Genomic DNA, 115,178 nt, shown 5'->3' on the forward strand with positions numbered 1-115,178 from the left:
AAAGGAAGATCCAGGTCAGGCAGAACAGAGAGAGAGTCAGCTTACAGTCGGCCCCTTTCTCACTGTTTCTGTCCCTGCTGGGGATGGTCCCTTCCCTCCTCAAGACCCAGGCCCAGGCCTGAGGGTCCCAGAGGCTCTGGAAGTGTCACTGTTTACAGTGGTTCTGGAGGGAACCCCCGTTCCACACACCCCGGCCCCAGTGCCTTTGCTTTTCCCAGGGCAACGTGATGTCCTCGGCTGTCTGGCGAGACCTCCGCCTGTCCACCTGCAGACGGGGAAGTCTCCAGAAGCCAAGACCATCTGGCAATGGCCACTCTCCCTGGCAGCCACATCAGGCGTGGCGCCAGCTCATGCAAACCAGGAGAATGGAGGAGGCAGGAGGCCATGAGTGACACCACAGGGAACCCCGAGTCCCTTCATCCCATCCCCCTACACTGAGTCCACGGCCAAGGCCTGCCAGCTCTGCTTGGAAAACACTCCCCGAGTCTGTCTCCTCCCTTCCTTCTCTCCACTGTCCCCCAGTGGTCCTTGTCCAGGCCCCCGCCCTCCCTCCTCCCTGGCCGCCCATCGCACCTCAGCCCTGCAGGCTGTTCTCCACTCGGCAGCCAGAGTGACCCTTGGAAAGCAGATCAAACCTATCACGTGACCCACAGAAGAAAGTCCAGACTTCCCCAACATGGCCCCGCCTCTCACGGCTCTTCTCCCACTTCTGTCTGGCATCTCCCACGGCTCTTCCTTGTTCCTCACATCAGCCACACTCGTTCCTTTCTCGGATCTCTTCCCCTGGACGGCGCTCTCCCACCAAGGGCCGACTCCTTGTTAATCAGGCCCTGCCTGAGCCCTTCCTTGTGGGGTAGACCCCCCTTCCACAGGCCCAACCTCAAGAAGCCAACAAGTCCCTGAGCTGTGTGACATGGGCCCAGAGACAGCCCCCTGAGCTCTGCAGTTGGACCGGCCCTTTGGAGCCTGCCTTGGGCCAAGGCATGGGCGCTTGTACTCCTGCTCTGACTGGCCTTCCCAGGCCACCTCCGGCCACGCCTGCAGCCGAGACCATCCCAGTAGCTGAGCAGCCCTGGCAGCTCCCAGAACAAGCCCTTCAGCAAAGGCAGTGGCACAGCACAGTACCCATCATGACTGACCCCTATTAGTTTTCTTAATTGTCGTTTATGTGTCTCTCCCTCCTAGAAGCAGGACTTTCTCTGCTGTGTTTATCACCGTAACCTTCTTTACAGCAGGTAACTAGCACACAGGAGGCGGTGGATGAATGCTTTCCATTCAAGGTTCACGATCAACCCGGAACATTCAGAATTTTATTCTCACTGTACAAATGAGCTAAAGAGGCTTAGGTTGAGAAATTTACCTAGTAAGTGGCAGGAGCAGAATTCAAATCCAGCCTGGCTAGCACTGCAGCCAGCGCCCTTCCGCTGCTCGGCAAGGATGGCAGAGGGGCAGGTGGGCGGTCGGTCCCGTGCTGAAGGATGAGGGTGCACATTCCAGACGCGGCTCGGAACAGGATCATAAGCTGCTAAGGATTTCAGCCATACAGTCTCAAATGTTAACACAATGCTCCCTGTAACATGGAAGTCGTAGTAAACATGGGCTCCTTGATTTGAGGACCAATCCCCACGCCTCCTTGTGCTAGGCACACAAGCAGGTGGTCAGAATGAGTTAAACTGAACAATTCTGCCTATTTCAAAACTGCTTCCCTCTTTGCTTCCTTTACTTATTCTCTGCCAATCCCCTCCCAAGGGAGCCCACTGAAAACCCCACCTTCAGACTCAAAAGGACTTGGGAGTATTATCCTGGGCCACTCTACTGAAAAGGTCACCGGGCCCTGGGGTTTTAAGGATCCCCCTCTCTTCCAAACAGTATCTTGGGTTCTGTCGGTTCTGACTCCCACCCGTGAGGTATCTCAGAAACTACCCAACCTGGGGTGGTTTGACCTTGTCCAGGTGCACTAGAGGGCTCAGTACCCGCCATGATACTTTTTGGATGGATGTAGGAGTCATTTAAACTGGGGACACCAGGTATTTCTCATTAATATTCAAACAAGCCACCAATCCTTTGTCATTGGGAGGAAAAAGGCTTACAGAAAAAAAATTAACAAGAGAGTAAAAGGTTTATGCCTGAATTTAAGTAGCGGGTGAACTCTGGGGAGATGGAGACATTATTTCTCTACCTGGCAAGTACACAGAACTTGGCCCAGGCCAGATTCCCCGGCAGGGTGGCATTCCCGCTGCTGTTCAGGCACACAGCTCTGTGAGCCATCACACACAGCTGTTGGAAGTCATGCGTGTGATTTTAGCTGCCCAGGTCTGCATGTGATACTGACTCTCTGCATACCTGAGGGGTTTATGAGATCTTCAAGAAAAGAGCCTGCTTGGTCTGCTGTGCACACAACACTGTATCTGACACGTAGAAGCTGTGGTCGTGATACTACTATTAATAATTAACCTTCCTTGAGCACTTATAATACCATGTAACAGCTGCTGTGCTCAGACCCTTGTGTCTACTATCCCATTAATTCCTCATACGACCCTACTAAGTTATCCCCATTTTACAGATGAGAACACTGAGGGTCAGAGCTCAATCACTATCCAAGGTTATAACAGTAGGAAGTGCTGGAGCTGGTGGTTAATACACATCTAACAAATGGCCACCAGTGGCCAGCCCGGACCCTTCAACACTCCTCTGAATGTAGCATTTCTTACCTCCGGGCTTCAACTGAAAAACTGTTCCAGACCTGAATGCTCCCCTAGTGGCAAGTGTGTATGAAGCCCACCCGTTCACCTTGTAGATCACAAAGCCAACAGTCCATGGCATTAGGACAATGTTCTCTGCCTGTCAGTCTAGACATTTCCTGCCAGCGCCGACCCCAGCAGGCCTTCAGTGACCATGCCGCCACGCAGTTTGTGCACGGGGGAATGGCGACCAGTGGAACCTGCCTCCACTTTCCAAATTCCTGAGCTGGACCGGTCAAGCCAGACTAGACAAGTGAGAGCTCAGCAGCAAGCCTGAGGTCAGGCGGCGTCTGGGGCAAGTGCACGTCTTGCTCTGAACGAGGTGGGTGGTGGTGGGGGTTCAAAGCAGAGTCCCTCAAAATCCCCCCAGTCCGGGGAGTGAACACTTCCCAGGGAGCCCCCTTCCTAACTTTGTGCATAGCTTGTGCTCACCTCTCCCCCGGGGGAGGCAGGCAGAAAGAGGTGCCTTTGAGAAATCAGCCAGGTCTCCCAGGAGAGGTGAAGCTGGAACTAAATCTCGAAAGGCCAGGAGCATGAGCACACTCCGGCCGTGGAAATAGCACATGCAAAGGCGTCATAACAGCAGCAACCATTGCACCCAAGTGCCAAGCATTGCTCTAAGCACTTCATAGATATCATCACTTAACTTCACAGAATCACTCACATTTCTTAGATATCTGTTTGCACACTAGAATGTTAGTTCTTGAGGGCAGTGACTTTCCCATCTCTGTCTCCCCAGTGCTGGGAACAGTGCCTGGCATACAGAGTGAGGTCAGTACTTGTCAAATGAATCTTTGTCTTCCCATGGTCTCCAAGTAACCACATAAATGTTTAAATCCATGGATCCAACATAAAACTGACTATACAGCCTAAAACCAAAGCTTTTCACTATCATATAGGAAGCCAAAGAGTAAACACATTAGCACTTACACACGTACGTGCACACGAGACAGAATTTTATATGCTTTTCCCAGTAACTATAAAATTAGAACAGCTTCCAAGGAAACAAACACTTGGGCCATAATCCAACGATTTTCAAAGTTACTCCTTCAGAAAGAAACATTCTACTGAGATAACAGAAGATAACTGAATGCCCTTTGTACTTCCAAAGGTTAAGAAAAGCCAAAAACGGAATTTTACTCACAGCATGCTCTTTAAAATTTATATTAAATTGATTTCACCTCTATTTTACTTGTGCTCAGAACAAGACTAGGGAAGATCACTAGACTAAGATTTAATCTAAATCTTGGTGCCAGCCACACAAGGAGGAATATTTAGAGAAGATGTATGTATAAAACATTTGAAGTTATTCAAAAAGCAAATGGAAGAGATTAAACTTACAGCTTTGTGGGAAACTTCACACCTAAAATCTAAGAGAATGCCAATTCTGGATAACTGAGTGTAGGAGTGTCCCTCCCTCGTGTGGTTCATACGGCTTCTGGGAGAGCTGCCACGATTTACGGGACCCCACCTCCTCGGCCCAGGATCACTGGTCCCAGGACACACGCCCGAGCCACGCTGCGGCAGGAGGTCCTTGGTTGCAGAGGCCATCAAGTCTGTGTTTGCACCTGTGCGGAATACAGAACTCAGGCGTTCGCAGCAAGTGTTAAGGACTGAGCTGTTGTTCCCCCACCACCCCCTTCCCCAATTCACACGTTGAAGTCCTAAGCCCCGGTAACTCAGTAAGATTGGTGTCCTTATAAGCAATGGAAGAGCCACGAGGGATGCCACCTACGAAAAAAGACCATGCAAGGACACAGCGAGAAAGCAGCCATCCGCAAGACCAGGAGAGGGGCCTCAGGAGAAACCAGACCTGCTGACACCTTGGTCTTGGCCTTCCAGCCTCCAGAACTGTGAGATAAAACATTTCTATTGTTCAAATCTCCCCATCTGTGGTATTTTGTTATGGCAGCAGGAGCCGACTAACACAATGAGGAAGAACAAAACCGAGGAGCAAAAGAATATGTTTTTGGGAGCTGACTGCATTTAGTTATTTCTAAAGCCCAGTGATAATTCTTGTGCTTGTTTTCATACTTTAGAATCCTTGTACTAATCTCCTTTGCATTTAAGCGAATTCAAATTGGGTATCTTTCATTTGCAGCTAAGTAACACATCAGGCTCCAGAGAGCTGAAAGTTTAATCTCTGAATATATAAAAACTTTGAAGCCATTTTAGAAGAGAACCTACGAGATATTTCATCCCTGCCTTTTCCAAACAATATCTGATGTTTTTCATCAGGAAGATCATAAAGATATATAATGATAGGGTTGGAGTTGTTAGGAAATCTGGAGTCTTACCTCTCTCTACTCTTGGCCTCACCGCTCTGGGACTTCAGTTGACCCTTGAACACAGGTTTGAACCGTGCGGGTCCATCGATACCAGGATTTTCTCCCATCTCTGCCACCCCTGAGAAAGCAAGACCAACCCCTCCTCTTCCTCCACCTCCTCAGCCTACTCAACATGAGGACGATGAGGATGAAGGCCTTTATGATGATCCATTTCACTTAATTAATAGTAAATATATTTTCTCTTATGATTTTCTCAACGTTTTCTTTTCTAGCTTACTGTAAGAATATAGTATACAATACATATACAAAATATGTGCTAATCAGCTGTTTATCAGTAAGGCTTCCGGTCAACAGTAGGCTGTTAGTAGTTAAGGTTGGAGGAAGTCAAAAGTGACATGCAGAGTTTTGACTGCACGGGGGCGGAGGAGGGGGTACCCCCAACTCCCACATTGTTCAAAAGCCAACTGTATTTACTTCCTATAATGAAGTTAATCATATAAAGCCCCAAATCATCAATCTTACCATACTGAATGGTGTTACGTCACTGCCCCTCTCAGGATGATTCTTCTGTAAAATGAGTGTTTCTTCTGATACTAATCTAGGCCCTCTAGGATGAAGACCCTGCTGGCTTGCTGGGCTTCTTGGGAGTTTGCTCCAAGAGGTGTTTCTCCTCTTTGGTGTTTCTGGGCCTTGCTTATGGGTTTTAGTTTTTAGTTTTCTCATCTTATTCCTTGTTTGGCTCTTCTAGGTACTGTGTGCCATCCACAACCTTCCTTCTGCCTGGCTGCCTGGTGTAACAGCTACACGTAGAATTAGAACATGTCACAGGAAAGGGGAGAAACTGACTCTGAAACAGATCCTTAGGCTGCCCAGAGGCCTTTTCAGTCTATCAGTCCCCCAAAAGCAACGGCAGGCTCGAAGGAAGGGGAAGTCTGGCAATCTGCTTACGTCTGGTGGATCACAAGGGGAAAAAAAGAAAGAGCAAAAGACTAAGTTACAAGAATCACAAAATTCCCCAAAATTCAGGCAGTTTCTCCTCTAATTTTTTTTAAACACAAGCAAGCTTCTTGGTGGCTGACACAGACCCTATCTTACATATCGATAATCTTTTGGTCACTAGTAATCTATCTTTATCATAGTAATCTGACTGAATGAAGTTGCAAAAAAAAAAAAAAAAAGAAAGAAAGAAAAAATCCTGTTTGGTCCACTTTCTTTATGGTTCCACAAACATCACACCTGCTAGTGGCCTTGCTATTTCTAGATGAAAGGTGAATGAAGGTAAATTATCACTGCACAGCTGATTTTTGCATATTCTCTGCCCTGAACATGATATGTGGTATAAAGGGTGAATTCAGGATTATCCCTGGCTGCCTATAATTTAAAACCTAGAAATAATATAAAAATGACAAAACTTGTACATGTTATAAAAATGACAAAACCATTTCAGACCCAACAAGAGAATAGTAAGTTTAACACAGTGCACAGGTCAGTGATGAACATGGTGACAGGGCTGGATAATAAGCTCCCCTTAAAGTGAAAGGAAGTTGTGAAACTTTTTAAAAAATAAAAGCCTAATTTCTTTTCAGATTATAAGGACGCTAAACTAAATTTTAGAAATTATAGCAACAGAGATTACAGTAACTACATTTGGATTGTGTAAATCATCCTTGAAATTAACATCTAGAAAGAAATGGAAAGCGGTGGTTCTTAGTGTTCCTTTCTGAGTGGCCTTCTCCTGCGTAGCTGGGACTACAGACGTGGGCCGCACCTGGCTGCTTTACAGAGGCTGTTTGCCCACCCTGCTGCACATGCTTGGGTAGAATCACAAACGCTGCCTCAGGCTGAACCATGTTGTGCCAACATTTTCCACCCTGACCAGTGTTAAGCCTGTCCTGAAAGCGTTTATTCTGCCGGATCGCACAGGCTACTTTTTGAATTGACCCAAAAGGTAAATTACTGCAGGGACCTAAGAATGTCATGCAAAGATGGAACCCTTAAAGTGAAGGCAGCACTAACACTGAAATGCTACAGAAATCGTCTTTGAGAATACATTATAAAGCACAAAGATGACCCCAGAAGACACTGATTTACCCATTCTATACATTTCTGAAACCCAAACCAAATAAAACGAAACCACACCAGATCTAAATTACAACACTTTATTGCAGCATCGGCAAAGGTCAGATTTCTGAAGCTGGTGAAGATTGGGCAGCATTTCCATGTGAAATGTTACAACTTTACAAGTTTTGTTTCTTATTTAAATCTACATGCAGAAACTGAAACATGGTAAAAGAAAAAATGCAAAATAGCTAGAAAAAAAGATGTAATCAAGTTGTAGCATACAGATGTGCTCTTCAACTAAATTTACTATGCCTATTAGAAAGCAAACGAAAGACAACTATCCTAATAAATTAACAGATTGTCAGAAACAGACTAAGAACCCTCATTTCTATTTAGTGGGGGGAAACAAAACAAAACAAAACGAAAACAAAAGCAAAATAAAAGCTCTACTTGTTTCCATACTTTGTTTAGAGATAGAGGCTGTAAACCCATGAAGGTCAACAAAATATTCTGATCACTTCTTGTTGTCCTTCGTTCGTCTTCTGTGACATGCTGACTGGCACGTTTTGTTTTCAATGATACTTACAATGGGCTCAACTATATCCCTTTTCTTGGACTGGTATTAGACTCGTCTAAGCCATCTGAATTAATGCTCTCTGTATGCTAAAATAGTCTTCACATTTTTCTTTTACCCTAATAGGCAATTTTATTTCACTGACTCTGATGGATAAAACAGATTTTTCTCCCTCATCCCTTGTTCCTCTTGCAACAAATTCCTAAACAAAAGCCTTCCTGGTGGATTATCTGGTATTTGGATATCTTTCATCATTTTGTTGTCCTGCATGTAAGTTTTTACTAGGAGATTTTACTGCTTGCTCTATACTTTTCTACTGTAGTCCTGGAGCCCCCAAATGTATCTTCTTCCAACATGGGATGTTCAATTCAGAGACACTGTAACTCAAATCAAGTTTAAAACTCAAGTTCATTTCCCCCATACCATTACCATCACAACCGTTTCTTCTCCGGCTCAATCATCTCATCGACTCTCTTCTTGGTGTAACTGCTCAGTAGTCAAGTGAACCATCTCATTTCTTGACTGCCATTCTCAAGAGAAGATTAACCCTCACGTGATTTCCATTGCAAAAGGCCTTTTACGCCTTGTCTGGAAGCGTCGGCTTGTTCCGGTGTTGGCAGAGGCTGGTGTTTCTGCCTCATGGCCCCAGCCTGTCCCAGGTTTAGATTCGCAACTCTCTAGACCGACATGCTGAGATGTGTCCACTGCTCTCATTCAATTGCTGGAGGACTCCACTATCCACAACATCAGATACAGGACCTAATGAAATGACACGTGCTGCTGGATCAACGTCTCCTAAAGGCACAAACAGGGCAACATTATAGAGTGCACTGCCACAGGCAAGGCTCGGGCAAGAAAGCGTCCCCTCAAACACTACCAATCACCACTAGTGACTTCTCCAAATTACAGTTGGCCCTTGGTATCCATAGGTTCCAGCAGATCAAAAATATTCAGGGGGAAAAACCCAAACAATAAAATATAATACAATTTTTTAAAAAATAATATAGTATAACAACTATTTTTATAGCATTTACATTGTATTAGGTATTATAAGTAATCTAGGGAGGATTTAAAGTATACGAGAGGATTATATAGGTTATATGCAAACACTGTGCCATTTTATATCTGGGACTTTAGCATCTGTGGATTTTGGTATCCAGGGGGGTCTAAGAACCCATCCCCTACAGACACCGAGGGACAACTGTAGCACACATGCTCTCTACTGGACTATGACAAAACAAGCAATTCCAACAGTAATTGGAATGGACAGTGCCTGTATCTCTTCTATGACTGATTTCTACGTTGCTAAGAATTCATGGTTTGTGTTATGGTTGAGTTGTGCACCCCCAAAATTCGTACATTGAAGTTTAACTCCCAGTACCTCAGAATGTGACCTTATTTGCAAATAAGGTTGCTGCAGATATAATTAGTTAAGAAGAGGCCATACTGAGTAGGGTGGGCCCCTAATCCAATATGACTGTGTTTAAGGAGAAATCGGGACACAGACATGCACACGGGGAGATGCCACGTGAAGATGAAGGCAGAGACAAGAGTGACGCACCTACAAGCCTAGGAATGCCAAGGATTGCCAGCAAACCCCAGGAGCTAGAAGGGAGGCTTGGGACAGATGCTTCCTCACAGACCTCAGAAGAAATCAACCCTGATGACTCCCGGATCTCAGACTTCCAGCCTCCAGAACTGTGAAACAACAAACTTCTGCTGTTTAAGCCGCTCAGCCTGTGGTGTTTGTTACAGCAGCCGAGCAGACTAATACTGTTTGCTTTTCACAGAGCAAGTCACATTAGCAAGAAACCTTCAAAGAATGAAATGTAAATATGGAAAAGTATATTTTCAGCTGGACATATCCATAACAATTCCAGAACTGAACTGACGGGAAAAGGGTCCATAACACAATTCCAACAGAATGAAAGAGAAGATACAAGAGTTTCTCCAGAAGTCAAGACAAAGCAGCTGTCCAAAATAGAATACTTTGAATAAATGCAATGAATGATAGGAAAAAATGTTCACAATCTTTGGTAAATAAGATATATTTCTATCACTAGTTATAGTGTGGGATGCCACATGACTGACTCATGGGCAAATAATCCTTCTGAGTGATTTAAAGAGCTCAAAAAATGTTTACAATATACAGTTTAGATTAAATGTGATTCTGTAAGGGACTATTTTATGACAAAACTATCACTTAACCTTATAATAATAACATAAAAGAAAACATTTAATAAAAAAATGCAGACTCTCCTTGGGATGGGCTAAAAAGTGGGATTGCATACGCCCCTGTCACACACCAGCAGCTCTGACGTCACCTGGGAGCGTGTTAGAAGTGAATCAGAACCTGCTTTTTCATGAGTCTAGAGGGTTAATATGTATTTTAACACGTTTGAGGACCACTGCACCAACCCCTATCAACTGGTAGCATCTAAACCATGTTAGTACTAACATTTGCCAAAGACGCTAAGATTTTCAACACTAGCCGAGCAGAAAACCACCTTGCTCTGAGCTACAGAAAACCTGGAGAATAGTTTCACTTAGAGCAATCACTGCCATTTAACTCATTTTAAGCAAAGGCCAGTAATTTGCCCAAAGGCTGAAATTTTAATTTCTCTTCCTATTTCAAGGATCCCCTCTTTAGAAAATACACAAATCATTATAATTAATGTCTGGGAAGTCTATCAAAATTCACAGGTAAGAAATATTTTAAAATGCTTCAATAACCAGTTTCCAAATAAATTTCCCTTTATCTGCCATATCACATGGCCAATATTAATAACTGATTTTTTAGAAAAGCACTAGCCAAGTTAAGAATCAACTTGAAACCAGTTTCTCAGACTTCACTCACTGCCTTTTCCCTCCTTCCTATAGGAATTCATCACTCCAGCATGTTCTTAAGGTTTCCAACAAAGCCATTGCTCTAAGTGCACAGATTCCTACTAAGTCTGGCCCAGGGTTAAAAATAGAAGTAAATAAAGAGGAGCCAAACCACCGGGAGATTCCACCCCATTAGTCTGTTCTTTCAAAATGATGACATTTCTTCACTTAAAACTTACGTTTAAAAAATCGCAAAGAACATTTGGTATTCGGAAATGCTCGAAAACTCATGTTTACACATTTGCTTGTTCTTCTACAATGTTTGTCCATACCTACATTTTAGGAGCACTGGCCATGAACACGGCATTCATGAGACTTTCCAGAGTATCATTCTTAAGAATGATGGGCAAGTTAGGATATTTTTTTTCAAATTATGATTTTATGAGATTTAAAACAGGTTGAGAGGCTAGCTCAAGAGTTTAGACTCTTACCCTCCTCAAAAAAAGGGGGGGGCAGGGGGGAACAACAGGGAAGAGCTTGGGAGCAGAAATGGAGAGAGAAAGTTTATGAAATGACTAAATGTAGATCGTAAAAAGTTTCTTTGTCCATTCACCAAATATTTACTACACATCTGCTAGGAGCCAGGCACCAGAGCTATGAAGGAGATCTAATGAAAAGCAAGATAAGACTCAGTCCCTGCCCTCAGTCTGTAATCTCATGGGAGACAGAAATGAGCTACCAGGTAATTAAGTAGGACAAGGTCTGTGGAAATGCAGCAAGTCACGTCAGACGTGAGTACACCAAGGCAGACCTGACAGAGGAGCAGGAATTATCCAGGGGAAAAACAGGAGACTGTTCCAAACAGAGGAGGCAAAAAGAACACACTCAGAAGAACCAAAGGCCAGCGTAGCCGGAGTAGCGGAAAGACCAGGGCAAGGTGAAGCCAGCAGGGCAAGTACGCCCATATCACACAGGGCCTTGTTCAACAACTTGAGGAGTTTAGACTTAATCCTACAAGCCACGAGGAGCCACCGAAGGGTTCTGAGCACAAGGGCTCACATAGTTAGACATCAGATTTGCATTTTAGAAAGAACACTGGGGCTGGGTGCGGTAGCTCACACTTATAATCCCAGCATTATGGGAGGCCAAGGTGGGAGGATCCCTGAAGCCAGGAGGTTGAGACCAGCCTGGGCAATATGGTGAGATCCCCATCTCTACAAAAATAAAAAATAACAAATAAAAAAATTAGCTGGGTGACCGCTTGAGCCCAGGAGTTCAAGGCTACAGTGAGTTATGACCAGGCCACTGCTCGTCAGCCTGGGTGACACAGCGAGACTCTGTCTCAAGAAATAAAAAAGAAAGAAAAAAAGAACACTAGGTATAGCCAAATGAATTGGAAGAGGTTGAAATGAGACAGAGAAGTTGAGGAGGCAGGTGCGCAGTCACCCAAATGAGAGCGATGGTGGCCCAACCCAGGGTCTTGGCAGTGAGGGCAACTAAACAGGCAAGTGTGACAGCCGTTTGGCAGTAGAATGCAGAGGATTAAGTCATTAGATCTGGGAATTGAGGGAGAGGGAGGAGTCAAAAATGCAACTCCTTTTCTGTGGACGAAGGGAAAGGCAAAGCTCCTAGGCTGGAGACCGGGGGAGAAAGGGGTGGAGGCACCAAGGTCTTGTCTCTGAGAGACATGGCTAGGCAGAGAGGCAGAGAGGCAAATTCAAGGTCTAGGCTGGAGATCTGGACGGGATCCAAGCCACACAGGGATGCTGCCTCCTCCAAGGGTGGAGAAGGATGACAGAAGAGAGCCTAGTGCTGACCTGAGTCACACGACATCTACACACCTAGGGGCGAGCACGGCAAGGAGGACAGGAGAAAAGGAGGACCAGAAGCCAGGGGAGAGAATCCATCAGGAAAACGGGGCCACGATGCCAAGTGCAACTGAGATGAGGCCACACATGATCACGTGAGGCCACAGGAGGTAGGGGGTGACCCCAGAGAAGGCAGCTTCTGTGGCAGGGTAAGCCACAGTGGGAGTGAGGAAGAAACCAAGTGTGGCCAGTTCCTCCCAGTGGGGATTGGAGGGAGGAAAGGAGAACAGACAGTTAATAAGGAACTTTGAAAAACCACTGAGTAACAGTGGCAGACAAACAAGAAAGGCACACCTCTGTGTTCACGTGCACTTCTGCTTACACATGTAAGCTCTCGCACAGGCTTCCCTGTACCCATCTTTGCTCCAGACTGCCTAAGAAATGCCTATGCCAAACAGACTCTCAACCAAGGCTTTTTTAAAATAAATAAATGACTAGAGCAGAATTATCTTTCATGTGCCTCCACCTGGTCTTCCCACTGGACTATAACCTTGAAGCTAAAGACCTGTCTTCTACTTTTCATTTTCCATCGTGCAGGCCTGCACCTGGCAGGTCCTGAACGAGTACACAGAGAGGGAAGCAGACCTCACTGCAGGTGCCCCCGTGCCACCCAGCTCCACGCCTACTGGGTCTGTCAAGTGCTGACACCCAAACATTTAAGACTCAGGAAAAGAAGCTATACTTGCAATATATGCGCTAAGAAGGGATTAGCGATTAATAAGAATAGTAGCAGTAATAAAACAGGCTTCATTAGAGGACTTTAATAAAGTTGGGAAAATTAAAAGTAACCTAATATCTTGTTATGCCTGATTCGACAGATCTGTATATCATTTCCAATTTGGAATTTTTAAAAAAATTCTACTCATCAGATGTTAAAAAACAGATCTTCAAACTGTCATGACAAACCAATTTTCTAAATTACAATTTGATTAGTTATTTGAGCAAATAGTTAAAAGAAAAATGTTGTCAGGAACACACAAACATGTGAGTAAAAGACTAGTGTCCACATTTTCCACAATCCTACCCACCCCCCAGTCCACTCCCTTCTATAGCTCTTCCCTGCTCCCAACAACCAAGTGACATTTTTGGCTCTGCAGATCCTCAGTGTAAACACCAGTCACCTGAGTGAGGTAAAAAAGGGCAGCAGATGCCACTGTCACTTTCAACTCAACCATAAAATAGAAAACTGAGTTAATGATATGGGTCTCTAGATCATGTCCCCAAAAAACATTTTGTTTTTTTCTGTTTTTGAGACAGGGTCTTGCTCTGTCGCTCGGGCTACAGTGCAGTGGTGTCACCATAGCTCACTGCAACCTCAAATTCCTGGGCTCAAGTGATCCTCTTGCCTCAGCCTCCCAGAGTAGCTGGGACTACAGACATTGGCCACCACATTTGGCAAATTTTTCTATTTTTAGTAGAGACAGGGTAGCACTCTTGCTCAGGCTGGTCTCAAACTCCTGAGCTCAAGTGATCCTCCTGCCTAGGCCTCCCAGCATGCTAGGATTACAGGCATGAGTGACCAGCTCCCCCAAAAACTTTAAATAATTTACCCTTAAAAAAAGATAAGTCCTATTAGAGAACATCTTCAGTGTGAAATTCTTTATAGAGTTTTAATTTTCTCATATGAAATAATTCAAGTTTAATTTTAAGTGGAACTGCCATGGATTCCATCAGGAAATTTTATTTATTTATTTATTTATTTATTTTTTTGAGACAGAGTCTCACTCTGTTGCCCGGGCTAGAGTGAGTGCCGTGGCATCAGTCTAGCTCACAGCAACCTCAAACTCCTGGGCTCAAGCGATCCTACTGCCTCAGCCTCCCGAGTAGCTGGGACTACAGGCATGCGCCACCATGCCTGGCTAATTTTTTGTATATATATATTTTAGTTGTCCATATAATTTCTTTCTATTTTTAGTAGAGATGGGGTCTCACTCTTGCTCAGGCTGGTCTTGAACTCCTGACCTCGAGCGATCCACCCACCTTGGCCTCCCAGAGTGCTAGGATTACAGGCGTGAGCCACCGCGCCCGGCCTATTTACTTTTTTTTTTTAAAAAAAAAAAAAGCTCACAAGAAACCCTACCCATATGCTGCAAAGTCTAGTTTTTGTAAACACTGATATTAATTAACCCTGACCTGAGAAATTCTAAATTCTAACACAAAGCCTACGATTTCTCTAAAACTCACCTATAACTAGTCCTTTCCAGTAGGGCAAAAGAGAAAATACAAAGAAGTCCACTCAGGGAGAGGGAAAGCCAAGATCTGGGTGAAACAGATGACTTCTTTTTTTTTTTTCTTTTTTTTTTTTTGAGACAGAGTCTCACTCTGTTGCCCAGGCTAGAGTGAGTGCCGTGGCGTCAGCCTAGCTCACAGCAACCTCAAACTCCTGAGCTCAAGCGATCCTCCTGTCTCAGCCTCCCGAGTAGCTGGGACTACAGGCATGCACCACCATGCCCGGCTAATTTTTTCTATATATATATATTTTTTTAGCTGTCCATATAATTTCTTTCTATTTTTAGTAGAGATGGGGTCTCGCTCTTGCTCAGGCTGGTCTCGAACTCCTGAGCTCAAACGATCCGCCCACCTCGGCCTCCCAGAGTGCTAGGATTACAGGCGTGAGCCACCGCGCCCGGCCCAGATGACTTCTTAAAAAACAGCTGTAACTATCATATCAAACAGATTCTTTTCCTCAGATACCTACCACTGAAAGACTTTTCTATTTTGCTAATAATTAGGCCTTTATCAATAAGAATAATCCAGAATGGTCTGATTTTTTCATACGGACATCATAAAAAATAAATAGCTAAGGAGGAAATAAGTCAAGGCTGTTTTACCTCCCACCAGTCTTAAAGATTAGATCTGCATTAGGTGCTCCCTTTGGATGTTGGTAACGAGGCCGCCGCTCACGATTGGTGTTTGCTGGAGCTGGGCGTTGCGCAAGAGACTGCAGCATTTCTGTAATCAGGAGCAAAAAAGAAAGTGCTGTTAACTCTTGTAAATGTACTCCCCCGGGAAGCAAACAAAATGTTGGCTAGATCAGTCCTGTCAGGTAGCTAAGGAAAAATAACCATTATGCAGACCAAAATGATTAAGTTCTGAAAGAGCAAATCAGAGATGAGATTCTTTTAATACCCAAGGTTCCCTTTACTGTGGATGTGGCCACCACATAGGTGTGGCTTCTTCCAAGGCAGCGCAACAGCCCACGAGGCAAGATCGTACAGCAGCCAAGAGAGCAGTGTGTGGAGGGAAGACTACACTGGCTAAAACCCCAGCTCTGCCACTTACTAGCTATGGCACTTTAGGGTCAGTTTCCCTCAATGTAAAATGCAGGTAACAACAACATTTATCTCATAAAATTGTTGAGAGGATTACAAGCTATGAAAAAGTATATAAAACAGTGTCCGGCTACGGTAAGCATTTAGTAAGTATTTGCCATTATTATTAAGAATGTTGGATATTAACTGGGAATTGGGAGAGAAGATTCTAAGCAGTGGAATTAAGATAAAAAAACCACAAATATTTTCACATACTCTCTTGCACAAATAGCAGTTTGTTCAATACAATCCCATATAACGACAATGTTATGGCTCTAAAATCTATCTGGATACCACAGGAATGCCAAAAGGCTGGCTGAGGAGGTGTCCACGGCCTCTGTGTGTAAGGTTCCAATTGACCCAAAAATGCTGGTTTAATTGTGTAAAACTAAAATCCTAATTTGAGTATTTCCCCAAATCTTAAGGAACATGGCGATTCTAAAGACCAAGGCTCCAAATGGACAAAATGAGATAAACAGTCACACACTGCATATTAGCGTTTGGTCAAGGGTGGCCTGCACACACAATGGCCTGCCATATACCACATAGCCTAGGTACACAGCAGCTATCCCACCTAGGCCTGTGCAAGCACACTCTGTGGTGTCTGCACGATGACAAAACTGCCTAACTACACATTTCTCAGAACATTCTTCTATTGTTAAGTGACACATGTTAAATCAATCTGCTCACAACTGGCCGGCAACGTGAGGCAATTAAAAATTGGCTATCATCTCCCTTGCAAACACAGCTAGCAGCAGTATATAATCTAATAGACTTACGGAGTTAGTAAAATGGGATAAAAATTATATTATTGTTATTTTACAAGTAAGTGAGAAATATGTAGAATGGAATTTAAAAAACAATTAACTTCTCCATATAAATACATACAACTATGACATGAAAAGGTGAGAAAAAAAACAACTCTGATACTCCATATTTAAAACATTCAAACAGTGGCAAAATTTTCTGCTTCTCTTGTGATTTCATACCTTGATAATCTTCTTGTTCTTGCCGTTCATTGATATCTAGTGTGAGCTTTTTCATTCTCATCCTCTCTTCTTGTTCTGCCTGTTGTTGGTTCCAGTGATTTGCAGCAAGTTGGGAAGACATGGGTACATTAAGGATCTTAAACTGAGGAAAAAAAAAAATAACAAAGGAATCACAAATAGCTTGAGAAAATTGAGAGAAAGAAAAAAAGAGACTCCAAATAATACAGCAGGTATAATTAAATGAGTTTATAAAAACAATAACGCCTTTACTTTACTATGATCAGCACCATGTAAGCGCACACCTAAGAACAGATACTAGGATTACTCTACCAGAGACAAAACCCATTGGGGCTGTGTGGCGAGTGAAAGGCCACCAAGTTCAACCGCCATAAAAAACAGACGTTCCTCTGTGCACCCTATTTGGAAGCACATATGTAGCAACAGGGGACAACTTTTCATCCTGTAGACCCTGTCACATATGGATAACTGTCAGAAAGGCTTTTCTACAGCAAACTGTCATCTGCATCCTTTATGTTTCTATCCCCCTCCTGAACTACACAGAGCAAATCCAGCCCATCCTCGGCATTACTAGCCCTTCCCATTTCTGAACACAGCTGGGATGCCGGGAAGGAGGCAGTGTTAAGCAACTGACCCAGGGAGACTTACTTCTGTTATGGGGAAAGTGTGAGTCCTTATCTAGGAAGGCTTCTGTTTTTACCAAGATGGTCTTCATTTAGTACTGCTCATGGAAACAAACCTAAATGGGACCTATGAATTCATGGGTCATGGCTCCCTAAAAAATGTTAAAGTAAGCGATGGTACCATCTAAGCATAAAACGGAGATATTTCACAACCTAATTTTCTCTGCTGTCTGATAACCTGCATCTATTACTCTGGACCAAAAGCATGTCTGCTGTGGAAAGGAAGGATTTGGGGAGATGTGCTCAAGATCCCAGATCTTTGTCTGTTTGATCTGTGCCTTGTATGCTGGCATCCTTTCTTGGTATTCTCTCTCATGATGTGCCGCAGTTAGTGTTTTCCTTAAAATGTAATTCCTAGGACACTAAACACACTAGGCTCAATACACTAAAATGAAAAATATTAAGTATGAGAGAGAAAACATCTACAAACCCGACTACCTACATTTCATATTTGTGACAACAGATAATTAAGTATCTCGTGTATCAAAATAAAAATATATTAAGGTAGTCCACCTAGCTACCAGCCTAGTAAACTCACCCTTCTCCCCAGTGAACTTAGCTTGAGAGAACTTGCACTCAGCCATCGATCACTGACTCCCTGTAAACTATCACTTCTTTTTAAAAAGCCCAAGGATTGGGGCCGGGCGCGGTGGCTCACGCCTATAATCCTAGCACTCTGGGAGGCCGAGGCGGGTGGATTGCCTGAGGTCAGGAGTTCGAGACCAGCCTGAGCAAGAGCGAGACCCCGTCTCTACTAAAAATAGAAAGAAATTACCGGGCCAACTAAAATATATACACATAAAAAATTAGCCGGGCATGGTGGCACATGCCTGTAGTCCCAGCTACTCGGGAGGCTGAGGCAGTAGGATCGCTTAAGCCCAGGAGTTTGAGGTTGCTGTGAGCTAGGCTAATGCCATGGCACTCACTCTAGCCCAGGACACACAGCGAGACTCTGTCTCAAAAAAAAAAAAAAAAAAAAGCTCAAAGATTAAAAAAACTTTAGTGAGGTACACTTGACCTACAGTAAGCAGAACATATTTAAAATGTTTAATTTGATAAGTTCTGCTATATGTACATATCAGAGAAAACCTCTCCACAATGGAGATGGCGAGCATTTATCTGTCACCTCCAACCTTTGTAAACATCTTTCTCTATCTCTATCCCCAGGCACCCACGGATCTGCTTTCTGTCACTACTGATTGGTGTGCATTTTCTTTCTCTCTTTTTTTTAAGAGATGGGGTCTTGCTAAGTTGCCCAGGTTGGCCTTTAACTCGAACTCCTGGGCTCAAGCAATCCTCCTGCCTCAGCTTCCTCTGTAGCTAGGATTATAGGGTAGCTAGTCTGCATTTTCTAAATTTTTATATAAACTGAATCACACAACATGTACTTTTTTTGGTCTAGCTTCTTTTGCTTGGCATAATAATTTGAGATGCATTCACGTTGTTGTATGCATCTACAGCTCGTTCCTTTTTATTGCAGATGTATTATGCTATATTAATATACCATATATTCATTCACCTACAGATAACATTTGCGTTGTTTCTAGTTTGGGGTTATTACAAATACAGTTGTACAACCATGTATAAATCTTTATGTGGACATAGGTTTTCACAGATCTGAAATGAAAAATGCTAGGAATGGAACAGCTGGGAATATCTGCTATGTTTTACTTTTTAAGAATTGCCTGTTTTCCCAAGTGGCTGCACCATTTTACACTACACTAGCAGTGTTATGAGAGTTCCGGTTCCTTCACATTCTTTGAAAACCTGGTAGGCCGGGCGCGGTGGCTCACGCCTGTAATCCTAGCACTCTGGGAGGCCGAGGTGGGCGGATCGTTTGAGCTCAGGAGTTCGAGACCAGCCTGAGCAAGAGCGAGACCCCATCTCTACTAAAAATAGAAAGAAATTATATGGACAGTTAAAAATATATATAGAAAAAAAAAAAAAAATTAGCCGGGCATGGTGGTGCATGCCTGTAGTCCCAACTACTCGGGAGGCTGAGACAGGAGGATCCCTTGAGCTCAGGAGTTTGAGGTTGCTGTGAGCTAGGCTGACGCCACGGCACTCACTCTAGCCTGGGCAACAAAGTGAGACTCTGTCTCAAAAAAAAAAAAAAAAAAAAAGAAAACCTGGTATGGTCAGTCTTTGAAATTTTAGTATTCTAATGAGTACATACTGATAGTTCATTTGATTTTAATTTTCATTTTCTGAACTAAAACCATCTGTTTTAAAACTCAATCTAGAATTATGCTAAAAGTAGACATTGAGTTTATTAGACTACATAGTTTTCAGAATGTATTTTTTGCTTGCTTTTGAAAAAGGTAATATTTGTCCACTATGAATCTTTTGTTCCATTCTGAAAGACTTTTTATAAATTTTAATAACTGCTCTAGGAGTACATATATAAGTTCTTTCAGTCCTCCAGGATATAATTTGTTTATGCCTGAAGACTGGGACACATTTAAAGTACATAATTCCTTCTGAAATTATTTAATTTTATCCAATCTTTAATCTACCCATTCTCATAGAAATCTTTCTTCTTGATAAAAGGGACTATGAATAGTTATTTTTTCCATCTCTCTCCACAAGCATTGGGATTACCTTTCTTTGTTCCTATGGCTCCAAAAATAGCCTTTTAAAAAAGTACCTCCTAGGCCGGGCACAGGGGTTCACGCCTACAATTCCAACCCTTTGGGAGGGTGAGGTGGGAAGATTGCTTGAGGCGAGGAGTTCAGGACAAGCCTGGGCAACATAGCAAGACCTCATCTCTATAAAAAAGTGAAAAAATTAGCCAGGTATGGGGGCACACGCCTGTAGTCCCAGCTACTCAGGAGGCTGAGGCAGGTGGATGGCTAGAGCCCAGGAGTCTGAGGTTGTAATGAGCTATGTTGATGCCATTGCACTCTAGTCTGGGCAACAGAGAGAGACCCTGTCTCCAAAAAAAAAAAAAACAACCAAAAAAGTACCTCCTAATCCTCTTGAGCCACATCTTCTTTAAAAATTGCCAGCTGTGGGCTGTCTATTTCTAAATTCTAGCGTATATGGTCTGATGATGGCCAATTTTTCCTTCTTCCACAATTATGAATTCTATGGTATCTTTTTCTCTGCCCCTTCCCCACGTTTCCTTCCATTTCCACATTACAATCAGTTCTTTCATGAAATATATACTTGCCAGGCAGTGCTGCAAAGAAACGGAGAACACAGATTTTCGGAGTCAGGCAGATTAAGCTCATCTCAGCCCTATCATTTATTAGTATGACCTAGCAAATTCCTTAAGAACTCTCTGTCTTTTTCTCATCTGTAAAATGAGGATATCAATACTATATTTTAGGGTTGTTCTGAAAATTAAATGAGATAAAATATGTAAAGTGCCTAGCAATAGTGGTTACTCTAAAATATTACATATTAGTAATATATTTAAGTAATTTCAAAAGTTTGGAATTAACAGCCTTCCCCATTGCTTCCTATACATTCTAAAAATAAAACTTTTAACAAAATAAAGTCCTAAGACAATTTTAAAAAATCACCTTCTTAGCAGAATGAGATTTACAACCAGTAGTCAGAAAACAGAAAGCCTTAATTACATCTGTATACCTGTCCTTATGCCTGTTTTGTAATCTGTATCAGGAATGTATTTATATCACACAGGACCTGCCCCAACTGTTTATTTCCACTAACAAAACCAACTGAAACAAAATTAAATAAAATGGCCATGATTCCCTGCAATAAACCTTTTATTTTTCGAAATTCAGGAAGACAAAGAGTAAGTAAATGATAAAGTCCAGCTCAAAATGAATTTTCTGCTAAACTCCTTACATGCCTCTAATGTGTGAAACAAGAACCTCATAATAAACTTACTCTTCCTAAACACTTAAGTTACTGGGAGACATCACAGTAAATCACAGTGAAATTCTTTACTTTCAGCACTACTCATGTGGAAAGTATCCCATTGCACCTGTATTTCCAAACCCAGGTGCCAAGAACTATTGGTAAAGAAAAGCTCCATTAAATACGCACTGTAAACAGTTTGGCCAAATTATTATGACACCTGGGAGAGATTTCAAGTACTACAGAAAAAGATTACCACTTTCTTTTTAAAAAATGAGAATAACATCCAGAACAAGAACTTTAAGCAATGTAATTTTCTAATCTTCCCTTAATAGATCATGAAAAGTAGGCATCAGCATTATATAAAAGGTACAGATACTCAAAGAAGTATCTATCAGTATGAAATCAACAAAGACAGAGCTATAATACATAAAGCAATACATTCATTTTAAAAGATATGATTGCACATAAAACAATAATGTCTGGATTACATTAAGAATTCAATACATTTTAGCTAATATTATCCTCCTTATTATCTTTATCAAAGGTGGGAATTCCTAGGCAATGTTGAGTATTTTTTCAGCAAAATATGAAATATCTATTAGGCTTTGAGAATGACAGCTAAATTTTAAGTCATTTTCTGTCCCAAGTATTAAATAAGATGCCTTATTTGAGATGGCAAGGGTAAAGAAAGAGGTAAAAGTCTGAGTTTGTTCATGTAAATTACAGACTCCAGCATTAGAATCCTCTAAATGAGCTGGCTGGTTTTCCTCTCAGTCTTAAATACTATTGAATTTATGCAAATACAGAGGACTGGTACAACACTGTTCCACCAAACACTCAAGCAAAGCAGCCCAATAGGAAATCACTTAGGCCAGGTACAGTGGCTCATGCCTGTAATCCTAGCACTCAGGGAGGCAAAGGCAGGAGGATCGCTTGAGCTCAGGAGTTTGAGACCAGCCTGAGCAACAGGGAGACCCCATTTCTACTAAAAATAGAAAAATTAGCCAGGTACGGTGGCACACATCTATAGTCCCAGCTACTTGGGAGGCTGAGGCAGGATAATTGCTTCAGCCGCGGAGTTTGAGGTTGCAGTGAGCTACAATGACACCCCTGCACTCCACCTGGGGCAACAGAGCAAGACTCTGTCTGGAAAAGGAAAAAAAGAAAAAAAAGAAATGTAGTTAGATAATTTCTTTGATCATCATGCAATTGGAAGCTGCAATTCTAAGATGTTTTTGTTAAAACATTTAAAACACCCAGCACTATAACAGGGTGGCCATTTTTCCCCTGTATTAGCTTCCTGATGATAAAATTTGAATCCATAATTCAGTAATGATGAACCTAATGAAGACGGTACCAATCATATGAATAAAAGAATATATAAAACAGTATATAGAAAATTTCTTAACGAATGTGATCAAAAAAGGTGAAAATTATAGGCTTTCTATTGATTTATAAGACTAACAATTTCTTCACTTAGGTCTTTTAAAGGGAAACAATTATATAAAACATGAACAAACACATATTTTATGACCTCTGAGACAAGATTTACAAAAAGAAAAGTTCTCAAGTATTATGCGCTTAAAGGGAACAGAAAATAGACAATAATAAATACAGAGAGATGAAGAGACAAATTTACTGATGCCACCTTTGCCAAAAGCCTTTACTATAATGCTGCTAAGATACTACTGAAAGAGAGACACTATTTTATAGCAAATTAGATGATAAAAAGATTGAAGTTACTGAAACTAAATTTCCTGGAACATGATAAAGCAATAAAGGTGATTTAGGCTGTATTTTACAGCTACTACATGACTGTAGATAAAATTAAACATATATCTATATGTATACATATATAATCTCAAATTACCAAGATAGGTAACTGTTATTACTCTAGTCAAAACAAATCATAAATCATAACTTCTTATAAATATTAACTGCAAAAAAAAAGTTTGGTTTTGTTTTTTTTTTGAGACAGAGTCTCTCTCTGTCGCCCAGGCTAGAGTGCCGTGGCATCAGCCAAGCTCACAGCAACCTCAAACTCCTGGGCTCAAGCGATTCTCCTGCCTCAGCCTCCTGAGTACCTGGGACTACATGTCACCACACCCAGCTAATTTTTTCTATTTTTAGTAAAGATGGGGTCTCACTCTTGCTCAGGTTGGTCTCAAACTCCTGACCTTAAGCGATCCTCCCGCCTCAGCCTCCCAGAGTGCTAGGATTACAGGTGTGAGCCACCACGCCTGCTCCCCCCAAAAAACATTTGACTCCAAGTATTAGACTATAATATATTATGTGTTTGTTTAATCAAAAAGCTCTTTAAAATTTTACAACAGTTCTATTACATTAAAGCTTTTGTTTTAATGATCAAAATATTTTATTTCAATTCATTATTCTAATTCATAAATATTTAAATCTAGAAAGAAAGAAATTACCAAAAGCATTATCCTTTTCTTTCTCTTCAACTACTCACTTCATTGGCACAAATATTTTTTTCCTAATGACAACAGAAAGTTATTTCTGAGCACAAATTTGGTGCACAAAGAGATCTTTCACTTAACTAAAGATTCCTATAAGGCAACACATTTCACATTTGTAGAAAAACCGTTGCACCAGAAGGGCCAACACCCAAAAGCCAAATAAAGAAATAAAAATCAGAACAAAATATACTTTCTTTTGCAGACCACAAAATACCAGTGATGTTTCTTCAAATAATGTTCCTAAAATTGAAGATTTTCCAAAATTCCAAATAAAGTTTAGAAGAGTTGAAAATTTACTTAACCAAGTACGCTGAGCTCTCATTTCATGTGTACTAATATTTTTAAAGCTCAATAAATATATATCCTTAAAAATTAAACTAAATTTCACATTTTAAAAAATTAGGACTTCAAACCCTTCATTTTGCATACAGTTATATAAGATACAGATACAGTTTATAATCTATGTACTCTGAACCAAAAATATCCTTCTAAAATATAAACACATAGCCTTATTTTGATCCATAAATTTAGAAGTTCAGATTGCTGAAGTGAATTTCTTTTTCAAAGCACAAAAGTTTTTTAAGGCAGGCTTTGATTTATTTTCGATGCCCACATGTTCTAAGGATGTACAATGATTTCTCATGTGTATTTCACAAAAGGGGGGAAGAGAAGCCCTAGGTCATTCATTCAAAATAAAAAATAAATAAATAAATAAAAATTAAAAAAAATTTAAAAAAGGGGGGGCAAGAAAGAAGAAAATTGATTATTTACTGTCGTGTAATTTAATCTTCAAAGAAAGATATTCCTGAGCCCCCTTTTAGTTAACAAAAATCAGGGCCCAAGAAGTGTGCTGATGTGATGCCATTAGTCAGTAGCTGTGCAGGGACAGGAACTGGAGTTGCCACGCACTGCCCCTCGCAGTTAAAACACCAGACATGACGGCTTTGTACATGTGTGTATGCCTTAAAACTTTAGAGCTTTATTACTTTTTGAAACTTTATGTGCCAAGAAAAGCTAGTGATGAGGTTGCAAGGAGGGAACTAAGAGCTTTTAAAGAAAAAGAGAACAAAGGAAATAGAAACGTCTAGTCAGAGAACTAAGTAGTCCCTAGAAAAGAAAAGCAGAGACTCTGGGATTTGTGAATCCTGGCAACAGTGGTGAATCAGCAGTTCCAGGTGCTCTGAGAGCAGTCTTGGCAAAGGTCTTAATACAACACCAAGTTTAGGGTCCTGACAAAAAAGACAAGCTCTCATTTTCCCCAGAGACAGAGAGTGGAGGATGGGGGCGCTGAGGAAGTACCAAAGCCTAAACCTGGCCTAAGGAGTGGGTGCAAGGTGGGACTTCCCTGAAAGCCCAACAAGGCCTGGCTGGAACCTAGGCTAGAGGCAAGGCCCAGTGATGGCACCATGTCTGAGGAAGACACAGCAATGCCCTGGATACGTCAAGGTTAACTTTCAATAACATGAGTCATGACATAGTCTTTGCCAGCCCTATCCTCCAAGATTCTAACTGGTATACAGATGGCATCTGAAGGTTGACTTGCATTATAGCAAAATAATGGCATGCTGTACAACTCTGATCCCTGTGTATATGCAAGAAATTACCTGACAAAGGCAGAGATAAAAATTAATTTAGGCATCATCTCCTTGTGGCTGTCCTGGTGGGGAGGGGACAGAATATACCTTCCATGTCAGATGACATCCCCTTGGCAGGGATCCTCTCTAAATCAGCAGTCTCCCCCTCCCCACACTCCCCTTTCCTGTCTCCTTCTCTCCTCTCATGGCGCTTCCTTCCCCTTCATAGCCTCTTCCCATCCGGACAGTACGTTTACGTATTTCTTTACTGTCTGCCTCCCAGCACCAGATGAAAGCTCCCAGAGGAGGGACTCTGGCTGACTGCTGTTATATTTTGTCTATAGAAGTGCCTGGTATGTACCAGGTAAACAATAATTATTTGCAAAATGACTATGCGGATGAATGAGGTAACTGTGGTAGCTATTATATTTAATAAAATTTAACATCCCTCCTCCCAAAAAGTAATTTCCTTTTTTTTTTTTTTTTTTTTAAGAGGCAGGGTCTTGCTCTGTTGCCCAGGCTAGAGTGCAGTGGCTCAATCATAGCTCACTGTAAACTTGAACTCCGGGGCTCAAGCGATCCTCCCACCTTGGCTTTCCAAGGTGCTTGGATTACAGACATATGCCACCACAACTGGCCACATTCTATTAATTCTAAGATGCACCATTATTTTACTTATCAATAAAACACACACAAAAAATGCTGTCAATTATCATGAGATTCCATCAACTCTTAAAAGCAGCCGGATTTCAGAAATGTTAAAATGGGAAAAAATTTAACAGAAATGATGCCATATCCTAGAGTTGAGTCTGACAGCCGGCCTTTATTTTCTTCATACCACATTTCATGATCTGCAAACACGCGTTTGTCTCTCTTAGCAGGGTCTAAGTTCCAGGAGAGCAGGGGCTTTATCTTGTTCATCAGTGTAGCCTCAGGACCTAGACTAGGACCTGGCACATAGTAGATGCTCAATGCACACCTGACAAATGAATGTATGAATCCCTACAGTAACAGCTCAGACGTGGGGGAAACAGTTCTAGGGACCACATGTAAGACAAGGGAAAGAGAGAAAATGCACAGTGAGAACAGAGGAGAAGGACTAGAGGTCAAATAACAGTGATTTGCAAGAGAAACCCTGGAACTGGGCATTCACTGGAGCTGTGTTGGTCACTGTCCTCCTTTCCTTCCCCACCCTGAGCTTGCTTATGTAACCTTCCCACTGAAAGTCAAGGTATTTATATATTCTTACCAATATACGTGAACTTAACATGTGAATATCTTTTCCACTTATCCATTCTGTAGAAGTCAGATGTGCCTTCTAGATACATAAGGGATAAAAGTACTTCTAACACCCAATACTTTAAAACCTTCTAACTCTTTTCCCCTTGTAGGCAAAAGATAATTTAAAACCTACCACACCAAGTTACTCCTTACACTTGATAACTAACAATCAATTGTAAACATGCAGCAGACAAGTTTCTTACCTGCTGTTTATTGCCTTTTCTTGTTAACATGACAAATGGCATCGTGTCTGCAGACTCTGCCTCTCCTTCCCCACCACCCAGCGGGGGCCCTTTCCTCAGCTGGCTTTTGAGATGCAAAGGAATAGCAACATCAAGTTGGTGCACTTTAACAGATTCGCCACTTCGTTGCTTAAAGACAGAAATGTAAAAGCATATGAACATTCTAGGATACATACATAAATATAAACTGCAAATAATTCATTCAGTGCTGTATTTCTTAAAACACTACAGTCACAAGAGCCAGAGTACTGTTTCTGAAACGCAGGTGAGACCAGGGGGCATTTCTCCCCCCAGCTAACACCTTGACATATGACTTGGAAGGACATGTGACTTGGTCCTGTCCACTGCTCCAGCCTCTCCCAAGCCCACAATGCTGCAGGTGCTACTGAATCTCCCTGTTTCGAAAACACACTGTGCCCTCCTATCATCCTCACAGCCCACATCTTCCTTCATTACCCCCAGCAGGTATCACAAGGGCCTGTCCTCTGACTCTCCACCAGAGGGGCGGGCTTGCCACTGTACTCCCTTGACCCAGGCTTCCCAGCAGAGCTTCACACACAGCGGGCGCTCAGGAATTGGGCGCACAGGGCCCAAGAAATTAATCTGAATGGTTATAGATTCCAGAGTGACTGGAATCTATAACCATTCAGATTAATTTCTTGGTTGGTGATATCAATTATTTTTAACGTTTACACTGAACTTTTCAACCAATTACTTAAAGGAAACTTCCCTGAGGACTTACCATGTATTATAGGCATAGATACAGTAATATTAAAAAGACATAATCTCTACCCTCAAAGAGCTCGTAAACTTGCTAAGACAGATATATAAATAAATTATGATACATCTGAGGTGCACACCACCTGTGTAGATGGAGTGACTGACTGTGCCCAGTTGGGAGGAGGTGGGCACTGAGATTTCATGAAAGGCTGAATAGAAATGGGCCACTCGAGAATGTTAAAGGAGTCACATGACTTCTTCCAAGCAGATGGTAAAGAGCATTTGGGGGATATGGAGGGAATTTAGCCGGGGAAGAACAGGTGCAAAAGCAAGGACATGAACTGGCATGCTGCATTTAGGGAACTGGAAATAACTGTCTACGTCTGATGAAAGGAGCAGGAAAGAGGGAAGCACCGAATATGGTTCCTCAAAGCCAGGCAAGTAACGCTGAAAGGCCCTGAAGGTTTTGAAATTGCTCTACCACCATTTAAATAGTCTTTTGATATAGGCCTCATATATTCAAGAGATTTGCAAATCAAGCAAAGTGGTGTTTTCTGGTTTTCTTTTTTAAGCTCCAATTTATTAGAATCTGCTTGAAGTTCATAAGTTTATAAAGACTTTTTACTGTTCCTGAAAGTTTGAAAGGACTGTATTTAGATGAATCTTGATTTATTGTTTTTTGCTGCTTATAAAATTAACATACTCTCTTCATAAAATATTTATATACAAAAATGTATTAATTAATGTATCCATACTAATTCCTCCAGCTACCTCTCTTCCCTACCCCAAGATGCAACAACTGTTAATAATGGAGGACGTTCTTCCAGATCTTTTCTAGCACCTATTAAAATACACATATAAACACAATCAACCACTAAGCATATTGTTCTATACTAAATATATTATTTTTTTTCTGTTTAATCCTATATTTGGGCATCTTTCTTATTTGCATATACACAGAGCTGATTACATGGATATGCTCCTGTTATTTAATCGGTCCCTTATTGATAGACAAATAGGATTTTTTTCCTATTACAAACAATGAGACATCTTTGTGTATTTCACTTTTATAAAGAGAATTATTAAATAGGGGTACATTTTTAGATCAAATGGCACACCCATTTGACAGGTTTACTAAATTTCCCTCCATAAAAGCTGGACTGATTCACATTTACCAAATACAGATGTTTACCCACAGAGAACCACACTGGATACTATCACTGTGTAAACCTTAATATCTGATGGTCGATAAATGGGAAAAGCTCATGTTAATTTGCATATATTTTGATTACTAGTGAGCTTTGCAATGACTTTGTGTATTATCAGGCAAAAAAAAAAAAAACAAAACCAAAACTAGGTCATTCATATTTTCTCATTGGTCTGTTATAGCCCTTAGTTGTATAGACTATGATAAATTTTTTTTTCCTGGTCTGTCATTTCTTCAAGTTTCTTATGGCATTCTGTGCTGGAGGACAATATATAGCAAAATGATTGGGAACAGTTTCTACCACTACCAGCCATGTAGCCTCAAGAAAGTTTGTCTCTCCAAGTCTGTTTCTTTACCTACGAAATGGGAACACCAACAGTATCTGACAGCACTCTGTGAAGAACAGAGGTAAAGCACCTGATGTAGGGCCCAACAGTCTTCACAACTTTTAAACTATCTGATAGATTTGCAATTAATTCTGGTGTGGAAATAAAATAGAAGTACAGCTTTATTTTTTGTTTATTGACCATTTTCCCCCAACTGATTAAAAAATGTTATCTTTATCATATTATTAGATTCCCAGGTTTTGGGTCTATTCTAAGGACAGAAAAAAATAATTTCCCCAAATTACTATGACATTTTAAAAACCGCTAGATGGAACTTTCTATAAAATATGGTTTATTAATGTTATGAATACATTAAAAAAATAACATATCTTGAAACATTAAATAACTGATATTTCTCTATTTACATACGAGCTATTCAAATAATACATCGAACGTAAGGATTTACTAAATTAAATTTCCCCTAATGTTTATTTTCTGCACAGTTTGGCTCCTAAACAAGCTGCAAGAAAAAAGTCTTACAAATAAAGAGATATGACTTAAGAGAGAAAAGGAAGACTTGCATAACGAAATTACTCTGTTCCAAGTCTTATGTTGGCTGCATCTCCCCCCACTCTACCTCAAAGAAATGTGCAAATCAGCATGTGGGATGCAAGAAGTACTGGCAGCTGCAAGCTGTACGCATGAGGAAAAGCTGCTGCAGAAGCAGACATTTAGACAGTAGAGACCCTCACATTAACCAGAATTTAACATACTACAACGTTTTGTATTGAGAAGATTCTTTGGAATAGAGCAGCATTTAATACCTGAAGATTTTCTAGCATCATTTTATCCAGAGCTTGAATGAAGTCCTCGTCTTCTACACAAGGTATGTGCTTAAGTCCGCCGCCTTTAATCATTACCTCCTTATTAGAACAGAACAAAAATAACAAAATCAGACCAGGAATTTTAAATGTTTTATATGGCAAAGCCTTTTTCTATTGATAACTTGTTTGACATAACTCAATGAATAAGTGAGTAAAATATATAACATTACTAAATGTTAAAATAACTTGTTAATAAAGAAAATGGTTAGGAAAACAAACTGAAAATGACTTTCCAAAGAAATATTTTTCAAATAATCAAAAGAAATTAAACTTCAGTGGCTAAAATTCAAATACTATAAAAACGTTGCATAATTTCAAAAAGCAAAATTTTCAGCCCTACGTACAGTATTCTCTTCATCAGTTTCATTCTCCTTGTTGGAATCTGTAAGGTAATCTGTATTCTCCTCCTCTTCTTCCTCTCCCTCATCATCGTCATTATCAGAACCCTCCTGAAAGTATTTAACATCAGAAAATTAAAACACTGAAAAGGGTTACCACACTTTACATGCCTTACAAAGACGTTAAAACTTCCATACAATTGTTTATTATTCAAGTTTCAGCCCTTTATGTAGTCTGCTTGCAATGGGAGGGCAAGGTCAGCTGGCAACAGTTAAACCTGTAGCTGAAAACCCATCTCCGTACCTTCTACTGATCTAATAATAGAGATCTGTGGTAGAAACTCTTCCTTGAGTTCCAAAAGGAATGAGTTTCCTGAGCATTTTGTATTTTTCTACTCTGAAACTAATATAAAGAGACTGAATTTCTCATGGTAGTTCTTTAATACCGTGCATTTGGAAAACTCTGTAATGGAAACCAACAAAAAATTCAAATTCAACATCATTACCAGCTAAAAGCAATGGCATAGCATTACATTTTATAATGCACTTCAGTTTTGAAGGTGCTCTCACATGCTTCATTTTGTTTGCGCTATCCAGTTCTGAAGATGGAAGGATAAGCTTTATTGTCCCCATTTTAGATACGAAAAAACTGGGGCTCAGAAAAGTTAAGTGACTTGCCCAAGGACACCCTGCTATTAGGCAGAGGAGCTAGCCATTCTGCTGCTTTAACTGGTGGCTTTCAAGCACTATATCCCCCCAAGCCTCCCCGTCAGTTCCTGCCTCGCCTTCCTGCGATCAGCTGAAACCCCTTTTCAAATATATAAGATACAGGGTAGAACCCTGAAGGATTTTTGAAGGGCTCGACGCACACAGGGGAGCTCCACCAAACTGAGCTGCTCCTCGCTGTGCCAAGATGACTGAGACATACCCAAAACAAATGATTTAAATTTGTTACATTATCTTTAATATATGTAGTAATTATTAATAATTCCAAAACCCCAACAGTGTATTACTACTTACTATAGACAGCTGAAAATTTATTTAGAGTTCCTAAAATGTGAACATTTCAAAAAAAGGAACAAAAATAAATTATCTTTTTCTCCAAATGCATTAACTTCTTTTTGAATTTTATAATTCAAAATTAAATTTGCAAGAGATCGCTCTTAAATTTGCCCTTGAAAAAATGAATTATTTCTTAACACTCAAAAGACACTTACTATTCACAAACTAAACTAAGCTCAAATGCATTGACCATCCCCAACCTTTAATTTTTATATTACTCTGGCAATTTAAAATGCATTAATTTTTCAAATTAAAATGTTGAACCAGAACTCTGTCCTAATCCCACTGTACACCGATACAATAATAGATGGAATTAGGAAGTGGTCATCAATGGACCACAAAATCTAAGCTGGCTGGGACAGGAGGCTAGGGAAAGCCCAGCGTAAGGCAAACGGCTCGAGTTCAAATAACGGCTCTGCCACCTACTACTTTGAGATCTCGGGCAAATTATTTAACCTATCCCTGCCTTAGTTTCTCACCTACGTCACGGGTGGTAAGAGAAATGGTATAATATGAACACAGTACTTAGGACAACAGCCATGAATGATAGATGCTCAGTAAATGACTACTATTGCTATTGTAATAATATTAATCTTGTACTTTCTGTTGATAAATTATACAAATGCTGCAGAAAATTAGTTTTAGCATAAGAACATTTACTTTAAACAGTTATCTTTAACTTACACAGCTGATCTTTAGGAGAAAATATTCTGGCAGGTGCTAAGAATAACTTCAAAAAGTCATATAAAGCTTTAAAAAATTAAGGACCAAGATGAAAACAGAACAGTAGCATTTTTTTAAGAGTTGAATTCTAGCCCTTTTCTTTCTAATATTTATAGAATATCTATTACTCTTATTACTTTATAATCAATTCATCTTCTTTCTTTAATAAATTTCTCATCCTTATGTTTGGAGGGTAGTCATGGGAAACAGTGGTCTTTGGCAGGAGGAGAAGTGAACTTCATTTCTCTTAAAGGAAACCACACCTTTGACTCCTCCCAAACACGTGTATATAGATCCCACTGAACATTTTGTTTGCATTTCTACTCAGCAAAACACACTGTATCATGTACAATATTCACTCTCAAAATGGAAAAGTAAGCAATGGTTAAAAATGATGCAGCTGTCAAAATTTCAAAGCTGAAGTTTGAAAAGAAAATGCATTCAAAGGGAAAATATAGCACAATCCTTCAAATGAGAAATTAATAAAAAAAAAAAGAGTCCTTTTTAATGTCACATTTACCAAGGATGTTGGATTTATTAGGTACTGTTTATCTAATCAGTGCAGTAGCACAAAATCCAAAGATGACCGTAAGATTAGCCTGAGAATATGAAATGGAAATACTTTCTCATTTCCTTTTATTGTTATATTTAATAAGCCAACTCAAATTGTATTACTGAATGTTTCTATGGCAACCTCATTTTGAAAATAAGCAATACAATGTCCACCTATTATACCGAGAAGAATTACACAAACAGGCCAGGAGTAGTGCCTATAATCCTAGCACTCGGGGAGGCCAAGGCAGGAGGACCCTTTGAGGTAGGGAATTCAAGACCAGACTGAGCAAGAAGGAGACCCTGTCTCTACAAAAAAATAGAAAAATTAGCCAGGTGTGGTGGTGTGTGCCTCCAGTCTCAACTACTTGGGAGGCTGAGGCAGGAGGATTGCTTGAGGCCAGGAGTTTGAGATTGCAATGAGCTATGATGATGTCACTGCACGCTAGCCCGGGCAACAGAGCAAGACTCTGTCTCAAAAAAAAAAAAAAAAAAAAAAAAAAAAAAAAACATAAACATATTGCACTTTTAAATTTTTTGTTAATTTGTTTATATCTACTTTAAAGGAGTTCTAAGGTTGTAAAGAGAAAGTGATGGCAACTAACATAAAATACTTAAGGGTACCTTTCCAATGCCTGTAAATACTAGCCAAATATATAACCATACATTATTGTCTTTACTGCCTTTTCATAATCATTCATTTTTAACTAACAGCAAAGCAATTCATTTGATGTAGTCAAATCATACTAAATATTCAATAATAGTTACAAACCCTGAGGGCCAAAGGAAATACAGCTTTATGGATTTTTACTTCTAACTGTAGAAAAATTTACTTAACAGAAACTACTTGATCCTTTTTCTTTAACTCTAAATGGAGCTTTTAAAAACTCCAGTTTACAAATCTATCTTATGAATGCTATCAATTAACATTCCTTTAAACATTAAACAACCTACATTCTCTAAACATTTACATTCCATTTACTCAAATCAAAATTTTAAAATTGAAGTTCAATTTCCCCAAAACATTTAAATACTGATTACAAATTTAAACTTTAAAATATTTAATTAAAATCATAATTCCAGGGAAAAAGTGCTAATTTCATGGTTTAAATTTTATTTTCATTAGTATTCTATTTCTCCTCATTCATCCTACTTTTTTAAAAACTTTCTTTTGTTTCTTCTATACCCGTAGTAACCCATTTTCCAATCTACCTCCAGATTATGAAGCAAATCAAACACACTTTTTCATTTTGATAGAGCCCCTACCCTCCCTTTTTATTTTAGAGATGGGGTCTTGCTATGTTGTCCAGGCTGGACCCAAACTGCTGGGCTCAAGTGATCCTCCCTCCTCAGTCTCCCATGTAGCTAGGACTACAGGCACACACCACCACACCCAGCTTGATGGAACTTTTAAACTTAAGCAGGTTTGGAAGAAAACACTAAAGGATTAAAGCTATTAGTTTGAACCATATGCAAATGACATTTCGGTAAGTCAAAAATGGTGTTAAGAGCAATTTCATATGATTCAGCCTAATAGGGTCATAGAAACACAAAGGGCTTGTCAATTGTCATGATACACAATGAATTTCAGATTTCAAATACCATTAGATCTGGGAAAAATAAAGCAAGTTCATTAATATCTAGCCAGTAATTTTGTTTTTAAGACTGTAAAACCCGTAGGTTAAAAAATCCATATTTAACAGTGAGATTAAGACATACAGGATATCAAACAATTTTTCTTCATATTGCTTATATTAAATAAAAATGCTATGATCAGTATTTTACTTTCTTTAAAAATCCTTAATTAAGAGATTTTATAACAGAAATATACTACTGGTTACATTTACTGTAATAAAATTGAGGAGGAGTTCTTATGTATTAAAAAAAAAACTTGGTTCACATAATCAAAATACTCTTATACAAATGTACCTATTTGCTATAAATAAAAGTCATCACCTCTTCTTCTGGCTCATTTACTTCACTTTCATTTCCAGATTGTTCTTCTGTCTCAGCTCCCCCTTCTTCTTCTTCTTCATCCTCTTCAAGATTTTCTCCTTCTGTCATAGAATCTTTTGAATCTTTGTCATTTACTAGGCCTTGAAATGAGAAAACAAAAAAAAAATACATTAAAAAAAGATAAAGGCTAGTTTTCTACATTATACCACTTCATTTAAAAGTATGTATTAAGTAAAATAATTCAGCAGCCATTTCTCCTCAGAACAATGGTAAACAGAACAGAATTGAAAACTCTTGTGAGAAACATTTTTAAAAGTAAATGTGTAGGCCTACATTTCAACAAGGGAGTACTGACGAATTTCTTAACCACTACCGAAAAGAGAGAAAAAAATTGCGTGTGTGTGCGTGTGTACTTTTTCTTCTTTTCTTAGAGCTTCAAATTTTTGGATTATCCTGTTTATCTCAGTCTCAGATGAACAAAAGCAAAAAGCACCAGCACATAAGGAACAGAGTCGGCCATATGTAAGATACAACCTCGGCCACACTCTTTACCAAATGATATTTCAAGAATCTCTAAAGACTCAAAGACATAAAATCATGTCACTTTAATGGAGAAATCACATTTGGCTATCAATTTGAGTATCTGCAAATTAGGACTGAGGAAAGGCGGCAAAAAGACATAGCAGCTTTGTCACCATACGGAATATTTTTTTCCCTTCAATGACAGCATTCTCCTCCTAAGGGAACTCCCTGGCTTGAATCTGCTTTCACCACCCGTGAAATTTCACTGCCTAGTCATTTCACATTTCACATTTCACTGCCTAGTCATTCTTACTGTGTGAATTCCAGTCTACCCTCTCTACTTTCAAGATGTGTATAACACGGCCTCATGAGGTCTATTTCCCACTACTCTCTCCTAAGCCTTCACCTAGTTGGGTAAGACTCTTCCTGTCACAGAGCACACTGCCTTGAGACCCTGCTCATTCAGTACCCTTTTCAACAGAGAATACTCATCAGTAAGTACTTTCAAATCCCATCCATTCTTCAAGTGCAGTTTAAGTTTTACTTCATTCATAAACTATCAATGAGCACTTCAATCTATTACTTTTTCTCCTGCATTTATTACAGTGTCTTAAGTCTAAGCAACTGATTAAGAACTGACAAAAATATGGATACACGGAATCATTAAAGCAGGTATGTTCAAGTTTGGGGGGAAAAAAACAGAACATGAATGAAGCCCAGAGAGATTCATTTTAAAAGGAAAATAACAACTGAGAAAAAAAAGTTGATGTCTCAAATTGAGATTCTGTTAACCTGTATATTTTCTGCTCATCACTTAATAGTTTTTGTAGATATAAATAACAGATTTTATTCAGTTATTTATTCATTTACATAAACTTTAAAAAGCAAAACATTAGATTGTTGACTTTTCAAAGGCAAAAAATATGAAGTCAGGACTGTATAAACCTAAGCATTCTCAGTGAAAGTATCACAGTGGTGATAAACTCATGAAGCATGAAACTCCATTATACCTTTGTTAAGGTGTAATATGGATAACCAAATGGATAACCATACGGATGACCAAATACAAAATGCAGACAGTAAAATTTAAAATATTAAAATGTTAGAAGTGTACTTAGGAACCAAAATAAAATGCTGGTCTCTTTTAATCTGAGCTGCTTGGTGCCCTGGTTTTCCTGCTCATAACAGAGATGGTAACAATGGTAATACTTTCTTTCAGATTATTTTAATTGGTATTTCTCTGCTTACTAGAGACGATGAACATTTTCCCCACACAGTCAGAAAGAGCATGGTCTTTGAATTGTCTTGAACCTAGTTAACCTAGGGTGTTAATCTGGGCTTTTTCTAACTCAATTGTCAAATGTGAGTAACATCACCTCTATCATTCTGATAAATCAGCACTCAATCAGAACACCAGCTCTTCCCTGCCTTCCTTTATTTAATTATGTCATGCTCATTTATCTGCTGGGGTGTTCTCGTTTACTATCAATTTGCCTGTGCTCTTTATATAAGTGATAATAACCTAGCATGGAAACTATTTTCTTTTAATTTTAGTTATTTCCCATCCTTTGAAAGTTTTAAACACCTGAATCTGTCTACTTACATGTGCTTTCTTCTATCATTTTAAAATTCGGGAACATGAACACTTCTCCAAATATTTGATGAATAACCAGCTCTATTTTTAAGCTTTGAAAAATAACTCTTTAATCTCTCTGTAGTTTGATGATATCAGATGTGGCTCTACTTTAATTTTCCCCCAAATGTTAATCTATCGTCAGCCTATTTTTAAGAGTCCTCATTCATCATACACCAAATCACTTCTAATTTAATTGGAACTACTTCTGGGCCTTTTATTCTATTGAATTTATTTCTAATTTATGAAATAAATTTTTTTCTTTTAACATGTAATTTATTCATATGGATTTTTTTTTATTTTTACTTCTCTCATTACAATCCCTTATGATTTAATTCTATCTAGAACTTCCAAACCAGGATTAAATAATATTGTCTATGGCTATTTTGGTTTTGTTCTTAAATTTTAAAAAACTTCTGAGCAATAATTCTATCTGAATCAGAGGTATACTTAAAAATAACACAAGAATGTTATTTATAGTGGTGTAAAACTGCAAACAACCTTAGAGTCAAAGAGCAGGATTAAATAAATTACGGCACATTCAAACAAATGAATACTGCCAATTAATAACCAACAAAAGATTTAAAAGTATATTTAATGTCAGGAAAAAATTTCATAATATATTAAGTGGAACCAATCCAGTTGTAAAACTGCAAATACACATGAAAAAATTTAAAAGGCTAGAATATATGTCAAAATATTAAGACATGATTATCTTTCTGCACCGATATAGGTGATTCTGTTTTCTTAGTATTTTTCAAAATTACTGTCCAGAACATTATTTTTAAAAATATTAAAAACAATTTTTTGGCCGGGCACGGTGGCTCACGCCTGTAATCCTAGCACTCTGGGAGGCCGAGGTGGGCGGATCGTTTGAGCTCAGGAGTTCGAGACCAGCCTGAGCAAGAGCGAGACCCCATCTCTACTAAAAATAGAAAGAAATTATATGGACAGCTAAAAATCTATATAGAAAAAATTAGCCTGGCATGGTGGCACATGCCTATAGTCCCAGTTACTCGGGAGGCTGAGGCAGGAGGATTGCTTGAGCCCAGGAGTTTGAGGTTGCTGTGAGCTAGGCTGACGCCACAGCACTCTAGCCCGGGCAACAGAGTGAGACTTTGTCTCAAAAAAAAAAAAAAAAAAAAAAAAAAAAAAAAAAAAGGAGAGAGGCTGACAGGACTGTGTTTTTCCATCATCCGGACTTGCTTCAAGCCCTGAGTGACTTTTCCTCCAAGTGGAGATTATTTAATGAAATCAAGTATTCCACACAGGTCTTATCTAACACTTTCATGTAACTCAACATCGCAAACACAAAGTATACAATGTAAACTCTGACTGATAACATTATAAAGCAAATTCTAGAAACAATCTGCCAAACATCACCTTCTCTCTGTGATTAAATGCTTACCGAGTTTTATTAAGAATTCTCGTTCCAAGTCTTGCACCTGCCTGACGGATTCTTCCAGAGAATTACAGAGTTTCATCTTTGGTCTTAGCAATTCTAGTGTATCACTGATCATGTAATCTATATCAATAGGAAATGGATGGTCTTTTGTCCAAACCTCCAAACTTTTCTTCCACCAAACATAACGCTGATAACAAAGGAAAAATAAATTTAGCTATAAGAAATCAGTAACAAAAACATTTTAAAATAATAAACTTTATTGTGATGTTACCTAGTTATAATAACTAAACTAAAAGGTTGTACAAGATACCATTTCTATTAAGGGTCAACAGCAACGATTCTAATCCAATTATTTCCCTCTATACAGTTTTTGAGCTACTTGGTAGCTTTATTAATTACCTTTTTATTGTAACTATCACAGCTTTTTCAAAGGCAAGGAAAAATTAAAAATAAAATACCAAATAAATTTTCAAGTACTCTGAAACAAGGCAGAAACCCATACACCCACAGCCCAAATGGGATTTACGTATTTAATTTTACAAAAATAACCAGATTCAAAGCCAAAGTTTTGATAAACTTTTAATATTTTCTCTGAGCTACCTGCTTTGATTTTTTAAGAGCCAATTAAAGTATCTGAAGATAGGATTTTTGAAATATATAAACATTACCAACCATCCACAAGCATTTAGTAAACATCTACTATGTATATGGCAGTGTGTGTACACTGCCCCTCTCTACTCCTAGCCTGGTTCCCTCCATTTATTAATACTTTGTACTTGGTCTAATTCCTAAATTTATATTAACTGAAAGCACATCCCAAGAATTTACTGCTTTCTCAACAATATCCCCAGGTGATATGCACATTCAAGTTTAGAAGCACTGCTCCAGGCTACCCTTTCCACCTGGCCTTCCAATACTTAACTGTACACTCCAGGATCAAGGCAGCACACACTGACCTCATCTCCTAGGCCCGTCTCCCATTCCCTAGACAGATCTCTGCCATGCATTTCTGCCTGTTAATCAACTTGGAAAATATTTTTGTCTCTTTCGGCTCCTGGATATTTCTGAGTGGCTCTTTTCTCTCAGCCTGGGATGTCAGAGTGAATCCAAATAAGGATTCTCTTCTGAAAGAAATTCTACTTTAGATGTTGTTATAGCTGCCATTTTGCAGCAAAACTGTGGTTTTTTTAATACAGTCTCCAACTTAAGATCATCCTTACATACAACAAGGAATCTGACCTTCTAATATGCAAACCCTTTTCCCCATTTGTTGCTCATTAATTCAGAAAATAAGTGAATAGTAAGTTGCCCTCTATTGTGAAGGTTTGGTAAGAGAAAGTTAACAAACTATAATTCCCTCTAAGAATATTTATCCCCACTTAACACTAGCCAATATGTGGATGTATTTTTGATAACTCAAACTATAATATTAAATTTATTTTCTTCATTAATGAGTAAATGAAAATCCTAACAATTGTGATTATACAGAATCAAATGGTACTACTGGTACTTTATTCATTAACATCTGAAGCACTTGATAGCAAGCTGTTCACTGTAATCAACACTTATAGCATTGTATTTTATGGGAAATAGTAATTGGACTCCAACTAATTAACCTACAAGTTAACTTTTAGAATACAAACTTTATAGAAGTTATAGGGTTGCCTCTGCATTTGTATCTGAATTTAATCTATACTGTATCTGTTTTAAATCGCAAGTTTATATAATTAAACAAAATTAAGATACGGAAAGCACAACCCAAGAGTTTACGAATAAATGAATATTTCTTTCTGTGTTAAAAATAACATATTTTCCCCAGAAGTGATAGGTTCTTTCTCCCTCTCCCTCCGACAAAAAAATTAGAACTTTTAGAAACAAGAGTTTTGGACATAAACCGGAATACAGATGACTGAGAAGAATGTTATCCAATGTATAAAAATCATAAGTAACTTAATAAATACGATAATTTATAAATTACTGCACCAAATTCATAAGCTTTACCAGAAAAATTCCCAAAATTAATGATCAACTATCAATCATGAAAGTTAAAAGCAATTAAAATGTTTATGTAATAGAATCCATCATGTATTTCTAAATCTCTAAAAGCATCCTCACATGAAGAATAAATACAATGTAATCACAAACATGCATGTGGTATATAAAGAGTCTTTCTCTAATATTTTTACAACACATACAATGTATTATGTGATGCCCAACGGCATATTTGAGCTTATGTATACCTGAAAATATACAAGGAAGCAGTCAAGTTTTCGTTTACTGGAACCTCTGTCAAAGTACTGGCCGCAGGTATCCAAAATAGTGCATACTAGTCTAATTCTGAAAAGATGCTCTGGAGGGTCCAGTGAACTTGGAGAACCATCAGGGTTAACACCAAATGAAGTAAAAGAATAAAGAGTTCTGAAAATAACAGCCGATTCCACCATTCGGTAATTATAAAGTTCTCCTAAGAACTTGGCACTGCTGATACGCCTCTGATTAAATTTCGGTTGATTAACCTAAAAAAGAACAACAACAAAACAGATTTTCAATAAATAGTAAATGTATTTGAAAACAGGTTGAATTCCCCTCTGTAATTTGACAATATCAATTACTGAAGGAACACTGAACAGAGAAACAACACGATTTCTTTCCTCCTTTTCTAATAAGGTGGTCACTGCTGGGTGTCCTTTATCTCTCTAGGAAATGGCTATTTTTAAAATGCTTGAATAAAAAGAACATGTTAGGTCAGGCGCGGTGGCTCACGCCTGTAAACCTAGCACTCTGGGAGGCCCAGGCGGGAGGATTGCTTGAGGTCAAGAGTTCGAGACCAGCCTGAGCAAGAGCGAGACCCCGTCTCTACTAAAAAATAGAAAGAAATGATCTGGACAGCTAAAAATATATAGAAAAAATTAGCCAGGCATGGTGGCGCATGCCTGTAGTCCCAGCTACTCGGGAGGCTGAGGCAGTAGGATCGCTTGAGCCCAGGAGTTTGAGGTTGCTGTGAGCTAGGCTGACACCACGGCACTCTAGCCCGGGCAACAGAGTGAGACTCTGTCTCAAAAAAAAAAAATATCATTCTCCCCATCAGTCCTGCATAATATATTTTGTCTGTAATTAGTAAATTAAGGAAACATAAGCCTGGATTTTACAGGAAGAGGGAAGTGCTTATAGGGAATTCTTATAAAATGATTATCAATTTTTTTCTACGTAGTAAGTTTATAGATTCTTATAACTTGAATCTTGTGACTCTGAGATAATAAAAATTAAAATAGTCTTCCCAACTAAGCTTAACAAGGCTTGAGAAAAAGAGGCAAAAAATACTCCAGGCTGGGGTGCCATGGCTCACACCTCTAATCCCAGCACTCTGGGAGGCCACGGCAGGAGGATCGCTTGAGGCTAGAAGTTCAAGACCAACCTGGGCAATACAGTGAGACCCCACCTCCACAAAAAATTTAAAAATTAGCCAGGCATGGTGGTGTGCACCTGTAGTCTCAGTTACTTGGGAGACTGATGTGGGAAGATCACTTGAGCCCAGGAGTTTAAGGCTGCAGTGAGCTATGATTGTGCCACTGCACTCCCGTCTGGGTGACTGAGCAAGACTTTGTCTCTTTAAAAACAAACAAACAAACAAACAAACAACAACAAAAGAACCAAAAAACACCAGTACTAGCCTGAGAGAAAACTGGGAAATATGATACACCAGGGCTTGTTAACAAATCACTAACTTCAATGAAGCAGTAGTAAATGACATTATATGAGAAAAAGGCAGTTTTCACATTAGTTTTCAACAATAGGATTTAAAGGTTGTTTAAATTCTCCACAAACTCCAATTTGTTGACTTTAAAGAAAGTCTTTGTTACCTCCATTCCTAATCGAATATCTTCTAAAACTCCATCCACAACATGAATCCCAACATCCTCTTGGTAGAGCACTAGTCCGGCTAAGAGGTTGGCTACACAATGAATACTATTATATTTCACATTCCATATGTTTATCATACAACAAATAACATAGTCTTTCACTTCTTGGTCCTGCCAGGGCAACTTTCGCATCTGTCTCAAAACCTAAACAAAGAGAATTCTGTTTAAATTATTAAGATAAGCACATAATAGTCTGACCAAATAATACAGAAATTTTATTATGATAGAGAACTTTTGAAATTGAAAATACTTTAGAGATCAGCTATCAGCCTCTTCATTTCAGAAATAGCAAAAAATGAGAATTTCTAATTATGACAAAATTTATTCTTATTTTTCCTAAATCTTTCTATAATACTCCTAAATTTCCTGGAGTTTCCAGGTCTTCGGTCTAATAGTATACAGTCATATACTCAGGTCACTGAAAGAAATACCCAAGGTTTAGCAAAAATAACATGCTCTCTTTTGTGCATCACTTGATGTAAATAATACATATTTTTTAAATTATTAATTTCCAAAAAATAAATAAACCTAGTTGGTTAAAAGAGCACTTAAGGTGGAGGACATTACATCAAGACTGACGTTGCATGACAACCCCAGTTCCCTCGTGTGTGAAATAGGGGATAATGACAGCACTTACATGTCACAGCTTACTGTGTAAGGATTAGACAAGTGAAAACATGTGAAATACATAGGAAAGTGTCTGGCACACTGTAAATGCCCCATAAAAGTTACCTATCACTATGCGGAAACCTCTCCCAATAGGAAAATGAGCAGAGCTCTACCTATAATCAAAGTCTTTCCATTTTTATTCTGGAATAAAATGGACACTATTGCAGAATGCAGATACTCATCCCTACTCGCTATTCACAACCCATCTTTCAAACACCAAACGTGTTCTTGCGCCAGCTTCGCTGGAAATGTCAACGTCTTCTCCACCGTTGAGCCTTCTATTCTTTACAAACGTCTAGCCAACTCTAACACTGTTTTAAACAACTACTGCCTCTGACTTGGGAAGCTGGTTTCAACTTCAAAGCTGTACTATCTTTATCTATCACCTTCTATCCTAAAAAGAAAAAAGTTCTACACTGTCATTCACAGTGTTCTACACTGGCTACACTATATGTCAACTTGTAGAATTCACCAAGAAATTTTTTTTTTTTTTTGGTTCAACACATCGTACTTAAAAGTGAGTAATTTAACAGAGTAAACACAATAATTAAGATATTAGGTCAGTGGTTTTTAACCTTTTCTGGAAATTGACCCTGATTGAGAATCTAAAGAAAGCTACACATCCTCTCCAGAAAAATACAGATAGTCACCGAGATTCAAAATGATGAAATTTCAGAGGTATCATGGGCCTCTTCAAGTTTACTGAATGTTAAGAGCCCCTGTACTCATGTAAAATATTTAAGGGCAAATGCATTATAGAATATTAGAGATAAAGTAATACATATTTATATGTATATCAAGTATATAATTAAAATTAAATTTAGTAGAGTCACTATTTCAACCAGAATGAGAAGTTATCATAAAAGGGTTTTGTTTACCTATGTCCTAAATATTATAAACCATCATATGAATGCTTTCTTAAGATGACTTATACAGAATCAATCATAATGGAACTTGGGATCTACTTCCACCTCTCCCAGACTTTATATAAGATTAGCACTATTACAAATCTCAAGTTGACTATTATTGTATGATTTCATTAAGATTTACCTTCTCGGTGGTAACCTTAGAGAGATCCTTGTACAGAAGTTTCCGGACATATTCCTGGAGAGGAGGTCGTTTCTTTTTCACAGTTTTTTCAGCTGGAGGTGGGTTGCAGTAGTAATATGCATTCTCTACCATCGTAACATATCTTGCATCAAGATGCATTGCTTGCTTTTTTCTCATCATTTGCTCCTAAAATAAAAAGTCCAAATTAATAAAAACACTTTAATTCTAAGACTTCTTTATTCCTAACTAAACTTCTATTCTCAGTGATTTAGAGTCTATTCTAGAATTCTAGATTCTATTCTAGAATCTATTCTAGATTTAGAATCTATAGATTCATAGTCTATCTAATCTATGACTTAGATTCTATTCTCTGTTTAAAATTTCAGGATAAAGGGTTGGAAAAGAAAAAAAATAACCACTAGGTATATCTAAGAGAATGTAAGCACAGTAAATGCTATACCATTACTCATTTTTATAATGTATTAGTCCATGACTACTCAGCCTTAGGCCTCATCCAATAAAATAATCAGAGAACTTAACTATTAATGTAAATGTAACTTTATCCATAATTTTGGCAAACTATATAAACTCTAAGGAAGGCAGGGTTCAAACATGAGTGACTGGAATTAAGGACTAAGAATATAAATAAAGGTGTGACTCTGGCCATGGCTGTTCCAAATACAACTGAGAATAAATTTGTTCTCAAGTCCTACGTCATGCAGTCTTGTACCAGACAAATCTGACGTGTCTCTACAAACAAGAAAACTAAAAGCCCCCAAGGTCTTACAGCTTGTTTAGGGTTGCTTGGCATCAGCTCCGAGGAGGTAACTAGAAAGCACAGATCTATTCAATCATCATCTACTTTAGAATCTCTCAACCTCAGCACTGTTGATATTTTAGATCAGATAATATTTTTGTTGTGGGGGACTGTTCTGTGTATTGTGGGATGTTTTGAGGCCAGCCTGGCCTCCACCCACTAGGTGCTAGTTGAGAACCACTGGCTAGTTGAACATCTTCAAATAGCACTCCTAATTCTTAAAGCAGTATCATACTAAGCATTAAGATTATTGAATTTATTTGGTCATTCAAGAAACATCTATTTGGCATTTACTAGTCCTAAGCACTATGCCAGGTGCCGGAAACTCAACAGTGAACAAGACAGACGTGATTCCTACCTTCATGGACCTTAATAGTCTGGTGTAGGAAAACAGAAAATAAGCAGGCCAACAAATAAACCAATTATTAGTCTTTCCAATAATTGTAATCCGTAGTATGAAGTAAAATAACAAGGTACTAAGATGAGGAGTAACAGGAAACCTACTTTAGAGTCAGGGGTGGGTTTGGGAAGGCCTCTCTGAGAACGTTGACACTTAAGCTAGGATCAGAAGGATGACAAAGGGCTAAAGAACCTCAGGAAGAGCACTCACGGGAGAGGGAGCAGCAAAAACAGAGGCCTGATGACAAGAGAGTGAGATGTCACAGGCCCTAACAGAGGCCAGTGTGGGGCCAGCACGGAGCGGCATAAGAGGGGAGAGGTGGGGAGGGGTAGGTAACACAGACGCTGCACACCATGGAAGTAAGAATGCTGGGTTCTAACCGTGCAGAAGGAAACCACTGACTAGCATCAAGCAGGTGTTGTGGACTGGGGTGTGGTGTGGTGGTAGATTTCAAATTTTGAAAAGATCATTATGTATGTAAGCTCCAGGAGGGCAGGGGCTGCATTTTTTTCACTGTTGTATACCTAGCACCTAAAACAGATCCTGACAGGCATGCAATTAATATCTAACAACACATGAATAAATGAGTTAATTGCTAAAAACACAATAAATCTTTCCCATGGACTGCTTTTCTATACATGTAAAACCATCATATACTGGGGAAAAGTTTTGCTATTTGTAAGTTCAACTGTGGGTATATCAAGTTTCCTAATTGTTTCTCTTATCTCCTAGTACTTCAAAAGAGTATTGATTGTAGCCAAGCTTCCATACTGACACATCTCTATACTACAATTTGTGAATGTTTATTAAATGCTGAATCTTCGAAACAGATAAGAAAACACTTTCATGTTTAATAGGGCTAGAGATATAATGACTACACCCTATAAGTAGTTCTTTGGACAAAACAGAATTTATCATTTCTACATACATAATATAGCTGTTAATCTAGATTCGTTTCAACCGGCTCTTTGAACTGCTTTAGAACCATTTTCCCCAACATACACACCCCAAACTAATTTTAACGTTACCCACGAATAATTCTGAAGGCAAACCAGTTAAAAGGTTATGTCTGTTGTCAAATAAATTATGAATACATTTCAGATTATCCCATAATCACTGATGTGCTTCAAACCAAACTCATCATCTGTTCCCTCCCCTAGATTCCCTCATTCTGGGACTGGCACCACCATCCAGTGGGTGCCCTGTGGGAGTCTGAGGTCTTCTCTTAGGGCACTTTCTTCTTCCTCACCGCTCACATCTCACCACCAGGTCTTATAAGTTCTGCTTCCTAAAAACTGTCATACAGCTAGTTATTCCCATCCCTACCCCAAGCCATTTCTTGTTTTCCCCCTAGGTTTTTCAAACAGTCTTTGTTCTCTCTACTTTTGATCGCAGTTACCTCATAGTTATCTCCTCCATGCTAATCTTTCCAAAACCGTAAGTCTAATCCTCTCTATCTTACTTGCTTAAAATCCTTGAATAGCTATTCACTGCTCTCAGGGAAAAACCCCAAGCTCCGAGGCACAGCACCCAGTTTTTGTTTACTTCTCTAGTCTTACCTGCAGCTGCTTTATTCAACTAGCTTCTCATCTCTGCCTTTCAGACTAGGCTTAGGTCTCTAAAATAAACACCACTTTTTTCAGGAAACCTTTCCTGACATACCAAGACCAACTTTGGAGCTGCCTCTACCTACAACCAAAATACCCTCTGCTTACACAGTTACCATAATGTATGTCAATTCTCTATTTGCTTGTCTATCAACTACATGAGGGAAGACTCTCTCTTTCACCTTTGTATCCCAAGGGTCTGGCAGGGAGCTTGCACTCTGTAAAATACTATGAAGCCAATAGGGCAGATCTTTCCTGACTCAGTGAGTCTGGCTGAAGTATCCCCTCTATGAGCCCATGATATCTGCTGTAAACCTCTACTGTGGCATTTACAACACCATACTGGAATTATGTGTTTAGCCCTCACTCATTAGATACGAACCACTTTGAGGAGGGCACTGTGCAGCTATAATATCCCTGCAGAACTGAACTTAGTGCCTGACACATAGGAGGAAACCCAAAACTTGTTAAATGATTAACAAGGCTCCTGTACAGAAATCAAGAAAGTCAGTAAGACCTAGTTGCTTTCGCTGTAAGAGGCGAAAAGATCCACTGAGTCAAGAAAACTGGTCAGGTAGGAAGCAATTTGGTTTTCAGGAATGCTATTTTCATCCGTACCACAATGATTCATAAATGTTTTCCCTAGCAAAAATAAACATACAGGATTCAATATTATAAACAAAATACAGGCGTTCAAAATTAGTTAAGCTTTTCTGGTGTCTATATTGTACTTTTATATGCAGTATATCTCATTTAACCTTAGCAGCCTGGCCCAAAGCAAAAGTTTTTGCCTTTTACAATACAAATTTGAACTTAGTGTGATTTATGTGATATGAGCCTAAACAGATTCGGAAATCAATTCCATTTGATGGCCTTCACATTAGTGTTTTTGTAAACAAAACACAAATAAATTTACATGTTTCTTCTTTTTAAATGTAAACAGAAAGTACTCAGGCTCATGACTAGATTCTGAAAAATATAACGTATCAAGAGAAAATGACACAATCAAGACTTTTGTAACAGCAACCCTGATGCCACGACAGTCTATGCCCAGGGATTTCCTGAACGAGAGTCCCCTCTGCCACTAACACCAACAGCCCTTCCTCCACCACACATTCTCTTTCTCCCTTCAAAGGCCACAAACAAATGCTTACATATTATCAATAAGCATAACTTAATTGCTTAATAAACTTCATGGCCATTTCAATATCCTAATTAGTTTAAAAAACAGGCTAGGCATTACATGCCTCTAATCCCAGCACTTTGGAAGCCTGAAGCAGGAGGATCACTGGAGGCCAGGAGTTCGAGACCAGCCTGAGCAATAGAGCAAGACCCTAGTTCTACAAAAAACAAAAAAATTAGCCAGGCATGGTGGCACACCACCTATAGTCCCAGGAGTTTGAGGGTGCAGTGAGCTATAATGATGCCAGTACACTCTAGTCTAGGCGAAAGAAAGAAAAGGAAAAAAAAAGAAAAGAAAAGAAAGAAAAAGGAAAGAATTTTACTCCCAGGTTCTTATATTTTGTTTATAAATCTTAAATTTTAATATTTTTCAGCTTACATTTTATATGTTTATATGATACATTGATGGCTTTAGATGTACCAAGAACATTCACAAAGATAGCTCTAACATACTAGTATTAACAGTACTGCTCATTTGCATTATGTGTCAGAAGTTTTATGGGTAGAACTTAATTCCCTTTTACAATATTGTGAATTCATTGGCAGCCAAGTGAGAAAAGTCTATACATCTCCAGGGATGGCGGCTCATATATACAGGATATTTCAATTTAGTTAGAAATATTTGTATTTATATGGCAAAGCAAGATAACTAGCACTGGTCAATATTTTTAACCCCTGGAGTACAGGTAAGTCAAGACCTTCCAGCTCTTACTGGGATCCTCAAGCCCTTACCAGAAGTACACTGGTCCTCAGGTGAGACTCTGGAGATCTGAAAAGAAACCGTCCACAGGTCTCCAGTAGAGTACATGCCATTTCAATATGATGATGAGAAAAGTCTGACAGAAGCATCTGTAATAATAAGAATCATGAAAAACTAAAAAGACAACACTTCAATTCTCGTAGAGAAAGAAAATATGACATATCTACTACACAACTTAAAAACTGTCAGTATAAAAAACAAAAGTGAGGCTACTTAGTTTCACTGTTGGGCATCTTTTGTATATCGCCATAAAGTTTTTACTGAAAAACTTCCATATATGTTTTTCCTTTCAGAAAAATACATGGAAACTGTCAAAACCCTTTCTATATTTATTATTAGATGTTATGCATTTAAATACATGCCACATACACAAACATTTTCTCAAATGCCTTTCTGTTTTGTTTTGGTCTATATACCATTTACTTTTAAAAATTTTTACTACAAAAGTATTATTTGCCCATTGTATGAAATTTATACACGTAACACATAACAGAATATTTTAGTATTTATACTCTCAATCTCTTATGCATATTTTCTAAACTAAAATAGATTTAGACATATCATTTAATAACTTGGTTTTCTGGATTAACATAAATATTTTTCCATATTCCTTTTTATCTTTCTATGGCATGATTTAGAAGGCACATATATCTAGTGCACATTATATAATATGAACTAGATAAAAAGTCACTCAATAATTATTTATCATCCAAATTGTCTCCCATTTCTTGCTACAGTTCAGTATCCAAAATACTTGGGACCAGAAGTGTTTTGGATTTCGGATTTCTCAGATTTTGGAATATAGTATTTGTATACACACAATAAGCTATCTTGGGGATGGGACCCAAGTCTAAACACAAAATTAATTTATGTTTCATAGATATACACATAGCCTAAAGGTAATTTTATACAATATTTTATATAATTTTGTGCATGAAATTTTTTATAACAAAGTTTTGACTTTGTTTTGACTGTGACTCATCATATGAGGTCAGGTGTAGAATTTTCCACTTATTGTACCATGTTGTTATTCAGAAAGTTTTGGATTTTGGAGCATTTCAGATTTTGGGTTTTCAGATTAGGGAGTTCAACTTACATTCTAAAAATGGTGTGACAAACATTCGCATAGATAAATCTATGCGTGCATTTATGATTGTTTCCTTAAAATCAATTCCTAAGAAAGGAATTTCTATGTCAAAAAATATATATCCCTCCAAAATTATCTTTAAGAAATAGTACAAAGAAATATACTAATACATTTAAACAGTCTTAGCCTAATTCATTTCAATTCAGAAAATTTTCACAATGCCTCTTACAATGCTGTCTGCAGTTTCCCTGAATCTATTTAGCAGTGTTATCAGTTTCCTCAGATGGTCCAAGGTTTAAGAAACTTGATCCCTACAATATTTGCAATAACTATTAATACTGTAAATACTCTAAGATACCATGGAGTAAAGAAACTTTAATTTTGCTTAACAAAGGTCGTTCCAAATGGATTTGAATCAATAACATGGGTTTTGTGTGATATACCTATCTATTAACATCCCAAGGAAAGCAAGTTGACAAAAAATTTGTCATAGAGAAAAACAATTTTAATAAGGGAACCATCAATTTTAAATGTAGAAGAATTATTCCATCTATTCTGCATGAACTTTACCACATATAGCTAATCACTGTTAATTCATTTCTAGTTTAATTCCACAGTGGATAGAAAACATAATCTGAGTAATTTCCATCTTCTCAAATTTGCTGAGACATTCTTTATGGTTGATTTTGATACATGATCCAAGTGCATTTGGTGAGATTATAAAGTCTGTTGCTGCTGGGGTATGGTGTAAATTAGATCAAGGTTGGTAACTGTGTTCAAATTCTTACAGAATTTTTTAGGTTACTAAGAAGTATTTTTCAAATTTCTCACTAGGATTGTGGATTTATTTCTCCGTTACTTGCCAATTTTTGCTTCATATATTTTGAAACTACGTTATTAGTTGCATACTGATTCAGGAAGGTAATAATGACCTATTCATTCTTACGAACGATACTTCTTTATTTCTATTAATGCTTTGTGTCTTAACATCTACTTTGTCGGATAACAGTAAGTAAAACCAGCTCTCTTTTGGTTAGTTACATTACCCTCATCTTTTTACTCTAATCTTTCTCATCTTTATACTTAAGGCTATCTCTCTTGTAGATAGCACATAGTGTTTTTTTTAATTAAGTCTTATTATTTCTAAGGTTTCTACTTGATGAATTTAGTCCTTATAGGTTTCATGTAATTACTAATATAGCTACATATGTATCTAACATCTTATTATCTGTTTTCTATTTGCTCATCTATTTAATGTTCCTTTTTACTCTTTTCTTGTCTTCTTTTGGATTAATCAAATATTTAATTATTTAATTTTATCCACCACTTACAACCAAAACTTTAAACTTTTCTAATAAAAATAATCAAATGGGCTGGGCACAGTGGCTCATGCCTGTAATTCGAGCACTCTGGGAGGCTGAGGTGGGAGGATTGCTTGAGCTCAGGAGTTCTAGACCAGCCTGAGCAAGGGCAAGACCCAACCTCTACCAAAAATAAAAAAATTAGCTCAGTGTCATGGTGTGCACCTGTGGCCCCAACTACTTGGAAGGTTGAGGGAGGAGAATCACTTGAGCCCAGGAGTTAGAGGTTGCCATGAGCTACAAGACGCCACTGTACTCTACCCAGGGCAACAGAACAAGACTCTCTCTTTCAAAAAAAAAAATAAATAAATAATAATAATAATTCAGCACTAACCTTTAAACAATGCAGTGTATCATTTTTTGTGAACATCTTAAACTTAGTTAGTTCTCCAATAAAACGAACAGTTTTGTTCTTTGTTTCAATATTGATCTGGTCCTTTTTTCGTACCTACAAATTAAAAGAAAAATGATATTGCTTAGATTATCAACATTTTTAATTTCTGTGATAAGAACTGCTATTTTAATACGTCTGAATTCATTCCAAATATTTTAAATACATTGGGTACAATTTCTTGCTATAGTCAAATTATTTTAAGTAAGTTAAGGAAAAATTTGCTCTGTGTAATAACAGTCCCAGGATGGGTTCTGCAAAACAGTTCCATGGTCAAATAATTTGGGAGAAACAATGCATTTTATCAGGCTCAAAGAGGCCCTTAAATAAAGAAGCCTGTTTAACTTAAGTCAGTTTCTCAGATTTATCTGGCAACATAAACCTTCTTTCTGAAATGTTAACCACTATTAATACTCCATTAAATTTATATTATAAGGAACACACTTTAGGAAATGCTGCTTTAAAAATATGAATACCAAGCACTCACTTTAGCAAAAAACGATATTAAAGCTCAGCTGGTGTACTGTAATTACATACTATGCTGTATTTTTTATTATGAATTCATTACAATGAAACATCGAATATAATCACTGTTTTTTCTTTATCACCTTAGTCGTATGTCAAAGTTCAAATCCTCTGTAAATAAACGTCTTCTACTTAGGTACACATTTCAAGAAATATCAAATGCAACAAAATCCCACTGCAACAGTACAATGTGAACAGACACACCAAGGTAAATGTAATTGGATTTATCCTCAGAATTCCATTTTCATCAGAAAACCAAACCTACAAGTCAAGAAACATTTTATTTGAACAACAATGACCATAATATGGTGGTGCCTTGAATTAGTTTAGCCCTTTCTTTTTGAAATACTATCCTATCTCATTTTTTCCATATAACAACATTCTGAGTGAGGAACAACAGCTGTTATTATTCTGATTTAATAGTTGAAACAAACAAATATAACACAGAAAGCTGTCAAAAGACTTTACCAAGAATCAATACTAAAATGCCAATCTCCTAACTGTGAATTGAGAATTCTATGCTACCACCACATGTACACACTGGAATTCGAAATAAAGCCTAATCTCACCGGTAGCTGGGCACTTAACAATAATCATTTATATGAAAACTAAACTTTTACATATTCAGACAGCTATTTGTCATCTTAATTTTTAAGGATCTACTTTTCTATAGCAAGCAGAGGTAGGTGTTTAGACTTTTCAGATTTTTAATAATTTTTAAACAAACCATATTAACTCTTTTAAAAACTCAGAGCAAACTAGAAGCTCACTGTAATTGAATTTAATCTAAAGCATCAACAAAATTGCATCCATTAAAAGCAAATAAAATCACAAAAATTCAACTTCAATATAGATTTTTTTTTTTTTGAGACAGAGTCTGACTCTGTCACCCTGGCTAGACTGCAGCGGCCTCTCATCATAGCTCACTGCAACCTCAAACCCCTGAGCTCAAGAGATCCTCCTGCCTCAGCCTCCCGAGTAGTTGGGACCACAGATGCGTGCCACAAAGCCTGGTTAATTTTTCTATTTTTGGTAGAGATGGACATTCTCACAGGTGTAAGCCATGGCGCCCGGCCCAGAACTTTATTTTAAAGGCATCATTTAAGCATACAAAATAGTTTTGTGATTGGAGACAAATAGAAAATAGAACTAGTTTTCTTTTTAATATTAAACAAAATAATAGTGAATAAAGTTGGCTATTTTCAGCCTTATAATTTAGAAAGGAATACAGCCTTCATAAACACCATTTCACAAATAAATATATTTGATAAGCACCACACATGAAAACCTCCTCTTATTAATTTACCTTATTTTGTGAACTCCAGGGATATATCGAATATGGACCCTGGACCAGTTCTGCTGGATGTAAATCCCTGCTCTATCACTGACACTTACTGGCAATTACCTAAACTCTGCGCTTCAATTTCCTCATCTGAAAAATAGACCTAATAGGGTTGTTGTGAGTCCTAAATAAGTTAATACATAAAACAGTGCTTAGGACCAGTAAGGGTTCAATAAATATTAGCTATAGTTAATTTTATCCATCTTTGCATATTTGTATTCCTAGTATGTGGGCATTAAATAAATGTATACTGAATAAACAAATAACTATATATATATATATATATACACACACACACACACACATATATACATATGTATATATATATATTTTTTTCTTCAGTGAAGTGAAAGAGCCAAAGTTCTAGGGTCACAAAAGCTATGCTCTTCTGGTAATTTTCTGGGATATATGATCTTGGGCAAGTCACATAAACTTCCTGAATCTGTGTGCCCACTTGGTAAAATAAGGACAAAGATAAGGATAGTGATTATGATGGCAGTGACTACACTTCCTTTGATACTAAGCAATTAATGTCCAAGACAAAAGAAGCTTATACAACCTTCAAAATGATGTCTAAGCAGTGGTTTTTTTTCTTGAGACAGAGTCTCACTCTGTTGCCCAGGCTACAGTGCAGTGGTGTTAGCCTAGCTCACAGCAACCTCAAACTCCTGGGCTCAAGCACTCCTTCTGCCTCAGCCTCCCGAGTAGCTGGGACTACAGGCATGTGCCACCATGCCCAGCTAATTTTTTCTATATAGATTTTTAGCTGTCCAAATAATTTCTTTCTGTTTTTAGTAGAGACGGGGTCTTGCTCTTGCTCAGGCTGGTCTCGAACTCCTGACCTTGAGCGTTCCTCCCGCCTCGGCCTCCCAGAGTGCTAGGATTACAGGTGTGGGCCACTGTGCCCGGCCTATTTTTGTGGTTTTATAATGCACATTAAATACTTAGTACAACTGCAAATGTATATAATTTTAAAATATATATACCTAATATTGGAGATATGTGGCCAGCTTATTTTAATAAAGAGGCTTGATCAAAAAAGTTGAGAAACCACCAATTTTTAATAGTCAGTGAGGGTACTTTGCTTATATTTAAATAAAAATTCTTCCCTCCATTATTAAAGAAGTAGGCGCTACTGGAAATTTGGAGAACACAGAAAACTAGAAAGGAAAAATATTCCTCATTCATAGTCCCCCCCATCCAAAGAAAGCCACTGTTAACAAATTTACATATACTTGTTTTCTCTACTTTCTAAGCATTTTAACATAACTGTAAATTTATTATATGTAAGATTTTATATCTTGCTATTTAAAAAGCAGTTTCTTTATGACATGAAAACTGTTTTAAGTATCATTTTTAATGGCTCTATCATTTCATCATTCTACGTGGCCGTTTTATTACTCCACTGTTGGGCTTTTAGATGATCAGTTTTTCCCTACCACAGTTCATGATATGAATAAAGCTTTTTTGGCATACAGAATTGTTTATGTAGATTTTAAGAGTCATCCAAGGTATAAATGTCTTTAAGGCTCTTGAAACATACTGCCAAACTGCTTCTCCCAATTCCTACATGAGAATGTTGGTTTCTCATTTCTATTACCTTTACTAATCTGTCAAATTGTGTATGTTAACTACAAGTTTTTTGGACTATAAGTGAGAGTGCATATAGTTTTGTTAACCAGTTTTACTTCTTAGCTGAGATTCTTCTAAGTAGGGGGCCAATATGATCAGACTGTGGCAATACAGTAGGATGTCAGTAGAAGACAGAGACAGGAAAATCTGGTTAAAAACTATTACAATAATCCAACTAGGGATAATGAAAGACAGCAGCAGTAGCAATGAAGAGGAGAAGCTAGATTTGAGCTGTTTTAGAAAGCAGCATTAACAGAATTTGGTGAACACTGGCTCCTGAATGTCTAGGTACAAAAGTAGAGGTATTTTCTCTTACTGATTAGGTAAAACATATTGTAAATTTACAGGGAAAATATAGAAGTAGATCTGAGGCAGTAAAAGATTCAGACATTTTTAAGAAGAACACAATAAGCTTGTTTTCTGGACATATTTACCTAGAAGGGCATTAAAACTAAGTACCAAGAGAGAGGTTCCAGTAAGAGATATATATTTGGGTTTGCTGGGAATAGATGCAAACTAAAACCAGGTAAAATGTGCTCCATCAAAAAGGAGGGTGAAGGAAGAAAGCTTAGGAAATTCCCACCTACAAATTCAGCTAGGAAAAAAGGAGACTGAGAATAGCAGTCTCAAGCAAGCATCAGGAGAAAGTGGAGGTACACAAGGCATAATGCTATAATGGATATTTATGTGCAGGCACTGTGGGAAGAACTGTATATGCATTACCTCATTTAATACTTAAGAACAACCCTATTTAAAAAGATGCAATTATTATCCCCATTTAATAGACTTGGAAATTGAGGTTTAGAGCATGTGAGTAACTTGGCCAAAGTTACAATACTAGCATGTGGTGGAGCTAGAATGACAGCTTCCTACAAAGCAGGAGAGTCCCGCGGTTTAGAATCTGCAGAGACATCAACTAACAGGCAATTATGAAACACTGGTGGTCTCTGCCAGGGTGCAGCTATGATGGGGAATCAAAGGCTAAATGTCACCAGAAGTACAGACAAGCATACTCTAAAAAATTTGAAGAAGGAAATGGAAGAGGATAGCTGTGGGGGTGTAGGCGTGTTGAGAGAAGTTTTTTGATCTTGTTGCTGTTATTTTATTTTCATTTGAGGATGGGAGAGCACTGGGCACCGAACATACTTCTGACCTAATAGGAAGTGCCTGGCAAAGTCTGCAGATTTGGGGGTGGGGAAGGACAGATCCTGAGGAAGTATTTAATAAAAGGTAATCAAATACTTCAAGTGCCCTTTCTTCTCTCACCCGAGAGCAGTGGTTTCAAAGCATGCTCCTGGAATTCTGATATTCCTCCCTTTGTAATGAAGCATTGCAGCAGTTACAATAAAAATGCCAATTCTCCAATTCCCATCTCAATTTTCAAATGGGAGGGGAGTACACATGGATAGAATTTTCTTAATTTTAAGTTTTTCACCAAAGCACTAATCATGCTTGGTCTAGCAGTGTGTGTTTTAGTTTGGAGTTTGGTTGAGGAGCATAAGCACGTAACTCATGCGATATACTCATACTGCCCACTGGCAAAACAGTTGTTTGTACAATGGGATTATATATACCTGCAAGAATATCATGACTTCTGATGTATCTGACCCCGAACTAGCAGCATTTATCAAAGTGTGTTCTTTACGGGATTATATGCTTACACCCCTCCAGGAGATTCACAGAGCACATTAACACATTAAAGCTTTGAGAATTCTTACAATAAAACAAAACCAAACCATTTAACTTTATTGAGTTCAGTGCTTCCAACTTCTCTAAACATGAAAACTTTTCTAATTAATACTACCTACGAAAATCTAAAAAACACTTTAGCAAAAGCTGGCCCAGAAAAATCTTAACCACATATCTCATAATAACAAATTAATACTCCAAGAAGCCAGTACAAATCATTCCACCCTCGTGAGACTTTCTGCTTCCCCTGAACCAAAGCGCTCACTCTCCGATAATTCACTTGACAATTAAGCATGCAATTCCTTATATCTATTATACTCAAGGATTAAAATTTTATTTCACTCTTGCTTTTCTATGTATGTCTTGTCTCCCCAACTGTATCATGAGGTTCTTGATCTCAGAAATTGTGTCCGTTCTTTCCTGAGTGTTCAGCAATACTACCGATCTGAGCAAGTGAGTACAATAAAGCATGTATTGAACACAGTGAACAGTTCCTGATTTTATTTGTATTCTCAGCAACTTACTATAAAGCTAAATTTTGTAAACACAATTTTCCACTGGCTAACATAAACACTTGAATTTCATGTATTTTCATCGTCTACCAATGCCCACTTTCTATCCAATGCCCATCATTTACCAATACCTCTAGCAGTATCATTCACCTCCCACCCTCAACCAAGCTGATATGTGAAGCTATATCACCGCCATGAGATAACTGGATAATGTGGGTTTGGGAGAACTACAAGACTCCTAGGGAAGCTGACAACAGGCCCCTAGTATTTCCCAGGGTGGTCTTTAAAGAACACACCACCATCCAAGGTAAAGATTCTCAAGGCAAGAATCAAGCAGAATGTACTAATACCAGACAATTTATGGAATCTTTTATGCTCCACACATTTGGACCCCCAACACTACAGAGGCATCCTACATGGCACCACACCCTGACTCTTCACTGCCAATCCTGTTTCTTCTGGAAACACCAATGAGGCCTCTGGCTGTCTTGACCTTGGAGAATGGTTTTTACTTTACAAAAGCAAAAAATGCAATACCTACAATGGGGGAATAAGTTAGCAGCAACGGCTCACCTCCCAGTTAGAATATCACTTATGCATTTCAAGCTTTTTTGAGTAAAATTACATTTTTGAAATTTAGAATTCCATAGATTCCGAACTGTTATACCACTATCAAATTTCAATAATATGCTTACCAACAATCCTCACTCAACTTTTAAAAAGATATATATATTACAAAATAAATGCTTAAATACATACATGAAATCTGAAATCCCCCCTCAGCATGGAACAAAGATCCTCTGCTACATCAGACATGCAGGGATGCAATGTAGCAACCAATCTTGCATAAAATGGTAGCAAATCCAACCTGCAAAAGTTATATGTGAATGTGTAAAAGGAAAGACATGTCAGAAATAATTCAGTTTAAAATTTAAACTTTCTCAGATGTATTCACACATTCAATGATTTTAAAACTAATAATCATACAGACATGCCTAGTTACTGCCATCACAAAGAAACGTCTGAAAATTCAATCAGCTTTGTGAAAGTTTATTGATAATCTGGCATTTTCCATTCAGTGAACTGATCACACATTTGTAATTTTACTAAGTATGTAATTTTGATAACATACGAAACACCAAAAAAAAAAAAAAAAAGTTTTGACATGGCTTAATTTTTTAATCACATAATACCTATGTTAACTGCACACTTACAAACCTAAAGGTAACTTAACTTATACAGTGTAAAACAGAATCCTTTCAGACCATTTCCATTATTTATCCAGGGGTAAGTTATTTAGAAACCTCAATGTCTAAAGAAAGAGGGTAACCAATAACCAAAAAAGCATCTATGAAGTCAAAACAGTATCACAAAATCCACACACTAACTTACATATTTCATCATTACAGAACCCACTCGGATCCACCTTCAGGATCATACTTTAGACAGTAAGTGGCAAGTGCGTGGCACTCACGCTGCCACCCCTTCCATTGTCAGACCACTGTCACCAAACATGGACAAAGCTCCAGAATCCTGCTGAACGCAGGACTCCAGGCAGCTACTACTGACTGAAATCAACATAAGCAAAAACTTATTTTCCATTCCTGTCACAGACACTATTTTATAAAACTTGATAACTCAGTGATTCAACACTCAGCAGATCAGACATTAAAGATGGGAAGCAGCAAAGAACTAATAAAAGTGCTGCACTGACAGCAGCAGGTAATGAGAGCTGACAGTGAGGAAGGAAGCTAAAACTAAACTCAAAAAAGTAGACATAAGAGCTCAAAAACTATGACAGCTTGAAGCCATTTAGGAAAGAAAGAATCATATAAGTCTTAATTATCACCGAACAGATCACTATACAATAGAATAATACATGAAAATGGTTTGATCATTAGGGAAAAGACTGCATACCATGAAAGGCTTAGAATTAGATCTGGAAAGCTCCTAGTGCTGTAGCATGTACAGATTAACCCTTAGAAGAGGGGACATAGTGAAGGAAGAAGAATGGACATAAATTTGAAAGGAAGGTTAAGGGAAAGAAACTGATTAAATTCATGCCTCAAAGCCTCAAAAACTTTGTACTCCTCAAAAACGTGGACCATTTCTGGAAAAAAGTTATCATTTATTTCGTTCTTACCAACGTGCTAGGCCCTGTCCTAGGTAGGCATCTACACATATCATCGAACTTCTTAACCTAACAGCCACCCTATGAGGCGGACATTATAATCACCATTTCAGAAATAAGAGAACAGATGCTCAGAGAAGTCAAAAATGATATGGTAGCTTTGTAGTAGTATCTTAGTTTTTTAAAATGAATCATATCCTTCTTTAAAGAAAGTGAAAAACACAATCCATCACATAAAGATTAAAAAATGTTTCAAATCAAAACGTTTAATGTTAAACTTCAAACATTTAAAATATTTTAAAAGTTTTATAGTGTTTATCATAGTGTAAAACCATAGTGTTTATTAATTGAAGGTTAAGCTTCTATCACACAGATAATACATATAATGTAGGTCACATCACTCCGTGAAAATATTGCAAAAATGAGGTATTACTAAATAAGGTACTTTCATAAATACATAATAATTTTCCTGATGTTGCCAGTGTTATATTAAAAAAAAAAAAAAAAAAGCCTTGGCCGGGCGCAGTGGCTCACGCCTGTAATCCTAGCACTCTGGGAGGGCGGGGCGGGTGGATTGTTTGAGCTCAGGAGTTCGAGACCAGCCTGAGCAAGAACGAGACTCTGTCTCTACTAAAAATAGAAAGAAATTATATGGACAACTAAAAATATATGTAGAAAAAATTAGTTGGGCATGGTGGCGCATGCCTGTAGTCCCAGCTACTTGGGAGGCTGAGGCAGGAGGATCACTTGAGCCCAGGAGTTTGAGGTTCCTGTGAGCTAGGCTGACCCCACGGCACTCTAGCCCTGGGCAACAGAGTGAGACTCTGTCAAAAAAAAAAAAAAAAAAAAAAAGAAGCCTGGAGCAAATGAACATTTAATCTTCTTATATAATAAATGGATTCACACGAATACTAAACTTATAAATATTAGTTACAATATTAGGTTCTTCATTTGTTTCCCATACCCATTTTAGCAACAAATACTCTTTTCCAGTTCATAATCAATTGCCAAATTCAAATACTGGACTTTTAACCTATGTCTAGGTTTCACTGCTCCCTGTTGCCACAACTACAGGTCAGAAAGATACAGATAAGGAGCGAAGGTCACAGGCTAACAAAGAGCAAAGGGCTGGGAGTCAGGAGGCCCAGGCTCCAACTCTATGGCAGCAAACAGTATCTCTGTGACCTCATGGGCTGATCCTCCCCCCCCACCCCTCCACCTGCTCCAGGCACACTGGCTCCTCAGTGATCCTCTCACTCAGGGCCTTGTGCTGGTGCTTCCCTTGGGCTAGAATATGCTTCCCCTAAACATCCATAGTGTTTACTGCCTCCCGACCCATTCTGAATATGTCACTGAAACTGCAAACTCACCCCACCCTGCCTCCACCAATACTCTTACCCCTGCACTACTTTTTTGGTTTGTTTTTTTTTTTTTTGAGAGAGGGCCTTGCTCTGTCACCCAGGCTGGAGTGTAGTGGTGTCGAAACAACTCACTGCAACCTCAAACTCCTGGGCTCCTGAAGCTGCAGTCTCCCAAGTAGCTGGGACTACAGGCTAGAGCCACCACACCTGGAAAATTTTTATATTTTTGATAGAGACAGGGTCTCACTATGTTGCTCAGGCTGGTCTCCAGCTTCTGGCCTCAAGCGATCCTCCCACCTCAGCCTACCAAAATGCAAGAATTACAGGCATGAGCCAGTATGCCCAGCCTGCTTTTTAAAATGTAATTTACCACCTTCTAACACAGTAAATAATTTGCTGATTTGTTATGTTTACCTTATTTGTTATACCTCCTGCCCACTAGAATGTTAAATTTCCTGGGAGACAGTTTACCAGCACTCAAAACAGTATCTAGAACATAGTAGGTATTCTAAATACATACATACACACACACACACACACACACACACACACATATATATAATAAATGAATGTCTCTGGGATCTCACTCTTAAGCATACTGTTAGCATTTAATCTAAGATAGTTTTCTCCAAATTAAGGAAGTATCTTTCTACTTTTATAAGAATATTACATTTTATCAACAAAAGCTCATTATCAAATAACTTCTAAGCAACTAATGGGATATTCATATATAATAGATTCTTATTTTCCTATTGATGTTACATATTAATAGATTTCCTATGTTAAACTGCCCTTCCATTCCTAAAATCAATTCTCTTTGATTATGCTGGATTCTTATTTTTAATATATTACGTATTGAATATGATTTGCTAATCTTTTACATAGACTTTTTATATTGACATTCGAAAGTGAGATTGGTCAATACTTTTAACTTTCTTACTCCTTTTTGTCAGATTTTACCTATTTTTTTTTTTTTTTTTACTACATGAAATAGTAAGTTTTTAATACTCTGGAACAAGTGATATAGTAGGGAAGTTACTTGTTCCATAAAAGACCAAAAGAACTCAATAAAGCTATCTCTTCTTAGTCTATTTAAGATGAAATTAACTGATAGGTTTTTACATTTTCTTCCATGATCACTGCTCTATGTGGGTATTTTATTTTGTCCTAAATCAATTTTGGAAATGTATCTGTTCTTCAAAAAAATTATCTGTTTGAGATTTAAGTGTTTTTTAATCATCTCTCTAGCATATCATCTGTTCATTTCTTAAACTTTTTAATGTGCTTTTTCTTTATATGTTCTAGACGATTTTCTATCTGGATTTTTCTAAGAACCAGTTCTTAAATTTCTAAGTTTTATCTTGGTTGTCTTTTAAAATGTATTTTTTAACAATGTTTGAGATCATAATACTTAGCATAAAAAATTCTTAAACTATGTCATGTCCTCTATTTGTTGGCCTGTCACTTAAATCCTTTGCTTTATTTTTTTTTTCTTCTTCCAATTAGCCCAATCTACTTCAAAATCTTTTATTTTCTCAGACAGGGTCTCGCTCTGTCACCCAGGCTGGAGTACAGTGGCACAATCATAGCTCACTGTAACCTTCAACTCCTAGGCTCAAGGGATTCTCCCGCCTCAGGCTCCCAGGGTGCTGGGATTAAAGGTCTGAGCCAATGCTCCCCGACAAGACCCTTTCTGAGGCCCCACAGAAAAGCAGATGTAGCCATCCATTTTAAAGTAAAACAGTTTGTGCTATCTGTTCAGGCACAGATCAGTGAACTAACAACATAGGAAAGTACTGTCAGCTTTAACAGGGATTTTAAAAAAATGGTTTAAGGATTCCCTAAGAATAGCTTAACTCTTTTAAGCCTTTCTAGGTACTTAGTAATTCTAGTTTTTGTTTCCTTTGGAACTGGCGAAGTGGAAGTAAAGTTAGATACTCCATTTTCTCAGAAGCCTCTAGCCTATAAAATGGATAGTTGATACTAAATTTCACCCTGCCCTCTTTAAATCTTCAAGTTCTGTGACTGCTCATTCATTACTTCACAAAATAAAATCCCTTATGTTGTAAACAAAGTAATAAATTATACACTTGTTCAGTGCTAGTGCTGCTTTTAAGAGTGCTTTGTCTTTTCCACCTTCCTAAGAATGCAAGCTCAAAAGGGAATGGAGTTAATATCACATCCATCCTGTTAAAGTTATTAAAATAAAAAATAAAATATTGTAATCAATATAAAGAGTAAACTTCTATGCTCAAATTTGTAGCTCAAAAAAAGCTACAGACAGTTCATCTAATTTGAGTTTTCTGAAAAGCAACTGGAAAATAAACTTAGATCCTTTCTTTGAAAACTGAATTCTATGATCTTATAAGAGAGCGATAATTACTTTTACCAATAGTTAATAGTGAACCACTGAAAAAGAATGCTTTTTTTCTTAAACAATAATAAAACCTTGTTTGTATTTTCAAGATCTCCTGAATCACACATTTTATACTTCCAGCAGTTAAGGATCATTAAGTTAGTAAACATTCAATCACTAACTATATGTAATAATAAATAGCAAGAAAGCAGAAGCATACACGAATATGCACACTTTTGTTACTGAGGGGAAAAAAAAGAAATTCTTACAGGATTTTATCTCCTCATCAATTTGCTTTCTAAAAGAAATGTCTACCTTTCTTTTTCTCTTTAAAACCTAAAGAATTGACTGTTGAAAGCTATTAATTTTATCCCTCTGCTCAAAAATACCGGGAAAAAAAAGAAAGAAAGACCACAGTTACAGTTCAATTAAAGAATACAAAGGATTTTCTTCCTAGGAAACACTAAAGGAGAAGATGATTCTAAAAAGATGAAATATAATAAATAAAAGATTTCAGGTTACTCTGCAAGTCACAACCAAATGCCTTGTTGACTTTTTTCGCAAGGTTGCCTGTTCGCAGCACAACAGTGCCATCAAGTGGTATAATGTACTAATACATTTCAAAAAAAAAAAAAAAAAAACGTTCTTTCATGGCTCCAAATTTAGGGAGGGAGGAGGTTCAATTAGAAATTTTCTCACAAAACTCCAGCAAACTTTCCTAAAAGCTAGATCAGGAAAAGCTGTTAGAGAATCAAGTGCCTCAAGAATCAAGTGCCGGCCAGGCGTGGTGGCTCACGCCTGTAATCCTAGCACTCTGGGAGGCTGAGGTGGGCGGATCGTTTGAGCTCAGGAGTTCGAGACCAGCCTGAGCAAGAGCGAGACCCCATCTCTACTAAAAATAGAAAGAAATTATATGGACAGCTAAAAATATATATAGAAAAAATTAGCCGGGCATGGTGGCGCATGCCTGTAGTCCCAGCTACTCGGGAGGCTGAGACAGGAGGATCGCTTGAGCTCAGGAGTTTGAGGTTGCTGTGAGCTAGGCTGACGCCATGGCACTCACTCTAGCCTGGGCAACAGAGTGAGACTCTGTCTCAAAAAAAAAAAAAAAAAAAAAAAAAAAGAATCAAGTGCCGTACACTTCACCTTTGAATAGCATTCTGCTTAGGTTAATCTAAAGAGATGCTGGACACCCACCTACCAACACTTAGCTAAAAGTGTGGCTTTTGAAACCTTATGGCTTCAAAGTCACTAAAAACAATACCAGGTATGTCTACGTTTAAAATAAGAAGAGATTCTTAGACACTTTCCCTGACTCTGACTTCAAACTCGAACTTTGGCTTAGGTATGCAGCCTTCTGGGGGTGCTGGGAATGTTCTATATCTTGATCTGGATGATAGACACATATGTATACTTAAGATATAAACACTTTACGTGAAATTTCAATTATATGTGTTTATAGCTATGTCATATATTACCTATAAAATGGCAAGCAAATATCTAAGGGGATTTCCACATTCCATTTCTGTGGATTCCTTCAAATTAATAGGCTAAGAGATATGACAGCCTTTTGAGTTTTTTTATTACTATTTAATGAAGGAAGAACACAACTGAAAGTTAAAACACTGCTTCACAGATCAGACCTTTAAAAACTGTAGACTACAACAAATTAAAAAAAACTTTTGTGCTGCAAATCATACCACCAAGAAAGTGAAAAGACAATTCAAAGACTGACAGAAAATATTTGCCAAGTGAATACCTAATAATGTATGTGTACCCAAAATATATTAATATGAAGAACTCTTACAACTCAATAAAAAGACAAAAACAGCTTAAAAAAAGCAAAGGATGTGAACAGACATTTCTCCAAAGAAGATATACAAATGTCCAAGAAGCCCATCAAAAGATGTTCAACATCATTAGTCCCTGGGGAAATAACTAATATTTGTCCTCAATATCCATGAGGGATTACTGGTTCTAACACCCCCCACAAATACCCAAATCTAAGGATGCTCAAGTCCCTGATTAAAATGACATAGTATTTGCATATAACCTATGCATACCCTCCCGTATACTTTAAATCATCTCTAGATTATTTATGATACCTAATACAATGTAAATGTTATGTAAATAGTTATACTGTACTGCTTTTTTATTTGTATTATTTTTTATTGCTGCATTATTGTTTCTATTGTTTTTGTTTGGTTTTTCCCCAAAAATTTTCAATCCACAATTGGCTGAATTCATGCATGTGGAATCCCCAGATCCAGACGGTCAACTGTGCAAATCAAAACCACAATGAAGTTCTGCTTTCATGCCCACTAGGATGGCTATAATCAAAACATGGACAATAACAAGTGTGGGCCAGGATGTGAAGAAACTTGACCCCTCACAAGTTGCTGGTGGGATATAAAATGGTGCAGCCATTGTGGAAAACAGTTTGGCAGTTACTCAAAATGTTAAAGAGTTACCATATAACTCGGCAATTCCACTCCTAGTTTTTTTACTAAGAGAACTGAAAGTAGATGTCTACACAGACTTATACACAGTCACAGGAGCATTATTCATAACAGGCAAAAAGTGGGAACAAGCAGCGCATTGGGCAGTCCCGTGGCTCTGTCTCTTGCTTCAACAGTGTTTGGATGGAACAGACCCCGGGGCTCCCTTTCTTAAAAAAAAAAAAAAAAAAGTGGAAACATCCCGAATGTTCATCAACTGATGAATGGGTAAACAAAATGTGGTGATCTATACAATGGAATATTATTCAGCCATGAAAAGAAATGAAGTAGTGGTAAATGCTATGATACGAATAAATCTTGAAACATTATGCTAAGTAAAAGAAGGCAGCCACAAAGGACCACCATGTTGTCCAGAATAGGTAAATCCAGAGAGAAAAACTGGATGAGTGGTTTGCTCCTTGGGAAGAGGCGGGCAGCGAGGGAATGGAATTAACTGGTCATGGATATGGGGTTTGTTTTAAGGGTACAAAAATTTTCTAAAATTAGATTGTGGTGATGGTTGAATATATTTAGAACACTGAATTGCATACTTCGTTTTACTTATTCTTTTAGAGATAGGGTCTCGCTTTGTCACCCAGGCTGGAGCACAGTGGTGCAATCACAGCTAATTGCAGCACTGAACTCCTAGGCCCAAGTGATCCTCTCCCTTCAGCCTGCCAAGTAGCTGAGACTATAGGTGTGCACCACCACATCTAGCTATTTTATTTTTTTAGAGATGGGGGTCTCACTATGTTGCCATGGGTGGTCTCCAACTCCTGGCCTCAAGCTATCCTCTCAAGTGCGGGCCTCTGGACCCAGTTGAACTGTATACTTTCAATGGGTGAATTGCATGGTATGTGAGTTATATCTCAGCAAAGCTGTTTTTTTTTTGTTTGTTTGTTTGTTTGTTTTTAAGACAAGAACTGTAAAGAACCTTAAGAGTTATCAAGTTCAATGATTCCTAAACCAAACTATATAGGATAGGTAAACAACTAAATTCTCAGCAAGGCATGGCAGCCCATGCCTCTACAAAAAATAAAAAATTAACTAGCCATCGGCAGCGGCACGCATCTGTATCCCAGCTTCTTGGGAAGCTGAGGCAGGAGGATCACTTGAGCCCAGGAGTTTGCTATGGTGACAGTGACCTATGATCATGCGACTGAACTCCAGCCTAGGTTGACAGAGCAAAACCCCATGTTTCTTAAAGAGAAAAAAAAAATCCAAAAGCTGGGTTTTTGGTAGGAAAAAAACAAAACAGATAAACGCTAGCTAATGTAATCAAGAGGAGAGAGTTTAAGGGGAAGTACAAATAGGGTACCATTTGTAATGGCAAAAGACTGGAAAGTTTGAAATGGTTAAATATAGGACATCCATAAAAAGAAACACTGTGGCTTTAAAAGAAAGAACAAGGGAAATCTTTATGTGTTGAAATGAAAAGATACATATAATAAGTTGCCCATTGTATAAAAAAACAGGAAATAAGAATCTATAATTATATTTTCCTGTATACACAAAAGAAACCGAGTAGAACATGTAAGAATCAAGACAGTTTTCTATTGAAAGGAGTACGAATTGGGTAGATAGGGAGACAATAATTGGAAGGATACTTTCACCATACAGTATTTTACACTTCTGGGTTTTGAGCCACGGGAACGTATTATTTATTATTTAAAATTGCCTATGACCAACATTAATTCACCAGATATTTTTAACCATGTACCGTGTACCAAACACTATGCTTGGTGTTGGAGATGTACAAAATGAAAAGATCTGGTCCTCTCTCCTAAAGGGCTGATAGTTCAGAGACAGTCTGGCAGGGATACAGGCAGCAAACCAACAACAGGAATATAATGTGCCTAATTCTTCAGATGAAGACATGTTGAGAGCACTGTAAAAGGGCACCTGTATCTACACAAGGAAAGTAAGGTTGCTCCAAGAAGACCTCGCTTGTGTCAAGACTTAAAGGGGGAGTCCGAGATTTCCAGCGGAAAAACATCTCAGATAAAGCAGAAAGCAGAGGTAAAGGCATGGGAGTGGAGAGAGCAAAGGGTAGAAATCATTATAGATCAGGATTCCCTAAGAGGAAGAGTAGCTAGAATTAAGACTGAAGAATTGAAAATGGGCTAAGAAAGGGCATTATATACCATGTTAAATAATTTTATCACCATCTACATGTTGGGCTTTGTGCTAAGCGCTGGGGATAAAGAAGAAAATATGGCCTCCTTCCTGCAGCTTACAGTCTAGAGGACAATGTCGGGCAGTCCAAGAAAGAGGTTTTTTCAACAGTCTGCTGCCATGACCTTTCCTGTCTCTGTCTCTCTGCACTGCTGCCTCTGTCAGAAATACTCTCTCTATCCCGGTCCTCACCCATCCCTGTCTAGTCAATTCCTTCCTCAGGACTCGGATTAAATGATCCTTGTTCCAGGCAGCCTTCTCTGACTCCCTAGAGTAAATCAATCAGTTCCACTTGCCCTATGCTTCAAAGCATGCTGTGCTTCTTGGTAACTGAGCTTAGAATTATTCATCTGTCTTCCTCTCCAAAGCATAAACTACATGAATACAAGAAGTCAATCTTTGTCACCACTGTACTGTACCCTCCAGCACTGATCACAGTATATAGAAGACCTTAATAAATAATGAATGAATAAATTCTAGAATATAATATTTCCTGATCAGCCTGATTATAACAAACTTAAATAATTATATTCATACAATGCAAGTATGTAAGACTGTAGGGTCTATTTCTCATGGCTCATTCACTATGCATTTTAAGTAACTTGTATCTTTTTTTAATATTTTTTTCTCTCTTCTTGAACCATAAACTGTCACTTCCTACTACTTTCAAGCCTGTTTCCAGCAGATTCCAACTATTACTAATTTGCATGCAGTTTTCTGTCTCCTGAGCTAAGGAGATAAATTCAATTACAAAGGATACAACTGACAGAAGACCAAATAATAGTATGCAACTGTTGAGGACCTTTTTTTTTTTTGAAGATGGCAGAGGAATGGGTATACAGAAAGAGAAGATGCCCATTTATAAGTAAACTACTTAAACATCACTGCTTGGTTTCTTTTGTTAACCAAACTTTTATTTTTAATTATTTGCTTGTTTATTTATTTTTACTTTTCTGCCTCCCAGAGTGCTAAGATTATAGGCATGAGCCACTGCACCCGGCCCATTATTCACTATTGAATAAACAGAAATGGATCTCCTTTGGGATCCTAAGGTCAACATTCTATGAGTAGTCCTGAAATACTCAGGTGAAGTGGGGCTTTTTAATGTGGTGTAATATAAAGCATCAGAATTCTCTAAAAGCATAATGTAACTGAATTTGTATCTTGAATTACTAGCAACATAATCACCAATGGGACTTCCAGTTCTACCCAATGAATCTCTAGGTGGGCTACTTCATCTGTAAACTATCATAATTACCTAAATAACTCGAAATTTTTCTTATAAACACAACTGCAAGAATTAGACACTCTAAATTAGTATGATCTTTACACAAAGTAAAAACTCTCCAAAATACTTATATACCATTTATTATTTTTTTCTTTTCAGGGGCAAAAACCAACTGCTTCTAGAAATTATTATTACTCTTAAGTTATTCTTAAATATTTTCTCTTAAAATAATAGGTATCAGAAAAAAAAATTTCCATTAGAGCTAACAATCAACAAAAACCAACAAGAAACAAGTTCTAGAAAATATGCTAATAACAATGATGTCTGTTAGTGACTAAAATCAAGACAAGTGATATTTTTAAAGAAATAAATAAGAATTTTAAGCTTACAACCATCACTACAGAGTAAAAACATTAACAAATTTCTCTCTTTAATACCTACCTTTGTCGAGGAACTATGAAGAGTGCTCGGACCAACTTCTTCCTGTTTGCCTTTGTGTTCATGTTCATGCAAAAATCCATTGCTGCCTATTGGGAAAAAGCAAACTTTTTCTTTAAAAACTTTGATTTAGCTACTGAAAGCAGAAATCCTACCTACTACAGTATTTTCACTTGTTCTTAAACAATACTTCAAAATGGTTTTAAGACACTAGTATTGTTAAGCATCTCCCAAACTAAAAAGATCACTAAAAGCTTACATATCTAAAAATCTGTGCTTCAAACTTTTTAAATGCAACCTAGTGCTGGGAACAGAACTTTAAGTGGGTAGCTTAAAGATCTACTTAGATGTTTGGCAAATAACTATATGGAAAGTATAATCAATGCCTTTGGCCTCATTAAAGACAAGTAAATCAGCCAGGCATGGTGGCTCACGCCTGTACACCTATAATCCTAGCACTATGGGAGGCCAAGGCAGGAGGATAGCTTGATGTCAGGAGTTCGAGAACAGCCTGAGTAAGAGCAAGACCCTGTTTCTACTAAAAATAGAAAGAAATGATCTGGACAGCTAAAAAAAACACACATATATATATAGAGAAAGAGAGAGAGAGAGAGAAAAAAAAATTAGCCGGGTATGGTGGCACATGCCTATAGTCCCAGCTACTTGGGAGGCTGAGGAAGGAGGATTGCTTAAGCCCAGGAGTTTGAGGTTGCTGTGAGCTTGATGCCACAGCACTCTGGCCCGGGCAACAGAGCGAGACTGTCTCAAAAAAAAATAAAAATAAAAAAAGGAATCTCGATGGCAGTGACACAATAAAGTTGGTTAAACAAGCATATTCTTTTATCTGTTTAGTATAAATTAAGTGTGATGACTCAAAAAGAAAAAAAAAAAGGCGGGGGGGAGCTCATATCCAAGGTTAATCGAGTCTAAGCCTTCTGGGCCCAAAAAAAAAAAGAGGCCATCTAACCACATGTTAAAAACTACAGATGGGCAGGCAAATGATCCCAGCACTTTGGGAGGTTGAGGCAGGAGAATAACTTTAGGCCAGGAGTTCCAGATCAGCCTGGACAACAAGAAACCCATCTCTACAAAAAAAAACAATATTAGCCAGGCATGTTGGCCCTCACCAGTAATCCAAGCTACCTGGGAGGGTGAGGCACGCAGAATGGCTTGAACCCAGGAATTCAAGGCTGCAGTGAGCTATGATCAAACCACTGCACTCCAGCCTAGGAGACAGAGCAAGATCTTGTCTCTAAAAATTAAAAAAAAAAAAAAAAAAAAAAAAACAACACCCCAACTATTGATGAATTTACATATACACACAGCACAATGTATACATAGATAAAATCAGATATTCAGATTATGTTATGATTCTGTCTATATAACCTTGGAAAAGTCTCTTAATCTTAGCCATAAAATGAGAGCCTAGAACAAGAGCATTTCTAAGAACACTGTTGGTTTTATAAGTTTTGTTAAAAATTTGACTTAAGGTTATTTGTAGCTACATAATTACTGAATTCACAGAATTCTTAGATTTTCTACCTATTTCCCAAAACTTTTTCCTCTTAAGCCATTTGGATCTTTGCTAATACATATGGAAGATATTCCTTTCACAAGAAAGCCACTGGGGTCCAAAAGAAAGGTATGGCTCCCAGTTTTTCATTTGGCTCTCAAAGAGCAATTCAGAATTTAATATGGGGTCATTACTTTCAATAGCTCTTAATTTCAAGCTGGGCCCTACAGGATACATCCTAATGGTATAATCTGAGACTCATAACAATGATGTTACTAGTGTACAAAACGTGACAGGGTCCCTCTTATGCTAGGATCCAGACTCAAAATGGCGGTCCAGTGAGCAGGAGTGTCAAGGGATCTCTCTGTCACCCTGTTTATAGCCAACGAACATAGGACAACTTAGCAGGGGACAGAGTCTTATCCAAAACTTAGAAAAATAAGCAATTGTTTAAGAGTGGTTTCTGCTACATCTATAAAAGAAAAAAGAGACTGCCTCTTATGGAAGCAGAAATAAATGCTGTAACTGCTAAGTTTTTGAAAGTGCACATTGACCCAATTACTCCAGAAGTAAGCCAATTTGTAATGAGATTCAAGTCTATCTGATTACATGAATAATTACTGAAGTACATCTAAATTATCTGAGGAAGAGCTAAAAGCTAAAAGTGAAAAATAACCTAACTTCTTCAGTTCCCTTTAAGGGACCCTTAAACCATTATCCAGGAAAAAAAGATAAAAGATTTTATTACACTTTTGAGGAAAAAATTATCTAAAGCAATACTTTTCATGCTTTTGGTCTCAAGAGCCCTTTACACTCTTAAAAATTATTAATGACCTGAAAAACTGTTTATGTGGGTTATGCTTATTAGCATTTAGTATATTAAAAATTGAAATAGAGAAATTTAAAAACAATTCACTTTAAAATGGCAATAAATCTATTACATGTTAATGTTTTATGAAAAATACAGTTTTCAAAGTAAAAAAAATTAGTGAAAGATGAACAGCATTCTTTTAAAAGACAGTTGGATTCTCTTGTCTATTTATCCATTGAATCTACTGTGAAGTTATTTTGGATGAAGTACATGAAGAAAATGTGGCTTCATGTATATATGTAGTTGGAAAAGGGAGGGATATTTTAAAAACCTTTTCAGTAATTGTAAATATTTTTCTTTGATACTACACCAAAACTTGACAAGTGGTAGTTTCTTAAGGGTAAGTAGTAATGTGGAATCTGAAACTGTATCAGTAAACATTTTATGCTCTGTTAAATTAAAATCCATTGGTCTACCTTGCACTTTGGATCTTTTAACAACCATGTATGATTTTTAACACTGTATATTGGTCACTTAGAATAATGGTTCACTGAGCCATGCAAATTTTCCAAATGTACACATAATATTTTTTTTACATTATTTAATATCACACCACTCTCACCAGAAAAGTCTCAACAATAAAGTCTATTCAGAAAATTGAAAAGCTGTCAAGCTTATGATGGTGAACGTAAGTCTTCCAAAATTCTAATTTTTGTTGAAAACTCAAATTTGATCATTAGCAATAAACATTTTTAGTTGTTTTCCTTGAAGTGATGGACTCACTTTTTTAATTTTAGAAAAATGTCTGCTAAATATCCAAGTTTGAATATCCATGGTTTGTCCATCAATTCTTCCAAGTAAAAATGCTATTCTATGAAAAAAAAAGATTAGTTCAGCTTGCAACTCAGCCACACAAGTGCTTTTCCTTGAGACAACCCTGAGACAGCTAAAGTGCTTTACCTGTCCTTCCTATTTCGTCAGATTGAAAGAACATGTTCTCAAAGGTTGAAATGTAATAAAAATCATACAAATCACTCATTTTGGTGGATACACCAAGAAAATTTTTTCTTTTTTTTTTTTTTTTTGAGGCAGAGTCTTGCTCTGTCACCCTAGCTAGAGTACAGTGGTGTCATCATAGCTCACTGCAACCTCAGACTCCTGGGCTCAAGCAAATCTCTTGCCTCAGCCTCCCGAGTAGCTGGGACTACAGGCACACACCACCCCACATGGCTTATTTTTCCATTTTTAGTAGAGACAGGCTCTCACTCTTGCTCAGGCTGGTCTCAAAGTTCTGAGCTCAAGTGATCCTCCTGCCTCAGCCTCCCAGAGTGCTAGGACTACAGGCATGAGCCTCGGCTTCTGGCCCCACCGAGGAAATTAAGTAAAGGTGGCATTTTTTTAATTGCAAATGTGTGGCAGTGAAGAATACAATGGTACTAGTATGGTTTGGTACCACTGCTTTGACTCATGCTAAAATGCCAGCAGCTTTACCAACCATCGCTTGTACAAATGTCAAAACAGTGAAGTGGGGGGGATCATAGCATTATTACGAAAAGAGTTTTGACCTTATAGACCCCCTGAAAATGCCTCAAAGGCCACCAGGAATACACAGACCATACTTTAAGAACCTCTCATCTAAAAAACTGTGGAATCCATAAGTGAACAGGAAGATATCAAGCCAACAGGATTCCGGAGCCAATCCCATCCCCAAACAGAGCATCTCTAAATTGGGTCCAATTTTATTTGTATGTAAAGATTAGATTTGCTTATGAGACTCCATTTGAAAAAATGGCTCAAATAGTCTGAAAACCACATACATTCCTAATTAAAGGACTCCTACAAGGTCTATGTGCTTGAGTAAAATTACACAGAGATAACAATACCTTGTCTATCAGATCTCGGTTGACACAGTTGGGCAACTGCTGGAGGAAAGCATCCACTATGAGCTTGAGATGAGATCCAGTGCTGGCTTCTTCATCCTCTTGTTCTAATATAAAATTAGTTTTAAATAGGTTAAAAAAACATACAGAGAATAGAATAAAAACTTCCAATTATAAGCTTTTAAAAAATGGATCATTTAGTGCTACTTTTGTACTCATGAAAGCATTAAGCATTTTTTAGGATATTACTCTAGAAAGTTCAGGTATCTCTGAAGTCACTACAGTCTTTCAGATATCAACTACATACTGGTTCAGAGTATGCATGTATAATAAAATAAAAAAAAAAATTAAAAAAAAAGATATCAACTACAAAAAAGTCCAGCTTTTTGCTTTGGATACAAAAACTTGATCAGAAAAAGCATGTATATATTTCCTAGAAGATACAGAAAAAAAGAAAAAGCATATATAGTAAATCTGTTATTTCTATCTACCTGGCATCCCTTCCCCCATGTTCTTCAATTAATAGCACCCCCAATTCTCGCCTTTGGAGAACCAAGCCTCCCCTGTTGCATGTGATTTTGATGGGGTGGCTGCTGCCAATCAAAGCACAGCACACCACCATTCCTCTTGGCCACGTGGCTAAGCATGACACATGACCAGCCAAAGTCTTTATTTGATATTTACATACAGACACTGGGAGAGAAACTCTTTTCTTCTGATGTCACTAGCTGGTATGATTTAAGCTTGCGACAGCCTCTAACCCTGCTCACCCTCCCTTCATTACATAGACAAAGAGAATCTGCAACAAGAAACAACAAAGCCAAAAGAGAAAAAAACAATAATGACAGGAGATATCCTTGTAATAAAGAATCCTAACAAAGAAACTCGATAGAAAGTATTTAGAGAATAAACGTAATATTTTTATTACTAAATACCAAACAAGGCCGGGCGCGGTGGCTCACGCCTGTAATCCTAGCACTCTGGGAGGCCGAGGCGGGTGGATTGCTCAAGGTCAGGAGTTCGAGACCAGCCTGAGCGAGACCCCGTCTCTACTAAAAATAGAAAGACATTATATGGACAACTAAAAATCTATATAGAAAAAAAAAAAATTAGCCGGGCATAGTGGCGCATGTCTGTAGTCCCAGCTACTCGGGAGGCTGAGGCAGTAGGATCGCTTAAGCCGAGGAGTCTGAGGTTGCTGTGAGCTAAGCTGACGCCACGGCACTCACTCTAGCCTGGGCAACAAAGTGAGACTCTGTCTCAACAAAAAAAAAAAAAAAAAAAAAAAAATACCAAACAAGACTCAATTACAAAGACAAATGAAATTAACACAGACAACTGATAAGCTAGTTGTACTTTTACCCTTCAACCTGTTTAGAATAACTTTCAAATACATTTATGTTAAGTTTGCAAAGATTATATCATAGCATTAAAATAATGAGGACAATGCTAGCAAGGTGTCAGAAAAGTGTAAGAAATATCTTTTAAGATATTCAGAATTAAGATTTTAGAATTCAGATGATCACTAAAGCTTGCAGCCACATAATACAGGGTATGTAGTGCCCTGTTCTGAATCAAATTCTAATAAAGTGATAGCCTGAAAACAACAACAACAACAAAAAAAACCAAGGAATTGAAAATAGAGAATTAAATAGAAAAGAACCATATTCTTGGGCAAGAGTAAACATAAAAACTAATCAAATATGAAAAAAAGAGAAAAGTAAAAAAAAAAAAATGCCAGCAGATGCAAAAATAAATAAATAAATGTTAAAAAAAAAAAACTAACCAAGAATGGAAAATGGTGAAACAGCCCTTTACCTTGCTCATCAAGAAGTTTCTTCGTAAGATCTTCAGCTTCATCTCCACCCTCTAGCTCCAAAGTGTCGTCATTAATTTCTAGATTCTCCAACTCAAGTTCCAAATCATCAGGACTTGATACCTCCTTATTATCCTTAGGTTCTTTTGCCTCTGTTTAGAAAACAAAGAACAAGTATGTCTGAATTAAAAGTCATATTGAAATCCTGCTGCAAAAATGTAGATAAGGATTCATGAAATCCACATTTGTTTTGGAACCTGCAATGTATACCTGGCAAACAAATATTAGTCAAAATTAATATATTCAGATTTTATAAAATTACATTATGAGAACAAAGATCTCAACTTCTTTGATTCTGTATGCCATTCGTTCACTGAAGGGATGGATGGATGGATGAAGACTTATATGGCATAAAATGAGGGGAAATAAGGTTGTAGATAAAGTGGACTCAGATTAAGAAGCACCTCAAACTCCAAGATGAGGAATTCAGACTTTCTTCTTTATGCTGGGTCATGAGCAGGAGCTTACATTTAAATGTGATTTGATAGGAAAATTAACTTAGCAGCAATATATAAGACAAATCAGACAGGAAGCAGTAGATGTAGAAAGACCTTAGGGAAACAACCTTACAGTTTGCATGTTAGGGGTTAGAGAAAACCAAAAAGTGGGACATAACAAAGGAAAACAGCCAGGAATTGGTAAAAGGCTAAATAGGAAGGATAAAAAAAAAAGAAAGAGAAACTAAACCTTTGTTCAACAAGATTGGCAAAATGTTAATAATTGTTGAAACTGGGTGATAGTGTGAGTGCACTTTACTATCCTCACTTATATGTTTGAAAATTCTCTTAAGTAAAAAGCACAACAACAAAACCTGAGTTCAAGAATTTATGCTTAAGGCCGGGCGCGGTGGCTCACGCCTGTAATCCTAGCACTCTGGGAGGCCGAGGCGGGTGGATGGCTCAAGGTCAGGAGTTCGAGACCAGCCTGAGCAAGAGCGAGACCCCATCTCTACTAAAAATAGAAAGAAATTATCTGGCCAACTAAAATATATACAGAAAAAATTAGCCGGGCATGGTGGCGCATGCCTGTAGTCCCAGCTACTCGGGAGGCTGAGGCAGTAGGATCGCTTAAGCCCAGGAGTTTGAGGTTGCTGTGAGCTAGGCTGACGCCACGGCACTCACTCTAGCCAGGGCAACAAAGTGACACTCTGTCTCTAAAAAAAAAAAAAGAATTTATGCTTAAATTCAAACTATGGTATTTCTCAGCTTCATCTTATATTCTTTAATCTCCTAGTTTCTGCATTGATGCCATACCGTATTGGGGAGAATAAAAGCTCTAATTAGTATGGATTGGTTTTGCTGCCTCTAAGTGAGGCAATTTGCTCACTACAATTTGCTCATCCATTCAACTAATATTTACTGAATTCCTGCAACATGCTAGGTACTGTTCTGAGAACCAGGGATACGACAGTGACTATAGCAGACAAAACCCTGCCCACTGGAGCATATTCTCACTCCCCCATGTTCCCTGATGCCTGGCTATCAGAATAACCATTTTCTAATTAGGTACTGCACATTCAGAGCTATGCTAAACTGCTGAACGTTTAGAAAAAAGCTTAAAATGATACCCTTGCTCTCAAGTAATGTATAATTTATGTGAGGAAATCAAACTAATATGCACGAAGGGGTCAAACTGGATATGGTGGGGAGAGGGTTCCAAGCAGAACACAGAACAATGTAGGAAGGCCACGAGGCAAGAAGACTTCAAAGACTGAAAATGCTTTAATTTAATGACCTCAAACCTTTTGACTTCTCTAAAGTAACTCTTCCTCACAAAGAGCTGGCTATATCTAGCCTGGAAAGGACGTTACAGGTAAACACCACCATAAAGCTAACACTTTCTCTAATAATCCAAATGGGGAAATAAATTCATGTCTTACTGAGACCTCACATGAATTAATTGTAAGATATTATAAATAATCACCTTCAAATTAATTCACATTAACTTAAACACAGAAGCACTGTTAAAAGTATGTCAATTATCCCCTTTCATGCTCCATTCCACATTATTCTGTCATTCATTTAATCTAATGACCCAATGTTCACATTACAAAACAAGTAACTAAAACTTTTTTCATTAAAAATGCTATTTTGACGTTTTACAGCATTTAATGGAAATGTTTTTTCTCTAGAATTTACCTTTAGAATCCTCTTTGTTGGACTCTTTATTCTGACAACTTTTTTCATTGTCTTTAAACAAGATGGCTGGGACAAAAGCCTTCAAATCAATAAGGTTCTCATAAAAATTCCGAGCATCTTCATCTTCCCATATACCACCTTCCAAATCATATTCTCCAGGTTTACCAGGGGTAAATATGTCAATTCCAGGCCCATGCTCTACAATAAAACAATTAACAGGTAATTAACACCATTTTAGATATAGCATGATAAAATGACATTATGAAGATATTTTACATTTTATAGCTATTGAATCTTGAGTATTTCAACTCCCAGGTGCTTCTTCAATCAACAAGCACTTGGGACTATGTATGTGATCACTTCTAACATCAAATCACAAACTGCAGGTTTCTTTTATTTTGAGACAGAGTCTCATTCTGTTGCCCTGGCTACAGTGCAGTGGTGTCATCATACCTCACTGCAACCTCCAACTCCTGGGCTCAAGTGATCCTCCTGCCTCAGCCTCCTGAGTAGCTGGGACTATAGCTGGGATCACCACGCCCAGCTAAGTTTTCTACTTTTTATAGAGAAAGGGTCTGGCTCTTGCCCAGGCTTGTCTCGAACTCCTGACCTTAAGCAATCCTCCTGCTTCAGCCTCCCAGAGTGTTAGGATTACAGACATGAGCCACTGCACCTAGCCACAAATTGTGTTTTAAGTAAAACTCTATACCAGAACAGACCAGAGTACAGCACAGAATAAATATGCTTTTCTCTTAAATTTAAGCAATTAGTATGACATTAAGTAGCCATCTGATATATCATTAATAGGTCTATCTTCACGAAACTTAAAATCAAAAAAACAAATATATAAGCCTGACCATTCCTAAGGCATCTAGTTTAAAGTCCCACTTCCTCCAAGAAGTTTTTTTTTTTGATTACTCACAACCTTCTATACCATTTATATCACACTTCTATATCACTTACATCTTCACAAATAAACCATAAACCCTCAATTAAGAAGCATTTCTCCTTTTGGTATAATCCTTGGTGCATGGTAGATTGCCATGCACCACCTTAGGTTTAGACTGTAAACCTAAAATAATCAAAAGGGTTAGGATTTATTTTAAGGAGAGTTTATTCAAGCATAAAGTACGAGGATGACAGCCCAGGAAACATGATTGCAAAGAATGAAAGTCAGTGTTCCGAAGTACAGAAGTTTGGGATGGTTTATATAGACAAAGTTAGAATCTCAGCCTCTTTCCATATAATGATTAATGCATAGTTACAATGATCTGATTAGTCAAGGTTGTCTTTTTCTTTTAGGAAAGGTATATTTAAAATTCCACATTCAAGATGTAACAGTCACGATGTCTTTTGTGCCATGTGGTCGATGTTAGGTACAGGACAATAAAGGAAGCAGTTAATCCATAACAAAGATCAGTGATTGGAAAGGAGGTAGGTCTGGTTTTACTAATTTACAGAACTAGAACAATGAGGAAGACAGTTCACCTATAATCTAAGGGGCAGAAGTTGCAAACGTTCTATGTGACTCAGTCTCTAGGGCTTAATTTCCCCCTTGATATAATAAATTTAAAGGGTCTTAAAATTTTGTTTTTTTTACACCATAAATGTTAGTCAATTGATAAATAACTGGAAAAGGGAAGATGAGGAAATATACAGATCTCCTAGTACAGGGTGGAAAACTATATATTTACACACACACATACATACATACACACACACTCTACATACAACTATAGATTAAATAGGAAAATGAGGCCAGACGCAGTGGCTCACACCTGTAATCCCAGCACTTTAGGAAGCTGAGGCAGGAGGACCAATTGAGCCCAGGAGTTCAGGGCTACTGTGAGCTATGATCATGCCACCACACTTTATCCCAGATGACAGAATGAGACTTTGTCTCAATCAATAAATCAATCAGAAAATGATCATGTAAATTAAAATTAACCCTAAGAAAAGTTAAGATAATTCATTAAACGTCATTTAAGAAAATAAGAACAGCAAAAACAAGATTCATTAATTTTTGAAACATAAAAATTAGTACAAATTATTTACATTATCTATAATTATAACAAAACAAATGCATTACCCGTGTACAAACAATATTTCTTATTGGGGCTATAAACTGCAAAATTTTTCTTATTATAAAAATGATATTTTACAAATACTTCACCCATAACATTTTTAAGTACATAGGACTGCCACACATTTTTACAGTTAATGATTTGTTAACACTCATCTACCTAAAAACTTAATTATTTTATGAAGTAGTTGGTGTGATGTGCTAAGAGTAATATATTAAGAGTCCTATCAACTGAAAGACAATCAAAAAAGAAGCTTCTAATACCTTTGAGAAGTAATACGGAAAAAACCTCAGCTCACAAAACAATTCATCTCATAAGAACACAAGGTAAGCTTCAGTTCTAAGTAACACTTTAATATATCATTAAATCTGGCCAGGCGTGGTGGCTCACACCTGCAATCCTAGCACTCTGGGAGGCCTAGGTGGGCAGATCATTTGAGCTCAGGAATTCGAAACCAGCCTGAGCAAGAGCGAGACCCCGTCTCTACAAAACAAATAGAAAGAAATTGGCCCGACTCGGTGGCTCATGCCTGTAATCCTAGCACTCTGGGAGGTCGAGGCGGGTGGATCGCTCCAGGTCAGGAGTTCGAGACCAGCCTGAGCAAGAGCGAGACCCCGTCTCTACTAAAAATAGAAAGAAATGATCTGGCCAACTAAAAATATATATATATATATATATAAAATTAGCCGGGGATGGTGGCACATGCCTGTAGTCCCAGCTACTCGGGATGCTGAGGCAGTAGGATTGTTTAAGCCCAGGAGTCTGAGGTTGCTGTGAGCTAGGCTGACGCCACAGCACTCACTCTAGCCTGGGCAACAGAGCAAGACTCTGTCTCAAAAAAAAAAATATATATATATATATGTGTGTGTGTGTGTGTATATATCATTAAATCTATCTCTAGGACTCCTTATAAAATATATACATGTATATCCTTCAAAACAAAAGATTAAAAGTTAGGATAAATACAGAAATATTAGAATCCCAAAAATCCAATCCATGGTCTCATTATGTATCTGACAAAGTGAATCTTTCTGTAACTCAAGCATGGTTTTAGACAGGTCCCTGCTGGATATAATCTGAGGATACTTATTACATAAGAACCTAAAGGAACTCATCATCAAATGAGTCAATTATTATTCTCTAAGGACCAAGCCTTTTCCACCATTTTAAGTTGCTTTTCAAGGTTATCATTAAGTCTTAATACCATTTTTTCATTTAAAAATTTCTGAAGCTGTTTTAAAACTTAAAGTCTCAATACTACACATCTGACAAGCCTAAAGGTAAACAACAGTGCTTATAAAACAAACAATGTTTGTTTTAAGGATATCTTACCTTCTGGTGTTGGTTTGTCTTGAGGAAGATCTGGCATATTTTCATCCAAAAGGTCTGCTAAAGATTGAGAATTTGCCAGAAGCTTCTGATAAGACATAGCAAATTCCTCATATTGTTTATGTCTGTCTTCACTTAGCTCCCCTTTAGAATGTAGAATACGCCTATAAACAAATGATGAAATAATCTGACAATCTTATCAAAATAGATGTGATCACATATTGTTATCTGAGAGTGTTCCGCAAAATTTGATTTTATCACACAAAGTTAGCACAATCTTCTTCGCCAATTTATTTTTACCTAACATTTCCAAGAAGTATCTGAAAATTAAAATATGTATAATCAAATTCACCTAAGCAATTACATTTTAACAATAGTTCCTCAAGGAATATGAAGTATGCCTGCAGAAATACCATAATATTTAACAATACACTACTAAATAATGTAAAATTATCTAGTATGTTGTTACAGTCACTCTTCTCAGACATACACAGTTAACCAAAAATATTTAACATAACTACAGAAGTCAGTTTTCAAAAGCAACAGATTATGGAATCCGTTGTGATTCTATACATAATTGAATCACAAATGTCATATTTAACATTTGAATTAAAAAATGTCATATTTAACACAACTACCAGTCTGTTTTCAAAAACAACAGATTTTGTACAGGTTCAAAAACAACAGAATCGCTTATCCTTAAACTTCCGTAATGATTTGAACCAAGATTATCTTTTGAAAAAGCCCACATCATCCACATAGCCAATTCTCAATCTACTGTGCAAGGACTGGTTATTTACCCACTTGACAAAGATTAACTGAGCAACCCAATCACTCAGGCCAGGCCCTCTGGAGAAACAAACGATGTAACTACTCTTCCTCTTTGCAACAGTACACCAATAAGACACCCACAATTAATTACAAATGCAGAACTACTGGCAAATACCAAAATGTACAAAGTCAAATAAATAAAAGTCTTACTATATTAGCACAAATGGTTGAGACTCATATAGCTGGATACAATTTTTTCTATACTAAATATTCATGTAGCAATGTAATTTTAAAATATATAAACCACAATGCAAACACAATACAGTTTTCAAAAAGTCAATTATAAATTATTTTCAAAAGTAATACTTAGAAGTTTTTTATTCCTTGTCATTTAAGTTTTCTTATGAACAGTGAAGAAAATGAGGTTTTTTTTGTGGTATCTTAAGAGTTATAGAAAACAAGGTAGAAAAATCTTGCCTTCAGTTATTCTTCCCAGCTTATCTCAAACAATGTCCAAACTTTCCCACCCACATAAGCTTTTGCTTAAATACTGTAACAATCCAAATAATAGTTTCATTTTAGGATTATCAGTTCCCATTACAAGCACATCAATATACAGATTTATTAAATCCAATCTTTTCCTCCAAATCTGGCCTATTAGGGTCAAAAATGAGAAATGTGCACTCATTTTCTTATGATTTAAATATATATTAGGCAACATCATTCTACCAACACATTTTTTTTTTTTTTGAGACAGGGTCTCCCTCTGTCACCTGGGCTAGAGTGCAGTGGTGTCATAATAGCTCATTGCAACCTCAACTCCTGGGCTCAAGCGATCCTCCTGTCTCAGCCTCCTAAGTAGCTGGAACTACAGGCAACAGCCCCAGCATCCGGACTCTAATCATCATCTTATACACACACAGCACTTGGTAAGCAGGACATCAATAAACAGAATTATGAGTTCTGGTATATACAGAACTTACATATGTAGTTATATATCTTTTCCTTGACCATCTATTTAATACACACTTATTTAACATGTGACTAAATCCAGAGCACAAAGCAAAAACACACCCATCGTAAGTACCTGAACATTCAAAAACACAAGAATCATTTAGAAATTTGAATGAAATTAAAATGAAATATTTTCTAATGTACATACCACACGTCAGGTTTTTTTTTTTAACATGATGAAGCTCATAGAAAAAGATTTTCAGTTTAATTAAGTTTTTTAGAAAACCTGTGTGAAGAACTAAACATTACACAGCACAAACATCACACAGCACATGTGACCAAAGAATAACTCTTCTTTACATCAGTGTTACAAAAAAAATCTCACCAGAATTTCTTATGTGAATTTCATGGGAATGCACACTGAAAATGTAAGCAAAACGAAGCTGAAATGACGATTCATCACATAGCATTTTAATTACCCCCCCTTTTAGAAACACATCTGTAACGTAAAGTTGAATTGAAACCATTCTTTTGAGACTGCCAGAGGTCAGCAAACTTTTTCTGTAAAGGGCCAGACATTAAATATTTTAAGCTTTGCAGACCAGATGGTCTTTGTCAAAACTACTCAACCCTGCCAATAAAGCACAAAAGGGCCATAGACAGTATGCAAACAAATGAGTGTGGCTGTTATAATAAAACTTTATTTATGGACACAAATGTCAATTTCATATAATTTTTGTGTTTCACAAAATACTATTCTACTTTTGACTTTTTTCAATCCTTTAAAAAGGTAAAAACCATTCTTAGGTTACAGACGATACAAGAACTAGTGATAGGCCTAATCTGGCCCACAGGCCAGTTTGCCAATCCCTGACAAAATTGGAGTTAACCGAATCAGTATCATCACTCCAAATGTTTTAAAAGCTAGTTCATTTCCTCTCATGGTATCATTACATAATACACAGGTACCGGTACCCTTTTACAGATGTGAAAAGCAGGCAATGAGAACAAAATCAATGCCAAGTCTTATGCATTATAATAAAAATACAAAAAGAGTAGACCTTCATCCAATATATATGAGGCATCACTGTCTGGAAGCATCCCTTAAGTACATCAATCCTAAATTTGAGGAGTGTTTTTTATAATACTAATTTAATATTGTAAAACTGACAGAAAATATCAAGTAGTCCATTCTTGAATCAAGCATTATCTCTCATAAATAAGAAAATGCATTAATGCCTCAAAAAATTCTAGTAATAAGAGATATAATTTTTGCTTTTCCATTTTTGTTTGAATTTTTGGTGTTTCTTTTATTTTGTATATTACTTGTTGCTTTCTGTTGTCCTAAAAAATGAATTTTTAAAAACAAGCCATGAAAGTTTAACATATAAATTTTCAAAATCATGAAAAGACACAAAGAGAAAGCCTTATTCAAAAGTCTTTCTGAAAGATTAAGTAGGCAATATATTAATAATAGCTAATTATAACATTTACTAAACACAATATGCCAGATACTGTTATAATATTAAGTGCTTTTACACATATGAGTTCACTACACAATTCTCATTTACCTCAGAGGTGGCATACTATTGTTACCCCCATTTTACAGATGGAAAAACTGGAAGCACAGAGATGACAGGTAATTTGCCCAAGATTACAGAATGAGTAAACGACAGATCTAAGATTTGAACCCAAGTATTTGATTCTAGGGTCCATACTCTTAAATACTGGAATATGCTGCCTCTCAAATTAAAATTATGTACTTTGTACTTTATACTGAAATTAGAGTATCTTTCACATACGCCAACCAAAGGCAGGCCTTCCCAGATCAGATGGAGGTGCTTATCTTACACCCTCTTTGGGGTCCCTCTCTCTTGTTTGGATCTGACTTGGTAAGTACTGAGTGGTTAACATGTACTAGACATTTCAAAAACAAGTAAAAGTACTAACTGCAGATACTGATGGGTACTACTTAATTGTGAAAAGTACAGTAAGAAGAGGAATAAAAGAACCTGATTCTGTCACTGTCTATCCCGTTACACTTGGAAAAGCCCTTTAATCTCTGTATCTATTCTAGAACCTTCAAAATTTAGGTACGTCCTTGAGGGGTACTGTGAAATTCAATTAAGATCATATATGCAATAGATTATATTAATGTACAATGGTATTTTCATAAGGAAAAAAACTGCCAAAGCCCACTGCAGAAAAGGCCAAAACTTCAATGTCAACAACTTCTATTAATCTTCTAATTAATCAAATTAAAAAGGAAAAAAAACTTGACAAGACTACAGAACATTCATTTTTAACTTTGACCTTCTGTAGTCACACAAAATAACATAGAACACATGGCCAAAATCTTTAAAAAAAAAAATGAAGCAGACCCAAGAAAAACTACTGGGTTTTATTTTTCCTCTCTTTCAGCACTGTCACATTTTCATAAAAATTTGCCTTAGAATTATCTTAAATTTTCTTTTGGTTTCATTTTAGAATTAATTAATTATGGATGTCTCAATCTTGTGGAAAAAACACTAGAACACAGTGAAGCAAAACTGTATCCATGCAAATATTTATTAAACTACTAGGTCAAAGTCATTTAAAGAGGCCAAGCCGGAGAAGTGGCTCACGCCTGTAATCCTAGCACTCTGGGAAGCCGAGGTGGGAGGATGGCTCAAGGTCAAGAGTTCGAAATCAGCCTGAGCAAGAGCAAGATCCCATCTCTACTAAAAAAAAAAAAAAAAAGAGAGAGAGAGAGAGAGAGAGAAAGAAATGATCTGGACAGCTAAAATATATATATATATATAGGGGGGGAAAAAAAAAAAAGAGCCCAGCACAGTGGCCCATGCTAGTAATCCTAGCATTTTGGGAGGCCTAGGCAGAAGGATCCCTTGAGGCCAGCAGTTTGAGACTAGCCTGGACAACAAAGCAACACCCCACCTACAAAAAATTTTTTACAGATTTAGCCAGTCATGGTGGTGCACATGTGTAGTCCCAGCTACTCAGGAGGCCGAAGGCAGGAGGATCACCTGAGCCCAGGAGTTGGAGGTTGCAGTGAGCTATGAAGACACCACTGCACTCTTGCCTGGGTAAGACTGAGAGCTTGCCTTGGGGGTTGCGGGGAGATCATTTAAAGAGAATGAAAGAATATCTAGGAGGTAATGATTTTAGAGCTCTTATAACTTTAGAGCCTCCTTAAATCTAAAGTACAGGGAAATTAACATATTAATGGTGCTTAAATACTACCAATTGATCAAACAACCTACCAGTAGGGCAAGGTACAACTCACCTGGAAGGAAAGTGAAAGTAAAAGCAACACTATTTAATTTTAGGCTGACTTTTAAATTTTCAACTTTGGTCCATTAATGCCTAACTAATTTGTTTTAATAAAAGAAACTTCTCTGATTTTATTAATAATGGGGAGAGAAAAAAATCTGCATTTTACTTTTTTTGCTAAACTTTAAATCAAATCATTTACTGCTGTTGGACTAAGCATGCAATCACGAAGGTACTAACTCACCAGGTGCTGAAAGAGAACTTGCCACCACATAGATCAATTAGGGAGAAAAAAGGAATTAAGACACTTCAAGATTATTCAAATAAGAATTGTTACTTAATATCCAAATTCATTATTTCACTATACTGAAAGAAACAAATTGTTACATAATTAACATTAAGTTATATCTAATAAAATCAAATCATTTCCTCAACCAAGTTTTATTAAATGCCAAAAAAATACTAAGTAATAAGACCTCTGTAATGTTTCAAAGTACAAACATTTTAAGGTAGACAGTAAGAACACTTAACATAAAGGCAAAACTTACCAAAAAGGTAAAGTTATTAACTCCAAATTGGCAAATACTACTAGATATTTTAAAATATGTAAATATTAATTATAAATGCCCCAGATCCATCACTTAACCAAAACGTGTTATAAAATATTTCATTATTTTAAATATAAAACGTTTACAGACTCAAATTTACTAGAATTCACTCAACCCCAGGGTCAGCTGTATTGCTTGCTTACAAACCCACCAGAGGCTTAGAAACAACATTAGCTATCTAACCACCATGATATAGGCTCAGATAACAAGAAAAAAACAGGCCGGGCGCGGTGGCTCACGCCTGTAATCCTAGCACTCTGGGAGGCCGAGGCGGGTGGATTGCTCAAGGTCAGGAGTTCGAGACCAGCCTGAGCGAGACCCCATCTCTACTAAAAATAGAAAGACATTATATGGACACCTAAAAATCTATATAGAAAAAATTAGCCGGGCATAGTGGCGCATGCCTGTAGTCCCAGCTACTCGGGAGGCTGAGGCAGTAGGATCGCTTGAGCCCAGGAGTTTGAGGTTGCTGTGAGCTAAGCTGACGCCACGGCACTCACTCTAGCCTGGGCAACAAAGTGAGACTCTGTCTCAACAAAAAAAAAAAAAAAGAAGAAAAAAACAGAGGACTTAATGTTTCATTCAATCACCTCCTTCATTCATTCATTACAATGTCATTTTAAGAAAACACCAGCAATTTTACTGGTCTAGGTTTAAAAATTGGTTGAATTTTTAAGTATAGACTTTAATGAGTATAGACAAGACTTCACAATCTCTAATAGTGCTGTCTCCCAAGTTCCTTAAAATGACTGAGAGCATTTAGGATTCCTAGACTGAAAATAATGCAGTGTATCTAACCTCTTAAAAGATATTGAATGCAGTCTTACAGAAATTTAACTATATAGGAGTCTTAAATATCAGCTAGCTTGGAACTTGGTTTTCTAGCATTATCACACCTAAGAGAAACCTCACTGGCAAAAAATATTGCGCATGATTTATTCCTATGATGTATCAGTAGAAAACCCTCAAAAACACCTATTGGATAATGACTGGGAGGGAGAAACTTTTGGCAAATGATCATTTTTAGCAGTACACTGTAATGTACCCTCTTGGAAGGTAGGAGACTAACATTATTAGGCCAAGTAGAGATTCTGCACTAATTCATTCCCCATGTCTTCTTTTGCTCAGCCATGTATCTGCATCTTTACTATAGAGGCAGCACAGGTTGAAGCTACCCTAAGGCATGAGTGATTTATTAAGCTGTATATCAATTATATGGTGATTGAGATTCTTACATTCCCCCAAATTATCACATCTAAGTGCTACAATGCTAAGATCAATTTACACTACATAAGTAACCTTCTCTAATAACCACGTGTTAATGGTTCTGTATCAAAATGGATAAAAGTTTCTGGGGAAAGGCTACCAAGCTGTATTCTCAACACCACATCCTGTTCAAAACTTTCATCAATGACACCAATAATAAACAAACAGAAGAGCTGCTTATCCAAGCTGAATGTGACCAGCAGATAAATGCTATTAATAATACACATGTCATCAATAGTCAAAGTTATCATTAGGCTTACATAATACACCAAAAGCATCTAAAGAAAGCTTAAAAGAGATAAGCAGGTATGTATTTAGGGTTAAAAAGTTATTTCGGCCGGGCGCGGTGGCTCACGCCTGTAATCCTAGCACTCTGGGAGGCCGAGGTGGGCGGATCGTTTGAGCTCAGGAGTTCGAGACCAGCCTGAGCAAGAGCGAGACCCCATCTCTACTAAAAATAGAAAGAAATTATATGGACAGCTAAAAATATATAGAGAAAAAATTAGCCGGGCATGGTGGTGCATGCCTGTAGTCCCAGCTACTCGGGAGGCTGAGACAGGAGGATCGCTTGAGCCCAGGAGTTTGAGGTTGCTGTGAGCTAGGCTGACGCCACGGCACTCACTCTAGCCTGGGCAACAGAGTGAGACTCTGTCTCAAAAAAAAAAAAAAAAAGTGAAAAGTTATTTCACTAGTTCAAGGTGAAGAACTGGTTTGGCAGCAGGTCACATGAGAAATCAGGCTTTAGTGTAAAAAAGCCTAACAAAAAGTCAAAAGAGTGACAAGGCAGCTATAAAGCTAAATGCAATTTTAGGTCACAGATAGAAAATGCATCAAGTGCCTTCAATGGGGGGGAAAAAAAAAAAAGGAAATCCTATCTCCAAGTGCCTGTAAAAAGAAAAAAATGCATCCAAAACAAAAGTCCTAAGGAGAGTGAAGTGTCTGGAAACCAGCGGAGCAAAATGGAAGAGCCTGGAGAAGAGGAAAGGGAAACATCGTAGCAGAATACAAATATCTGAGACACTATCATGTGAGCAAGAGAGCATGTGTCCTGTACTAGTGTTTCTCAAACTATCTGTAGTAAAGGGCCAACTTTTTTCCTCGACCATTGCAGATGCTTTCATAAAATACATTAAGAATATCATGGCCGGGCGCGGTGGCTCACGCCTGTAATCCTAGCACTCTGGGAGGCCGAGGTGGGCGGATCGTTTGAGCTCAGGAGTTCGAGACCAGCCTGAGCAAGAGCGAGACCCCATCTCTACTAAAAATAGAAAGAAATTATATGGACAGCTAAATATATATATAGAAAAAATTAGCCGGGCATGGTGGTGCATGCCTGTAGTCCCAACTACTCGGGAGGCTGAGACAGCAGGATCCCTTGAGCTCAGGAGTTTGAGGTTGCTGTGAGCTAGGCTGATGCCACGGCACTCACTCTAGCCTGGGCAACAAAGTGAGACTCTGTCTCAAAAAAAAAAAAAAAAAAAAAAAAAGAATATCATGACAATGGAAAATTGCCATAAAAATTTCTAAATGCTTACTCCCAGTGTCTGTACTTAATTCATTGTGAACATGTAAACAGTTCATAGACCCTCTCCTCTTTGAGTAGCTTTATTCCATTCATACCAGAAAAAAAGAACTAAATCAAAGGGAATCATTTTATAAGGAGAGTTAAATTTCAGCTTGACAAAGAATTCCTAGCAAACAGGTGTGTCCAACATTGGAATGGCTTTCAAAGAGCAATGAGCTCCTTTTAGAGGTATTCAGAGGAAGAATAATCTTACATGTTAACCTGTAAAATGGATTCCTGCATTGGAAAGGTAATGATTGGATTAAAACATTGTGCAATTTCTTTCTACAATTCTGTAAGTCCAATCAAAAGCAAATACATATGTATACCCTTAAAGTAGCCACTAACACCTAATAAATGATTAACATACTTAGAAACTCAGTTGTGGTGTATTAGGTAGAATGTATGGACAAATCACTACATAAATCATAATTAAGAAGCCCTAAATATGTGAGAATTATTAATAAAAGACCCCCATATTCCTTCTAACTCACTATTGATGACGTAAACTTTGAGGAGTCTTCAAAATGTAAAACAAGGCCCGCGAATCAAAAGCACAAAACAAGGATGACAATCCTTTTTCTTTTTAAGGATCACTGATAACACCATTGCCATCTTAAATTCTCACCTCTGAGTGACTTTCACCCACAGTCTCTACCTTGACCCTGTCCTAAATGTACTACTGGCATACACTATTGCTGTCTTCTGAGAAAGTCAACCATTTTCCAGTGGTAACTACTTAAACCAGTCCTCCCTTACAAACTTACAAAAATACAAAAGGGTATCTATCTACCATATAAATTTCTGATCAGTAACAATTTCACATTCTCAACCATGCAATTTAAACCATTATGAAGTATGCAACCAAATGCTATTGTTATCGTCTCCTTTATGCACCCCCTTATCCCTCCCCACAATCCACCTTCCATAAAAGATGATCTAGCCAGGCACAGTGGCTCACGTCTGTAATCCTAGCACTTTGGGAGGCCAATGTGGGAGAACTGCTTGAAGCCACAAGTTTGATACCAGCCTGGACAACACAGCAAGACCCTCATCTCTAAAGACCCCCATTTCTTAAGGAAAAAAAATTGACCTAATACCCACAAACTACATCAACTTCTAGCTTGTTGTTGCCTCCTAGGTATAGATACTACCCAGCAGTCTTCAGTATTTTGTAATAATCAAAATTGGCCCCTAAATCAGGTCTTTTCACCAATTATCACAGGCTCACTATGCTATTCCTTTAGAAATTTAAATAGATGCCCCCAGGAAGAAGGCACCAGTAAATGCACTTTATAGCTGCATTTAAGGAATTTTTTCACAGCTTGTTTTGCACACTATTTCCCAAAATTCTGATCTGAAATATCACTGATAATGAATGACTCATTTTCTTAAAAAGAGCAAGTAGCAACAGTGACATTAATAACAAAATACAAAACAATGAAAGCAAACCTGTTATAGAGAGGGAACATCAAAACACACAGAAAAAATAGTATTAATAACAGGTAAATTAACGTGACAGAAGAAGAAAATTTACCCCTCAATATTAAGGAATTTTTAAAATCACAGGAAGAAAACACATCCACAAAGCATAAGTCACCACCTACTCACTAGATTTCTTTTAAAATCAGACACAAAATCTATTACAGACCCACATTTAAACATGAGTACTTAGACTGTTACACTTTGAAATTTTCCTGGAATGTTAAGAAATCACCTGTAAGGAGCCCTTTTCCATAAGTTCTTTCAGTGGCATGAAGACTTTAAACATTTTTAAGTATGAGCTCCAAAATAAATTCTCAATTCTGAGAAACATTTGAAAATCACCTGTTTTGTCTCTCAGTATTCTGGAGCTCCCTGTGGTCCCTTTTCAGGTGTTTGGTCAAAGACGTAAAGTACTCTTTTAAAAGATTCTGGAAAGGCTGTTGTTTCTCTGGACTAATTATCTCACTAGGAGGAAAACTCAAATTAAACTTCTCGGCAGCACTCTTTACTTTCCTTGGTACAAGTCCAGCAATATCATCTCCACAATGTCGACAGAAACTAATCACCACAGAAACGTGAGTGTGGGATTCCCGATCAGCATTAATAATATTTTTTAGCTGTTCATAGATTAAGGAAAGACCTTCCTTGTCAGTGAAAATCCCAACTATTGTCAATTCTGCGATGAAACGCAAATCAGTTCTTAACTTGGTAATGTTAGGCGTTTTCTCCTCTTTCCTTGCTTCAAAATGTTTTTTCCAGACCTGAAGAAGCGATGGGGCAAAGTCAGCATAGCGCTGGTGAAAGAGAGAGCACAGGTGCACCGCACAGTTCACGTCAGAGATTTTCAGCTTCGCTTCTACAATAGAAGCTACAGCTTCTGCAATGTATTTGCTTAAATTTAGGCCATTAAAATCATGGGACAAGGAGTCTCTCTGCTGTTCTGTAATAGTTTTTAGTTTCTTAACAAAAGCGGTATTTTTCTTCAAACTTGAGTCCAGGCGGCTAAAGAAATTTTCCTCTGGTCGGTTGTCTGGAGCATTTTGGTTTTTGCTACGAAGTTCCTTTCTTAACTGATGTCGTTCCCAAGCTTCCTGATGAAGCTGAACAGATTCTTCTTTCTCTCTGTATAAGAAACAAACAAACAAATAAATACTCTATATATTTTGAAGCATCACTGACAAATACCAGAAGAGTAAATGCCGGAGAAAATATAATCATCTAAGTATCAGAATCCACAAGGAACAAAAGATGCAGAAGGCCCTTTCCCTACACTTCAGGACATTTTATTGGCCAGGTGTGGTGGCTCACGCCCGTAATCCTAGCACTTTGGGAGGCTGAGGAGAGAGGATCGCTTGAGGCCAGGAGTTTGAGACCAACCTTGGCCACAGCAAGATCTCCTCTCTACAAAGAAGAAAAAATGTAGCCAGTCATAGTGGCACATGCCTGTAGTCCCAGCTACTTGGGAGGCTGAGGCAGAAGGATCTTCTGAGCCCAGCAGTTTGGGGTTGCAGTGAACTATGATGATGCCACTGCACTCGAGCCCAGGCAACAGAGCAAGATCCTCTCTCAAAAAACAAGAAAAGACATCTTTTCTTTTGTTTGAGACAGGGTCTTACTCGCTCTATCACCTGGGCTAGAGTGCGGTGGTGTCAGCCTAGCTCATAGCAACCTCAAACTCCTGGGCTAAAGTAATCCTCCTGCCTCAGCCTCTGGAGTAGCTGGAACTACAGGCTGAGACTACAGGCATGTACCACCATGCCCGGCTAATTTTTTCTATATATTTTTAGTTGTCCAGCAAACTTCTTTCTATTTTTAGTAGAGACAGGGGTCTCGCTCTTGCTCAGGCTGGTCTTGAACTCCTGACCTCGAGCAATCCTCCGACCTCCACCTCCCAGAGTACTAGGATTATAGGCGGGAGCCACCATACCCGGCCAAGAAAAGACATTTTATTAATGACTTAAAAGATCCCAGTACTGTATACTGACAATACCAATGTGGTAGAGCAGAGGATTTTGAAAAACCAGCTTAAAATTAAAACTCACTCAGCCAACTGGCAAGCTAAACAAACGAAACATGATGCTTAATACAAAAAATTTAAAATAATATGCTTGTGAAGGATATAAAATGTAAAACAAATAAAAGCAATGAGCAAATAGGAAAAATATTGTCCAAAAAGAATACTTTAGTTAAAGAATAAGCATTATAAAAGAATGCATTAGAAATGTTTTGATTCCTGCTGAGATCCCAAAAAAAAAAAAAAAAGAAATGTTTTGAATTGTTAGATAACATTTTTCCACACTCAGCATTAACCAAACCTTTAATAAAATACCTTGCTAGGTTTGGGCTCTTAAAAATTCAAGTGTGATTTAGAAAATCTGGAAAAGAACCAGAAGAGAGCTATCAGAAAAAAACTCTGTAATAAAAAGCTAACAAACCCATTTTATCTTCCAAAGAATAGCTAAAATAGATATACCTATTTTTCCACTAAAAAGAAGGAACAAGTTTAAATTGCAAAAGTAATAAAATAATTTGGTCAGGGGGTGGAGGGCAGACAAACGATGTATCACTTCGAGGCTTCTGAGAATAGGTAACTTTAATATATAAATCTCTAAAAAAGTAGATCTTCATCTTTCTAAGACAATCATCCCTGAGTTACTGTATAATTCTATGATTTTTCCACTAAAAGCTAAAATATGTTCATAGAGAAGTTGTCTCCATCGTTTGGACATTTAAGCATCTCTCGTAAGTCTCCCAGCCACACATAAACACAGGATTAGCAGTGAGAGTACACTTTAAGAAAGCATGTACGTCCATTAAATAACTCAATTTTCACCTGTATTGAAAACACTTTAAGATACATAACAAAGTCTTTATGGGTAAAATACTATGATACTTTAAAATACTTCAAGGGACAAACTAGCCGGGCATGGTGGCATGCACCTGTAGTCCCTAGTCATGCAAGAGGCTGAGGCAAGAGAATCGCTTGAGCCAGGAGTTTAAGTGCAGTGAGCTATGATCAGGCACTGTACCTCCAGAGCTTGGGCAACAGAGCAAGACCCTTTCTCTTAAAAAATAAATAAATACTCCAAGTGTAAAAAGTAGGTAATCATTGATCCTGGGTGGATGAGGGGGCTGGTTCATTATACCATTCTATTTTTGATTATGTTGGAAATTTTCCTAATAAAAAGTTAGGATTTTTTTTTTTTTTTTTTTTTTTTGAGACAGAATCTCACTTTGTTGCCCAGGCTAGAGTGAGTGCCGTGGCGTCAGCCTAGCTCACAGCAACCTCAAACTCCTGGGCTCAAGCGATCCTCCTGCCTCAGCCTCCCGAGTAGCTGGGACTACAGGCATGCGCCACTATGCCCGGCTAATTTTTCTATATATATATTTTTAGTTGTCCATATAATTTCTTTCTATTTTTAGTAGAGACGGGGTCTCGCTCTTGCTCAGGCTGGTCTCGAACTCCTGACCTTGAGCGATCCACCCGCCTCGGCCTCCCAGAGTGCTAGGATTACAGGCGTGAGCCACCGCGCCCGGCCAGGATTTTGTTTTTTAATTAAGCTCTTCTGATGGGAGGAGAGACAAAGCAAAGTTACTATGAAATTGAATATCTTTATGATTAACATTTTTTTAACTTTTCTTTTTCTTATTCCTTCTTTTTTTTAGTACCTTTTTACCACTAGAAATGACTGCAGAAATATGATTAAAATTTGCTTTAAAAAAGTAAAATAAACAAACAGGAAACTCTCAAGAATCACAGTTCTGAGGATTCCAAAACTGGCCACTACTACTGCCTTCCAGACCTAAGCTCCAGTTCGTCATTAAAAGTAGAGGTCTTAAGAAGAACTCTAGTGAGAAAGGTAGTGGTTCGGAATTGATAGAAAGTCATGTTTGAAAACAGCTTTTAAAAATTATATATTTGGGCCGGGCGCGGTGGCTCACACCTGTAATCCTAGCACTCTGGGAGGCCGAGGCGGGTGGATTGCTCAAGGTCAGGAGTTCGAGACCAGCCTGAGCAAGAGCGAGACCCCGTCTCTATTAAAAATAGAAAGAAATTATATGGACAACTAAAATATATATAGAAAAAATTAGCCGGGCATGGTGGTGCGTGCCTGTAGTCCCAGCTACTCGGGAGGCTGAGACAGGAGGATCACTTGAGCCCAGGAGTTTGAGGTTGCTGTGAGGTAGGCTGACGCCATGGCACTCACTCTAGCCTGGGCAACAAAGTGAGACTCTGTCTCAAAAAAAAAAAAATAATAATAAAAAAAAAAATAAGGCCGGGCGCGGTGGCTCACGCCTGTAATCCTAGCACTCTGGGAGGCCGAGGTGGGCGGATCGTTTGAGCTCAGGAGTTCGAGACCAGCCTGAGCAAGAGCGAGACCCCATCTCTACTAAAAATAGAAAGAAATTATATGGACAGCTAAAAATATATAGAGAAAAAATTAGCCGGGCATGGTGGTGCATGCCTGTAGTCCCAGCTACTCGGGAGGCTGAGACAGGAGGATCGCTTGAGCCCAGGAGTTTGAGGTTGCTGTGAGCTAGGCTGACGCCACGGCACTCACTCTAGCCTGGGCAACAGAGTGAGACTCTGTCTCAAAAAAAATAAATAAATAAAATAAAAAAAATAAAATAAAATAAAAATAAAAATTATATATTTGAATGAAGTACTCATGCTATTCAACAGTAATTTTTGCTATATCATTGGTGTTCTTCCTATGAGGACTACCTTGTTTTTACCAGTTTATTATTTACCTGCATAGATTTACAAAATTAAAAATAGATTTAAATAAAGATAATTAGTTTTGCACAGTGGCAGTATCATAGCCAACGAGGTTTATCCGAGGTGTGAATATTGCTAATTGAAAACTTTTCCCAATATCCCGCCATGATGACTTGTAATATAGTCAGCACTGGCAATTTTTGATGGTCACTACGGGGACTGGAAAAAAAAAGTTAGAAAAATAAACAAAGATAAGAATAGGAGGTACTGTGGAATTGTGCTTAAGAACACAGGTTTTAAAGTCAGACCAGTAGCTCCACTATTTACTGTGCCCTTAACCTCTTTAGCTTTATTTTATTAATCTCTTAAGATCAGGACCATAAATTTATTTCATCAGTCCTGTCTTAGGGATATATGCTAATATACTATGTACAGAACCTGATACGTAATAAGAACTCAACAAATAGCAGTCACTAAAAACTAAAGATTTTCAACTTAAAAAAATGGAATATTATCATACCATGAAAAAAACAATTTTTAGTCCCTGCCAGTCTCATCAAAAAAAAAAAAAAAAAGTTTTTAAAAAACAAAAACAAGGCTGGCTCAGTGGCTCATGACTCTAATCTCAGCACTTTAGGAGGTCCAGGTGGGAGGATAACTTGAGGCTAGGAGTTCAAGTTTAGCCTGGGAAATACAGGGAGACCTGTCTCTACAAAAAATCAAAATATCTGCCAGGCATGAGGGCACTCGCACGTAGTACTAGCAACTCGAGAGGCTAAGCCAGAAGGATTGCCTGAGCCCAGGAGTATGAGGTTGCAGTGAGCTATGATCGCACCACTGCACTCCAGCCCAGGCAACAAACCAAGACCCTGTCTCAAAAATAAATAAATAAATAAAACCAAAAAACAAGCATGGTGCAGTAGTGTACACCTGCAATCCCAAATACTTAGGAGGCTGAGGAAGGAGGATTGCTTTAAGTTTGTACCCAGCCTGGGCAAAATAGAGAGACTCTGTCTTTAAAAAAAAAAAAAAAAAATCTGGTTATTTAATTTAAATAATTAAAGCACCTTAAGCGTGACTCTAGTCAGTAAAACTAACAGAACAAGTAAGTTACTCCCAACTCTCAAAAAGCTGCACCCAGGAAGTTTGATTTCAAATAATCATTTTTTCTAAAATATACCCATCTTCCCATTCCTTCACAGCAACAATTACAATAAAACTGTCTTACTTCATCTGAGCGGCTTCTTCTTCTTGCTGACGTTTTGCCTGCTCCTCCTGCTTCTTTCTCTCTTCCTCTTCATGTTTCTTTTTTTCTTCCTCCTCTTTTTTCTTTGATTCTTCCTCTGCCTTCATCTTTTCTTCTTCTTTTTTCTTGCGCTCCTTCTCTTCCTTTTTTCTCTTATCATCGTCCAGTCTCTTCTTCTTGTCTTCAGGGGCCTTGCTGACCTCCTTTTTGGCAGTGAGTTTGAGATCGTCTTTTGGCTTCTCCTTGCTGCTCACTGGCCGCCTTTCACCGCAGTCTTTTTCCTTGTTGTTTAGTAAAGAGTCTTTTTCTTCCATACTTGCTGGCTTTTTACGCTCAGCTGGCATTATGTGACCCAGGACAATCTGTAAGAGTGAAAGAATGTCAGTACTGTAAATGCAATGACTTTTTTTTAGTGATGTGACACTATTTTTCAAACAGAACATATTAATGCAACTTGGCAATTGTGAGAGAGCAAATAAAGGCACACAAAATAAATACTATTTCCTTGTTAAAATAATTTAATAGTCACATTCCACATCCTACCATTATTACTTATGCCTATGACTAACTAATACTGTTTTGTTTTTTTACTTTATATGAACGAAAAATTCAAACAAACAAAAGTAGAGAGCACAGTATAAGGAACCTCCATGTATTCATCACCCATATTCAACTACAGGGTATCCCAAAGGTCGCCATACATAGGGAAAATGGGAAATTGTAGCTAAACGTACCTTTATTTACATAATATTCATTACAAAATTTTTCTTTGTATGGAGACTTTTGAGACACCCTGTATTATCAACTCCAAAATATCATTTAATTATAAATACATCAGTATGTATCTGAGAACATTTTGAATCGGTTTTAACCCCAGCACTGTACAGTCATGAAGAGATGTTGGTTCACTATTTCACACAATACTTGATATAAGTATTTCAGCTGGAGAAGGGGAGCACGAGCAAGCTCTTGCCTTAAGTCACAGGCAAAGCAAGACAACAGAGGACTCTCAAACTTCACTGCACTAATCTTAGTATCAAACTTTCACATACAAAACCTGTTAACTAGACCTTTAATCTCTTCATGAGTATTAGTCAAAATTTAATTTATAAATAAAAATGATCATAAAATCTGTACATTCTGTGCTATATCCGCCAATACAATACCTATCAGCTCAGGGTTTCTAAACTTCAGCACTACTGGTATTTTGGGCAAAATAATTCTTTGTTTTAGGGGGAGGGGGCTATCCTGTGTACTGTAGGAAGTTTAGCAATGTCCTTGCCTTCTATGTAGTAGATGCAAGTAGTTCCTCCCCAGTTTTGACAACCAAATATGACTCTAGACATTGCTAAATGTCCCCCTGGGGACAAAATCACCACCAGTTGAAAACCACTGCACAATTCACATGTGGCTACTTAAACGTAAATTAACTGAAATTAAATAAAATTTGAAATTCCGTTCTTCATCACTATCCATATTTCAAGAGCTCAATTCCACAAGCGACTAGTGGGTGACTAGTGGCTATCATATAAGGCAGTGCAGATACAGAATATTTCCACCGTCACAAGAAGTTCTACTGGATAGCACTGGTCTATAGAATAGGCTCAATATAATTAACTGAAAATAAACTCTGGAACAAAAAACTGTATTTGCCAGTGAAATTCTGGATTTTTCTTTTCTAAAAATTTATTTCTCTACTCAGAACAAACTAGTTTTCTAATATAGTTTCTTTTATGGACAGTGCATCCATTTTAACTTCTACATTATCTGAGTGTTGTACACAAGAAAATCAAAATTCTATTTTAGAAGTAGAGAATTACTTAAACTTCCTAGTTTTTTATTAAAAGCTAAGGATATACACAGTATTCTTAAATACTTTCAAATATGGATAGGCTTTAAATTACAGCACTAAAAACTAGTGCTAAACTAGGTTTGCAAACAAAACATTTGCAGTAATAAACATTTTATAAATACACAAAGAATTTATTTCAATACTCTATTTAATAAAATGTTATCACAGAAAGACAATCTAGGCCAGTAGGAACACTTTAAGTAATTTTTAGAAGTGTATGCCATAGTCTGTACCTCCTCTCAGCCACTGTTTCCTTCCATTTTTTCTCTTTGACTCCCTTATTTCCCTCCACTCCTGTGCTCCATGCATTTATTTTGACAATGACACTCAAAGGCTTTAGTTAACCCCACTGGTGAACTCAGAACAAAAAAAGGCTGTTAGTTTTATTAAAATCATCATCATTAAAATAGGAAAAATACTTTAACCACTTCTTTATGCACCAAGAAAGTATTAGTATTTACATTATCTGAAGTGTAGTTACCAATTCTGATACATTTTCGATTAAATATCCACCTTTAATGTGGATATATCATGGGAAAATATCATGCCCTAGAAGCAAACTTTCAAAGAGAGGATAATACTAATAGCTACCACTAATTGGTACCATAGTAAACATTTTATACACATTATCTCATTTAATACTGAAATCTTTATGAGGTGGGTATCATTTTCCTATTTTATAAAAGAGTAAACTGAGACTTGACCAAGTAACTTGACCAAGGCCTCCACAGCTGGTGACAGAGCTGGAATCTGAACCCATACTCTTAACTAAAGAATCCTGGGAGTACCAAATTGTGAGATGGAAGACTTGATCATAGACACTGACTATGACAAATCATAGAATTATGAATCTCAAGAGTAGAAAGAATCCCTCATAATGGTATAACAGTTTTTACATAATGTTTCTAACTTTTACTATACTCTGGCTGAAACGTGTAGAGATAAAACTCTGGCAGGGATGGGGAACCTACAGCCTTCTGATTTCAAAACTATTTTTTTTTTTTTTTAACACAAAAGGAGGCAAGAAAAGCTTCATCTTTCTCTGCTGCACCCCTTTTAATGAAAGGATCTGTTCAGTAAAATTTGGATTAGTCAAAATGCCATACTTAGGGACCTCTTAGAAGGCCATATGTGGCCTTAAGGCCGCAGGTTCCCCTTAGGGACGTTAATCTTTATGTGCAACAAAAATATTTTATATAGATTTCTTATTTTCTGATGTGAAGCATCAAGTGACATTTCAGGATTACAAGAAACTATAGTTCTCAGACAATAAAAAAAGGGCAACAGAACTTACAATTAATGTCTCATTTGTGAAAATAAAATTAAATCTTAACTTCTTCTAAAACATTAAGAAATGGACTTAGTGTCTGACAAATTCATAAAGGATCACTATTTATTAACTCAACAGAGTCCCAAAGTTTTGTGACTCCATATTTCATTTATTCAATAAATTTTAAGTACCTACTATATGAAATAAACTACAGGAGGCACTCACGAATTAGATCCTGCTCTAGAGAATGATAAAAAAGATCCTCAATAAGACACTTAAGTCCTGATACCGATATCTTCTTTGAATCACTTCAAAGTATACACCCCAAGTACACCTGAAACTAAACTTCAGTGAACAAAAATAAGACAAAAGTTAAAGGTTCATGCAGAGGCAGCAATGCAATGCAACTTGTGATAACAACATGCATGGGCTTTGAAGTCAGACAGATTTTTAAGACTGCATCCCAACTCTGCTGCCTGCTGGCTATGGAAGTTGGGAAATTAACTTCTCTGAGTTTATTTATGAATAAAATGGATACACTGCTACCTATCTCATAGAGTTCTTAAACTTCTAGCATACTAGCTAGCATGAGGGAGACATCTAAGAAATGTTGACTCTCTTTCACACAGAACACTGAAAAGTTCATCATATGATGAAAAATTTTTAAAGTGAGAAAGACTATTAGGTTTTATCTACTCCAATCCTCATTTTTACACTGCGATGGAAGCAGCAGAACGACCTGCCCAAATGACACAACTTGCTTAGTAGCTGGACCAAGACTCACTGCCCAATGTGCTTTCCCACTATATACCCTGACCCTAAGATTAAGGAAAAAAAAAAAAAAAAAAAAACCACATGAAATCTACAAATGATATGATTCAGCTCGATACACATTTAAGTCAATTCAGGCCAGGCGTGGTGGCTCCCACTTGTAATCCTAGCACTCTGGGAGGCCGAGGCGGGAGGATGGCTCGAGGTCAGGAGTTCGAGCCCAGCCTGAGCAAGAGCGAGACCCCATCTCTACTAAAAATAGAAAGAAATTTGCCAGACAACCAAAAATATATAGAAAAAATTAGCCGGGCATGGTGGCACATGCCTGCAGTCCAAGCTACTCGGGAGGCTGAGGCAGGAAGATCGCTTGAGCCCAGGAGTTTGAGGTTGCTGTGAGCTAGGCAGACGCCATGGCACCTCTGTCTCAAAAAAAAAAGTCAATTTGAAAAAATTAAACTGACCATTAAATTATATTTAATAAAATGCTAAAATTCTTATTTCAATAGATTCAAGCTTTAATTAAGAGCCAAATCTTTCACTCAAAGTGTTTCCAAAAGTTTTTCAAGTAACAACTGGAACTTCAAATAGATTCCATCTCAAGATAATCAAGATAAAAAAACAGTGATCTTTTCACAGGAATACGATTAGCTCTTAGAAATTGTCTCACTGAGTACAATTATATTCAGACAGCCCTAAAAAAGAAACCACGCTTTAAAACCACCTTCCTACCTCCCAAAATAGTATCCTGGCACTTGGGCTGTATATTTTATTTGGTTTCCTAAATACACTCTGAACTTCCAAAAGAAAGTACAACAACTTTACTATTAAAACAGGTACCAATGGAGTGTACTGGGGGAGAGAAGACAGAGAAAGGGGGTATTTCCGTTTTAAAGATATTCCTTTGCGAAGTACCATATGGACTGTGTATGAAATCACAACTAGAGTGCTCTGAAAATACTCCAGAGTGAGAGAATGCTATTTTACCTTTTCATTCTGTCTCATTCAAGATGTTCTAAAGGCAGCATTGCACAGGGGCATTATCTCTCGATCTTTGACTTTATTCTTAAAAGAACATCTTTAGTAGTAAGGACTCATTCAAAATTTTTAGAAATCTCACCAGAGTTTAGCAATGATGAGTCGTACGATTTCTACGAACACCTAAAAACTATGATAAATGAGACGAGTCAGTGAGAGTTTTACTTTGGTCTGATGCATCACTTCGGGTAAGTCCTACAAGAGCAAGAGAGCTGAAGATCCGGCCACTCCAGTGTGTACCCCCAAGCCTGCAAGCTGGCTCTGTTCTGCCAACCAAATAGCCTGTGATCACCTCCTTAGTTCAACAGCACTAGCCAGAGAGTACCCGGAGCACGGAGGTGAAGGCGAAGTGAAGAATCCACCAGCCTACGTGATTAGAAGGAAGTAAACCAAACAGCCCATGCCCACCGTCCCCAGATACACCCAAGACCTGCTCCCCGACACACACATCTCCCACAAAGCCCTGCTCTGGCTCCACAGTCCTGCACCTACCACGCTTCCCCGCCACAACTCCCCTTCCTACGGGTAGCCACGGTCACCTTCGCGGACCCTCCTTGCCCCAACCCTAACTTCTCGCCCCACGCTCCCTCAGCACCGAAGACTCTCCGGCTCGTCTCCCTACTCCACATCCTCCCACACACGCGCCCTCCCCACTTCCTCGCCCTCGCTTCCCTCCCCGCTCCCGAGGAGCTTTCCCCAACCTCCCCTCGCTCTACTCCACGCCCCCAAACACCTTCACCCCTCCACGGCAGGCTCCCCGCCTCCAGCCCCGAGGCCCGGCCCAGGGATGTGGGGCAGGCACCTCCTCTACCGCCCCTCACGTCTGCCCCGGCCCGGGGGTTCCCGCGTTGATGGGAGCCTCAGGAGAGGGTCTGAGGAGAACGACGCCGGACTCGCGGTCCCTCCACTGCTCGCCGCCCGCGGAGAGCTGGGGTGCGGAGTCGCCTCTTGGGTTCCCCAGGGAGTAGGAGTCCAGGCCGGTACCCCCCAGCCCCGCTTCCTCCCGATCGTTGGAGCGGAGGGGAAGGAGGATCCCCGGGACTCACCTGAAGCCTGTTGTCAACATTAGCCCCGGGTTTCCCAGCACCAACTCCAGCGCTCGGGCTCTCCCCTCCCCTCCCCCCACCTATCTCGCAGCCGAGGGCCCGCCTTCCCTCAGCTCCCCCTCCTCCCTCCGCCCGCCGGCCCTCCCGCCCGCCACTCACCAGCGCGGCCGGGCTGCGAGTGGGGGCGGGGCGGAGGGAGGTGGAAAGGAAGAAACTGTCCGCGCTACTGCCCGAATAAAAACAGTCCGGGTCGTCCTTCCCCCCGGCACGCCGATGCCCCCAGCTTGGCTCTAGGGTTGCTGATACAAAGCAAAGGCTGAGATAACTGCCGGCCACCTACTGGCTTGTCCAAATTCCCCACTCGATGAGAGAGGCGAATTTTTCACACAGGCAGTGATTAGGGCAGCCACTATCAGCACCTCCAGCCAAGGGCCCTAGCCGAGGAGAGGAGTGTTCCGAGGACCGGAGGCAGGAAGTGGATTGGTCGCCAGGAAAGGGAAAGCGCCTGAATCGGAGGTGCGCAGGCGCAGACGCTTCGGGGGGGGGAGCGAGAATGGGGCGGGGCGGAGCTAACATGAGGCGAGGAAAGGTGGTGGAATAGTAGGAGAATTACGGAGCGCCATTAAGGACAAGTTTGGCCACGTGATTCTCAGGGGCGTTTCGTGGTACGAATGTAAAGAGGTCTAGCAAGGGAAAGTTTGATTGGACTAATTCGAAGGGAGAGGCTCAAGATTTAGGAAATTAAAAACTGGAGAAACTAAAGAATATAGCTGGTTTGAAAGGTAGATGTTGGTTAGGAATGGGTCCAGATTTAAGAGTGCCAAGAAGACTGTGAAAGCCCCATGGGGTAATTTCCAAAAGTTTTAGGTGTTCCACGTGACATCCCATAGTGAAGAAGAATCAAGGCTTTTCCCCGTAGGGTTCTTACAAAGTATCCGGTTCTAGCAAGGAAATTTTAAAATTACAATGGAATAACCTCCCTGAATTAGCGAATGAAATCACCTGTTAAAAAAGAAAAAGCCTAATCTGGTCATTTCTTCCAAATGTGAACCCAAGTCGACTTTTTAAAATGGCTGTCAGTTTATCTGCACTAAATGGCTGAAAGTGTGCATCTGGCCTACTTGAGGCAAGTCTCAGTTCCCTTTTATTCAGCCTTTGCCCGTTTGCCCGTCATTTACTATTTGACTCCCCATTTATTCTTAGCAGGCAGATTACCATCCCATAATGAGTGTTGATGTTTCCTGTGTGTAAATTTTTTTTTTTCCCAGAACACTACCAATAGGTCAATAATTTAATGGTTAGTAAAAGAGACAAAAATGAATACTGCTATTCTGCACCATTGATAGACAATTATGAGAGAACTGTCCCCAAACACTATACTGGTGATAACCACCCACAATTCTTTCTCTTTGTGGTTTCCTTTTCTCATTTTGTCTACTCTAAGAAACTGTTACAGCCCAACCAGGTTGTATTGCCCGATGCACAGAGAAGAGCCAATATCCTGAGACAGCTGGGTTGCAGCAGAGTTTAATATTGCAGAGCACAAAGTAAGGAGACGGGAGGAATTTCTCGAATCAATCTACCTGAGAATTTGGGAGGAAGGGTTTTTTAAGATAGTTTGGCCAGCAAAGGGGTGTAGGCAGTTGGGTCTGCCCATTGTCTGGGTTGTGGGGGGGGGGGGAATCAGGAGTATAGAGATTGTCTTCTTGTACTGAGTCAGTTCCTCAGTATGCATCCCTGGTCTGAGTAGAACAACTGACCCACTAGAATGAGGCCTTGGAAGATAACTCAAAACTAGCCTTAGGTTTCACTAGGGTGATGTTATCTGTGCAGAAAGTTAAGAATCTTTATGACCATCAGCTACATGACTCCTGAATAGCAATTATAGGAAAGCAAATTAGGGGACAATGGCTAGTTATTATCATTATTTTTATTTTTAACTATGCCTGGGCCTTTGCAGAGTTTAGGCCCCTACCACAGTTCTCACCTTGCAACCCTTTCTTAATTTATAAAGGGTAGTTTGAAAGCTTTACTTCTCTGTTGATAAATAAATCCTTCTCATCTTAAATGAGGTCAACCTTTGTCTTTCATCAAATGTTAAGAGAAAATCTTGTAAATACAGTGATCAAAAAAGAGGAGGAGAGCATTTTGATTATTTGCTACTTTACATTTGTAATTTTGATCACTATAATCTCCATTTCATAGAAATTGAGTCACTGACAGATCAAATAATTTACTCAAGATCACAAAACTAGTAAGTATACTACCTAGTGTTCTACTGAAGTCTGACTTTAAAAACCTACGCTCTTTCTGCTATAGCCCAAAATGAATTGTTGACTAAAATTCTCAAAATTGTTCACTGTTCTCCTTTTTGCCTGCTGTAGTTGACAGAACTATACTATATGAAAAAAAAAAAAAAGAAACTACTATTTATTTTTATAGAGACCTGCATGGTACTCTATACTATACTTAAAACCCACCTATAATATGGCTGCTTCACAGAAGAAAGGAAAGGCAAGGGAAAGAGATTACAATTACATACCAGACAAACCCTCAGTTTAAGGGGAAAAAAATCATCATGTGAGGCAAACCAGCTCTCACAACAGCCTCTGCCCTCTGACCTCAGGGAACTGGGAGTGTGCTATTCTGTGAGCCAATCCAGCTTCAGTCTCTTAGAAGCTGATGTTTCATTTAACTAATTTAACTAGTTTAAGCTACCTGTTTTCTTAAAACACCCACCTCTTCATGGTATATCTCTGGTGGAAATTTTTCAAGCAGTTTTCCCTCTGTCTCTCTACTTAACAGTTTCTAAAATAAATGTGTTGAGATGTGTCTCCTCAATAAGAAGTCTAAGTGAGGGTACATTTAAACAAATGTAAACATTAAATATATCAAACATAAAAGTACTTATTACAAGACCATATTGGAATTTCTCATGGAACTGTAAGATTGAAAATCCGTTTACTAACGCTGGCTTCTCTTAATTCCACCAAAATAGAAGTGAAACAATGTCAGATTGCTCTCTTTTGTTTTAAGCTTTTAATAAATACGATTAGTCAAAAAAGCAAATTAAATCATAATACTCATAAAGTACTTAGAACAGTGTGTGGCAAATAGTGAAAGTCCAATAAATGAGATTACAGTTGAATACAGGAGGTAGATAATAAATAAGCAAATGAAAAAGTTAAATGGTTAGAATAAATGCTACAAAGGAAAGAAACAGGGTAACATAGTGTAGCCAGAGAGAGGGAAGAGGGTGGCTATTTTAGAGCAGTTAGGAAGACCCTCTTTACTGATGTAAAATTTGAGCTAAAACCTGGAGAATTAGAAGGTCCTAGTTTTCCATCTAGAGATTCCAAATGAGCAGTTGGAACACAAGGAAGGGTTCCGGTCTAAAGATGAAAACTTGAGTCATCAACATAGTATTTAAAGCCATAAGAATGGATGGGGTCACCAAAGAAAATGTAGCAAGAGAAGAAAGTCCAGGACTAAGCCTAGAGAAACTTACAAATAGAGAGGTCTCTAAAGAGGAGACTGAGGCTGGGTGTGGGGCTCACGCTTGTAATCTTAGCATTTTGGGAAGACCGTTTGTATGTATTTAGATATAAATTGTGTGTGTATGTACTACTACACAGATATATGCATTACAACACATCCCAAATTAGAAAAGATAAGAATAAAAACAAGTTCTAATATTTTTGCATACATGGATGGATCATCTTGCATTCCCCTTTCTGCCAAGCCACTTTGCAAGCTACTGGTTTCCAGGGTAAAGTTCAGAGTCCTTAGAAAGAGCTCTTTTCCGGCCGGGCGCGGTGGCTCACGCCTGTAATCCTAGCACTCTGGGAGGTCGAGGTGGGCGGATCGTTTGAGCTCAGGAGTTCGAGACCAGCCTGAGCAAGAGCGAGACCCCATCTCTACTAAAAATAGAAAGAAATTATATGGACAGCTAAAAATATATATATAGAAAAAATTAGCCGGGCATGGTGGTGCATGCCTGTAGTCCCAGCTACTCGGGAGGCTGAGACAGGAGGATCGCTTGAGCTCAGGAGTTTGAGGTTGCTGTGAGCCAGGCTAACGCCACGGCACTCACTCTAGCCTGGGCAACAGAGTGAGACTCTGTCTCAAAAAAAAAAAAAAAAAAAAAAAAAAAAGTATAAAAAAGAAAGAGCTCTTTTCCAAGCACAACTGGAGTTAAAAAAAAATAAAATAAAAAAATAATAAAAAAAAAAGAAAGAGCTCTTAATCATGGGCTCTTGTCTATACATCTAGTCTCATTTCCTGTGACTCCCCTAAGTTCTGGCCATAACAACCTACATATACTGGCTTCCTCTTCCCTCAGTGCAATATTGTGCCGCTGCCTAGAATGCCCTTTCTCCCGTGAATATTTCCAGACTAGTTAGGTCAAGCATTATTTCCTCAAGGAAGTCATTTTTTATCACCACCACCCCACATATATTGAGTCAGATCCATGCCCAGACCTGGGTTTCCATAGCAGCCTCTGATCACCCATATTGTAACATTCATTATATTATACTGGAATAATTTGTTTTTATCTGTTTTCCCCATAAGACCGTAAGCTCCTTGAGGCTATGATTTGCATCTCATTAATCCTTGTGTCCTAGGGCCATAGAAAGGACTTAACATTTTGATGCATTTAACAAGCAAATGAATGCTTTCTTGGAAGAGGGGGAGAGACCTGTGTACTGAAATAGCAATGTGTGGGAATAAACAAGAGTGAAAAGAAAAGGGTATTTTAGAGAAAACAATCATAGACTGAAGTTTCATTTTTATTGACCAAGCAATGGACCAACTCTTAGCAGACCAAATATAGGATTCCATACCTCTTTTTATGATTTCCATTAAAGCTAATTCAACTTTTTAACACTGGGAGGTTGAATAAATGGATGGACAGAGATAAACAGACACACCTATCTTAGTGTGTGTCAGGCGTTAATCCATCCAAAGATTCTATTTCGTTGGTGGTATTTTTTCCTGTTTTTAACAGATGGGGACACTTAGCATAGTTAAATAACATGTCCAGGATCACACAGCTACTGAATAGAATCTCAACTCAGGGCTGTGTGATGAAAAGCTCTTCTATAATATTTCCTTCTATTCTAAGATGTTTGCACCACCTTATAAAACTGAGTAACACACACACATGATAACACAGATATTCCTGTTAACACAATTAGAATATGGAATAAGACATGACTTTATAACCTATTCTAACAAGACAGATCAACATACATAATAAAACAATAATGTCTGCCTAGGTCAGACCGACGTGTTACTAAATCTATACCCACGACAGGACAAAGGAAAGAAGGCCGGGAACCAAACACCTGGTGTGGAGTCTCACAGCCCAGCCACAGCCCGTGCAATAGTGAAAGTAGAGCAAGTCATCTGCAACCTCTCTGTGACTCAAATGCCTCATTTTAAAAACGAGCAGACTCCACGATCCCTAACTTTATTGTTTTAATTTAATTTTGGCAACACACTCTCTCACTGCTTCCAAGCATCTCAGAATCCAAGTGAAAAGTGGTGGCCTTCATAATTCACAGCTATATTGTCACATTGAGAAATATACCTGGCAAACAAACGTTATTACCCAGAGTCTTCTGCAGTTGCTTCATTTCTTGTGTCAGTTGCTAAGGGTAAAGGAAAGAAACAGGTGTCATTTCTAGCTTAAGTTTCTTCTGGACAGTACTACACTTCAGACATAATGACATATGTGTTATACTTCCCTAATGTCCCCTCCCCCCGTGGAAACTGTAGAAATAGCTATTCCACTGTGTTTTACTCCCTTTGTTCCTATTTAATGAAAGACTCATCTAAACAGAGATGCCACTTTGCATTGATCTCTTTCTTTCTTTTTTTTTATTTTATTTTTATTTATTTTTTTTTTTGAGACAGAGTCTCACTTTGTTGCCCAGGCTAGAGTGAGTGCCATGGCGTCAGCCTAGCTCACAGCAACCTCAAACTCCTGGGCTTAAGCGATCCTCCTGCCTCAGCCTCCCGAGTAGCTGGGACTACAGGCATGCGCCACTATGCCCGGCTAATTTTTCTATATATATATTTTTAGTTGTCCATATAATTTCTTTCTATTTTTAGTAGAGACGGGGTCTCGCTCTTGCTCAGGCTGGTCTCCAACTCCTGACCTCAAACAATCCACCCGCCTCGGCCTCCCAGAGTGCTAGGATTACAGGCGTGAGCCACGCCTGGCCTGCATTGATCTCTTTCACACTCAACAGTCAATATCAGTTTGATAACGATAACACGCTAACAACAATAGCTGTCATCATTTGAGTACTTATGATGTGGCAAGTTCTATACATTTGTTCTCTATTTTAAAATAGCCCAATAATTATAACACCTAACATGAATTACTTTCTATGTGAAAGGCATTGTTCTACACTTTTCATGGACATTATTTAATCCTCATAGTAAGGATTATGTGGTAGGTACAATTCTTAAGCCCATTTTACTCATGAGCAAAATGAGGGTTGAAGAAGTTAGGTACCCTGCCCAAGCGGACAGCCAGTAAGTGACAGGGCCAAGACCAGGAATCAGGTGGTTTAGATTAAAAGTTCCTTAGCCACAACCTTGTGCTGGCTTTCGCTAAGATAGGCCTCATTATCTCAATTTGACAGCCAGACACCAAGATGAGATCCAAGGTCACATAGCTAAGAATTGGCAAAACTAGAATTCAAACTTGCATACTTCTCTCCAAAAGCCCTGTTTCCTCGAAATTCTCTAGCGACTTGTCATTCTCCCTTGCTGGAATTCCTTCCCATCCCAGCCTTTTAACTTCTGAGTTCCTCAGCATTACAGGTCTAGGCCTCCTCATTCATACCCCGGGTCTCAATAACATCTGTACATTGAAAACTGTCAAATTTATTTTTCTAGCTACTTACTGCCTTTCTTCTGAACTCCAGACAGGTGTATGCAGCTGCCCAATTGAAAGATCTGCTAAAGATGGGGCTCGGTGGGTCACACCTGTAATCCCAGCACTTTAGGAGGCCGAGGCAGGAGGATTGCTTGAGGCCAGAATTCAAGGTTGCAGTGAGCTATGATTGGGCCACTGCACTCCAGCCTGGGCGACAGAGCAAAACACCCTAACTCAAAGAGGAAAAAAAAAATCTGCTTAATATCATATTTACAGCTGGTGATGTCCACACATGAACTTTGCCTTCCAAGTGTGTGCCTTGATGGCATCAATAGCCACTCAGTTGCTCCAGAAGCAAAGCAACGAAGGGAACGGGGAGGTGGGGACAGGTCACATATCTAGAGAACATTTCCCAAAGGAGGCACATTCACTATCATTTTTAAAGATGAGAGGTGGGCATGATAGTTGTTGTGACAATGGTGAAATGACATCAGAGGAAGCAAAGGGAAAGCAAGACCATCGGGTAAGTAGAGAAGCTGGTGGAAGAAAAAAAAATAGTACTTTAAAAATAAACTCTCTCCTTCACCAGGCCGTGGGAGAGGATCAGCAGCTTGTTAGAACTTGATTTTGCCTCAGAGCTGTTTATCTGGGACACCTCTATTTGCCTGCCTATCTCCTACTTGGTCTTTAAAAGGTTTCAGTTTACGTAATCTCCCACACTAGGTAGGAATCCCCCAGTTCTCTGGTTTCATCCTACACTCGTCTTCCATGGCATTGTTACAATTGTAATTAAAAGCTGTGTGATTATTGACTTAACTGCTCTGTGCCCTGGGAGACTGGAAGCCCCCACAAACAGGGACCCCACATGGCTTCTTCACTGATGCATCCCAACGCCCTTAGCATGGTGCTGGCACACAGGAGGTACTCAGTAAATAGTAACTCAATAAACAGTTGCCTGCTGCTTCCCGTCAGATGAAGATATGATCAATGGGCTTTCAGTGAAGTAAACAAGGTTGTGTTTCTACTTTGTGATCAGCACTCCCAGGTTCAGTAGGCCTGTGAGTCACCAGATTACAGAACATTAGAAACAAAAGGACTTTTGCTGGCTGGGTGTGGTAGCTCAGGCCTGTAACCCTAGAACTCTGGGAGGCTGGGATGGGAGGATCAATCGAGGAGGTCAGGAGTTCAAGACCAGCCTCAGCAAGATCGCAGACCTCCATCTCTACTAAAAAATAGAAAGAAATGAGCTGGACAACTAAAAATAGAAAAAATTATCCGGGCATGGTGGCATATACCTGTAGTCCCAGCTACTCAGGAGGCTGAGGCAGGAGGATTGTTTGAGCCCAGGAGTTTGAGGTTGCTGTGAGCTGGCTAATGCCATGGCACTCTAGCCTGGGTGACAGAGCAAGACTGTGACTCAAAAAAAAAAAAATTTCCTTGGTGTATCCACAAAAATGAGTGATTTTTATTATGAAGTTTTAAAATCTATACACTTTCATTCTCTAAGATAGGTATTCTATGCACACTACTTTTAACTCTTGCTTTTTTCACTTAAAAATATATCTTAGGAATTGTTCCAATTGGATACATAATGAGCTGCTTCATTCTTTTTTACAGCTCTATAGTATTCCATTGTAGAGAAAGACTACGATTTATTTAATCCCCTATTTTTGGATATTTAGGTAATTGCAATCTTTTTTAAAAATTATAGACAATACTACAATGAATATTCTTATCGGTACAAAATTGTGTGTGAAAGTCTATCTTTGGATGAATTTCTAGAAGTAGAACTGCTGGGTCAGATGGAATGTATATTATTTTGTAAGATATTAACAATTTTCCCCCCATAGACTTGGTACCATTTTATATTTCTAACAGTGTATGAGAGTACTTACTGCCTCTACCTTTACCAACGACCTATCAAACCTTCGGAAACATTTTGAACTTTGCCAATTTGAGTCAGTGGTGCTTAGCTGAGGTCCACAGGCTTTAAGAAGGGGTTTCTGAGACAGGCATGGTGGCTCACTTCTGTAATCCCAGCAACTTGGGAGACCAGGGTAAGAGGATAGCTTGAGGCCAGGAGTTCAAGACCAGCTTGGGCAATGTAGCAAGACCCCAGTCTCTAAAAAAATGAAAAAACAAAAAAAGTAGCCGGAGGTGGTAGCATGTGCCTATAGTCCCAGCTACCCTGAAGGCTGAGGCAGAAGAATCATTTGAGTCCAGGAGATCAAGGCTGCAGTGAGCTATGATGATGCCACTGCACTCTAGCCCAGGTGACAGAGTGATACCTCATGTCTAAAAAAAATAAAAATAAAAAATAAGGAGTTTCTATCCTTGTAGTACCAGTTTCTGCCTTCCATACAAAATCTCAATTTCAAGCATCCCACTATTTGATAACCAGTTCACTTACACTATTATCCTCACTTCAACAACTCACTGCCCCCTGGTACCTTCAATCCACTGACCCTATCAATTTTTCTTTTTCTTTTCTTTTTTTTTTTTGAGACAGAGTCTCACTCTGTTGCCCAGGCTAGAGTGAGTGCCGTGGCGTCAGCCTAGCTCACAGCAACCTCAAACTCCTGAGCTCAAGCGATCCTCCTGTCTCAGCCTCCCGAGTAGCTGGGACTACAGGCATGCGCCACCATGCCCGGCTAATTTTTTCTAGATATATTTTTAGCTGTCCATATAATTTCTTTCTATTTTTAGTAGAGATGGGGTCTCGCTCTTGCTCAGGCTGGTCTCGAACTCCTGAGCTCAAAGGATCCGCCCACCTCGGCCTCCCAGAGTGCTAGGATTACAGGCGTGAGCCACCGCGCCCGGCCCAATTTTTCAATGTAAACCTCCCTTCCACTTCCCCTGATCTAGCCTACATTCCATGGCTCCACGTGAACACTGCCTTGCCCCAGATCTCCAACATATCTGCTTAGCAAAACTTCGTCCTTGGTTACATTCAACTCCTGCCTGCTCTGTACCTACAAAAGGAGTTAAATATATCTGGAAAAAAACTCACAACCATTCTGACTGGTCTTGAAAGCTCAGTGGACCTTTGGTATCCCCTAAATCATGACAGTTCCAGTCAGGTCACTTTCCCAGCCCTTTATTTCACACCTTCTCTTCCCTTTCCAACCTCCTTCCATATATTCTCACTCCCTCTTTCAGCTGCTGATCTTGCTTTTTCACCAAAAGTTAGAATCAGAAAAGAACTTCCTTGTCTTCCCATTATCAAATCTATTAACCCACCTGCGTTTGTACCTGCCTTTCCTCCTCTTACACTGTATGAAATGTCCTCGCTCCTGCCTAAGGATAGCCTTTTCACTTGTGGATCATGTCTTCTCTGGGATCTCAAGGGACACTGATCCTGTAATTACCCCCTCCTTTCTACTCAAAGCTGTTTTAATCAGCCAGTTATCCTATATCTACCCTTTGCTGCCTTCTCTTAATTCACACCCACGTTTCCAGTCTTTTGGAATCATGTGCCATGCTTTGAAGCCTGTCTCGGGCTTCTGTGCTCATGCGTTTCCCTCTCCTCGGCATGCTCTTCTCTTTGTGCATTTGCCTAACTCCTCATCCCTCTAGATTCTGTTCTAATGTCCCTTCTACTTGGAGGTTCCCCCGACACCACTCGTCTCTGCTGGATGTTAACTGTGACAGCCTTAGCAGATTTCATGGCCCCCTGCTTAAGAGGAAGCCAATACACTGAGACAGCAGGGGTTACAGCAGAGAAAGAGTTTAATATCACAGGCACCATGTGAGGAGATGGGAGGAAGTTCTCAAATCTGCCTCCCTGAGAATTTGGGACAAAGGGTTTTTAAAGATAGTTTGGCTCGCCCGGGGCGCGGTGGCTCACGCCTGTAATCCTAGCACCATGGGAGCCTGAGGCGGGTGGATCGCTCGAGGTCAGGAGTTCGAGACCAGCCTGAGCAAGAGCGAGACCCCGTCTCTACTAAAAAATAGAAAGACATTATATGGACAACTAAAAATCTATATAGAAAAAATTAGCCGGGCATGGTGGCACATGCCTGTAGTCCCAGCTACTCGGGAGGCTGAGGCAGTAGTAGGATCGCTTAAGCCGAGGAGTCTGAGGTTGCTGTGAGCTAAGCTGACGCCACGGCACTCACTCTAGCCTGGGCAACAAAGTGAGACTCTGTCTCAACAAAAAAAAAAAAAAAAAAAAAAGATAGTTTGGCTGGCAAAATGCTAGGCAATTGGGTCTGCTAATTGGCTGGGTTCTGGGCGGAACCACAGGGGTGTAGAAATTGCTCTCTTTGCTGAGTCAGTTCTTGGATGGGGGTCGCAAGACCAGTTGAGTCAGTTCCTTGATATGGGCCACTGATCCAGGTGGGTCAGCCATTCTACCCCAACTCAGGGCCTGGAGGATATCTCAAAAACTAGCCTTAGGTTTTGCAAGAGTGTTGTTATCTCTGGGAGCCATGAAGAAAGCTATGGATCAATCGTCAAGGCCATCAGTTATATGATTCCTGAGTAGTAAACAATTATAGGAAAGCAAGCTAGGGGTCAGCGGCTGGTTAGGTATATGTTTCCCCTATGACATTTCCCACCTTGTGGCCCTTTGTTAATTTTATAAGGGTGGTTTCATTACTCTGTGCTTGCGGCGCATTTGCAAGTGGCCGCGTCACGGCAGCTATCATGCTGTGTGTAGGGTTCAGTCCACGGCTAGACTGGGAGCCGACTGAGGGCAGACACTGTGTCTTGTTTATCTTTGTAACCTAGCAGAGTGTTTGTGGGAATATCGGTTGCATGCACGAGGAAGGAGGATATCTTGGGCTGGTATGTATAACATTCTTAGGAGTCTGGGATATAGCTGCACAACTGGCTGCAATGAGGGATGACTGCCCAGGGAAGAAGGCAGACCCTCCCCTCACCCCTCTTCTGTCCATACTTGCAAAGTTAAAGGTAAGTCATGGAATGAAATCATTTGGGAAACTCAGTCAGAGATCTACCAACCGAGAATCTCAAATATCTCGAATATCTCTCCACTGCTGTAATCACCATGTCCAATTTCTTTGACTTCTATTCTAACCCTTTTTCCATGCTCTCTCTCTCCTAGCTGCTTCTTTCTCTTTCAGTCTTTCTTTCTTTCTTTCTTTCTTTCTTTTTTTTGAGACAGAGTCTCACTCTCTTCCCCCCCTCCCCCTCCCTGGGCTAGAGTGCCCTGGCGTCAGTCTTGCTCACAGCAACTTCACACTCCTGGGCTCAAGCGATCCTCCTGCCTCAGCCTCCCAGGTAGCTGGGACTATAGGCATGTGCCACCATGCCCCTCTAATTTCTTTCTATTTTTCGTAGAGACGGGGGGGGGGGGTCGGGGGGGGGTCTCGCTCTTGCTCAGGCTGGTCTCGAACTCCTGAGCTCAAGCAATCCGCTTGCCTCGGCCTCCCAGAGTGCTAGGATTACAGGCGTGAGCCACCGCCCGGCCTCTCTCAATGTTTCTTAAGAAAAAAAATGGGGAGTTTGATTTTCTAGCTCCCCCAACCTTTCCTTTCTGCGTCCCCCGGTCTCAGTCGCAGACACTTTCTATCCTAGGCTGGGTCTGTGTGGTCGGGTTTTGAGGCTCCC

General features: G+C 38.6%; 1 protein-coding gene and 1 non-coding gene across 3 annotated transcripts; one reads left to right on the forward strand and one right to left on the reverse strand.

The window, feature by feature from the left end:
* Positions 1-7,174: 7,174 nt before the first annotated feature.
* UPF2 (UPF2 regulator of nonsense mediated mRNA decay) lies at positions 7,175-103,129 on the reverse strand. Of its 2 annotated transcripts, none has more exons than XM_069458979.1 (22): positions 102,872-103,129; positions 96,721-97,100; positions 91,115-91,894; positions 80,858-81,018; positions 77,442-77,639; positions 75,246-75,395; positions 73,431-73,534; positions 69,227-69,312; positions 57,796-57,904; positions 51,280-51,393; positions 48,470-48,586; positions 43,732-43,917; positions 41,953-42,156; positions 40,333-40,608; positions 38,096-38,279; positions 34,533-34,672; positions 30,246-30,350; positions 29,842-29,940; positions 26,726-26,893; positions 16,659-16,800; positions 15,190-15,310; positions 7,175-8,459 (listed from the first exon to the last, which is right to left on the reverse strand). In XM_069458979.1, the coding sequence occupies exons 2-22, from the start codon at positions 97,080-97,082 to the stop codon at positions 8,450-8,452; spliced, it is 3,816 nt and encodes a 1,271-aa protein (XP_069315080.1). In that variant the 5' UTR covers positions 97,083-97,100; positions 102,872-103,129; the 3' UTR covers positions 7,175-8,449. The 2 variants fall into 2 exon arrangements, with proteins under 2 accessions (XP_069315080.1, XP_069315079.1); XM_069458978.1 differs by lacking the exon at positions 102,872-103,129 and adding an exon at positions 102,713-102,767.
* Positions 95,571-95,711, forward strand: LOC138375425 (U4 spliceosomal RNA). Its single transcript, XR_011231499.1, has one exon. It is a non-coding gene; the product is annotated as a U4 spliceosomal RNA (small nuclear RNA).
* Positions 103,130-115,178: the final 12,049 nt, after the last annotated feature.

The sequence above is a fragment of the Eulemur rufifrons genome, chromosome 25 (assembly GCF_041146395.1).
Source record: "Eulemur rufifrons isolate Redbay chromosome 25, OSU_ERuf_1, whole genome shotgun sequence".
In the NCBI taxonomy this organism is placed as follows: domain Eukaryota; kingdom Metazoa; phylum Chordata; class Mammalia; order Primates; family Lemuridae; genus Eulemur; species Eulemur rufifrons.

Coding starts and splice junctions, on each gene's coding strand:
- UPF2 (XM_069458979.1), bottom strand. CDS start 97,082: ATGCCAGCTGAGCGTAAAAAGCCAGCAAGTATGGAAGAAAAAGACTCT. Junction 57,905..69,226: donor TTCATAGTTCCTCGACAAAG/GTAGGTATTAAA, acceptor TAACTTTTGCAG/GTTGGATTTGCTACCATTTT. Junction 15,311..16,658: donor AGAACAAGAAGATTATCAAG/GTATGAAATCAC, acceptor TCCTGATTACAG/AAATGCTGCAGTCTCTTGCG.